Source organism: Clupea harengus, chromosome 22, assembly GCF_900700415.2.
Source record: "Clupea harengus chromosome 22, Ch_v2.0.2, whole genome shotgun sequence".
Lineage (NCBI taxonomy): Eukaryota > Metazoa > Chordata > Actinopteri > Clupeiformes > Clupeidae > Clupea > Clupea harengus.
In genome coordinates, this window is record NC_045173.1 from 558262 (window position 1) to 666531 (window position 108270).

Here is a 108270-nt window from a genome sequence, read left to right on the forward strand (position 1 = left end):
CTTTTGTAGTAGGTGGTTCACATTCTGAGTTAGTTACAGGTGAAACTAATGTTTTGTTTGTTTGTTTAGTTTTAATATATATATATATTTGTAGAGAATGGTTTTTGGACCGCTAGATCTCTGCAAATGTGGCTTGTTCAAGGCTAAATGAAATATCATTTAATTTTGTTTTTGTGGCTTTTCTTTTTTCAGAAGGGACACTTTCAACCACTTGACAACCTGGTTAGAAGATGCTCGTCAACATTCCAACTCCAATATGGTCATCATGCTCATTGGAAACAAGAGGTAGACTGGCAACCAAAACAAGCTAAATAAGCCTTCACTAGTGCTGTACAACCTACAGACCTTTTGAATTGTTTGTAAAAGTCCGTTTATAGATCTACCCAGAAAACATCAGGCAGTCCACATCAGTCCTGAAACTACAGTCATTAAATACAAACTGCGCTTGGACTTTAGTACTTTAACAAAGAACTCCCGCACACTGTTATCTTCACCTGCTGTTCTAAAAGGTTTATTGGGAACAATGTCTCGGTACACAGACATTCATCAGGTTATTTTACAGGACAACATGCAGAGACCATCTTAAATAGGCCAATCAGATCACACTACAGACTGACGTCACTTATTGAGTCAATCTTGATCCATTATCTCATCATGACCACATATGCTGACAATAGAAATAGATAGAAATATACAAAATGGACATTATAATATATTAAAATGCACAGTCTTAAAAAAAGCAGCACAGGCTTATTACACGCTCATACCAAGATAACTGGGCTATTTACAATATTTTCAAAAGGCATCTGATACAGAACTGATTAGAACTTGAAAAACCGTGTCATAGAATCTGTCCTTAGACGAGAAAAGAGAGGGGACTGGATTAGGGGGACAGTCCTGCTCCGATGAACCTCTCGATCTACAGCTGTGCAGAAGTTCTGCTCCTTGTATTTGAGTGCTTAAAATGACTTGCAATGAATTGGCCTTTTATGACACACATGGTTGGTGTGGGTAACACATCTGACATTATCTGGAGAAGAAGGTACAAAAAGCTTACCTTAGAAGCAACTGTAGTTCACTACCTTACTAAAGATGAAAGTCAGTTGATTCTGATATACTTTAACACATTAGTACAAAGACTAAATGTTTTATCAAATACAGCTCCACATCAAGAGAGACTTTCAAGGGCCACGGAACCGAACGTGATGGTCAGCCTCATGGAGATGTGATCGTTGCTCTGATGTCCAGTTTGTCCAGCTTCTGTGTGTTTGGTGGCTTGTGTGTGTGTGTTATGTGAGGACCATTTGTATGATTGGACTTGTTCTTTTTCTCTCTAGTGACTTGGAGTCCCGGAGAGAAGTGAAGAAGGAGGAGGGCGAAGCGTTTGCCAGAGAGCATGGCCTCATCTTCATGGAAACCTCTGCTAAAACCGCTTCAAACGTGGAGGAGGTGAGCGTCTCACACAGGCACCACAGGCACCATGAAGCAGACTGTAGAATGGACCATAGAATAGAATTAACACATGAACATGGAAATCTCAGAGAGATAAGCTGCTGCTGCTGCTGTGGAAAGAGGGAAAGCTTTTTAGCGAGGTTTGGAGAAATAGGAGGAGGTGTTAGTTTGTGGAACTTCTTTCCTCCCACCAGGGAGCGTTTCTAGGATTCATTTTTTGGCTCATTAGTGTCTTCTGCATTCTCCTGACCTCACTGCTACCCCTGTGACCTTTCAGGCTCCTATATAATGCTCATGCATATTCATACCATTCCCCTTGTTCTCTACCACACACACACACACACGCACGCGCACACACACACACACACACACACCCCCACACACGCACACACACACACGCACACACACACACACACACACGCGCACACACACACGCGCACACGCACACGCACGCGCACGCGCGCACACACACACACACGCGCACACACACACACCCACGCACACACACCCACGCGCACACACACACACCCACGCACACACACCCACGCACACACACCCACACACACACACACACACACACACACACACACACACACACACACACACACACACACACACACACAGAGCAGAGGGAGGTAGAGAGCGCAGGCTGTGTGTGTGTGTGTAAAAAAAACAATCAATCAGACTTCCTTTAGAACATATTTGACATTTATCCGGCGGATACAAATGAAAACACAGGTCCAACAGCAGAGGGCAGCAGACCTCATTTTCTCACTGCTATTTGTGATCAGTCTGCTCTTATCTCTCTACAGTATGACCTGGCATCTCAGTGCGTGTGCGTGTGCGTGTGCGTGTGCGTGTGCGTGTGTGTGTGTGTGTGTGTGTGAGGGGTGGAGGAGAGTGATGTGGATGTTTGACAGGTCTGGAGAGTCCAGTGGGTCAGTGGCCCTCCCTGATCTGGTTCTTTACCTCAGCACACGGTCAGATTCTCCTCTGCCCAGTTCAGTCACTGGTCATCTGCAACTACCAATGTGTTTTCCTTTTCTCTTTGTCAGGCTTTCATCAACACAGCCAAGGAGATTTACGAGAAGATCCAGGAAGGGGTCTTTGATATAAATAATGAGGTAACTACCTACGTGTCTTCATTGAGTGTTTATCGCAGGCGCCATGGGAACCGTACGTGTCCCAGAACGTTCAAATGGTGCACGATGGAGGTCTCCCTGTATAAACGTCATAAATGCATAGAATCATTCACTGTTTCCCAGTAATAATCAGATCATACAATACAAACAGAGGTGTCTGTTTCCGTAAAACAAGGGCATTTCATTGTTCCAGTGTTACATTTCATCTCTGTACTCATTTTCACATGGTTCATTTCTAATGCCACGCACGCTTCTGTGGACGCAATTCCCTTTTTAACTTGCAGACTCACAGAATGTAGCAGACAAAATACCTTTCCAGCACATTATACTTTCCATAATATAGCAGAAATGTCGTGAACAAAACATTTGGTGGCCTAGGATATATATTACGTGGACATAATTACTTTTGAAATATAAAAATTTGTTTATTTTGTCGGCAAAGTGAGTTGTGCATTCAGCTTTTTGTCCTCAAAAGGAAAAGTGCACGAGTCAGAACACTTCTGCTCCCACAAGTGGCAGCGCAGCAGGTACCAGAACGTCTGCTGATGGAGACCTAAGCTATACATCTTCTGTTTCAGCACCATGAGACAGATTTAGAATATTAGATGGATTTATTTGTGTATATGTATCACATGTTAGGCAAGTTTAGACATTTAACATTCTAGGCCTAATTACATTCTCCAGAATGGACGTGAGATATATTGATACATATTGATCTCGACAATGCTGTTGGCCTGTCATGGAATCTAAGTGAGCAAAACACTCAATCACTTAGCCTACCTTCAATATAATATAAAGAAATATCAGACCTCCGGACGCTGGGGTGGCCCATTCAAGTCAATGGAACTTTGCAACATTCTGAGGAGCCGTATAATAAGTCATAAAAACAATACATTAAATACCTGAGGTTATTGGTTTAAAGCAGAAGACCTGGTATATTATGGTAGCACTTAAACCATTTTCAAAACATGCTTAAAAAGGATCCTGATAGCCATCCTATACGAGCATTCCCAAGATAAAACTCACAGCTGTACATAATAGTGTGCCTAAGGCCTAACATATTGCCTAATCTGTGAATAAGACAATTACAGTAAACTCTTTTTCCAACTGCTACAAGTTCATAAAGTGCCAATTCTAAAAAGTAATTTTAAATGTAGGCATAGACTTTTAGACAAAAATACAAATTCATTTTATTGTGATTTTGTCATTTAAAACATTCTTAACTTTCTCAACAAAAATTCAAAATATTTGAGTCTGGTTTTAGTCATAGGTCTAATTTGATTTAAAGCTAGGAAGAACACCAGAACTTCATAAGACATCTGAAGCTGTGTCACCCACATCTAGCCTCTGCTTCATTAAGTTGGCGAACTGGAACCATTTATTACATGAAGCTAGCTGACTAGATTGGCGAGCCTGTTCCCTGATGCTAAAGTGAACTAGCAAGAAACTCTCCTGAGGTTTACTAGATAGAAGGGAAGGAAGGAGAGAAGGAGACGAGACAATCAGAAGCAAGCAGGTGGATTCATACATGTATATATCCTCTGCAACAGCTGCAACTGACAGGATCTCAAGACCTGCTACAGCTAAAATTTAGAAATTTGGTATTTGGCTACATTTGGTTTATTGATTGAAATTGACACCTGAATGGAGTCACTGTCCACATAGTCCCTCAGGAGAAAGGGCTTCTTCCAGGTAGCTCTGGTGCTCTGTCAGGTGCCCCTGAGCCACCGCTGTTGCAGCCATCCCTCTGCCCAGGGACAGCGCTGCACAGCACCATCAGTGCAGGATGTAGCCGAAGCCACCCGAATTGCATTGAGCAGGGCAGTCATTAGGCTCCCCGCTGACGGCATGCGATGAAGCTCGGCCAAGCACATAGCCTGATAGGTCTGCAGGAGCGTAACCAACCACACAGCCCAAGCCTGGGTAGCGTGTGCAATGTTTTGCCGGAAAAATGGAGCCGTAATCCCCTGGTTGTGAGAGTGGGCCAGGTAAGAGGCAAGGGATGGAACCGCACGTAACCAGGCACCAAGGTGCGCTTAGACAACGGCTTAGACATGTCACAAAATCCAAAAACCGTGGCAGACACTGTTTCACTGCCATAGGACTCTAGGCATCATGAGGGCAGACACTGTTTCACTGCCATAGGACTCTAGGCATCATGAGGGGAGGGCCACTCGACAGTCGAGGGCTTTGTTTAGTTTCGGTCGAGTAAGGCAGTGAGTTCATGCCAACAGTAAGCTGGGTTAAACAGTAGCTTGTTGGAGACACGCCACACTTTGAACCTGTTACAAACAACTCTCAAACAGCGTCCGGAAAATCAACACACCAATAGAGGATGATGAACAATTGAACTGCTTTGAGAGAAATAGCTAACTTGCTCCACTTCAAAGCAGCTACTGATCTTGAGGGCAGTACAAGGCTGAGGTGTTCACAGTGAGGGGAGAGAGCCTGAATGGCGGAGGAGACAGGGGTGACCTGGCCTCCCTACATCACCACGCCTCATCTGCCCCTGGCTAAAGACGCCTCTCTTCATGCCTCAAACATGTGTGATCTCCCTTACTGTCTGGGTTGAACCAGGTGAATTGAATTTAAGAATGCCTCAAACTGTAACTTCTCAATGGGGTGGAAGCTGCTTGGGTTGGAGCTGCAAAGATGGTTGAATCCAAATGCCTCTGGGGTGATGTGTGTGTATGTGTGTGTGTTTAAAACCCCTGGCAGTATTCCCTGGCATGTCGTACCACTGCTCAAATAGCACTCATGGTTTATCTCATGGTTTATCTAGACCTGTATGGAAGCAGTATTTTCATTTATAGAAATTTGCGATATTTCCTATGTAATATTTGTCATAAACCTGGCTATGGCAGACTGGCAATTTGAATTGCTTTTTGTATATTGCTCTAGACAACCTTGCACTAACTAATTTCTGTTCACAGGCAAATGGCATCAAGATCGGCCCCCAGCATTCTGCCACCAACTCTTCACTTCCAGGCAGCCAGGGTGGACAGCAAGCTGGTGGGGGCTGTTGCTGAGCACTGGTCCTCTGCACACCTCCCCTCCTCCTCCCCACCATCACCTCCGACTCGCCCTTCCCTGCATTTGTACTGGACTAGTTGGGCTCACTAACAGTTTCTTAACCTCCCTCAGCCCAGCCCTACGACTGGATTCTAATCATATATTAGATGGCCACCAAATGGAGGAAAAATGAATGACAAAAAGGTAGAGCCCAAGTCCCAAGCAGATCTTTCTGTAAAACTCCTGAAGCCTGCACTGAAGCTGCAGCAGATATGAAATGGTTATTACCAGTCAGTCACGCAGAGAGATGAGAGCTTTAGAGTAAATATCCATATATATGTATACATACCTATTTGTAATGCTCGTCTAAGACCGTTGTGATTTTTATTTTTATTTTGTTTGTTTGTGCCCTTTTTGACTTAAAATTATTAAACACTACAAAGTCATCTCTAGTATTTTAATCGGTTTGTAGTCAGTGAATTCTCTAAAAACTGTGGTGAACTCTGAAATCAGAAGCAAAACAAAAGCAGAGCTAACACTCATCAGCCTTTATCAAAATGGTGTTTAAGAAGAAACCGTGCAGGACTGTTTGAACATTCTGTATTTATCATTATCGTTCTGTATATATAGTTATCATTTCTTGCTTTGGTGTACATTGACTGAGCTAGACCTCTGTATTGGATTTTTGCTGAAATTCTCTACTGTATGAACCCAAGCTTGAACTTGCAACAGTATTGCTGCCATTTAACACCTGCTTTGGCCACCATTGGAGGTAACATTTTACAGTGATGTCTTTTTAGTTGTTCCTGTCATGTAACCTCTCCCCTCTCTTGGCTCTCTGACCTATGTACAGAAACCTCTGGCTCATTATTCTTTACCTATTTTAATGCCAAATTTGTGTTTACCCGTGTTTTTGTTCTAACAACTCCAGAGATGGATCAACTTCTCCAGATAGATCTGCTGTTTGCCTTAAAAAGAGACTTTTGGACGGCAAAACACATAATCATGTAACTCAAAGAATATGTCCCAGTTACTAGGTAGAAGTCAGTATGAAACATATACTGAACATACCACAACATACCATGTATCCACCCACATTCATGTGTATATATATATATCATACAGAGATTTTACCCTACTTCAGGACAATGTAGTACACTTGCACTCATGTCTATACTTATATCTTCATAGGACTCCACATACACACATGTGCATATTTGTATGCATACTTTTTTTTTTCCATCAGGATATTTGTTGCAGTTCAGTCTGCTGTGTAATGTCAAGTGCAGATCAACGATAAGTGTACATTGAGTGGTTGTGTAATGACTTGCTTTCTTTGGCAGTATGACATGTTAGTAGATATGGTGAACATCTTTGTCTGTTGTGAAAGGGTATGATAAAAAGCCAAACCTGGAGTAACTTTGTGACCCCTTTATTTGCTGTGTTCTTGAAATGAAATGCTATCACAATGAACTATAATAAAACCTTCTGAACTTATACCATGCCATGTTATTGCGTACATATGCTATTTAAAAGTATACAATATTATTTATTATGCCTATATGTAATTATTGTCATGTCTGCCACACTAGTATTTTTTGCCAATAGGAGACAACTTAATCCAGCGTACTTCCATTGCTATATGAAATGTATTCATGTGTTGGTTAAAGGTAGGTTTAAGAACTTTAAGATAGTGAGGTGGAAAAATAGAGTGCATGAAACCAAAGCCATTGATAAACCTCAGAAGTTGCTAGAAGCTGCAGGTAAACATCACTTGAACTTCTGCAGTTCTGAAGCTATCCTGAACTGAAGGGCACACAAAGGCTGTACATTATTCTAGAAATGTCTGCCACTTTCGACATGTAACTTTAATACTAAACAACTCTGGCTGTTTACAGTCTGTAATTTTGTGTATAAACACATTTAAAAGCATTTTTACATTTTGATAATATGGATATATTGCATTGGTTGGATGTGTTAAGGTTTTCAAAATAAAAGTACAGATGGCTAACAAGCTTGCTGCTTTATGCAGCTTGGTCATATCTGGCTACCTTTTAGCTGCAAAGGGCCAGCTTTTTAGCTAGGCATTATTAAGGACCTACCACTACACACAGCTAACTTTAGCTAGGTGAACTAAATGCATTATATTTGAGCACAACGTGTAGATGTGGGCCTTCAGTTCTATCCACTTGAGCACACCCTACTCAGATGCCTCAGACATCACACGTTGGTGGGAGAAGCAGAGCGGGCTGCGCCAGCGACATGGGCAGGTGATCATTCTTTCTTTTTTTTTCTTTTTTTTTTACTTCACTTCCTCCATTACTGATCATGGAGTTAATACACACTGCAGATTGAGGGGTAGAGATTGTGTATATTGGGTCATTGTGCAGCTGTGTAAAACACAAGACAGAAACAATATTAGTGTAACGATGTTTGGGTCCCCATTCTCCAATAAAGTGATACATTGTTATGATATAATATATGGTTTTGTGCAGTCCCGAGATGGAACTGCAGAGGCACATCTCATGGGGTAGATGCTACATTGGCAGACCGTATGCCCACTGGGCAAGCTAGAGGAGGAGTTTGCCCTACCACACCATTCTAGTAGTACTCTGTTCTACGTAGCTGTTTTACTTTCTTTAACCATGCATGATGACTGATGCATAGACTGACAGTGGTGAATCTTCACATCCACTCACCACCCACCCACCCACATCCACATCCACATCCACCACCACACTGTGTTAATCTACATGAATCAATGTAACAGCTTGATAACAATATTTGCTTGTGTTTTCAACGAACAATGTACAGTGCCCTCCACAATTATTGGCACCCCTAGTGAATATGAGCAAAACAGGCTATAGAAAAATATGTCTTTGCTGTTTATCCTCTTGGTCTTTCACTCAAAATATTCACAAAAATCTTACCTTTTCATTGAAGTAAAATTATTGAACGAAAAAAAAACTGTTGACCTTAAATAAATATTTTTCCCCAAAACATGTGTGCCACAATTATTGGCACCCCTAGAAAAATCTTATAATTAAAATATAACTGAAGTATATTTCCAGTCATGTTTTACATTTTTAAGTTCACCTGTTTGATAAGGAACTCTTAAGAGGTCAACCATGACTTCCTGTTCCACTGGCGTACAAATATGAAGGTGACACAGGCCAAATTCCATTAGTCATTCATCACTATGGGAAAGACCCAAGAACACAGTGACGATGTGCGACGGAAAGTTGTGGAGCTGCACAAATCAAGAAATGGACACAAGAAAATCTCTAAAGAGTTGAAAATACCCATTTCCACTATCATGGAAATAATTAAGAAGTTTAAAGCGACAGGAGATGTTAAGAATCAGCCTGGAAGAGGACGTGTGTGTACATTGACCCCACGCACCGTGAGGAGGATGGTTCGACTGGCAAAATAATCTCTAAGGATCACAGTTGGAGAATTGTAGAGGTGAGTTGAGTCTTGGGGTCAGAAAGTCTCCAAAACTACCATCAGACGCCACCTACATCACCACAAGTTGTTTTGGAGGGTTGCCAGAAAAAAGCCTCTGCTGTCAATCAACTACAAACTAAAGCGCCTACAGTTTGCCAAATGTAAGTCAGACTTTCAATGGGGCGAGTTATATGGTCAGATGAGACCAAAATAAAGCTTTTTGGCAACAACATCAAAGGTGGGTTTGGCGTAGACAGAAAGATAGCCATACAGAAAAGACCCCATACCCAATGTGAAGTATGGTGGCGGATCTTTGATGTTGTGGGGCTGTTTTTCTTCCAAAGGCCCCTGGACATCTTGTTAGGATACATGGTATCATGGACTCCATCAAATACCAGCAGATATTAAATGAAAACCTAACAGCCCCCTCCAGTAAGCTTAAAATGGGCTGTGGTTGGACCTTCCAGCAGGTCAATGATCCGAAGCACACCTCAAAATCAACATAAAAATGGTTCACCGACCGCAGAATACAGGTTTTGCCATGGCCATCACAGTCCCCCTACCTAAATCCCATAGAAAATCTGTGGGATGAGCTGAAGCCGAGTCTACAAACGTTGACCTCAGAATCTGAAGGATCTGGAGAGATACTGTATGTAGGAATGGTCTCAGATCCCGTGCCATGTGTTCACCAACCTCATCATGCATTATAGGAAAAGACTCAGAGCTGTTATCTTGGCAAAGGGAGGCTGCACAAAACATTAAATTAAGGGGTGCCAATAATTGTGGCACACATGTTTTGGGGAAAAATATTTATTTAATGTCAACAGTTTTTTTTTCTTTCAATAGTTTTACTTCAATGAAAAGGTACGATTTTTGTGAATATTTTGAGTGAAAGATCAAGAGGATAAACAGCAAAGACATATTTTTTTATAGCCTGTTTTGCTCATATTCACTAGGGGTGCCAATAATTGTGGAGGGCACTGTACATAATTAATTTGATAGCTATGAATGTATACAAGTGAGTTAACTTTGATGCTTTGAGGACAAGGATAAGGACGTTTTATTGTCATTCCAGAACTTGTTGTACAAGGGAACAAAGTGAAGTACTCAGGTCCCAGTTCAGGTAGTAGCAGTAATAAAATCAAGAAGAAGGAACACAATGAAACACCATTAAATAAAAGAAGTAAATAAATATAGTTAAAAATGAGAAAAGTGTGAGGATATGAAAAAGACTGTAAAAAATCTGAAAGATAAGCAGGTGGCCCAAACTGCAATATGCCCTGATATGTAACAATGGTAATAATAGCCGCACATCTGTGTGATTTGCAGAATGTATCAGTCTCAAATCACAGCAATGCCCAAATATGGAGTAATAGTAACAGCGCCAAATGGTTTAGTGTTGTACAGAATTGATTCAGTGTGATGCAAAAAACTGTAGTAATAGCAGCAATTATTCAGTGTGTTGCAGAATTTGTCAGTCTCACAGCATCCAGGAAGAAGCTTCTAGAAGCAATTTGCTAACAGTTGCTAAGCATGCTATCTAATGATTCCTTGCTGCTTCTTTATTATTTGCTGCTTTAGAAGATGAACTTCTACTATCTCAGGACAGGTTGCACAGAGTCCCTCTTCCTCCTTCTCTGCAATTTAAAGGTACTTGCTGTTTTTACTTTCTTTAACCATGCATGATGACTGATGCATAGACTGACAGTGGTGAATCTTCACATCCACTCACCACCCACCCACCACATCCACATCCACATCCACATCCACCACCACACTGTGTTAATCAGTGATGTTGGTTTACTAACTATTTTCAGTCTGCATCTACATGAATCAATGTAACAGCTTGATAACAATATTTGCTTGTGTTTTCAACGAACAATGTACATAATTCAGATGTTTTTTTTGTTTGGGTGTAATACAGTACATTACTGAAAACAAAGAAAGGATGCACATACAGCAAAACAATAACAAAACAAATACATATATATGTGTGCCTTTAGAATTAAATCACAGTAGTTTGCCAACTTTTTGCTAACAAAAAGCTCTATTGCACCTTAAACTGAAAATGGCAAACAGAGAATGGGCTTATTTTTGTTAGAACAATGGTGTATTAGTATTACAACAAGCCAATATTCACAAACATGATTCGAAAGAAAACTTTGATTTGACTGATCAGTTGATATCAACCTTTATTGTATTTTCAATCACTAGGAGCTGATGAAGATGACCAACTACTCAAAGGCATTAATTCAGCAAAGAACTAAATATTTAGCTCAACTGATTGGTGTTCTGTTGTTTTTTTTTTGTCGGATAGGCCAACATTCAGTTTTAGTTTATTCAAGTTCAGTTGGATAGCCTAGCAAAGCCGTGGGTGAGTTTAACACTTCTGACGAAGGACTGAGCCCTGTCTTAGCGTTGAATGAAAGGATGAATATTGATTGCAGTAGAGTAGAGGATAAATAGGGAGTGCCTGTCCCTTTAAATAGTTCTGCAGGCAACTAAGAGATAAGCTCGAGCTAAGGGACATCCGGGTTATGGAAGTTTTGTAAATTGTTGAGCATAGGTGAAAAGGTTAGGACAAATTGCACTACCGACGGTTCAAAGTTAAAATTCAGCCAACAAAACATTGCAGACGTCAGAGTGACAAATGACCTTGTCATTTTTAGGAGCATTTTGGTTCTAAAACTTACATGTGTAACATCACGGTAAGTTTAGGAATAAAAACGTTGTGTTTCATCAGATGGATAGGCATAGAACGTTTCTTGTGATGGTTTGATGGTTGGACAGCAATAAAAAGTGCAATAGAAGTAGCTTACAGTGTTTTTCTATAACAAATACCAAACATTCCACACTAAATAACTTAGCCAACACCTGACTATCTCAGTCGGAATATAAACAACAACAACATTAACATTACTATTATTAATCATAATAATAATAATAATAATAATAGGCGCACATGCGCCATAGCCCACCAGGGTCATTCACGCGCACGCATGTTTATCTACTAAGCCATGAACGCGCCCCCTGTCTGTGGAAGGTGAGCGAGTGTCTAGTGGAGAGGACGCGAGATCGATCTGATTAAACTCGATTTGAGTGAAATTAACACAAAGGAGACAGCCTGTGTTGGAAAGGACGGCACTCACGACGGGAACTATACTTCGGGGATCTGTTCACACAACAGGATTTTCTTGGACATACTAAAGGAGTTAATTTGCGAAAACCCTAAACTGACCCATAAGGGTAACGTGAGTAACCTTATCGCTAACGTAAACGTAACATTATGCCAATGTCTTCACGTTCTTGTTTGGGTGAACTTGTTAATAGTCGCTGCTTATTCATTTGCCATCTAGCTAACTACTTGGAAGTTATTCGTGTTACACCATATCTGTTCCATATCAACTTAGTATTGAGATGGCTAACGTAATTGATCTTTAAAGTAAAAGTCAAGGTATTTGTCTTTTTAGCTTATTATTTTCTCCATTTGCTCTAGTTTCCTTTCTTATTTTACCACAAATTTTAAACAAAGTAAAATGATGGTGAGGGTTACAAACACTGTATAGTTATGACGACTAACAGTATTTTTTTTTATTTATGGTCGAAGTTAATGTACTCAATCCAACCTGCTCATATGCTATGGCTAAGTAGCTAGCTAGCGGTGGTGCTATTGCATTGTACAGGGCAAAGGAGTCCCGACTAGTTTTCTGAAAGTATCGGCTATAAATATGGTCCCTCGATTCACATGGTAAGGACCCAATGAATGCAGACGTTTTCGTGAAGTAATTTTAAAGGAAAATAAACTTAAGTCGGGAATACTTAGGCTTTGTTAGATATGCCGATACGTTAGCAAGCTAATTGTGTGTTGGTAGAAACACGAGGTGGTTATAGTGTCGAGGTGAGTCATTGGCTGAGCTGAATGAGTTAGTAGAGGGAGATCCCCGACCTTTCGTATTCGTGACTAAATACAACACGAAAGCCGACTGTGCTCAATGAAAAGTTGAATTTTAATGAAAACTATTTTCTCAATTAATAGGGTGATATTTGTGGCAAAAGTAACGGAGTCTGTTTCATTGGGATGTAAAGTAGCTCGTCCGGAGGACAATATCTATAGATAGGGGAAGGTTGCTTGAGGCCAGATGGTCAATCATTTCGGCTAGCTACTTATTTTCGATGTAAATTCTGGAATTACTATCTAAAGAGTAAATAAAGCCCAATAGAAAGGCACAATGGTCGTTTCTGGTGGATTTTACTGTGTAACATTCGTCTTTTAAGCAGCTATTTCTCTGATTGAAAGAAGTGCGCTTCCGACCAAAAACGTGCGCAATGGTAATTAGCTAGTTGGAAGTGCCCCCATTGGTGCTGGCGCTAGAACAGAACGGCACCATCGCCTGCATTGTCTTTCAACTAGCAGCCTGGCTGGTCAACCGCAGTATACGACCCTCGTTATTACTAACAATATCTACTACTTTGGGAAAATGAATTGGAATTAACTTAATCAAGAATGCCTCGTTAGTTTAAATTCAGGTATAACTCTGGCCGATTTTTTTGTTTCATCACGTTTCCGCATTTGTAAAAGTTTATGGTTTTGTTTGTTTAGCAATATTGCACCCGGAAAGTCGGACAAGTTTGCGGTTTCGTATTAAACTACTTAAATACGGTAGGCGAGTTAAAAACACCTGCTGAATACTAGTGTTAGCAGGAAATCGAACGTTGATTCATGGCGATGTACGTTACAGGCCTGTTTTGATCATGTGGTAACCTAACGTTCACTAGCTACTGCGAAGTTGCGAGTTGCCATCGAAATGCTTGGTAAGTTTTTGTTTATTATCTATATATATATATATATAAGTTCAAATATTACAAAATATGCGAGGACGTAAGAACACTTCGGGATTGGGATAGTTCGCAGTTGCAGTGTATTATCTTTTGAGTCACCCCCTCCTATATACACACTCATACACAAGTCTTTAACCTAAGATGGCAGCTTTTAATGTGTGTCGGGACACTGAATGAAGAGATACGAGGCCGGTATGGCGGAGCAGATGTTGGGTTTCATTGTGGCTTTTTGCCTTTAGTTCGCCTGCATTTTGCAGTTATTTAAGCATCAGGTCATATAGCAAGTACCGTATTAACCATATATGTATTAGCAGAGGAGTTGTTTGTTTTTGTTTATTTGTTTTGTTTCCAGGAAAATGTTTGGGTTTGTCGTGTATTTAAACCTTTTGAATTAGCACTCGAACACGTTTCCCTTGTGAAGTACAATACCTCCCTGCGTTCACAGGGCTCCACGAAATCTAAACAAGAAAGTGATCAAATGTTTGTTGTCGGTTAGTTTCCCAGGACTTAAAAGGTGACGGTTCATGAGCATTTCTATTGCCTATATATTGTCTCTGCAGATGGTCTGCAAGCCTAATTGACAATCAGGCAGTTTGAGTTGTTTGATGAAACTGCAGCCTACTGATCCAATGACTGTGTGACTACTTGCTTGTCAAATGTTGGCCTACATCAGATCATGCTTCCTCTGAAAGGCCCCTAATAAACTAGAACAGATCAATTACTAACAGAATTGATCTTAAACCGTGACAATATTCTGTATGTCACATTTTGGCACAGTCAATTATTTTGTTTTGTTTAAAGCTTCATAACATGGAATGATTACTGGGGAAATAATCCAGCTGGCAGTTGGTATTAGATCACACCTTTTCTGCAGAATATGATTGGGAATGTTACAGTGGAAAACCAGTGTTAAGCAGTGCGGAGTTGTACAACAATCTTCAATCAGTGCATTTAGAATACTTCAACCACCTACGTTCATTTTCAGAGCTTCCTCCTAAAGTCGAGGCATAATTAGGCGCTCGAGTGGAGACTGCAAAGAAGGGGACATCTTCTCTTCACCTGTGAATGCAGGGAGAACAGGGTGGCTATTCCACCATTCCTTCAAGAGCACACCAACTCTTTTCATTTCTTTGTAAATTTGTTTTGCGTTAGTTGTGTTTGCCATTGAATAGGCAAGAACTTTTAGCCAGCCCAAATGCATTTAAGTCTTTCACGACAGGCTTGGTGATTGGATCAAACTCATTTCAGATAACCAATCCCCAACCCCCTCCAAGCAAGAAGACTGTATTGGCCTGTTGTGCTGAAAAACAAGCAGGCTCTTTTCTTTTCTCTTCTCTTCTCCTAAGCTTGCCATCACCCTCCCCCACCCTAATGGAATAACACTCTCAAATGAGTGAGGAGCCGCATATCATCTTTACGTTAACTACTGCCCCAACCTGTTGCTTCCTTTTTTGTGTCCTTTTTTGAGAACACACAAAGATAAACAATGGGCTCCCTCCCTCCCATCAGTATTGACTGTAATCAGTCATCATAGAGCAGGAGCATCTGTGCCGTAAACTCTGTGTCTCCACAGCACAGTCACAATCAACCAGTGCCTCTCAAACCACTGGAGCTATTGTGTCAGGAAAACCACTAACTCATTGAAAAAGCCATCCGCTTATTGAAATGTGTCATTTTTCTCCATCCATGTGCCTTTGCCTCCACACAGTGCACAAGCCTGGACATGTGGGAGTGTTCTGATCCACCAGCATGAGACCCTGTTCTCACCGGTGTGGTGGTCCACCCCCCCTCCTCCCCCATTTCTTTTCAACTCTTATTTCATGCTTTTAGGTTGGATGTGTATTAATGAGTTCTTGAATCATAAGCTGTGATTGGGGAGTGGTTGCTCCCTGCAGCGTATGTGTGGCTCCATGTGTGTTCCATTTGGCTCCGTCTACAGCCTGGGTGGTTTGTAATGTAGAATGTCCTTTGAGAACATGGGAATTAGGTACCTTATTTGTCTCTGCGACCTAGTCTTTGCTTCAGATATGTTGGTACAGTAAAACAAAAGTTGTGTCTTCACCCCACTGGTAAAATGTAGCACTTTCAGTTTGTTAATGATTAGTGGTTAGTTAGTGCTAGCTGTTGCTGGTGTGATGAAGTTTTTAATAAATCCCATTACTGGTCCTACTGTCTGAGAGCGTGTGGTTGTATAGGGGGGAAAAATACGTTCTATGTCCTTTCCTAACCACTTTTTCTTGACCTTGATGGAAAACATCAGATCAGATCAAAGAAAGATGTTATGGAGAATCCATGAGGACTTAGCACTGCAATTGTCTATTCCTAAGAGAATCTGACCATTTATGTAGTACTTATTATACTCACTAACTAATTATGTGGCTCTGGATGTTATTGACCTAAGACATGTTTATCATTTGTTGTTGCGCCCTCAAGGAATTGTAGGGTGGCATTATCTCTTTTCAGGATAGTCCTGTGTACCCTATGTAAAAGGACACACAAAAAGAAGCTTTGAAGCACCTTTCTTTCAGCATTTAGAGTATTTGACCAGCTCCTATCATGGCTTCCACTTAGACACTTCTGGGTCATTTCACTGAGTCGGGGACCTCCCTCTCCCTCTCCCTCTCCAGCCCCAGTGTCTCCAGCCCCAGTGTCTGGGAGCGCCTGGGCCTGGGCCTGTGCCACTCCCTGCTCTGGGGAGGAATCGCAGCCCCATGAGGCTTTGACTAATTTGGCCACGGCCATGGCAGACAGGGTGACAGTCATTTGAAGTGACTTTATTATTTTAATTTTTGCGGGTTAAACTTAAACATTTCTGATGAGCATAGCCTCAATTGTGTCAAGGTACCGTTCACCCACCATCACAAGGACACATGTTTTCAGACACACATTTTGGTGAGCTACTAGGGAGGGAGAAATCCCATCCATTAGCAAGGCAGCCACGCGTAAAGCAAGCAGATCCCCACACAAACTGAATGAGCGGACAGCAGCCCCTCCCCCCCCCCCCCCGCCAGCCCGCCCGCCGCCTCCTCTCCCCTATGTCCCTCACATCCTGTGAGTGTTTCACTCATTCTGACCATACAGCGTGAACACACAGGCCTTGTCTACAGCGAGGAGCACATATCTAAATAATAATGGTGGTGGTGTGTGTTTGTGACGGCCTTTCTTTTGAGTGCCTCCACCCCCTTGACTGCCTGATGGGTGGTGATGGTTCACCTCCATTTTGAGCGATCAGTCCCAGTACCACAGGTGGCCTTGTGCTCTCTGCTCTTCTCTGCTCTTCTCTTTCTGCACTGTAAGGAGCTCTCTGTGCCATGGGGACATGGGAAGGGATCGCTTAATCAGTGACTGGCAAAGTGCACTCGAAAGGAGTCATGAAGTGTTAATGATGGCAATCTTCCTCACTTGGTGGGTCTTCTCTCTCTCTTTTTCCCTTCCTTCATCATCATCCTCCTTTCCCCTCAGGTCTTTTTTTCTGCTGTGTAGTCACAATGTCCTTCTCTCTTGGCACGGCCACATTGGTTTGGTTTCAGCAGAAAACAATGTGCACGCACAGATGGTCCTGCAGACCGGACCGGTTCCCCCTGCTTTTTGGGAGAGTGTGATTTATGGGCGGTGTGCTAATGGTTTATTGTTGACAGCATTATGAGCAAAAATAATGTCTAGCTTATTGTTCTGGGTAAATGAAAATAACCTAGTGGTGTGAGGTTGTATTCCACTTTCACTGTTAGAAATATTATTTCTTTAAAACCTAATGATTGTAGATATTTGTAGTAAATGATGCCGTCTAATGAGATTCAGATAGAATCCTCCAGAACTATATTCTGTTAGCAGGAGGTAAACTCAAGCCAAACCATCTCCCACTTCTTTTCATTGAGAGAAGTCAGTCAGACTCCATCTAATGTCTTATCACATTACTCCAGCCATGATTGCATTGCACCTTTAAAGTGTCCCCAAAGCAAACATTTCAATGTGCTATATCATTGATCAGATTAAAGGTGTAGTGTGTAGGATTTATGGGATCTATTAGCAGGAATGGAATATAGTATTCATAATTATGTTTGACGGGTTAGGTGTATAAATCACCTGTTACTACAAATCGTTGTGCTAACTATCTACATAGGGAGAGTGGTTGTCTAATATGGATCCCGCCATGTTGCGTTGTCCATTCTGGGCGACTATAGAAACATGGCAACACTGGCTCTGGAGAGCATTTCTCTTTTTGACGTTGAAGTGGCAGCTTGATTGGGTGGAGCCGGTTAGAAGAGGAATCATTGTTTGCTGGCCAACCATTTTGTGTTGTGAAAAAGTTGAGAACCCAAATTTATAAATCTAAGGTAACCTCATCACTTGACATTATGGCTGCTGGATGCTGTCGTAGAATGGCTTTACTCCGTGTGTTTCATCACTTTGCTTTCAAGTGGAATGAAATGTAAATGAAGCTGTGTTCTAGTTTATATGAGCAGCAAGTGTTTTATGGATAAACTCAGTCGAGACAGTGTTTTGGTTTGTCCATTGGGGCTACTGTAGAAACATAGCAGTACCGCATGGTGGACTACATAGGAAGCAGGTCTTCATTCCAAGCTCACGAAAACCAACCCAACAAATCGTTTTCTGCAGATAATTCTACACTAATGAAACCATATTTCTGAATACTATATACTAGGGATGCACGATACCACTTTTTTACAAACCGATACGAGTACGAGTATTTTTATTTGTGTACTTGCCGATACCGAGTACCGATACCGATACTTCTTAGATTTGGTCTCCATGAAAGTGCAATTAATTTGGAGGCAGATTTTATTTTATCCTCTGCAGATTATGTCAAGCCTATAGTACAAAATTAACAGAAGGCTATCCCAAGCCAAAAAATAAACAGAGCTTTCTGGTTTTAACACACAAAAAAAGCCTTCAAACAGACAATATCATCACATTAGACAAAATGCAAATATAACCAGATAAAGGCAATTCAATTTGCTGCATAGTTAACAACACAGTCTGCTTAACAAAAAGTGAACAGAACTATTACTGGATTAGCACGAGCACATTTCAGTTACAAAAGGATCAGAAGAATCTCCTGCTCAAGTACACAAACAATCACTTAACCTATGTGGCACAGTCTTTCTCTCTACCTCTCTCTCTGTGTGTGCGTGCGCGTGCGAGTTTTTTTCTTTTGCAAGACGTCAGTTAAGATTGGTTGCTTCGGTCTTGCGCCACTAGCATCAGTGAACTCTGTGTACTTAGCACTATGGTGCGTCTTCAGATGTTTAATCAAATTGCTTGTGTTAAACAGAGTACTTTACTGTCCGCCCCTCGACACCGTAGCAGTGCAGATCTTACACTGTGCCTTACTCCTGTCGTCGTCATTTATCTTAAAATGAGCCCAAATCGCCGTTAAGGCAGCACAACGGAATTGCTAATCGCTAACAAGATGCTAGCAGCTAAATTTAGCGAAACCTGTATACTGAAATACTTTGACACTATGACAAACTTTCCTAACACAGTCAAACATCAAGCAAATGCAACACAAGACGGCAAATAAGCTACTTACTAGTCTGGCAGAGAATGGTAGGACAGGTAGGACAATAAATCACATTTTGTGTCAGCATAGCCCGGCCAGTTTGATGCAGTGAAATACTGATGAGTGGTATCGGTGCTTGGTATCGGCAATTCAACAACGAGTACGAGTATTTTAACGAAGTATCGGCACCGATACCCATACTGGTATCGGTGCATCCCTACTATATACTAATAGATGCCACTAAAAACAAGTGGGTCCAGGATAGCGGTGTAGAGGTTTCCATGACATTTGGGAAGACTGTTTTCTGCTGATCAATAAGTGGCTTTCCTATGCACGTGTAAATTCCTCAGTGTGTGCTCGTAGGGTTGCTTTTACAAGGGGAAGTCGAGTAGGAACAGAAAACTGTCTGGTGAAAATGATTTACCTTCCAGGAAAATGCGTATCGGGTGTATGAAGGTATGGTGGGCAAGGGTACGTGTAGGCCGAAGGCTCTGGTTGGGTCGGGTTGATAGACTACAGCAGCATCACACGGGGACTAGGGAATGGGTTCCAAAGATTCCTCTACGCAAGCTGTGGTGTCACCTACAGCAAAAAATACATTTTCTTTACGTTACTTTTTGTTGGGCTGCCTGTCAGCGGGATAACGCAAAAACTACTGTTCCGGATTTTTCTGTAATTTATTTGTATTATTTGTTTAATGAAACCTGGTGGAAAGGGTTTAACATGGACCAAAGAAGAACCTGTTCAATGTTGGTGCGGATCTGACACGTGGGTCGTCTCAACGAAATCAGTTTGACTTTCGTTAACATTACGAGATACAGCATTCTATCTCTATTCTGCTAGCCTTCTTCTAATATGCAAAAAATATACTGTGTAGTGCTATTCTATATTGCATTATATTGCAGTTTTTTCCCCTCAAGGAGAGAAGGCGTGTATCCTACCATGTGGTGGTATTTCACCTCATTCCCCTTTTGTCTTCTGCATTTCCATTTCCATTATGCAACAATTGGTCGTTTTTGCTACTGAGCGCCCCCTAGAGGTGCGGCGTGTAGTTCACTTGTACACCACTGTCGTACAGTGGTACATGTGTATTTGTTGACCAGCTGAAAGATGTGGTTCCTTGGTTTCTTCCTCGCGTCTACCATGATGTCTGACTAAAGGGTGACATTTGGAGGGTTTCTTGGTTAGTGACATTCGTCTTGAAATGTTACTTGTGACCAAAAGTAATCAGTGTATTCAAGACCAGCTCCCTACATAGTGAACGTAATAAATATCCTCCTATAGAGGCTAGTGAGAAGAGAGGAAATCATGCCAGAAGTTGTGCTTAAGGAACGCTCGCCATGTTCTATTGGTTTCCTCTGCCGCAGGGAACATGGGAGTTTCTTGAGGAGTTTCTTGAGGGCCATTCCACAGTACATTTATTGCAGGCTTCCACTGGGGGAACCCAGAGGCCTCCAGCACCCACAGGCCTCCAGCACCCAGAGGCCAGCAGAGCCCCTGAAGAAAACACACAAAGATGAGCAAACATTAGGAAGATGCGTAATGATATTTATAATTGTTGCAGTAAAAAACAGATTGGACCCACAAGATCTAAAAACAGGGCCCAGTTTCAATAAGCCTTCAGTTATAAATATATGTTTATTATTTGCTTTCTCAAATATATCTTTTCTACATTGAAATGGTATTTTTATTTATTTGGGCTAGTCATAGTTCATTGTGGCCAACCAAAATCAGAAGAATGCCTGGCTGCAGGGCCTACTAGGGATTTAGAACATGTGCAAGCCTTGGATACATATAACATCGCTAATCTGTCACATGCTAACCACAAATGACAAGAAAATACGTTACTCAGGAAATATAACTACAGTAATTAACTAAACGTTTGACTTTTCTAACAGAATTATGAACTCTAACACAAGGTTTCAACAAGCATCCCTGTAGACCCCAAGTACTGCTACTCCAACTACTAGTAGCTAAGTGGAAGCTCACGTGATCGCACTGCTCCAGCCAACGCTTGGGACTGCGCTAGACTATATGCATCTGCCATATGTCACTTTCCTTTTGTGATTGACACATGAGAACCGTGAAGACTCTGCTTTTACCATTTCAAAATAGGCGATACTGTTCATATATTTTTCTACAAAAGTCATTAAAGTTCTATGGGAACTCCCAACACACTGCGACCCATTCAGAATGAGGCCACAACCCGCCAGTTGAGAAACACTCTTCTAGTCTACAGGAGGGATGGCAACAACAATTAAAGTTGCTTTGTTTGGACGAATGAAAAAGCCCCATTCAGGGAGATGATTCTGGGTGCTATGAAAGCAGGTTTAACAGGTACCCTCATAAGCGCTCTTGCCTGACTTATATCAGAGAACCTGATCAGTGGTAGCAGTAGGGCAGACATCAGACATCATCCAGTTGGAAGTGTGAGGGTGTCTCACTGCAATAGGCTTCAACTCTGTGACCATACAGCACCATTTGGACCTGATTGAAGTGAAATGGAACACAGTGGGATGATCAGTGTTTTAGGGGGTCTCAGTTGCACCATGTTGTCTAGAGGAGACACATTTTATGAGGATTTCTTGGAACAAATTTGACCTATTTAGCCAAAAACATCTGTGCTACTCAATTTACTCCTAATAATCCTGCATCTTGGTCAGTGTTGGTTTGTGGTAGTCATGGTAATAACCTCCTGTGTCACACTACCTTGATACCATTAACAGCAGACTTGGCAAACCAGTACCTGATGCACTGTGTTGTAGTCTGTATGTGGCTCTATAAGAGCTGTAGTCTGTATGTGGCTCTATAAGAGCTGTAGTCTGTATGTGGGTATATAAGAGCTGTAGTCTGTATGTGGGTATATAAGAGCTGTAGTCTGTATGTGGGTATATAAGAGCTGTAGTCTGTATGTGGGTATATAAGAGCTGTAGTCTGTATGTGGGTATATAAGAGCTGTAGTCTGTATGTGGGTCTATAAGAGCTGTAGTCTGTATGTGGGTCTATAAGAGCTGTAGTCTGTATGTGGGTCTATAAGAGCTGTAGTCTGTATGTGTGTCTATAAGAGCTGTAATGTGTATGTGGGTCTATAAGATCTCTGATGTGCTGTAGTGTGTATGGGTCTATAAGATCTCTGATGCACTGTGCTGTAGTGTGTATGTGGGTCTATAAGAGCTGTAATGTGCTGTAGTGTGTATGTGGGTCTATAAGATCTCTGATGCACTGTGCTGTAGTGTGTATGTGGGTCTATAAGAGCTGTAATGTGCTGTAGTGTGTATGTGGGTCTATAAGATCTCTGATGCACTGTGCTGTAGTCTGTATGTGGGTCTATAAGAGCTGTAATGTGTTAATGTGGGTCTATAAGAGCTGTAGTGTGTATGTGGGTCTATAAGAGCTGTAATGTGTTAATGTGCTGGTGTGTCAGTGATCACTTGTGCTCATAGGTAAAGGGGCAGGTAGTGTAGGGAGACCACGTTGGGGACGCCAGGGATGGAGATGCCTTGGGGATCCTCTACACACTTTCTGTGCCCACCAGCAGCACTACTACAGATTTCTCCCTCAGCCTTTCCTCAGTCCTCAGTCATTCTCTCCTCTTGCTCTGCCTCTTTCTATGCAGGCCACAACCCCTCCTGTGGGCGGTGCCGACTAGCTTGGCGTTTTGCCACATCTGTCACTCTGTGGAGAGAATTAGGTGAACGGTCAGGCCTTGGCAGCTTAGACACCAAATCTGATCACAGGGATTCAAATTTGCGGCTTTTGGCTGGGCTGTTGCACAGACGCCGCCCTCCTAATGCTCTCCTCCTCCTCCTCCTGTGACCTTGCTCTGTGTGCTCTTGCAGAGGAGCAGGAGCAGGCAGCGTGCCTCGGACAGCTGGGGAACAGGCCTCTCTGATTTATGGTTTGGTCTGCTGGAGAAAGCTTCGAGGGAACCCTCTCCTTCCTGGCTCCTCTTTCTCTCGCTCACCTGTAATTGCTGAATCATTCTTTCTCTCTGAAATTTTCAAGTGAGAAAAGAATCCTCTGGGTCTTGAGTTGTAGACCTTTCTCATACTTTCTTAAGTGGGATCACATTGACCAGCGCTAGTAGCAGTAAAAGCAGTAGCCTGTCTCTCTTGTTTGCTATGGTTTGGCAGCGGAGCGCTCGACATCGCTAGTGTTGCGCTAGTCACGTAGGAGCTGAGCGCTGATTGAAGTTGAACTTGATTTAACTTCCAGAGCTAGCGTGATGCTCAATGATGATCAATGTCACTTTAATGCATCCTAGGAGCGTTTCAGGCACTAGGACCATTCAAAGGCGTACAATTCTTTATGGGGCAGGATGTGTCTTTCCGTTGTACAAAAATGTATACTTTACGTCACTTAGCAACGAGAGGGAACTTTAAACTAATAGAGATATTATGGTCTGAGTGTTGTGTAGCGTGTTGACACGGCCACTTAGTTATTTTCAGTGTGGTCCCGTCTTACTGTAACTTCCCATTCCAGATACACATTCACTAAAATTGCTTGAAGTTTGGGTTCCAATGGTTGGGCACACGTGTGTGCGTGCGTGCGTGCGTGCGTGCGTGCGTGCGTGCGTGCGTGCGTGCGTGCGTGCGGTCTTTAAATGGGCCATGCTCATTTGGCATCCAAGAGGACTGGAAATGTTGAACTTCACATCAGAAATATGGAATCTGGTTGTGCACACAAGATACGGAATTGTAAATGTTAAGACATTCTGTGAGGTTTTGAGACCCCTTGCAAATGACCGATCTCATTTCTCATAAGTCATCATCACAGTGCCATTAGTGTGTCCCTGGGCAGCCAGCTAAAGCATGCTTACTTCTGCAAGTGTGTACTGTTAAAAGGCGCTAAACATAAGCATTGAACCGTTTTTCTTTTGGTAATATCCATACATATCCATGTTAAGAATAGGAGTAGTTACTATGGGTGACTGGTCCCAGTACTGCAGGTTTTAATAAAGTATCTATCTATCTATCTATCTGGTCCCAGACCTGTAGGTTTTAATAAAGTATCCATCTATCTATCTATCTATCTGGTCCCAGACCTGTAGGTTTTAATAAAGTATCCATCTATCTATCTATCTATCTGGTCCCAGTACTGTAGGTTCCCAGGTACCTGTGAGGTCTCCTGTCAGGTACCCTAACATTTACAAATCCTGTCCTCAATGTATTCCACTTCACCATATTTAAATCAAATATGCCATGATGGCTTTATCAAATGTGTTCTTCCTTCGTCTGTGGCCATCAATTGTGTGAAAGCAATCCCTCCTGATTTATTTTTCCTTTTAAGATCTGGAAAGTTGAGAGTTTTAGTTGGCTCTTAAGAAGGATCTGTTTGAACTTTTAGAATGAGTGTTGAGCAGTGCAAGGTAAAATGGCTGCTGTGGAAGCTTAATGGGAGATTTGTGTGTGTGTGTGTGTGTGTGTGTGTGTGTGTGTGTGTGTGTGTGTGTGTGTGTGTGTGTGTGTGTGTGTGTGTGTGTGTGTGTGTGTGTGTGTGTGTGTGTGTGTGGATGGTTTAAACAGCCATGTCCAGGGCCCTCAGATGAGAGGGGGAGGTTTGGGGGAGGGGTTGGTGCTTGTGTTGAAGTAAGTTAAGGCGACGCATTCCTCACCCCCCCCCCCCCCCCTCTTCCCCACTCCACATGCGCACTCTCTGGCCCCCCCCCCCCCCCCTCTTCCCCACTCCACATGCGCACTCTCTGGCCCCCCCCCCCCCGTGGCCCTCCCCCGTGGCCCCCCCCCCCCGTGGCCCTCCCCACACACCCAAGAGGAGGTGGATGAGGCGTGGTTAGTGAGTTAGTGAGTTGGCTGTCTGACTGAGGCCCAACCCCCAGCCAGGCCTGCTTTATCTCACATCTCCATAATTCCCCTGGCTCAGCTCATCTGATTACACCTCTCGGGAGGGACAGGTTAGAGGCGCCTGGCTCACAGATTCAGTGCCATACTCCCAGATCTCACACACACACACACACATCCGCATCGTCACAAACAAACACACTGCTATAGCCAAATAATGAATTAAAGTGCCTTTTCTTTCACTCTCTTACACACACACACACACACACACACACACACGTATGTGTACTTGTGGTCCCCACACACACATATACTTCCATTTTCTTCGGCAGGTGGGCAGCCTTCTTGTGTTCCCACATCTGCCTGGCTGGGTCGGCGGCAGCTGCTGCTGTTTAACTAGAAGCGCTTGTGTTGGCCTCCTCTGTGTTCCCATAGCCTTTGTTCTCTCCCCGTCCGTCCAACAGCCCAGCTGTAAAGAATGAATGAATGAATGAGCCTGGGCTGGGTGCTTGTGTGTGTGTGTGTGTGTGTGTGTGTGTGTGTGTGTGTGTGTGTGTGTGTGTGTGTGTGTGTGTGTGTGTGTGTGTGTGTGTGTGTGTGTGTGTGTGTGTGTGTGTGTGTGCTGAGAGGAACCCTTTTGTTTGACCTTAAAAAAAGAAGAGTGTGCTGTGGGGTGGGGGAGGGGAATTAAAGTTGGGCTCAGGCTTGTTTGCTGTCCCTCCACTTTTGTGTGTGTATGAGTGTTTCCTGTGTGAGTGTTGTCTGTGTGTGTTGTCTGTGAGTTGTCTGTGTGCGTGTGTGTGTGAAGGCACTTTAGTTTTTTCCATTGTAATGTACTCCGGGCACAGACATAATGATATGAAGACTATGGCTAGAAAGGGTGAATTTCCCAACCTCCTGAATCTGTCTGCTAATGGTTTTTGTTTTTCTTCATCTCTCTGCAGGTCCTGTGCCCTGACTTTATCTTCCACTTCACTGAGTGAATTAAGGAAATATGGAGTGACATGTTGCAGATTGGTTAGCGGATTAGCGGCTTTGAGGACACCCACCTCTTCTGCGTGAGCACACCACGTCATCCCTCACGTCCCTCCTCCCGTCTCTGAGGCTTGGCTCCGGTGCCGTGCTGCTAGGGGGGACCTGGCCCCACCATGACAGACCCCAGTATGATGAGCCTGTTTGGGGACGACGGGAATCTGTTCTCAGACGAGCTGGAGGGTCTGGGGGACTGTGGCTACCCGCCGCAGGCCCAACAAGCCAACCCTATGGGCCCGGCCATGGGTCACGATCATCAGCAGGCTTATGGGCCACTCGCCTCCAACATCCACATGCCCTCGCAGGCCGTTCCTGGCCAACCTAAGCTGGGACCCCCTCCTCCAGGCCACCACTACGAGCATTTCAGCCAATATGAGCAGCAGCAACAACAGAGCGCCCGCATGCTAGCCAACGGCCCCGTCAACGGCATGGCCTCCCCTCAGCAGTCCCGCTACCACGCCGCTGGCACAGGAGGACCGGCACCACCCGGGCACCATGGCTATCCTGGCCCACAGGGTGACGCCCGCGCCCAGGCTTTTAGTGACGGGGGTGGTGGCGCTGCCTGGGGTCCCCCGCCGCAAGTGGTGCAGGTGCCCGAGCAACAGGGCCGCCCCCCATTCCAGTCGCAGCAGCAGCAGCAGCAGCAACCAACCCAGACTCAACACGGAGCCTCGGGCCCCCAAGGCCACGGGGGTCATCAGATGGGCCCCTACATGGGTCACAGTGACTACACAATGCCTGCACCACATGGCCAAACGCAGACTCCTCCTCCCCGGATGAACCACTTTCCCCAGAGCCTGCCGCAGGAGCCCAGTCATTTCATGGGCCACGTTGGCCTCCAACCCCCCCCTGGGGCCCCTCCCATGAGGCACCCCGCACAGCAGCCTCAGAGGCACCCACAGGCCCCCCAGCAGTTCCTCCACCGACCCAACCAGGCTGGGCATCGGCCTGACACTGTACCCAGCGCTCATAACGCCCAGTACCCACCCAGTCCCTCGAGACAGCAGCAGCCCCCACAGCAGCAGCAGCAGGTGATCGCTGGAAGAGCCCTCCCCAGCATGGGCTACAACATGCACACCCAGCCTGTGACTCCAAACACTGGAACCAGCTCAGGACAGTACCCTCCCTACCCTCCGTACGGCAACCTTAATCAGGGATTAGCCAACCCTTCAGGGATGAGTCCTAGCATGAGCCTTAACACCAGCAGCAGCAGCTACACCAGCCAGGGTGGCCCCCCACCCCAGCAGCCCAGATACCCGCCTACTGGCGGGCCCCCCCAGGGACCAATGCACCAGCACCAGCAGCAGCAGCAGCAGCAGCCTGCGCTCCACCAGATGAACCAAATGAACGCTCAGGCTATGCACCCGGGCCAGAACTCTACTGCTGCCCAGCAGAAGCAGCAGCAGCAGCAGCAGCATCTGCCTCCACCTCAGGGATCGTACGGGTCGCCCCCCTCCATGTCACCCATGAGGAACTTGAGCACTCCTGCTGGCACCCCCCCTCCCCCTCAGCACAGTCGCCCTCCCAGTGCAGGCCTGGTCCCAGACATGGTTGCTGCCGCCGGCGGTTACCCTGGTGTTGTTCCTCAGAGTGCTGCAGGCAACATGCCTCTGCCCCAGAGGGTCCAGCAGATGCCCCACGCCCACCCCCACCCCCACCCCCAGCAGCAGCAGCTCCCCGCACAGGTGTTCAACTCTCTGTCGCCCAACCACAGAGCCCAGGGCCGAACCCCCAACCCTAGCCACGAGCTGCCTCCACAGCAGGGCCCACCCGACCAGAGACTGCACCCTCAGCAGCCCCAGCGAGCGGGGCCACAGCTGCAGTCACCTTCGATGCCTTTCCAGCAGATGCAGCAGCAGGTGTGCCCCCCTTCTGCTGCCCTGCCCCTGCCCCTGCCCCTGCCCCCGCCCCAACAGACACACCTGGCTGCCATCCATCAGAAGTCTCCTCCTTCACAGCAGCCTTGGGCGCCACCACACCAGTCAACTCCACCCAGCCAGAAAGTGCCTCTTATGCAGGTGGGTGCTCATGCAAGATCAGTCGCAGACGTGGATCTCAACACCACCCACATACTCGTGTGTGTGTGTGTGTGTGTGTGTGTGTGTGTGTGTGTGGTGGGAGCTGAGTGCTGAGTGTTTGTGTAGGACGGATTGAAGCGTTTCCCAGGCTGTGTGCAGTTGTTTAGAGTGTGGGGGTGGGGTGCTTTTTTTACAGCTGTTTGTTTCCTATTTAGCGCGTATCCTGGCCCTCCCTAAGATCCAGGCGCCACAGTGCTAATCTTCTAACCCTCCCCTCCCCCCTCTCCCTGCCCCCCCCCCGCTCTCTGAAGGGGAAATACTCCCTTCCTGCTCTAAGCATATCTCTCCTCCTCTGTCTGCTCCCCTTCCGTCCTCTCTCTCCACCCTCTCTCGCTCTCTCGCTCTCACCCTCTGCTCTCTCCACCCTCTCTCTCTCACCCTCTGCTCTCTCTGCTCGCTCTCTCTCTCGCTCTCTCTCTCGCTCTCTCTCTCTCTCTCTCTCTCCACCCTCTCTCTCTCTCTGCTCTCTCTCTCTCTCGCTCTCTCCACCCTCTCTCTCTCTCTCTGCTCTCTCTCTCTCTCCACCCTCTCTCTCTCTCTTGCTCTCTCGCTCACTCGCTCTCTCCACCCTCTGCTCTCCTTTTCTCACTGCCATTTCCCTCTCCCCTGTCTCTCCATTCCCCCCTTCTCTCTTGTGCTCTGTCGTATGCTCCCTCTCTCCCTCCCTCCCTCGCTGTCTGTCTCTGTCTGTCTGTCTGTCTGTCTCCTCGGACTCATGCGTGAGTTAATGGTGTAGAGCAGGATGTGTCCTGTAGGGAGGAGATGGGTGGGGTGTGTGTGGAGTCAGAGTGTGTGTGTGTGTGTGTGTGTGTGTGTGTGTGTGTGTGTGTGTGTGTGTGTGGAGTCAGTGGTAGTGTGTGTGTGTGTGTGTGTGTGTGTGTGTGTGTGGAGTCAGTGGTAGTGTGTGTGTGTGTGTGTGTGTGTGTGTGTGTGTGTGTGTGTGTGTGGAGTCAGTGGTAGTGTGTGTGTGTGTGTGCACACGCATGTCACGTGCTTCTGATGCCATTGGGTTGTTTTGTACTGGTCGCCTCTTTCTCTGGTGACCCATTCTGGTACAATGGTGGCTCTTATTCCTGCGAGCACATTCAACACACACACACACACACACACACACACACAGGGGGGTTTGGCCTCCGCGTCCGTGTCCACCATATCTGTGTGTCATTACTTCCACTAGGACCTCCTTGTCAGTAACGCTCCCTCACTATGCGCTTCAAAACTCCTAACGGTCGCTGGCTGACATGAAGATTATTAGATTGATTTGGATTTAGAGCTATATAGCAAAAGGCCTAGGTATTGTGGAACTAAATACGGCAACAGCTGATCTTGTGCTGATTCCTTTAGCTCAACTGAAGCCATAACCTTAAGGCTCGATCGGGAATCACACATTTTTCCCCCCTTAATTTACAATTGGTCAGGTAGGATGATTTTAAAATAGCCTCCCTGTGCTTCTTGTGGTGTGCCTGTGTAGATTCACCTATCTCGTGTTCATTCAGAGCAGCAGAACATACACACACACACACACACACACACACACACACACTACTACTACTGACTCCACACACACACTACTACTGACTCCACACACACACTACTACTGACTCCACACACACACAAGCGTCTTCAGGCCTGGCCTCGCTTCACTAGCGGTATCTGAGGTAGATTCTACTGAAAATTTTCATCAGTAAAAGTGATCTAGCGCTTTGATCAAATCATGCCACTGTTCACCTAACACCTGAAGTGCTCAGAACACAGAAGGAAAAGAAGTTGAGTGTGGTGTTTGGAAAGAGACGGGTTCTCCTTAAAGGGAGTATTTGGCCTAGATCATGAGCCCTGTGCCCCATCAGCCCCCCCATCCCCCTCTCCTCTCCTCTCCATCCCCCTCTCCTCTCCTCTCCTCTCCATCCCCCTCTCCTCTCCTCCCCTCCCCTCCTGTGTCACCCAGAGATGAAACCTTATATCAAGCGTATTGTATTCTGCTCTGCTGCTGCTCGCTCTCTCAAATTAGTGATGCAGAGAGCATGTGTGATAGGCCCCATTGTCATTCATGCCATTGATTATTGGGGAGGCTTGGCACGAGAGCAGACATGTATCCATTAAAGCACCCATCCCTTCCCATCCCATCCCTTCCCACCAGCTCCACTGCTCCAGCTGCTGTGATGGCTCAACCATTCTGGGTGTGTGACCTTGCCATTGTTTGGCCATGCACACCGCATGCACTCCGCTTCTTGCTGTGTGTTTACAGGAAATGTGCATTTTACCGCTAGACTGATGTTTTCTCTTCTGTTGCTCATCAAGTGCATCATGTAAAAGGAAAGGCACGCACGCTTCCACTCTTTCTGATTTCACACCTTCAGTGTCCTTGACAGGGTTCTGGGGTGGTGATGATGATGATGATGTTAAAGAGTTGGAGCATATTGCTGTAAACGTGCTGATCTAAAGGTCCCCCCGCAGTACTCCCTTTTAAAGTGTAGATCTCATTCCTTGGTGTCATGGTGATGCCTCAGGCCCCTCTGCTCCTGGGGTCCCGTGGGCCGCCCCTGGGCTTCCTGTCCTGTTCAAGGAAGGGGGGATGAATGGGTGGGAGGAACATGGAGTGTGTGTGGAACATGGAGTGTGTGTGGTGCATGGAGTGTGTGTGGAACATGGAGTGTGTGTGGTGCATGGAGTGTGTGTGGTGCATGGAGTGTGTGTGGAACATGGAGTGTGTGTGGTGCATGGAGTGTGTGTGGTGCATGGAGTGTGTGTGGTGCATGGAGTGTGTGTGGTGCATGGAGTGTGTGTGGTGCATGGAGTGTGTGTGGTGCATGGAGTGTGTGTGGTGCATGGAGTGTGTGTGGAACATGGAGTGTGTGTGGTGCATGGAGTGTGTGTGGTGCATGGAGTGTGTGTGGTGCATGGAGTGTGTGTGGAACATGGAGTGTGTGTGGTACGGCGGAGAGGAAAGGGCTTTTCTACAGGGCTGTGTGTCAGAGCACAGTGGGAGTAGTAGTCTTTCTGCTATATGTGTGCTTGATCTTGGGTATTTCTCTCCATATGTAGGTGTGTGACACAAGCCTGTAGTCAGAGGATCATTTGGCCTGTTAACCAGAGAGCCATAACAGAGAGTTCCAATAGTAATGTATGCAGTTGTCTGCGCCGTCCTCTTATGTTTCTTGCTGTCTCTGTTTCCCTGGTAGCATTCCCCATCAGAGCCTCCAGTGGAGGTGACCACACCCAGCGGGCCCCCCACCTCGGCCTGCGGCCCCAGCGGCCCCAGCCCTCAACCAGCCAACTGTGACCAGCAGCAGATGGAGGGCAACCAGAAGCCAAAAAAGAAAAAGAAGAAGAAAGCCAAGGTGAGCGAGGTGGAGGACGGTGTGCAGGCAGACCCCGAGGCTGTGGTGGTGACCCCCCCTGCACAGAAGAAGAGCAAGAAGAAACCAAAGGAGAAGGAGCCCAAGACTCCCAAGACCCCCAAAACACCCAAAGAGAAGAGGCCCAAGGGCACCAGCACCCCGAAAGCCAAGAGCTCCAAGAAGCCCAGGTATGGAGCTTTGCTCTAGTCAATGTAGCCGTGGGCCTGTTTACAAAGGATATACGCAGTTGTCCTGAAATCAAGAAAGTTGTTGGCAGTTTAATTTATGTAGTTTCCCCTTCAGGAATTTTCATAATCACAAGCTAGACGTTTTTAAATTTCAGCAAATGGTTAATTAGAATGTATTATCAATAACAGGCTAGCCATCAAGTCTTACAACGATAAAATGTCTAGATGTTCCCAGACACTCTTGATTTTTATTTACTTGATTAGTTTATCTTGATTTGTCAGTTAAATGTAGGCCATTTTGGAGATGGAGCTGGAATGCATATTGAAAGGCACATAGTGTTTTTTTTTGGTCTTGTGATAAAAAGATAAACACACCTGTTTTCACCAGCCTTCCAAGCTGTTTACCATACAGATTGTGGTCCAGGCCAGAAATGCTGTGAAAATGGTTTTCAGCACAACATTGCCAAAGATATTGCCAAAATACATTGGTAGCCAGCATTCTATCTTTTATCAGGACCAGCTGTGCTGTGGTTAGCAAGTTAGCCGGCAGCACCTTAGTGAGATTGTTTGAACTTGGAAAGAACTGCCAAACTAGATTTCCCAAACTCATTGTACATGGTGAGAGATAACCCAGCACAACATTGAGAATGTTTGAGAACAGAGAAATGTCCTAAGATTGATCAGAAATATCATGTAGATTTAGATCCTGTTGGAAATGACACTGAAGTGGCTGCTGTTGAATGGGTTAGGTGAAGAAGGTCTGTCAGTCACTCCTGGGTTTTAATGGCACAATACTCAAATTATGTTAAGAAGGCTAATTCATCTTTAGTAAACCCTTTTATGTTAAGAAGGCTAATTCATCTTTAGTAAACCATTTTATGTTAAAAAGGCTAATTCATCTTTAGTAAACCCTTTTGCCCGCATGTTTTTTGCAGTGGGTAAACTGTTGCTGTTTAAAGAAGCAGAACAAGCGGATTTGATGATGGTTTAGAAATGGTCCGAATGAAAGGACTTTCTTCAGAAACGCATGAAGCTATTATTGTTTTAAGATCTTAACTAAAGAGGTGCTGCTGTGCTTGACGCCACCTCTCAAGCAAAGTAGAGGGATCTGATGATCTGGGGGGGACTTTGGTGCTGGGAAAGTATGTAGAACGTTATACCTCCACTTTAGCCCAGCTCCATCACCTTGCCATCACCATGCCTTCCCCTGTGAAGAGCCCTTGAATGGAGCCAGGTTCATCCCACACCCAGACACTGACACAAAGCATCCCTCCACATCAACACCTCTTTAGGGAGCTCAGTTATTTTAAGAAGAATTCATTATTTTTGGATGGATACAAATTCGATGGATAAAAATGAGTCCTCCTGGAGAATGTGTCTGGGCGATTCCAAACATTTGTGTGTGTGTGTGTGTGTGTGTGTGTGTGTGTGTGTGTGTGTGTGTGTGTGTGTGTGTGACCCCTATAGAAAGATTCTAGAGACCACTGAATGCAGCGAGACACCAACCAGAGGCACTTCCAGTGAACACTAAGCTACCCTGCTTTTGTGCCAGTCTCCATATTCACTGTTAAGACGACAGTCACATGATCACTCAGTGTTTCCTGCCCAACACGGCTGTGGATGGAGCACCATTGTGTGCGTGATGGAGGCCCTTGTGGTCATGTGTTTTTGCGCTTCATCGAGCTGGAGCTATGTTTCATCGTATGTAGTACGCTTTCTACCCCGTTTGGTGTTCTCGAGCGCACCTCAGGGTACCCCAAGCATGCTCTTAAACAAAGCCCTTTTAGACAGAAATGCTCAATATTGTTTGGCTGTATTTAAAGGTAAACTACTTGGCCATAATTCACGGGCATTGCTCATTTAAAATTAAAAAAATCGCAGAGTGCAATTTGATGTGAACTCGCCATTCTTTTTCAGAATGTTTTTTTGTTGCTCATTTAAAGTGTCTAACAGAGACTATTGAGAAGTATGAAATGATGAGGTTGATGTAGGCCTTTGCCTTCTCCCTTCCTCCTTTTTTCCCTTTTCCCTCCCTCTGTGGCTGAAGTAACATGATCTTCCTAAGGAATGTGTCACCCCCCCCCCCCCCCAACACACACACACACACACACACACACACACACACACACACACACACTTGCTTTATGCTCTTTCCCTCCCAGTCTTCCACCTCGTCGGTTGCTCCTCTGCTGTCCTCTCTTCCAGAGGAAGAGGGCAGGGCCATAGTGCTGAGCTGTGTGTGTGTGTGTGTGTGTGTGTGTGTTGCATCTGCATCTGCAATGCCCACAGCTCTGGGTCATCGGAGGGGGAGGGGTGACTGTGGAGTTGGGGGTGGGGTCTTGCAATTCAAAATGGCAGCTAATGGCAGTGCGCTCACAATGCTGGTTCAACAATCAGATGAGTTCAGTTTGGCAGAAGGAGTTGCATATATGTATGTATGCTCGCTGTTGATCGATGAAGGGTGCTGGCTGGCCAACTTGCCTACTGGAAGGTTCTTTTCATACATGCCCAAACTACTGGCTTGTGATTGGCTAAAACATAGTTTGTTCCCTTCCCTTCAGGTTTGAGTGAAGTTGTGTTGGACTTTGTGTTTCTCAGTCCCCTACTCCTGACCTTGCCAGTGTGTGTACATGTTGTTGTGTAGAGACAGCAGGCCAAAGTGTGTGTACATGTTGTTGTGTTACAGACAGCAGGCCAAAGTGTGTGTACATGTTGTGTTACAGACAGCAGGCCAAAGTGTGTGTACATGTTGTTGTTGTGTTACAGACAGCAGGCCAAAGTGTGTGTACATGTTGTTGTGTTACAGACAGCAGGCCAAAGTGTGTGTACATGTTGTGTTACAGACAGCAGGCCAAAGTGTGTGTACATGTTGTGTAGAGACAGCAGGCCAAAGTGTGTGTGTACATGTTATGGACAGACAGCAGGCCAAAGTGTGTGTACATGTTCTGGACAGACAGCAGGCCAAAGTGTGTGTCCCATCTGACACTGATCTGTTTGTTTCATGACCGTGTGAACAGCACGCAGCGTCGGAAATACACGAGGGCAAAGGGCAAAACTGCCCCTAAGAAATATAATTTTGCCCCTGATATCACTAGGAGAGGGGCAAAAAATGCCCCCATAATTTCCTCTAATAATAATTTAATGAACTTGTCAAAAACATCGTAGCCTATATGACCCGGTCCAGTTGCCATAAAATGTTTTAGATTTTCGCCTTGACTGATTGTTGCGTGTGCGTGAAGAACCGAACATTCTAACAAAAATTATAAATGGAGCGCTTCTTAATCAGACCTGTGACTGCGAGTGTGAGGAGAAATGAGGATCAGCAAACACAGTCTCCGTCACCATCTCAGGTTCCAAAAGATACAATTTTCATTCGAATTATTGAAGCTAGATTGGCTTGGGGTGGAGGATGACGACGACAACGAGAAAAAGACGCACATTTCTTTCAAGGCACGTCGGATTTGTGGACAACGAGTTGCCAAATCGTTGTCAATCCAGCACAGGCACACTGACTTCATCAAGGGGAGCGAAAACATAAAGAAATACATGGCCGTTTGTCACCAGGCGCCAAGCAACACGCCATCGCCTACGGTGAATGATAACTAGTAATAATATTTTTTTTTATTATTTAGTTCGGTTTATCTAGTTAAACGTTAGTTAGCTAACGTTAGCTAGCTCTGATAGTGCATAAGCTACAAAGTCTTGCTTGCAAGCTAGCTAACTAGTCCCATCTGTATTTCCTGTACTATGGTAGGTACATGATCAAAGGTAACAAAAAAAAATCAATAAATATAATAAGTTATTATTATAAAAAAGACAAAACTTATATTGTTAATAGTTGTTTAAAATGTTTTATAATAACAATAAATAACCACAAAGAAATAAGAATACAATTGAATATGATTGTCTGATTTATGTTTTCTGTTTGTTTTTTGTTCAAGAAAACACTTAAAATTTGTAGAGTACTGCTTAATAGTCTTATTATTGCCTTTTGATGACAATCCCCATATACTCTAAGCCTAAATAAGGATGTTTATTATTTTGAACATAGTTAAATGATATTTCACAAGTTTCAAAAAGTGCCCCCAATTTTATTTTAAATGCCCCTGGATTTCAGTCAGTGGGGGCAAAAATTGCCCCCTAAAAAATATGTAAATTTCCTACCCTGACAGCACGCATCACATGGAATCTGGTCTTTTCAGTTCTGATCTGGGCCACCTCCATATGTGGGTTTAAATCAGGACCAGATCAGATTGGTTTGCAATGCGACTTCAGGTGACCTGCACGTAGGCGTGTGAACTAAGGCTTCCGTGTGATTGGCCCACACTCATGGGGTGCACACCTAAACAAAACCTCTTTGGTTCTATGGCAGTCAAACCTAGTAGTGGAGGAAAGTCACTGGTTCTCATTTTTCTCCTATGAGTTTTGACCATTTGACCACTGATTTTCCTCATACACTTTTTGTAAGCAATTGGTGTTAATAGTATCCTTTTTGGTGTTTTTTAGTATCTGTTCAGAAAACAAATAGCCTTTCTATTTTGTGTAAACCATGTTTTACTTTTTAACAGCAAGCAGAAAATAACTAGCCAGATTTCACACAGATAGTTTATGGCAACATGCGTGTTATACATCACAGCGGATGTCTCATAGCCCCTGCTGTATCTCTTGCCTGCTTCTAAAATGGTTCTGCGTTGCCCAAAGCATGTGATTGGTGTGTGTTGGACAGCAGCGGAGAGTTACTCCATAACGACACCTGGGTTGGAGAGAGCCTCAGGAAACCCCACCCCATTCACTGTGTTTGACATGCTTTCTCAAATGTTTTCATTTGGGTATGAATTAGGTGTTGCGCCTTATTCTTCATTCTAGATAACCCCAGTAGTGATAAAGTGGAGTAGCTCCTCAATGTTTGAGAATGGGCACAGTAGAGGCCAGGACACACTCCTATGTGCACCACAGCAGTCAGAATGGGGAGAGTAGAGGCCGCAGACGCAGACGCAGACGCAGACGCACATGCTTCCTTATCACTTAGGGCTTAAAGAAATGTGGGAGGTGAGAATGTTGGGCTGGGTCTTCCCGTGTGTGGACCTTCCTCTCGGATGCAGGGTTTGATGACATGATTGCATGTGAGGGGATATGGTTGCTTGTCCATCTCTGGCTGGAGCAAAACCTCGAGCATGCTCGCACAAAACACCCACCCACCCACCCACCCACCAGGAATCCTCTGTTGTTTTGTTGTTTCGTCATGTTGAACTCAGTCATTCCTTCCTCCTCTTTGGGTTCCATCTGCTTGTTATTCATTGAAGAGACAACGGTCATATTTAGCTGTTTCAAATGGAGAAAAAAAACTCGACAGTACAAAGTTGTACAGTTGTATCAGTGCTGGAAAGGAAAAGGATGAGTATTGATGAGCTGTCTCACGGACCAGTCTGACATCTAACTGACCAGTCTGACTAACGGACCAGTCTGACATCTAACTGACCAGTCTGACTGCAAGTGTGGTCCCCCCCCCCCCCCTCCCATGTGATGTAGGTATATTAGAATGCAGGTGTGGTGTTCATGAGAAATGTCTCTAGGTTGTAGAGAGCCAGTAAACTGAAGTACACATGAGCTGTTGCATGTACACACCTTGTGTGTGTCTGTTGCACTTATTTGTGTGCGTGGCAGCATCAAGTGTACTGTTGTGGGGAAAACAGGCATGTGTGTGAGCATCTGCTGTTGGGCTGAGGGAGAACACAATGGATCCCGTGGAAGATGAGTCATCTTGCTGATGAAGGCAGGTGTCCCATTAACCCCCCTCTTGGCCACGGAGTGTCATGGAGCTGGAGCAGCACGTCTCTCCCTGCCCTCCTGACGCCAATTCCTCCTCTCCTCTCCTCTCCTCTCCTCCCCTCCAACAAGGAAGAATAAGCATCTTCTCTTCTCCTCCTCTTACTCAGCGCCACTCCAAACCCCCTCCATTTTCTCCCTCTCCTGCTTACTCTTTCATCGCACACATGGGGGAAGGGTGCTTTTTCAGCAGAGGCTACTCACAAGAAGCTTGGCCTTTTGAGAAGTTTGGCAATGTGTTTGTTTGTATGTGTTTGTGTGTGTGTCTGTGTCACTGTGTGTGTGTGTGTGTGTGTGTGTCTCTGTGTTTGTGTCACTGTGTGTGTGTGTGTGTGTGTGTGTGTCACTGTGTCTCTCGCTCTCGCTCGCTCTCTCTCGCTCTCTGTAGTCTCTGAACCAGAGGCCTGCCCTCTGTGCTTCAGAAAGGTCAGCCATGGGAGAGCACAGCTCTGTCATCCTCCTCCCTCCTCTTCTCCCTCCTCTTCTCCTTCTAGCTCTTCTCCCTCCTCTCCTCCCTTGTCCTTTGTATGTTTTCTTTTTTCTCCCTGTTTTTGGCTGGTTCATTGGCAGTCTTGGCCCACAGACAGTGAGGCAGTGCAGGTGCTTTGAGTAGAAGTGCTAGAGCAGAAGAGGGGGAGAGAGAGAAAGAGAGAAAAGAGAGAGAGAGAGAGAGAGAGTAACTGACAGAGGCAAGCAGATGGCTTTAGCCAGTGGCGTCCAGCCAGAGGAACAGGTGCAGGTCACGTGAGCGCCAGTTACCAGGGCGATTTTGATTGCTCTTGGCGTGCGAATGAAAGGCGAGGGGCCCCCAGAGCGAGTGAGAGAGCGAGCGCGCGGCACCAGAGCCTCCCTCCCTCCAGGGCATTGTGGAAGCTGTGGCAGCCTGAGAGGAACCACACCGCACTGGAACGGGAGTCGGCTCTCTCTGCCTTGACTTCTCCAGCTCCCTCATGCCTCACGTATTTCCACACACACACACACACACACACACACACACACACACACACACACACACACACACACACTCACTACCCTCACTGGGAATAGGCTTAACCACACACACTCACTACCCTCACTGGGAATAGGGTTAACCACTCTACTCCACTCTTCTCTGCTAGGGTTTGCTACTCTGATCATTTCTTGCTATTTTTAATTCATTTTTTAATTCAGAAGATGGAATATGATGTTTGCATTGCTTTTTATTTCATTGTTTATGATCCTCCTCCAACTCCAGTTATCCTTGAAAAGGCCTGGCCTGTTTGTCTAGAAAGTACTCTTTTGTTTTGCTTTGAGACATACAGTTGCCATCAAAGTTCTCTCTTTCTGTTCCCCCTCCTTTCTCTCACTCACACACACACACACAAACTCTTTTTTCTCAGCACGAAGAAGTCTGATTCTGACAGTGGTTTGGGCAGCAAGAAGGAGGCCAAGCGGAAGAGGGAGCCGTCCGTCACCTCCGACACGGAGAAGACACCACCTCCCTCTCCGGAGGAGGAGGAGGAGGAAGATGATGGCGTTCAGGTAACCGTATTCCCCCTCGAGAACAGAAACCCCCAAAATCTCAAGATAGATCTGTTCCATTGAAAAAATGATTCCATCATTTAGAACTAGGTATCTGCACTGGCCAGTCCCCAGCATATGTTCATGGTTAGATAGGCAAAGGCACTGATAATACACATATTCAGATGACCTAGTTCCACAAGCCCCCTCCTCCCCACCCCCCCTCCTCTGTGGAATGGGTTTGTGGATGGACCCGTAGGCAATACTGTGCTGCAGGCTATGAGCTCTTGGGACGTGACGTGACTCATGGCTGAATCTGATTGCAGAAGAGACGGTCCAGCCGACAGGTGAAGAGGAAACGGTATACAGAGGACCTGGAGTTCAAGATCTCTGACGACGACGACGATGGTGACAACTCCAACGGACCCAAGTCCCCTTCCAACGCCTCTGAACAGCAGGTGGGCAGCAACACAGACCACACTCCTTACATTTACACCTGTTTTTAGAGAGGACGAGTTCATTATTCTTACTATTTAATTGGTACTATTCACTTTTTTTTTGTATGTGTTCATGTATGAATGATGATGTGTTTTGTTCAGGAGATGCCCGATGCAGAGGGGCCTGTTGTTGAGAAGATCATGGCGTTGCGTCTAGTCAAGAAAGAGGTAAGTGAACAAGCCTGTCGGGCATGTCATCTTTGGGTAGAACTAGGAAGGGAAATAAGTGTTTGTTTGGGCCCTGGTAGAGAGTGTTTGTTTGTTTGTTTGTTTGTTTGTTTGGGACCTGGTAGAGAGTGTTTGTTTGTTTGTTTGTTTGTTTGTTTGTTTGGGCCCTGGTAGAGAGTGTTTGTTTGTTTGTTTGGGCCCTGGTAGAGAGTGTTTGTTTGTTTGGGCCCTGGTAGAGAGTGTTTGTTTGTTTGGGCCCTGGTAGAGAGTGTTTGTTTGTTTGGGCCCTGGTAGAGACTGTTTGTTTGTTTGTTTGTTTGGGCCCTGGTAGAGAATGTTTGTTTGTTTGGGCCCTGGTAGAGAATGGTTTGTTGATCTGCACCTCAATAGCCCAGAACCAAAAAACTATTATAAAGGACAAAAAAAAAACCTGATTACCAAAATGTTTGTCTTTTTAAACTGCATTTCACTCATTTTCACATCTAATCATTTGACGTGCAAAAGGCTTACTTTGTGGAATCTGCATAGCTGTGTTTCTCAGAAGCTGCATCAACAGTCCTTCAAAGTAATACGATTTGCCTATCACAAGTTAAAAAGCTAATGCTCAATGAAATGATATAATAATAATAATAATAATAATCTAAAGGGTGATGTTATGCCTTATGATGTAAGTAATTAGTTCGTGCCAGATTTCATTTGGTAACCGCCACATTCCACCATAGATGTTGGGTGTCTTGTGTTGATAAACTTTGTGAAAGGCATGGGGGAGTCCCCTGGTCCGATCATCCTGCCTGGAGCATTCTGTGGAGTGGAGTGGAGAGAGAGGGCTGTGGTGATCTTGGTAGACTCTGCAGTAGCAGCAGCGCTGGAATATGCAATACTACTCCTCCGGGAGCCAGAGGGGAGAGAGAGAGAGAGAGGGCTGTGGTGGTGATCTTGGTAGACTCTGCAGTAGCAGCAGCGCTGGAATATGCAACACTACTCCTCCGGGAGCAGCGCTGGAGTATGCAACACTACTCCACCGGGAGCAGCGCTGGAGTATGCAATACTACTCCTCCGGGAGCAGCGCTGGAGTATGCAATACTACTCCTCCGGGAGCAGCGCTGGAGTATGCAATACTACTCCTCCGGGAGCAGCGCTGGAGTATGCAACACTACTCCTCCGGGAGCAGCGCTGGAGTATGCAACACTACTCCTCCGGGAGCCAGAGGGGAGGGAGGAAAAGCGCCGTGAAACAGAACAACACAAAAACAGCCAAAACCAATATTCAGGAGCACGAGCTGCAGACTTTCTTCCTCACACTCAGTAGCACAGCTGCCAGTGGGCTCCCGCCCGAGGAAATGGTAGATTTGGCGTCTGCTGTAGTGCTGTGGTTTTGGCAGGAGGCCAGCGGCGGCTCCGCTTGCTTGTGAATGGGGCTGTGTGGAGCAGGAGCAGTAGCAGGAGCGGTAGCAGGAGCTGCTGATGTGAGCTATGACTCAGCCTAGGCCTGCGCTGCTGTCAACACGCTGGAGTGGAGGAGAAGGGCCCGATACAGAGTACTGGAGTTGGGATTGGATCTTATTCCTCCATATGAATATCCATCCTGACTTAAAACATCTAGAGATCTGAGGGGAATGTACTGCTTCTAACGACTTGCTTTCTTTTCTTTTTCAGTTGGAATCCGGAGGTGAAGTCGAAGTGGAGGAGTTTTATGTCAAATTCAAGAGTTTGTAAGTGCTGAATGTCTTGATGTATATGAAATGTAGCACTCTTTCTATTGAAGGATATTTCAATTTGTTAATCTGATTTCAACCATCATCGGCTTCAGCACAGATGCCATTGCCTTTTGCATTGTGGTAGTTTTCAGTGTTTAGTTGTGTCATTTCTGAGACTGATGGAAGTTTACAGCTTTCAGTGGCTCACACTGAAGTGGCCACTTTTGACAATCATCCATCTCGATGCCTGTTTGCAGGGGTTGTTATGTGTTTAGATATATATATAGAGAGAGAGAGATTCAGTGGCAACTAGGAATGGCAGGCGTGTATGTCTAATTGATTGCTAAAACTAGTTGTGCCTGACATGTTTCTTTGACAATTACCCTGAAGGAAAAAAAGATAATTTCATTTGAGTGATGCTTGAGTTTTGAAAGGAACTAGAATGACTCACGCCAACGTAGATTATGGAATGGCTTGATTTTGCTGCTCTGCCACTAGGGCTGAACGATTCATTGCATTTGCGATTCAATCGCGATATGATGGAACGCGATTTTCTAACCGCAACGTTCGCGATTTAAAAACGTGGTCTTTCTTTTCTTAAAATTTTTGCACAGTGTTTAAAAAGTGCATGCCTTGTGTTTATTCTTTCAATTACTTTGTTTAAATTACTTAAATGCACAGTGGCAAAGCCACCTATGTGTTGTTTTTGATTCTGTAATGAGCAGTTAAATAAAAATGTAAAATGTGGGAAATAATATTTTACACTAAATGTATCTAATATTGTGTAGGTCATATTTAAATCATTCATTACGATTTGTTGGGAAAAAAATTAGGATAAAATAAAAAAAAATTGCATATTAAATCGCAATCGCAATATTGGGGGGGAAAAAAATCGCAATTAAATTTTTTCCCCCAAATCGTTCAGTCCTATCTGCCACCATGAAGCATATATAAAGTGAGGAAGAAGACTTTGTGTGTAGAATGGATGTGTCTGGTGTGGTGGTGGATCTGTGCTTATGTGGTGGTGGATCTGTGGTGTATCTGTGCTGATGTGGTGGTGTAGCTGTGGTGGATGTGTGTTGATGTGGTGGTGTATCTGTGGTGGATCTGTGTTGATGTGGTGGTGTATCTGTGGTGTATCTGTGTTGATGCGGTGGTGTATCTGTGGTGGATCTGTGTTGATGTGGTGGTGTATCTGTGTTGATGCAGTGGTGGATCTAATGATGTGGTGGTGTATCTGTGTTGATGCGGTGGTGTATCTGTGGTGGATGTGTGTTGATGTGGTGGTGTATCTGTGGTGGATCTGTGTTGATGTGGTGGTGTATCTGTGGTGTAGCTGTGTTGATGCGGTGGTTTATCTGTGGTGTAGCTGTGTTGATGCGGTGGTGTATCTGTGCTGATGTGGTGGTGGATCTAATGATGTGGTGGATCTGTGTTGATGTGGTGGTGTATCTGTGGTGTATCTGTGGTGTAGCTGTGCTGATGTGGTGGTGTATCTGTGGTGTATCTGTGGTGTAGCTGTGCTGATGTGGTGGTGTATCTAATGATGCGGTGGTGTATCTGTGCTGATGTGGTGGTGTATCTGTGGTGTATCTGTGTTGATGTGGTGGTTTATCTGTGCTGATGTGGTGGTGTATCTAATGATGCGGTGGTGTATCTGTGGTGTATCTGTGCTGATGTGGTGGTGTATCTGTGGTGTATCTGTGTTGATGTGGTGGTGTATCTGTGGTGTATCTGTGGTGTATCTGTGCTGATGTGGTGGTGTATCTGTGGGTGTATCTGTGGTGTATCTGTGCTGATGTGGTGGTGTATCTGTGGTGTATCTGTGCTGATGTGGTGGTGTATCTAATGATGTGGTGGTGTATCTGTGGTGTATCTGTGCTGATGCGGTGGTGTATCTAATGATGTGGTGGTGTATCTGTGGTGTATCTGTGCTGATGCGGTGGTGTATCTAATGATGGAGGAAAAAGTGTGACATTTCCCTTTGTGGGTTTTTGTCAAGTTTTTTCTTAAACCCTGACATGTTGAAAACATGACAAGTTTGAGCTTTGGCCTAAGATGGCCAACAAGAAGCCATTGTAGTTAAAGTGTATTTGCCACTTTAAAGAACATTTAAGAGGCAAGAACTAATCAGTCATTTCTGTGTTCTCTCTCTCCCCTCCTTCTCCATCTGTCTGCACACGCAGCTCTTACCTGCACTGTCGTTGGTCCGATGTGGAAGAACTTGAGAAAGACAAACGAATCCACCAGAAGATTAAGAGGTTTAAGGCCAAACAGGCCCTCTGTCCCTTCCTCACGGAGGTAAGCACACTAATCATCCAACTCAAGAATCAAAATGCTTTCTGATGTAAAAACAGTACATTGGTGCATTTTGTACAGTTGATCAAAAGGGAGTCCGTTCCTAGATCATAGGCGGTGGTGCTTCTAATTGAAGTCTATTAATGATTTAATAATTGAAAGTCTTAGATTATTAGACTGATGATATTGTCCAGATGGCCTGATCTCGGGCCTGTAGCTCTCCCTAAATTGGCTCTTCATATTAGTAAACTCCCACCCATTGTACCCGCCTTTCATTTTGGTCTTGTACAGAAAAGTAGAAGGCCTTATTACCACCCCCATATGCTCCACCTTACCAAGACCCTTGCCTCTGATCTCTTGTTACAGATGGATGATGAACCTTTCAACCCAGACTATGTGGAGGTGGACAGGGTTTTAGATGTGTCTGAGTCCACTGACGAGAATGGAGAGGTAAGCCCTGTGCCCTGATCGTCATGATCGCCATCTCTGTGTTCTGATGGTCATAGCCATCTCTGTGTTCTGATGGTCATAGCCATCTCTGTGTTCTGATGGTCATCTCTGTGTTCTGATGGCCATCTCTGTGTTCTGATGGTCATAGCCATCTCTGTGTTCTCATGGCCATCTCTGTGTTCTGATGGTCATAGCCATCTCTGTGTTCTGATGGTCATAGCCATCTCTGTGTTCTGATAGTCATAGCCATCTCTGATAGTCATAGCCATCTCTGATAGTCATAGCCATCTCTGTGTTCTGATGGTCATAGCCATCTCTGTGTTCTGATGGTCATCTCTGTGTTCTGATGGTCATAGCCATCTCTGTGTTCTGATTGGTCATAGCCATCTCTGTGTTCTGATGGTCATAGCCATCTCTGTGTTCTGATTGGTCATAGCCATCTCTGTGTTCTGATTGGTCATAGCCATCTCTGTGTTCTGATTGGTCATAGCCATCTCTGTGTGCTCATGTCACTCATTTGACCGTCTGTTGATTTGCTAACATGTTTAGACCATTACACCATCATGACCAGACGGTTGTCTTGGAAAACTGTCAGGGCCAGTTTTCACTGCATTTGATAAACCAAAGTGTTTTGGAATAATAATAATAATAATAAAACTTTATTTATATAGCACCTTTCATGCAAAAGAATGCCTGTCCTGTTTATAATGTCCCTCTGCAGACGGTGTGTGTGTGTGTGTGTGTGTGTGTGTGTGTGTGTGTGTGTGTGTGTGTGTGTGCTCCCCCGCCCCACTGCCACTGACCACTGCTTCTGGTGTGAATAATGTCCCTCTGCAGACGGTGACTCTCTACCTGGTGAAATGGTGCTCCCTGGCCTATGAGGACAGCACATGGGAACTAAAGGCAGACATTGACCAGAGCAAGATTGAGGATTATGAACGAGTGATGGCACGGGAGCCACAGCTCAAACGCGTGGTAAGAAGCACAAGAACATTGACCCTCTCTCCTCTACTGTGTGTGTGTGAGAGACGCTGAGGAGGGCAGACCCAGCCACGTTCCTGCGGTCACACACAAAACCACTAACAGGAATTATTTTATTTGAAACAGGAGCGACCTCCTACCAGCGACTGGCAGAAATCCGAGAATTCCAGGGACTATAAAAACAGCAACTCGCTCAGGGAATACCAGCTGGAGGGAGTGAACTGGCTGCTCTTCAACTGGTACAACACGTATGTATGCAATTAGGTCGCCATCCAGCAGCTCTTTCATTTCCACTCCCACCAGCCCTAGTAATATGGCCTGACTACTTCAATGCTTTTTCTCATGTATTTGGCCTGCCTTCACTCCACTCCTTGAGCTCCATATGTGACGTCGTGCTCTCCCTCCCTCCCTCTCTCCCTCTCTCCCTCTCTCCCTCTCTCTCTCCCTCCCTCCCTCCCTTCCTCCCTCCCTTCCTTTTTTTTTTAAACCATGTAGACGGAATTGCATACTTGCTGATGAGATGGGTCTGGGAAAGACCATCCAGTCCATCACATTCCTCTACGAGATCGTCCTGAAGGGAATCCAAGGCCCGTTCCTGGTGATCGCGCCCCTCTCAACCATTCCAAACTGGGAGAGGGAGTTCCGTACGTGGACGGAGTTGAACGTGGTGGTTTACCACGGCAGCCAGGCCAGCCGGAGGACCATCCAGACCTACGAGATGAGCTACAGAGATGCACAGGTGAATGACCAGTTGGCGCTCATCAGCTGGAGCTGTACCAAACCTCTAATCATTTTACACTTGTCCAAACTGCAATGATCATGGGCTGTGTGCTGCTGAGTATTTATGTTTTGGACGTTAAATGTCCAGATACACCTTTTTTTTAGCTAAGTTTATGGTATTGGCTCAAATGAATGTGTTTTACACATCTCAGATCAGTTGATATTAAGACATGAATGTTGTTGGCATTGTGTGTTTGGCCGTCGCCGTCTAATGAAAGCGTTCTTCTTCTTCTTCCCACAGGGCAAGGTGATCAAGGGAGCCTACAAGTTCCATGCCCTCATCACCACGTTTGAGATGATCCTGACCGACTGCCCGGAGCTCCGCAGTGTGCCGTGGCGCTGTGTCGTCATTGACGAGGCCCACCGCCTCAAGAACCGCAACTGCAAGCTGCTGGAGGGCTTGAAGATGATGGACATGGTGAATAAGCCTCTTCCACACTCTTAGGCCATCTAACCTAAAGACAAGCCAGCATGCTTTTACTGTCAGATGGAGATCTGTTCACATTTTGAGTGTTTGTCAAGGCAAACGCTAAATCCAGTGTGTGTGTTCTGTCTTTTTAAGTCATGACTCTTCTGCCCACAGGAGCACAAAGTCCTGCTGACGGGGACCCCCTTGCAGAACACCGTGGAGGAACTCTTCAGTCTCCTCAACTTCCTGGAGCCGGATCGCTTCCCCTCAGAGACCACCTTCATGCAGGAGTTTGGGGACTTGAAGACTGAGGAACAGGTACTGTGGTCCTGACAAACGCCATGTCTCTCTCTCTCTCTCTCTCTCTCTCTCTCTCTCAGCTCTCTCTCTCTCTCAGCTCTCTCTCTCTCTCAGCTCTCTCTCTCTCTGCTCTCTCTCTCTCTCAGCTCTCTCTCAGCTCTCTCTCTCAGCTCTCTCTCTCAGCTCGCTCTCTCTCTCTCTCTCAGCTCGCTCTCTCTCTCTCTCTCTCTCTCAGCTCTCTCTCTCAGCTCGCTCTCTCTCTCTCTCTCAGCTCGCTCTCTCTCTCTCTCTCTCAGCTCTCTCTCTCTCTCTCTCTCTCTCTCAGTTCTCTCTCTCTCTCTCTCTCTCTCTCAGTTCTCTCTCTCTCTCTCTCTCTCTCAGTTCTCTCTCTCTAGTTAGGCCTGAATCTGGCATGACTTCACCCAACAGAAGCTGCCAGATTCCTCCAGGCTTAATGGTAGCCTTATGGCGTTAAATTGACTGGATTCTTTTTCTACGATTACTCACACTGTTGACATTGTATCTCCCGCCTCTTTTCTATTTTTACAGCATAGATTTACGTAATAAATGTATTGAAAATGGGGTGCGACCAAGTGATAATTTCTAATGATAAAAAAAAAAAAAGTGTCTGATTGAGCTTTGGTCAACCACTAGGTACTTGCACAAGTATTCGCCCAAGACGCCTTTCAACTGTGGGAACTTGTGGGGTTTGAGCCTGGACGTTTACAGGAATGGCCCACTACTCTGTTCGTCTTGTCTTGAGTTTCCACCGTGGGGCAGGAACTACCACACCTACTAGTTCACTGAGCCTAGCTTTGCTCTTCAATCGCCACGGCAATTCTGAGCCCATTCTCTGGCAGCAGCACCAACATTACACCGCTAAACCAGAGATCTTCTAAATAACGTCACGATTGCCCCCAAGGTCCAGTTGACAGTTTGATTTTGCTATAAAGTTGCCAACACTCGATTTAAATGGCTTCATGACGGCTGTAAATACTTGATGAATGAAGGTACCAACACCACTGTTGATTATTTAAAGCCTGTATTTCAGCTGATGTTCATTCAGTGATGGTAACCTCAACAACCTTAAGCTCTAACTGATTTAGCTGTATTCACTGTGCAACCCTCTGTTTAAAAAAAAAAAAAACGAAACAAAAAACAATTCTTGCTTAAAAATGGTGCTTGTTGTGTTCCAACCACGTCGTGTTTAACCAATAAGCATCAACCATCACTGCAAGCGGCACCCAGCAGTGTCAGGGCTGCACAGAAGTACCTACCCCTCTTTTTGTGTGGGTCTCATATTATGGGGAAATGCAGGCAGGCTTTGATGTGTGCTAAACACTAGTTACAGTTCCTTTTGAATATAATACTGTGATAGTCATTAGAAGTGTGCTTCTGGATGAATTTGGTTCAGTCTAGTGTCAATTCAGTTTTATTTCTATAGCGCCAATAACAATATCAATTGTCTCAAGGCGCTTTCCAGAGCCTGAAGGGAAGGAAGGAAGGACAGGAGGAGAAGAGAGAGAGAGAGAGAATCCCAAGCAAGCAGATAAATTCACACATGCTTCAGGAGAAAACATTAGCATGCCTGCGGCATATATGCATGATCCATGCAAGACGCTATAGACATGATGCATACAGAATTGATAGTGGATAAAAATGGAGAGAGCCAGCCTTCAAGGTATTGGTCATAGAACAGCTTAGTATGTGGATAGTGTGCTCATACGGTTCCTGTCATAAGGATGAGCAGAGCAATACAGAACTAAAAAGCGATATCAACTATGGCATTTGTTTATGACATAAATAGACTACACAATACGTATATAAGGTGCATCAGAAGCAGAGTACTAATTATGCATTACAGTTTGTTGGGAACGGGCAGCTGTAAGCAGAGTGTGTGTGTGTGTGTGTGTGTGTGTGTGTGTGTGTGTGTGTGTGTGTGTAGATCAGGTGGAGAGAGTACTAATTATGCATTACGGTTTGTTGGTCTAGAGTGTGTGTGTGTGTGTGTGTGTGTGTGTGTGTGTGTGTGTGTGTGTGGAGACTGCAGCAGCATCCCACAGTGGAGATGGTCTAGAGTAAAGGGAAACCAGACACAGCCAGTGGACAGAGCTAGGTTGCCTTAAACGCAATGGAATTCTAGGTTATGGTACTATTACTATTAATATGACTACTATATGGGAGAGAAGAGGCAGGTTTAGTAAACAGAATATCAGTCACACAAGAAAGATTTCACATGCGTATCTCGGTGTCTGAACAATGCACTGCCTGATTGCCTAAACATGGATGTGATTTAGTATGACATGCCACAGACTATCCAGGGTGAAGTGTTGACTGCATCTCTTCAGTGCGCTTGAAAGACTGCCTTGTTGAAGCACGGGCGCTGAGCTCTCTTTCTCCACCCCTCCCCTCCCCTCCCCCAAACAGGTGACGAATCTGCAGGCTATCCTGAAGCCCATGATGCTTCGGCGTCTCAAGGAGGACGTGGAGAAGAACCTGGCTCCAAAGGAGGAGACCATCATTGAGGTGGAGCTGACCAATGTGCAGAAGAAGTACTACCGTGCGATCCTGGAGAAAAACTTTGCCTTCTTGTCAAAGGGCGGAGGAGTAGGAATAGGTGGAGGAGGAGGAGGAGGAGGAGGGTGGTGGGGGCGGAGGCTCCAGTGTACCCAACCTGCTGAACACAATGATGGAGCTGAGGAAGTGCTGCAACCATCCCTACCTCGTCAATGGTGCGTGTAGTCCTCAGTCAACCAGAGATGGTTTATCTACACTGCAGCACAAATACATGTTGTTCAGTTAAGCTGTTAAAAAGGAGATGGCCGGAATGTGACCAAAACAAATTCTACTCATTGGGTTTAAATATCAAAACAGACATGCTAAATGGCATTGATTTAATTAAACAGGTTTGCTGCATAACTTGAGTAAATTGTAAAAAAAAAAAAAAAGATGTTGTCTAGGGTTTGCTTTTAAGGCTCAAATAAAATTGACTAAATCAATGTTTTTGCTATTTAGGTGCTGAGGAGAAGATTCTGGAAGAATTCAGAGAAAATCACTCCGTGGAACACCCCGAGTTCCAACTCCAGGCCATGATCCAGGCAGCAGGAAAACTGGTGCTGATCGACAAGCTGCTGCCCAAGCTGAAGGCCGGCGGTCACCGCGTGCTCGTCTTCTCTCAGATGGTGCGCTGTCTGGACATTTTAGAAGACTATCTCATCCAGAGAAGGTATGCTAGTACTTTTCAGCTATCTGAATTACACAAAAATGGTTAGATAATTAGTGTTAATAATAATAAATAATAAATCTAGGGATTAATATCCCTTTTGAGTTGGTATGGATGATAAATCTGGTGTGCCGCTCTTGCAGGTATCCGTATGAGCGGATTGACGGACGGGTGCGGGGCAACCTTCGCCAGGCAGCTATTGACCGCTTCTCCCGGCCCGACTCGGACCGCTTTGTGTTTCTGTTGTGCACCCGAGCTGGAGGCCTGGGCATCAACCTGACTGCTGCAGACACCTGCATTATATTTGACTCTGACTGGAACCCACAGAATGACCTTCAAGTGAGTACATCCACAGGAATAATGGAGAAGGAGGTCTGAACACGTTGTTCTACAATACCGTTTTAAGCGTGGGGGCGTTAAGTAAACACACCTCTCAGTTTTCATCACGTGGAATTCTAACCAAGCCTTACCGTTGCATACGCCTACAAGTAGAATATCTTTAGTTCATCAATTGAACAACAGCATTTTATGTCTCCCTGGGTAATGGAACTTTTGCTTTTGAATCTTCCAGGCTCAAGCTAGATGCCACAGAATTGGACAGAGAAAAGCAGTGAAGATCTACCGCCTCATCACTAGGAACTCTTACGAGAGGGAGATGTTTGATAAAGCCAGCTTGAAGTTAGGCCTGGACAAGGCTGTGCTCCAGTCGATGAGTGGCAGGGAGAATGCTGCTAATGGGGTACGACCAGATTTCAATATCTCACCTGAAATAATATTTTTCCAACACATTACGAATGAACACGTTCTACCATGTACTGTATGTATTTCAGGTTCAGCAACTCTCCAAGAAGGAAATTGAAGACCTTCTACGTAAGGGAGCGTACGGGGCGCTCATGGACGAGGAGGATGAGGGGTCCAAATTCTGTGAAGAAGACATTGACCAAATCTTACAGAGACGCACACAGACCATTACCATTGAATCAGAGGGCAAAGGATCCACCTTTGCCAAGGTACATCCCTATTCAACAGACACGGGGGCTCACGCACACAGATGTCATGCTCTCATTTCTAATTTGACTGTTTGTTTTTGTGTGTCTCCAGGCCAGCTTCGTGTCCTCTGGAAACAGGACTGATATTTCTCTGGAGGACCCAGATTTCTGGCAGAAATGGGCAAAGAAGGCAGAGCTGGACCTGGACGAGATTCATGGAAGGGTGAGCTGCTGCTTAAACCCACTGCAGGAGGGCTAGAGACTCATGGGAAATGGAGTTTGGCGTCGAGTGTTAATCTTCAGCAGCTTTCCTCCTTTAGTAAAGAGGCGACTGGATACGTGTGGCTTGTTAAGCAGGGAGAGGGAGAGGGGGAGGGGAAAGCCGTTTGAGCTGAACGCCAGGGTCATGCATTAGCGGCTCAGAGCCTTTAAGGGAAAACGTGGGAGAGTCCAGGTCGGGACACTCCTGCTCCAGTCCTTGTCTTGTCCTGTACACATCTACTCATAGAGCCAAATTATTGATGATTTTTTTCTTAAAGCAACAGTGCAAGGAATGGTAGTCATGTGTTTTGTAAAAGGCTTGATCGACCCAAATTAAATATGAGCTTTTTTTTCCACCCATATTTTGAATTAAGTATTCAATTGAGTTGAATAGAAATGTTTCATTTGGGAGATTTTCATTGATCTCTCTTCCACTCAAGTCTTGGTGTGTTTGAGTCTCTTGTTTCTACTCAGCCACCACCGTCAGCCATCAGATACCGAGGCAGAAATATGTTGTTTTCCACAAAAGCACATTGACATTGTGAGGCTTGGCCACTTCACCATTCTCCTGAGAAGGTCCTAATGGTAGATGATTTGACTGTGTTTGCTGTCTGTCTGTCTTTCTGCAGAACACCTTGGTGATCGACACCCCACGAGTGCGGAAGCAGACTCGCCACTACAGCTCCATGAAAGAGGACGAGATGATGGAGTACTCGGACTTGGAGAGCGACTCCGAGGACAAGCCCGCGGCCAAACCCAGACGACCACAGGACCGGAACCAGGGGTATTCACGGAGCGAGTGCTTTAGAGTGGAGAAGAACCTTCTTGTCTATGGGTGAGCAGCTTATACCTCAGTCAGCCAGAACTGAATTTCCGTGAGATGATGCAAATAGCTGAAAAGGTTCTGCTAAGGGAATGGATATGCACATCGAGAGAGAGTATAATGCCGAGTCACCAAGTCCAAACCTTTTAGGCAGAGTTTCTCTTGTGAATCTACTGCAATCTTTCATAGTACACACACACATCTGTACACATCTGTCTCCAAGCTCCACTAAGTCCAACCGGGCCTCTACTGCGTGTTACTACGGAAGATGCATCAGTCATGTCACCATGGACCATGACGGGACCTGGTCTTCAGTCCCATCCCCAGCAGCCCACCAGCGCTGGTGCCCGTGTCATCAGAGCCTGCCGGTCCCTGGGGCGGCAGACGACGTGCAGCTCTCCAATGCACACAGTTAATTAAGTGGCAGGCCTGTGCACTCGCCACACACTAACCCTGGCTGGCTGCACGCACGCACCATGTTTGACCAGCCCCAGCCCCTTCCTTGTTTTTCCCCTTTTTCAGACTCGTCTAGACCCTTGGGCTAAATGGCAAATTGCATCCATCACGTCTGAGAGGCAGTGTTTCATTGAATGGGTTTAGGGAGAGAGAACGCCGTGTAGATGCATGGAATCAGATCAGAAGGCCCACCATTTAGTCCCCCACCCACCCACCCACTCACCCCACAGACTCCCCGCTCAGGCTTCACATAGCCCCCAGGGCTCAGACGTGTGTGTGTGTGTGTGTGTGTGTGTGTGTGTGTGTGTGTGTGTGTGTGTGTGTGTGTGTGTGTGTGTGTGTGTGTGTGTGTGTGTGTGTGTGTGTGTGTGGGGGAGAGGAAGGGAAACCTCCCCAGCTCGTGTTGCATATTACGGAGACAAGTGCCTACCCCTGTCCCCTCCCACTTTCTAGTCCAACGAGGAATGGAAGAGAGATTGAAATGCACTGACCTTAATTTCAATGACATCATAGGTGCAAAGGATTGCAAACGTCCTCCATTTCAACCATGCCCAGCCAACTAATGTTAATCTTCATGCCTGGTTGACTGGCATTAATAGTTGTTGGTTGGCCTGGCGTTGAACTGTGTCAGACTTTATTATCCCCATTGTTCTTCTATTTGTCACAACATAACCAAATGTGGAACCAGCTCAAACTTGAGTATTTTGACTTGCAGTGACGCCAGTGAGATTCTTCAGTCCTGGAGTAATGGAGACCATGTGCTATTCTCCATATCTTGCCTGATTTTAGTCTTTTCCCTCCCTGTTCTCTCTCCTCTCCTCTCCTCTCCTCTCCTCTCCTCTCCTCTCCTCTCCTCTCCTCTCCTCCTCCTCTCCTCTCCTCTCCTCTCCCTCTCTCTCTCTTCTCCTCTGTGCTGGATAGCTGGGGCCGCTGGGGAGAGATTCTCTCTCATGGCCGCTTCAAACGTCCTCTCCGGGAGCGCGACGTGGAGACCATCTGCCGTGCACTGTTGGCCTACTGCCTGATGCATTACCGTGGCGATGAGAACATCAAGAGCTTCATCTGGGATCTCATCACACCCACTGAAGATGGTCAGAGTCGCACACTCTCCAATCACTCTGGTGAGGAGCGCCGTCACTGTGTTACCGGCCCGTTATTGACAACATGAAGGCCTCCAGAAATATGGTTTTGACATGCTAGCACAGTTTGACAAGTCCTGCCTCTCGAGGTGTGTTTTGTGGTGGTGGTGCTAATAACGGTGGTAAGTCCTGCCTCTCGAGGTGGTGTGTGTGTGTGTGTGTGTGTGTGTGTGTGTGTGTGTGTGGTGGTGCTAATAACTGTGGTTTGCTGCTGTGTTCAGGCCTGTCTGCTCCGGTGCCTCGAGGTCGAAAAGGAAAGAAGGGCAAGTGTCAGACCCCGCAGACTCACACACCTCAGGCCGATTGGCTGGTGGACTGCAACCCTGACGTCCTGCTGCAGGAGGACAGCTACAAGAGACATCTCAAACACCACTGCAACAAGTAAGCTCAAGATAGACGCTTTCTTTTAATATAGTCTTCATCATGGTTAAAGATCTTTAGGACTTAAAACCTTAGAAACAATCTCCTTGTTAGAAACTCAATCATTTGTTGTGTTTATGGCTTGTTGATATGGATGGTTTAGGTTATGTTTGGGTTTTTGGTTTTCTGTTTCTCGAAACTGAATTGCTAGTTTTTCTCTACGGACTTGTTTTTTGAGGTGCCTCAATGGGCTTTACTTTGACATGCAACATTCATCACCCATCACAGAGATCCAAAACTCACCAATATTAAGTAGTTACATATTTAGTGTATATTTTAAAAATAGAAAAAATATTATCAACCTACATGCTGTCTGCTATGTTAGGTTCTTCCAAATGGACACTTTGAAAAATGGATACTTGTGTTTTTGTATTTAAGTTAAAGAAATGTGTAGGTAGCCACAAAGCTTTGAACATAGACTAGTATATTTTTCAGGGCGTAGTCCAGAGAGGCTATTTAAGACTTTATTGTTACGTTTTTAAAAGGAGGGGGCAAACCTGTATGCCATTATGGGCCTGTTGCTTGATCAACTATGGCCTCTTTTGTTTTGTAGAGGCCTCTTAGATTTCAGGTCATAAATAATTTCTGTGGCTCTGGCTACCAGTATTGTTGTTGCCGTGTTGGCTGAAGCCAGTTTAGGGGCAGAAAGAAGCCTTCGTGCTGCCCCCCTCCCCTCCCCTTCCCTCCCCTTCCCTTGCCTCCTCCCGCTCTCTAATGTGCTTCCAGAGGGGGGTTGATGGAGTGATAGCAAAAAATGTTACAGATTGATGAATATGAAAGCTTCTTTTTCAGTTCGCCAACCATCTGTTTTACCCACTCCTCAAAGTTGAGCCTCCTGTGTGTGTGTGTTCAGCGGGTGTGTTCAGCAAGTGTGTTCAGCGGGTGTGTTCAGCGGGTGTGTGTGTGTGTGTTTTCTGTGAGTGTTCAGCGGGTGTGCGTGTGTGTGTGTTTTCTGTGAGTGTTCAGCGGGTGTGTTCAGCGAGTGTGTTCAGCGGGTGTGTGTGTGTGTGTGTGTTTTCTGTGAGTGTTCAGCGGGTGTGTTCAGCGAGTGTGTGTGTGTGTGTGTGTGAGTTCAGCGTGTGTGTGTGAGTGTTCTGTTCGTGTTCAGCGGGTGTGTTCAGCGAGTGTGTTCAGCGTGTGTGTGTGTGTGTGTGTGTGTGTGTGTTCAGTGGGCTCATCCAGTTAACCACGGAGCCCAGCCTCTTGGTGGAAGCAATGCTTAAGACAGGAAATAAAAGTGAAAAGGCTGTCAGTGGTAGCTGTTAAAGGTGTGTGTGTGTGTGTGTGTGTGTGTGTGTGTTCAGTGTGTGTGTTCAGTGGGCTCATCCAGTTAACCACGGAGCCCAGCCTCTTGGTGGAAGCAATGCTTAAGACAGGAAATAAAAGTGAAAAGGCTGTCAGTGGTAGCTGTTAAAGGTGTGTGTGTGTACGCGCGGGCATGCACACTTTATGGGTGGCCTCCCTGAGCGAGCCAATTGCTGCGGCGATGTGCCAGGCCAGGTGCCAGGCAGACCTGTTGGAAGCGGGTGAAAGGCGGCACACACCGAGGTGATTATGGGCCGCCATCTGTCAGGCATGAGGGGGAGAGAGGGGGCGGGGGCGGGGAGGGGCAGCGCAGCAGCGCAGCGTGGCTAATCAGACCTGGCAGCATGATGGATGAGCTGTGCCACATGCCAAAGAGCTGCTGCTACCGCTGCTGGCACACACACACCATGCAACTTACTCATTCTTTTGTTTTTCCTGTTTTTCCTTTTTTAACCCTTCCTCCCCCCGTTGCACTGTTCCTTTGTCTCTTCCTCTTCCTCTTTCTCTTCCTTCATGTGTTTTTGCTCTCGTTGCAAACCTTGTTCCTCTGCCTGTGTTCCTAGAGTCCTGCTGCGGGTGCGCATGCTGTACTATCTCCGACAGGAAGTCATCGGAGACCAGGCCGACCGCATCCTGGACGGAGCAGATTCAAGGTTGGCCTTTCTCACTCGCATCCTTCGTGTCTCTGCCTCATTCTCTCACCTGTGTGTGTGTGTGTGTGTGTGTGTGTGTGTGTGTGTGTGTGGACACTATCGGCATGCTGCATTATCCGCCATCTTATTCCTTCACCTTTTTATCTTCCTCGCTCCTGCCACCCCCTCCTCACTCCTGCCACCCCCTCCTCGCTCCCTCCCCCCTCCCTCCGGCTCACCCAGATGTGCATGCATGTATAATGTAGATGTGCTCCCCATATTGATGTATCTGAAGGCTTTTACTGAGTTCTAAACAGTGCTGTGGGTGTGGGTGTGGGTGTGGGTGTGTGTGGGTGTGTGTGGGTGTGTGTGTGCGGTGGGAAAGGCAGTGCAAACACACATTCCCAGGCTGTAATGAGATCGGCCGTGTACAAACGAGATGAGCGGCCTGGTGCTAATGACGGCAGTTCCGTCCCAGATGTCTGCTGATAGACATTAGCTGGCCACCCTAATCTGATGAGCAGTCCTGTGGCCATCTGAAGGCCCTCTCAAATGGCTTCTTTCTTTCCAGTGGTTTCTCATCATTATTTCTGTGTGCCTCTCCAGTGAGCTGGACATTTGGATCCCACAGCCCTTCCACGCTGAAGTGCCCACTGATTGGTGGAAGAGTGAGGCAGATAAATCCATCCTCATCGGTGTCTTCAAGCATGGTGAGTGTGTGTGTGTGTGTCTCTCTCTCTCTCTCTCTCTCTCTCTCTCTCTCTCTCTCTCTCTCTTTCTCTCTCTCTCTCTCTCTGTGTGTGTGTGTGTGTGTCTCTCTCTCTCTCTCTCTCTCGCGCTCTCTCTCCATCTATATCTCTCTCTCTCTCTGTCTCTCGCTCTCTCTCTCTCTCTCTCTCTCTCTCTCTCTCTCTCTCTGCGCGCTCCACAGTCCCCTCCTCCTCACACACACATGTATGTTCTCATGCGGTCAGAGATGACCGTCTCATCAGCTGTGTACAAGTGGAGATACTGATACACACACATTGCTCTAGAATGAAGTGAGTGTGTGGAATGGAGTGTTTGCTTGTGTGTTGCATTTATTTATTTATTTATTCCTTCATTTCTTTTCATCATTCAGTCCTAATCCGCCAAGATGGCTGCTTTCCAGCGTGTAAATGAGTTGGAGCCATTTTCCCACCGTCACTCACTCGGCTAAACTGGAATAGAGAGATGGCTTTGATAGAATTGTCATGGGTTTATCTTCCTGGGAGGTGGTGCACAGCATAGTACAAATCACAAATGAATTAGAGACATCTTATACCCCTTTTTCCACAAGTTGGCAAGTCTGAGACATGCTCTGGTGAAAATAGCACAAGGATCAAGCACCACAGCATCCTTCTCACCCCGTCTAAAACCACCAGTCACTCTGAACAGGACTGAGCGCCTGAGCCGCTGCTCACCCCACCCCCCCCCCCCCCAACCCCCAACCCCCCTCTTCTGCTAATGAATTGCATGGAATTACCAGCATGCTATTCAAGGAAAGATTAGCATACCATGCTAGCCACGGTGTGCTGAACACGGACTAAAGTTCTTTGGGCAAACGATTGGAATGTAAAGGGCTAAGGTTAGCCTGCTCTCTAACGCTGACTTCTGACTATCCTGATGTATCCTTGTGTTGGAGCCACGTCTTCAGGGTACCTGTGATGAGGATTGCTAAATTAAAAAATGGTTGACCTTCACAGGCAACACTGGTGATGACCCACAACCCTCCTCATGACTACTGTGGGTTTCAGGGCCTCCGAGTAGTTAGGAACAATGTGTGGCTGCATGCATTCTAATTGACATGTGATGTTCCGGCAGGGAGCGGAGAAAAGAGCTGTTGAGGAGGGTGGGGGTGGGGTGTAGAGGTGTGGTCTGATCACTGGGGTGGGGTGGGGTGTAGAGGTGTTGTCTGATCAGTGGGGGTGGGGTGTAGAGGTCTGGTCTGATCAGTGGGGTGGGGTGTAGAGGTCTGGTCTGATCACTGGGGTGGGGGTTAGAGGTGTTGTCTGATCAGTGGGGGTGGGGTGTAGAGGTGTTGTCTGATCAGTGGGGGTGGGGTGTAGAGGTCTGGTCTGATCAGTGGGGGTGGGGTGTAGAGGTCTGGTCTGATCACTGGGGGTGGGGTGTAGAGGTGTGGTCTGATCAGTGGGGGTGGGGTGGGGTGTAGAGGTCTGATCGGTGGGGGTGGGGTGTAGAGGTGTTGTCTGATCACTGGGGGTGGGGTGTAGAGGTCTGGTCTGATCGGTGGGGTGGGGTGTAGAGGTGTTGTCTGATCAGTGGGGTGTAGAGGTGTTGTCTGATCACTGGGGTGGGGTGGGGTGTAGAGGTCTGGTCTGATCACTGGGGTGGGGTGGGGTGTAGAGGTGTTGTCTGATCACTGGGGGTGGGGTGTAGAGGTCTGGTCTGATCACTGGGGGTGGGGTGTAGAGGTCTGGTCTGATCACTGGGGTGGGGTGTAGAGGTCTGGTCTGATCAGTGGGGGTGGGGTGTAGAGGTGTTGTCTGATCACTGGGGGTGGGGTGTAGAGGTCTGGTCTGATCAGTGGGGGTGGGGTGTAGAGGTGTTGTCTGATCACTGGGGGTGGGGTGTAGAGGTCTGGTCTGATCAGTGGGGGTGGGGTGTAGAGGTGTTGTCTGATCACTGGGGTGGGGGTGGGGTGTAGAGGTGTTGTCTGATCACTGGGGGTGGGGTGTAGAGGTCTGGTCTGATCAGTGGGGGTGGGGTGTAGAGGTGTTGTCTGATCACTGGGGTGGGGTGTAGAGGTCTGGTCTGATCAGTGGGGTGGGGGTGGGGTGTAGAGGTCTGATCAGTGGGGTGGGGGTGGGGTGTAGAGGTGTTGTCTGATCAGTGGGTCTCAGTGGGGGTGGGGTGTAGAGGTGTTGTCTGATCAGTGGGGTGGGGGTGGGGTGTAGAGGTGTTGTCTGATCACTGGGGTGGGGGTGGGGTGTAGAGGTCTGGTCTGATCACTGGGGTGGGGGTGGGGTGTAGAGGTCTGGTCTGATCACTGGCTCTCAGCTCTCAGCTCTCAGTGGGTCCAGGCTGCCACTCAACCCTCCCCCCCCCCCCCTGTGCGAGCGCTGTCCAGATCCACAGGCTCAGATCTCTTCTGCTTGGACAGTTTCAACGGGCGTCTCTTGCCCTCTATACCAGTCTGACTGGGTGTGCCAACCCCCCCTCCCAAGGTCTCCTACACAAGCCAATCATTTGAACTGGAATCACATTGGATGTTGATTTGAACTAGGACTTCTTCTTTTACTGTTATAATAATATCTTTTATCAAACAAATCTTTTCATCTATCACTTTGTGCTTTGAGATGTGTCATGACCCGCGTGTGTGGTGCCCCTCTCATGCCCGTGGCTGTTTTTCTCGTCTCTGCCAGGCTATGAGAAGTACAACTCCATGCGAGCCGACCCCAGTCTGTGCTTCCTAGAGCACGTTGGCATGCCTGACGCCAAGGCTATCGCAGCGGAGCAGAGGGGAGCCGACATTATGGCAGACGGGGTAGAAGGGTAGGTGTTCCCCCTGAAAGGTTCTCTCACCGGGACCAAGAAAGACAACGCGATTGTTCTTTAGTGTGTTTTAGTACATTAGTCCCTAGATTTACATTTGTTGTTCTCTTATGGTGATTTGTGTATAACTGACGACCATCAGTGATATTAACGTACGAGCGGAAAGATAATTAGAATATTCAGTCATGTTTCTACAATGCAATATGGAAAGGATGATTACTCACCATCTTACAGCACATTTTGTTTTATTGTTTCAATTTACATCAGAAAGTAAACAGCAATCCAGAATCTCTCTACATTGCTAACCTAAATTAGTATCATTTCTATCAGTATGGCTTGTTCATATTTGGACTTTCATTCTGGTCATGGGGGATTATGTGGAAACAAGTCATGGAGTTTGATTTTCTCTGTGTGTGTTCGTTTCCTTTCTTTTGGTGGTGATGGTTCCGTTTTCTCAGGGAGGATGAAGACCCAGAGTACAAGCCGGTGCGAATGGCATTCAAGGACGAGATGGATGTAAGCTTTTAACACTCTTTTCAACTGACATCTTCAGAATTCCCCTGATTTGAAGTTCTGTACATTCCGTCATCTTATTCTGTGCTCTTATTCCGTGATCTTATTCTGTGCTTTCAGGATTTTACCAACTCACCGCTCGATGAGAAAGAAGAAGTAATGGATGTTGAAAGTGAAGGTATGAAATGCTATTCTCTAGGACAGTATATGTATTTTATGAAGTTTCATTGTTGAATGTCAATGTTGTGTGAAAGGACTAATAAAGTTAGGCCAAAACCAACCCCAACCATAAACACCACACACTTAAAAGCTACGATGGGTAGAAATCCTCTATCCTAGCTTTCTCTAGCTTAGGAAACCACCTTAACAGTGTGCTGCTGCTGCTAGCATGTGATGAGCTGTGTGAATATGAACTTGTTAATATGAATTTGCTCAGGCACCCTGCGGGTTTCTACCTGTTCCTATTAGAATTGCATACGTTAAATCGAGGAGACTATAACACCAGCTTGATAATTAGCTATCATTTCATGCAAATGTTAAATCTTCCATTTAAACCGTTTAAGGTTATAAAAAAAGTTTCCCTAGGTAGCTATATATCTAGCATAGCAACTAGACAAGCATAGCGTCCATTGACAACGCTTAGCGTCCATTCCCACACAATAGCGCGTGTTTATTTAGCGGTTTCACTGTGTGGGGAGGGGGTGCAGGAGAAATGCCCATCCCTACTTCATACAACTTTTCAATGGCTAGTAGCACTCGCAATTCCATGGCATGAGGTAACATTTCATTAACAGTGTGGTTAGTTGGGAAAATATGCTACTGCAACGCAGGCTGGCTGCTGTCTTTCCAGAGGTCACAGTTGTGATCCAATATGGCTGCCACTGAGCAGTCTGTCATACCTAAACACCTTCATGCTAATGTAGATCTGGGTTTACTTGTGTGTGTGATTTAATAACACCTTCATGCTAATGTAGGTCTGGGTTTACTTGTTTGTGTGATTTTTAATAACACATTCATGCTCGTTCTCATTGTGTGTTGTCCTTAGTGAAAGCAGGCGAGAACTGTAAAGGGGGAACTCTCTACTGGCCCCCGGCTTCAGCGCTGACTGCTCGACTCCGCCGGCTCATCACTGCATACCAGCGCACACACAAGAGGGAGCAGCTCCGGCAGGAGGCCCTCACCAAACCTGACCGCCGCAGACGCCGCTTCCGGGAAGACCTCCTGGCTGTGGCCAGTGAGGGAGGAGGAGCCTATGCAGCTCCAGAGGTGGGCAGCTTTCTGGCAGAAGGCGGGCCGTTCATGACCAAAGGAGCGCCCTTCATCCCAGAGGGGGCGGCCATCACGGGCGACGCTGGAGCTTACTTCAAGGAGAGACGGCAGAGGTAGGCCTCCTGGAGATGTGCTGCTGCACTGTGTGTGTGTTCTTGTGATGTCTGATGTTGCTCATTTTGGTCGGTTCCAGCTTGAATCTTTTTTTGAATTGAACTCTGGTCTTCAACGAACTAGTGACCAACTTCCCTCATCTAACCCGTTTGCCTGCCTCCCTTCGGTTTCTTCCCTCTGTGTGCGGTGCAGATGGACTCGTCGCGAGGAGGCTGATTTCTACCGCGTGGTGTCCACGTTTGGTGTCGTCTACGACGTTCCTCAGCAGCGCTTTGACTGGAGTCAGTTCCGCGCCTTTGCCCGCCTCGATAAGAAGACCGATGAGAGTCTGGAGAAATACTACTTCTCCTTTGTGGCCATGTGCAAGCGTGTGTGTCGCATGCAGGCCAAAACTGACACAGGTATACACACACTGTCTAGATGTCTTGCTCATCAGCTGTAGATGTCTGGAGGTGTCTTGAATGCTTGACTCACTGCTCGTCTCCTTTTGGCTTTTTTCTTCCAGACCTGGCCGATCCCACCCTGATCATCGACCCCATCACAGAGGAGCGGGCCTCACGCACACTGTATCGCATCGAGCTGCTGCGACGCATCCGTGAACAGGTCCTACCCCATCCGCTGCTGGAGGAGAGGCTGCTCCTGTGCCAACCCAGCTCAGACCTGCCTGCCTGGTGGGAGACGGGTCGCCATGACGAGGACCTGCTGCGTGGAGCGTCCAAGCATGGCGTCAGCCGCACGGACTACCACATTCTGAATGACCCAGAGCTGAGCTTCGTGGAAGCGCACCGACGTTTCTCCCAGGGGAAGGCGCCAGGACCCCCTCTCAGTCCCCCAAACCAGGGCACCCCTTCCAGCCTGCCTAAGGATGAGCAGCTGGAAGCAGCCAAGGACAACGAGGAGGTGGAGGCCATTCCAGCCGCCGGCAAGACCGAGAAGAGTGATTCTGAGCAAGAAGATGTGAAGGAGGACGAGGAGAAATCAAGTGCAGCCTCGCCGAAAGAAGTGGTGAAGGAGGAAGATGAGGAGGAGGACGAGTTAAAGGAGCCGAAGGAAGAAAAAATTGAAGAAATGGCAGTTGAGAAGGCAGAGGAAGAGGAAGATGAGAAGAGCGCCCCTGAGAAGGACGGTGAGGAAGAGAAGCCCCTCACAGAAGAGACTGCAGATGAAGAGCTTGTGTCCGAAGAGAAGCCAAGCCCAGCGGCACCCATGACTGAGGGGGAAGTCAAATCTGAGAAGGTCTCGGAGGAGGAAGAGGAGGAGGAGGAGGAGAAAATTGATGATGACAAATCAGAGAAATCATCTCAGGCAGAAGGTATGTTAGTGTGTGTGTGTGTGTACATAGAGATAGAAGATAAACTTCAGGTTTATTTCTAAATAGTTTCTATTATTATTATTATTTTTGTTATTATTGGTCACTTATTAAGTAAAGATATACCTCTGAATCTTTTCACCTGATATTTAAGCAGAACATGGGTTTTGTATTTTTGTATGCCTATTATTGTAGGGTGATCGACATGATCGTGTATATTTGAACACTGAAGTTGTCGATTCACTAATCTCACATGCAATACTATCTGGGTTTGTGCAGATGCTTTTTAGCCCCTAGTTGACCTTATTCAAAATAACTTCTTATAAAGCCCTTCCAGGGACCAAAAGGCAAACTTTTTGTAGAGACAAGCATCCTTAACCTAAAAAAGTTGTTGGAAAGAAAATATTGTCTCATCTAATCTGTATACTGTATATCGTTATAGGAATAAGCAACTTAATATCGTTGTAATCATTAGATCTCTGGCAATGTTCACTCCCAATGTTCACTCCTGTGGTTCTGTGGTCTAGGCCCTATGTTCACTCCTAATGTTCACTCCTGTAGTCCTGTGGTCTAGGCCCTATGTTCACTCCTAATGTTCACTCCTAATGTTCACTCCTAATGTTCACTCCTAATGTTCACTCCTGTGGTGTGGGCCCAATGAGCTATGAGGGGCGTCGCCAGTTTGCATACTAACAAACGTCTCAAACACAAAATGGACACCTAGGGGACAACTAGGAGCAATTTGATGAATTTAAAAACAATTTATTGGATTAGAATGGGAGACTATTCCTTTTAAAGGGATATTTTGAAACTGTAAATCTGTAAAAAATGATTGATATTTATTTAGGCAATATTGCCCAGCCTAGGCTTGGACGGTATTACAGTGTACCGAGATACTTAGACATCCGGAAGGTATGATTTTCAATCCCAACACAAATCCACTCCTCTTCCTATGGAACTGATACGGGGGCATCTTGGCCAACAGAAGACTTGGAGGTAGAAAGGCGAGGCTGAAATGTCAAACTAAGCACCATTTCATTGTTGTTGGTCTGTAACCTTGCGCCTCTTCTCTCTTCCTTCTCAGTTGGGGTGACTTCTGACAGGAAGAACTTTGATGAGGAGAGCAACGCCTCTCTGAGCACCGCTCGGGATGAGACTCGAGATGACTTCTGTACCGATGATGTGGAAGGAACACCCGCCCAGATGATCCCCGACCGCCCCCTTACCTTTGCTTTCTGGCCTAAGGTTAGCCAACCGCTTCAGCTATACATGTGTTCAGCAGTCCCCATTCATGTGCAGAACCCTACAGTCATTCACTCAACAATCTTGTGTGTCCATTTTGATGTGTGTAGGATCGTATAATGATCAACCGTATGGACAACATCTGTGAAGCAGTCATCAAGGGCAAATGGCCCTCCAACAGAAGGCAGCTCTTTGATTTCCCAGGCCTGTTGCCTGGTTACGGCTCCGTGGCAACGGACAGTCCTCTACAGAGGAGGAGCCTGGGGGATCTGTCCCTGGGTGGTCAGACGAGCTTCAATGGTAGTGATGAGCTCACTATGTCTCCAGCGGTCCACAAGGTAAACACTGACACCTCCACTGTCATGGCCTCTTCACAGTTATTCTACCTTTTTGCTGTAGTATTGGACTCCATGCTCCATACATTGGACTCATAATGTGGTTCCCTCCATGATGAAATGTCCTTCCCCCTCTGTGCAGGATGACGCCCTGAGTCTGTCGGCACCGCGGCGTCGGCGTCGGCGCAGGAAGGTGGAGATTGAAGCCGAGCGTGCTGCCAAACGACGGAATCTGATGGAGATGGTGGCACAGCTGCGAGAGTCCCATGCCACCGATGACCAGGCCCACGCCATGGACCTGACTAAAGCCCTGCACGGCCTACCAGCCTCCTCGTCTTCCTCAGTCTTCCCTGCTGGCCTGGCCTCCTCTTCCTCGGCTGCCCTGAAGGCCCAGATGGAGCTGCTGCAGGCGGGCACGGCGGGGCGGGCACGTGCCAACGGTTCCCTGCTGGACACAGAACTGCCCACACGCCGCAGAAGGGGCCGCAGGAAAAATGTGGAGGGCTTGGAGCTCCTCTTCATGGGGAACAAGAGGGCTGCAGCGAGCACTGTGAGTGGAGCCCTCACTGATCACATGTCAATGTCTTTGGTTTGAATTTGGGTGGTTTGCCAGAAATTCTGTCATGTTTTGATTTATTTCATTTTAAATAGAAACGGATAAAAATCACATCAGACTGATTAGGCAACCTTTTTTTTTTTTTTACATTTTTATTGTGATTTGAAATGACAACACACAAGCGCACTCATTTTTGTTATGTTATCTTGATTTCACAAATGTTTGATATGGTCATTTCTTTCGATACTAGAATGTCATTGAAATCTAAATTGCAATTTTTGTTAATATTCCCCAAAAAACTAGCCTGACGATGTGATACTCATAATTCTAGTCAGAATATGAGTTGATACTGCTCCATTGGGCTGTGATTATGGGGCGTGTTTCAACCGAACCAGGGAAAAAATGCCTCTTCGCTCAATTGGATCAACGTAGTCGTCATCGGGGCCAGCTAAAAAAAAATACAAATTTTACCGAATCCCGTAGGAAGGACGGCAAAAACATATTTTCGATCGACAAATGCCTTGATCGCGTTTTTCTGTTCCTCTTTCAAAATGAATGCGCTGTCGATGTCTTCTAAAAAACATCTCTATCTACACATATCTCAGCTCTCCAGCGGCAGCCATGTTTGTTGAAAACGATTTCAACCCAAGTGACGCGGTTGATTACGTTACGGTTGATCATCTGTCCATCATCGTATAAAGCCCGCCCTGACAATTTGATTGGTCTGATCAAGTTTTTGATAAGGCATCATTGCTCCCCAACGGAGCAATGCCAGACTGAACTTCCCGACCTAAAATTTTGTGGGCGGGGCTAAGTTCGTCTGGCATCCAGGCTACAAAAAAAACCTGAATTCGAAAATGGCATTAAGGCATATTGTTGAACACTATTTACAATGTCCCAACTGAATATAAGGCAGAATAACAATCCAATGTAGTGAGTTGGTTTCCCTTTGAATAATCCCCCTATGTCTTAACACTGACCATGTCAATCATCATGCACCTGATACTGCCACTGAATCCTGCCCCATTGCCTCAGTGAGTGAGACAACACCATTAGGAGGCCAGAGGCAGCGGAATTAAGACACATTTTAACAATCAATCAATTTACTGTAATTTGCTGCCTATTTTGTTTATTTACCACATAAATTGTGCATAATTGTTGAGACGATCCGGCCATTTTCCATTAAATTCCACAATCAGAATGGTGAATACCTGGGAAGGCAATGAATGACTTGTGTTGTGGTGTCTTGTGTTTGCTTTAGAACGCCACTGAGCGGACCAAAGCAGCAGCGGTGGTGGAGGGTGGAGGTGGCGCCCCAGCGCGGGCCCACAGGCACCACCCGTCTGCGGGGACCAAGAGCTCTGGCTCCAGGCGGGAGCAGCAGGCCCAGGGCGGCGGCCCCAGCACCAAGGACCTGAGGGAATGGCTCCGACAGCACCCCACCTACACCATGGATATGCCTGGATATGCACCAGTAAGCACCACGAACCTCTAGACCAGTGCTTCTTAACCTGGGTTCGATCGAACCCCAGGGGTTCGTTGAGTCACTCTCAGGGGTTCGGCAGGGGTCAAGACACACACAGTATAGCCCGGTTCACACTAGCAATGTCGGGTCGTTTTTATATATACCTATATTTTGAAGAAATCATCATATTTTATTTTTCCAATTACGAATGGTTCATGAATGCACTGATGAAGCTTGCAGGGTTCAGTACCTCCAATAAGGTTAAGAACCACTGCTCTAGTCAGCTTTCATTAGTGTCCAAAGGGGGATTCAGACATGCCTTTGAAATCATGGCCAGAGATCGATGTTTAGGTCAGGGTTTTTTTTGTTAGCCTATTCATTTTCATTGAAGATGGAGCCTTGTTGATATGTGACTTCCACGTTTAATGTGGTGATCTTGAACTGTTTGTGTTTTTAATGTGGTGATCTTGAACGGTTTGTGTTTTTAATGTGGTGATCTTGGACTGTGTGTGTTTTTAATGTGGTGATCTTGAACTGTTTGTGTTTAATGTGGTGATCTTGAACTGTTTGTGTTTAATGTGGTGATCTTGAACTGTGTGTGTTTTTAATGTGGTGATCTTGAACTGTTTGTCCTGTAGAAGAGTGAAGAGCTGCTTCTGTCGCAGTTCCCTAAACCGAAGCAGAAGAGGCACCGCTGCCGGAACCCCAACAAGATCGACATCAACACACTAACGGGCGAGGAGAGGGTACCAGTCGTCAACAAGCGGAACGGACGCAAGGTATGTCCGCATGCTGTGTTCCACTTCCTTTGGGTTTGCGTACATTGTTTGTGAGATCCCTGTAGTCATTTTTGTTTGTTTGTTTGTTTGTTTTAAAGATGGGAGGCGCCATGGCTCCCCCTATGAAGGACTTGCCCCGATGGCTCCTGGAGAACCCCGAGTTTGCCGTCGCTCCGGACTGGACAGACATCGTCAAGCAGTCTGTAAGTAACATCTGGAACATTTTCCTTCCTTTTTGAGCTTCAAAAGGGTGGGATTGCTCTGTGTTGAATGCATGGCTATATGTATGCCTACCTGTTACCGTGGAGACACTGACATGACCCTTCCGTGAGGTGATCATGTAGTTCTTTTGACCAAGATGCTCATCATCTCACTGCTCTCCCCTCCCAGGGCTTTCTTCCCGAGTCCATGTTCGACCGCCTGCTCACTGGTCCGGTGGTTCGAGAAGAGGGCGTCCGCCGCAGAGGCAGACGACCCAAATCAGAGATCGCCAAGGCAACGGCAGCGGCCGCAGCTCAAGCAGCAGCAGTGGCGGCCGTCTCCACTGCCGGGGTCAACCCTCTTCTGATGAACGGCCTGTTCGGGGGGATGGACCTCACCAGCTTACAGGGCCTGCAGAACCTCCAGAACCTCCAACTGGCCGCAGGCTTAATGGGCTTCCCTCCGGCGCTGACCGGGGCTGGAGACGGCAAGCACTCCGCCTCGGCCATGTTGCCCCTCATGCTGCCTGGGATGGGCGGCCTGCCCAACATGTTCAGCCTGAGCAGCTTGTTCGGCGCTGCCACCGCCGCTGCTGCAGCATCTCCCTCCAATGGGAACGAGCAGGGAGACGCAGACAAGGGTGACGGAGCCAAGGGGGGGGAGGAGGAGGACAAGACCAGCGCCGCCGGTGAGGCGGAGTCAACTGAACCTAATGCAGAGGCAGCACTGAATGCAGCCGCCGCCGCCGCCGCCGCAGGCATGTCCACCAACCCGCTGGCCTTCAACCCCTTCCTGCTGTCCTCCATGGCCCCCGGCCTCTTCTACCCCTCCATGTTCCTCCCGCCGGGCCTGGGGGGGCTGGGCCTGCCTGGCTTCACCCCCACCTCACTGGCCGACCTGCAGAGCGCCATGAACGGAGCCCTGGGAGCGCCCACCGAACTCAAGGAGTCCCCCAAGCGGCCCCAGCCAGAGCCAGACAAGAGCGCGGCTGCAGGGGCCGCGGGGGCCGCAGACACCACCATTGAGAACAGTGACTCAGAGGAGAGTCAGAACAAGACTGCCGAGTCCTCCGCGCTGGACGAGGATGGAGCCGGACCAGCGGAGGAACTGGATTCCCTAGAGGAGGAGAAGAGGACGATGACGACGATGATGACGACAACGATGATGATGATGATGACGATGATGACGATGATGTTCCTGAAGAAGATGAGGATAAAAGTGACTAAAAACTGGCCTTGGACTTTTCCCCTGGGCTTGTTGACCAATCAGACGCTAGAGAATTTTGATGAATCGTTAGTCCAGGTGTTTACATGCCAACTCATTATCCAAACAATTATGAAATTTGGACGTTTTTTCCTGTTGTTGACTGGCGTGCTGAAATGGAGGGGGAAGGGGCTAAAAATGGCTAAGCTGTCTCTGTAACCATTAGCATAGCGAGGGAAAAGACAAACAAGTAGAGCTGTGCGGATGTCAAAAGGGTGACTTGTTTTTGTTTTAGTTTATTTTCGTTTATTTGTTTTGAAGCACTGTGGTGCTTTCTAGATGAAATATTATAGGAAGTAATTTTTCAAATAGTGCTATGCTGCTTTTTCTTTTTTTGTTCTTTGTTTTATGTTTTTTTTTTTCTCTACTGTTGACATTGTAACAATATGTAGTATCTTGTTAAGATTTGGTGGCATCCAATTAAAAACGGCATTAAACAACTTCTGCTGCTGGAAAAATAACTTTTTTCCGATGTACTGTTGAGCTGTGAGGAGCTGTGGGGATATAGTTCTCACGTACGTATCATAGCCTACACTCTGACTGTTCTGAGTCTCTCACACTGACAATCCCAACAGGGGTGAGGAGACCTCTCAACCTGTGGAGACAGCAATAACCAAGGCAGCTTTTTGAATGTTCAATTTTACTCTCAAATCATCGGGAAAGTGTGGAGAAATACAACATTAACTAAAATTTTGACTGCAGTCAGATTGTCTCATTGTGTCCATGTTAATGCACTGGTGTTGAGAAACAGAAATGAAATCAGGTACCTTTTATCTATGGAATGGACTTTTGTTACTTTAGCCACAAAGCTGAACAGCATTACCTCAATTCTAACTAGCCTTGAAGTTTACAGACATAAATGTTGTAAATGTAATTTTCCTTTTCCTTTTTGTGTTTTTTGTGTTTTTGTTTGTTTTTGTTTTCAAACCATCATGTATGATGATCTGTAAATGGCTGCCAACTGTAGTTATGATGCTTTTAATAAAAGTGACTCACGATATTCGCCTAGGAAACCAAAACTGAGTGATTTTCTGTGGTGTTCCTTACCCAGCTCTGCTAAATGAATGCAATCATCAGTTCACATTGAAGACTGTTCTGTTCTGCAAGTGCCCTCGAGTCAAGATTGCGATGTTATTCTTGTACAGTAGGCCAGATTTATTTTAGTTGAGCACATATGTTAAGGGGGTTCAGGCCCTGGGCTCTGTAAAGCGCCTTGAGACCATTGTGGTGTTTTTGTGCTAAATAAATTCAATTCAATTGAATAGTGAGTTTCCTGGACTTCCACAGATGGATAGGCCAAGCTTGCTATCTTATAGATTGGTATCTGAATCCAATTAAAGAAGTGACACTTGATATAATGGACATGTTATTAGGATTGTTATACATGTAGGCTATACTCTGTAAAATGGCAATTTACAGTCCAGGAGCCCAATGTGGTAAGAGACTACATGTGTATCTGCTAGGCCCTAGCATCACAGACCTGGGCGCTGCCCATTTGATGTAGAGAAGTCCCAAACGGTCAACTCTACGTCAGCATCGACCCCAAGTCAGTAACAAAACAGTACATGGTGTGTTGAGCCATCTTTGAATTTGTATAAAAAATTGGTTTAAATTGTCAATATTAACACCAGCACTGATGAGTGATCACCATTCAATCAGATTTATTTTACAGCTCAGAAGAGAGCACCCATTTTAGGGTGCACGTACACCTTAATGTTGTTAGCATCCAGTGCCAGCTACGTTCACCGAGTTTAGGAACCAAATCTGCCGCTCAGGATTGTGCAGCCCATCTTCCGTGGTCAACAGGACTTGAACTAGTTGACTAATGTTAGTTAGCTAGGTAGCAGAGTTGCCATACAAATGACACGTTCTCTTCTGAGCCAGTTGCTATCAGTGAAGGACTATGAACGCCCACAGGTGCAGAGCCGTCACCACTTCATTTGTCTTGAGTGACACTATAAACTCACCTTAAAGGTGGTGGTCGGAGGGGCCGTTGGCGCTGATTGGCAGCCACGCTTCTGTCAGTCTGCCCCAGGGCAGCTGTGGCTACTGAGGTAGCTTACCACCACCGGTATGACTGTGTGTGTATGACTACTGGACTCTGGACTCTGTAAAGCGACTTCGGGTATATAGAGAAGCGCTATATAAAATTGAATTGATTGATTGATTGAGGTAAAAATCAGCAAATTGCTCCTCATGGTCGTCTACCTGTCCCTTCAGTGTTTATGCTCAAAGATTCTGGTGTTGGTCCTGCCTCTGGGAATAGGAAACAAACGGGCTTGGACCGAGCCATAAACGATCCCAGCCAATAAACACGGTGCTTCAGGAGCATCGGAGAGATGGGTGTCATTTGATTGGCTGATGAGCTCAAAGATTAACAACCTGTCGTGAAACAGAAACCAAAATCGCTGACTCTACCTTTAAATAAATACTTAGTGACCATGCTAGTCTTTGAAGTCAGACAATAGAACCAGTTTGTTGTGCAAGGCATGTCACTGTTATCATAATGCTGTAAGCTTCTGTATTTCTTAGCTGACATTTGGACCAACATGTCAGCTCTTAAGATTAGTGTCCTGTGATTAGTGTATCTTCTTCAGCTGTAAGTCACTATGTAGCATTATGTTACCTGTGAGTCAGTGAATATCTTAAAATGGACTCCAAACGGACTGTTGTGGACACTGCTGGCAACAAAGAGCCAAATGTGAGAGGGAGGTAGAGCCCAGCAGACAGGCTTGTTTACTTCAGTCATCATAAACACCATCACTCCCGTGGAGCGGCTGACGTAACACGCTCCGACAGGACAAGAGGACATGGCAGGGGCTGTGTGTCCGCTCTAGTGAGCAGCCATTATGAGTCTAACGCCTGGAACAAGAGGAGGTCCCACCCCACCCCACCCCACCCCCTAACAGACATCCTTTCTAATGGCACTCTCTGATGAAGTGGCTTGTGAAATCCATAGGTCTTCTTGTGTGCACTCTGCATGGATTTGTATTATTTTTGTCCCATGGACGTGAGCTTTGCCCATAATAAACAAGTGGGAAATCAAAGGATACTTCTCATCTTGGGGTTATGTAGTCATTTTCTAAATGATTAGCTTTCTCATAATCTTCCTGTTAAATTCTTAGTTTTAAAATGAATGTTTATTTTCTCTTGATTGTGTAAGGCTTTGGTTACTGCCTCTTCACGGGCATGTATGCTGAGTTTGGGGCGTGGGTTGTGGAGAAGCACAGAACCCTCACTGTGAAAAGGGCTCATACCCTAGGTCCTCTGGGGAAGATGCCTTTTCTGGAGGCCATTGTGCCACTTTGGCTCTCCACTGTTAAGTGGCTAAAGGAAATATCGCCTTGTTTAAAGAACTGAACAACACAGAACCACTTAAACAGGAGTGGCTGAAATGCTTTTTAATTTAAGTGAGAATTCTTTGAAGATGTCTGACATTCGGGGACCAAAGAGCGAAGCTGCACTTTCACCCTGAGTGTTTCGACCTTTTCTTCCTGGCACTTCATTTCACTCTCCACCCAAAGCCCTCTAAAAAGTGAAACTAAAGGAAATTGTTAGTTGACTAATTAGTAGCCACTCCCCTGGAAAAAGAACAGAGCTTATCGGTCACTTGGGTCTTAAGAAGTTAACGATAGGTTTTGTTTCTGAATATCAGCATTCACTTTGCTACCTTTACAACTGAGTTTCTAGCCAAATAGTTTAAGTAAGTAAAAAACATGGTGAACATGTTAAAGTAATGTCGTAGTGCATTGAGCTAGGTCTGTTACAGTAGTAGTGCATTGAGCTAGGTCTGTTAGCATTGAGCTAGGTCTGTTACTGTAGTAGTCCATTGAGCTAGGTCTGTTACAGTAGTCCATTGAGCTAGGTCTGTTAGCATTGAGCTAGGTCTGTTACTGTAGTAGTCCATTGAGCTAGGTCTGTTTCTGTAGTCCATTGAGCTAGGTCTGTTAGCATTGAGCTAGGTCTGTTACTGTAGTCCATTGAGCTAGGTCTGTTAGCATTGAGCTAGGTCTGTTACTGTAACAGTAGTGCATTGAGCTAGGTCTGTTAGCATTGAGCTAGGTCTGTTACTGTAACAGTAGTCCATTGAGCTAGGTCTGTTACTGCAGTAGTCCATTGAGCTAGGTCTGTTAGCATTGAGCTAGGTCTGTTACTGTAGTAGTCCATTGAGCTAGGTCTGTTAGCATTGAGCTAGGTCTGTTACTGTAGTAGTCCATTGAGCTAGGTCTGTTAGCATTGAGCTAGGTCTGTTACTGTAGTAGTCCATTGAGCTAGGTCTGTTACTGCAGTAGTCCATTGAGCTAGGTCTGTTACTGTAGTCCATTGAGCTAGGTCTGTTAGCATTGAGCTAGGTCTGTTACTGTAGTCCATTGAGCTAGGTCTGTTAGCATTGAGCTAGGTCTGTTACAGTTACAGTAGTCCATTGAGCTAGGTCTGTTACTGCAGTAGTCCATTGAGCTAGGTCTGTTAGCATTGAGCTAGGTCTGTTACTGTAATCCATTGAGCTAGGTCTGTTAGCATTGAGCTAGGTCTGTTACTGTAACAGTAGTCCATTGAGCTAGGTCTGTTACTGCAGTAGTCTATTCTCAGTTGCATACCAGTCATATCATTGTATGCCAAGTATGCCCCATGTTTGCCTGTGCCTCTTTAGTTCTGACACAATTGAGCTTCTGGTTGTGAAGCCCGTTTCTTTCTGTAGATAGCCACCATATTCCACTTGAGAGCAGACCCGAGCACAAGAGGAGAGGCATGTGTGCAGTGCAGCTGCTATTCCTTGGGGCACCTTTAGAAACATTTAGCAGCACGGGTGTTTAATCTAATTACTGTGTAGCCTTTTATACAACATGATTGTCGCACAATAATCCTTTTAATAACGAGTGTTTAAGAATTATTAGTTACAGACAAGTATAACCATAACCCCCCTGGGAGAACTTGGAGAAAAAAACTCATTAAGAGAAATCCTAAGGGAGACGCCTCATTGAATAATGACTTAATTCTGATTTGGCTTATGTATTCAAACACACATTAGGATATGGTACAATACAGCATTTTGTAATTATGAAATACTTGTATTTAATTTTTTGTATTTTAGGAAATGAGCCCAGGCAGGCCCTGCTTCCCTTGGGTGGGGGCCATGCTAATATGACAGGGTTGAGTTGTCTTTGATGATCTTCCCTTTCGAGATAGAGGGACTGGTAGATTCAGCCTTTCTATATTTTGGGATCCCATCTAGTTAAAATACAAATTGGAACCTGAAATCACTCTTGTTAATCTATATGGATGATTTGAAATCACTCTTGTTAATCTCTATGGATGATTTGAACCTGAAATCGCTCTTGATAATCTCTATGGATGATTTGAACCTGAAATCACTCTTGTTAATCTCTATGGATGATTTGAAATCACTCTTGTTAATCTCTATGGGTGATTTTAAATCACTCTTGTTAATCTCTATGGGTGATTTGAAATCACTCTTGTTAATCTCTATGGATGATTTGCAATCTTAAAGTTGAGGCTACCATGAGACAGGTTGGGAGGACCCCATTTTGAAAAAAAAAAAAATCTGACCTCAACCACAGATTTTGGAATATAATAAAGCGTAATAGATGTTGGGAGAAACATACATAATTGTTAAAGACAGAGGGGGAAATATTGTCATGTATTTTTTTTATTGTAGTCAGAGACATAAATGCCAGTTCTGTTGTTCAAACTGGGTAAATGTTCTGCATATGGTGTTTGGCCAGTGTTTGTCTGCTGCTCTCTCTCTCTCCTGCAAGTCCTGTTCCTCCTAGTCAGGCCTGCTAAGGGTCTGGACATATCGGCCTTCTTTTGCTCTTTTCTCTCCGTCATCCTGAAGAGATGACAGGCCCTTCGTGGGAGAATGGATCTGGACCCCTCATGGCCAATCATGGACCCCTCATGGCCCCTCAGAGCCTGCAGTGCTGCTCTGGATCCACAGCGCTGTAAAGATGCTGGCTCCAGTCATCTTCTGCACTGACCAGACCATTCATTCACAGGAGTTAGTTGGAGGTAGCTGTCTGTGTGCTTCACTGGCCTAGTATGGTCTCTGTCCGAGTCTTGGTTTCTCCCACTGACAGACAGAGAGGCTGGATGGGGCTACAAGCATTAGAATATGAAAACAAAAAGAACATTCCGGAGAAGTCTCACACACACAGACAGTCAATTTCACAAACATACGTAGAAACAAGGGGTCATTCCAAACCCCACAGTCTTCTACCAACCTGCCCAACACCCGCACTTAGCATTTGCAAGCGCGTGACAAAAGCTGGAAGCACCTAAAAGATTATAAACTTAACAGTGAATCCTCAGTCTTTGAGGCCAGTAGAGGACAATGGAGTAAGCCAGAGGGGCTGTAAAGTGTTGCACTGCATCCTGCTGCTGCCTCCTTTATCTCCCCCCACCGTTGACTAATGACCTTCCCCCTCCCCTCCCCCTTCTTCTCTCCTCCTCTCTCGGCTCCCATCCCCCTTTCCGCCCTCTCACGCCATCTCTGTCCCCATCCCCCTCTCGGGCTGAGGGAGCAGGGAGGTGGGCTCCAGTGGCCAACCCACATGCTGCCTGAGAGACGTCCATCACAGGTCTTCAGATTAGCCGCATCACTGCTCAGGACAAAAGAGCACCCCCACCACACACACACAAACACACACACCCCCACCCCCACACACACACAAACACACACATCCCCACCACACACACACAAACACAAACCCCCCCACACACACACACCACACACACACACAAACACACACACACACACACACACACACCACACACCCCCACCACACACACACCACACCCCCACCACACAGAGAACAGCACAGGCCCCATTCCATGTCTCCCACACTAGCCATGGATGAGTAATGGGGGTTGGGGGATGTGTGTGTGCGATCACTGAAAGGGACGGAGCAGTGAGTGGTCTTACTGCTCCTCCTGCAGAAGGCATAGAGGCTCTTGCAGCGAGCCCAAGCTAAGCGTACACGTGGATAACCATCTTCCCATTTTCAAATATCCCAAACAATTGTTGTGCAGGAATGCTAGTTTCCCCCCAAAAATAAGGAGGCTGTCAACAAAGGACAACTTTGAACCATGTAAAGTGTCTTCAGAAGTACTATTCTTTTTGTAATATCACCCGCTGTTTTCAGTTTGAGGACATTATTCACTCTCACATTATTATCTGTTTGCAAGAACCTATTTAAAATCTGATACCTCCCCTTTTCTGCCACAAACTTTAGCGCAATGATTTAGATTCTCTGAAACGTTGTTTATTGGAGAAAATGGAGCAGTTTGGCTTTGAATGTGTTGACAGCCAGCAGACACTCAGCGAACCGGTTTAGACATATCTGTTGAACCTGTACACACTACACTATCTGAGACAACATTAGCACCAATTCACTTCAATTTAAAACGCTGTGAATCTGTGAAATTATCGTGCAATGATTAAGGTACTAGCCAGGGATATTGTATACATTTGGCTATTACCTACTCAAGACTAAATGTACCGATTTCGTAGGTTTTCTACACAGGCTAACAGCGCCCTCTGCTGGATGTTTCAACTCAACAGCTTTACCTCAAGCCTAATTCCAACACCAAGTGTGTTTTACTTCATGCACCACCAGTGCACTCGTTACAACTATCTACGAACTATTACAACTATCTGTTTCTGTTACAATATATATATATATATATATATATCTCATACATTATTCTACTACAAAGACAAACTGTCATACGGTCCCATCTGAATGAGAATCTGAATTTGATCCCATTCCAAAAGTGAACCCAAAACCCCCATTGATGGCATGGTACTCCGAGGAGCTTCATCCTTTTCCAGTGTACTTCGAGACTTTTAATAGCATGCATCACACAAGTGTGGGCAGCCAGTAACAGCACAATACTTAAGGAGAATATGCAAAGAGAGGCTTAACAATAAGGTTTCTCCATACACTTCTTGAGAATCTTTTTTTTTAAATAGTCACTTATAAAGTAAGTTAGTAACACAGCACAATAAGAACACTGTTGTCCCAAACCTTTATTGCAGTACTTAAACAGAAATTTACAATTGTGACAAATGTGTAAAATTCACAATAACTTAAAATTGGTCAGCCTATACAGCAGGATTCTATGTAAACCTCTGACACAGGGAAATGGGGAGCTTATTGAGTAAGACTCCTGTTCAAATATGGCTGCAATAAAGATTACGTCCGCGGGAGACTATGTTATTGCTAGTTGTGTAATGGGTTTCCCTTGTAGCATCATCCATTCTCCGCTGCTAAACACCACCTTTTCACATATGGCTTTGAAAAATTAACACTTTTTTTATACAATTAAATGGAAAATGTTTTCCTCAAGTTTAAAAATCTAAAACAGACCCATCTTTCTTTGTCGTATGTAAAATGAAACACCCCGTTAAAAATTCACAGACTTTTAAAAGTGTTGAATAGAAAAGATTCTATTGCAATAGAAAAACTGAAAATTCCTAAAAATTGTTAAAATCTTGTCTTCTGTTATGAAATCAACTGTTTAATTCCTTGGAAGAGATTTTGCAATGCAGTAGTTCCTAAAGTCTATCGCACAGACAACATGTATTCTGGCAGGCCCCATCCAAACCCAATGGACACAGAACGCTAACCCATGAGGGGAGATCACAAGTGAAACCACAGCAAACACACTTCAGTGGCCGGCGTAGAGACTAACCAAATGAGCTTTTTTCTAAAAAAAAATGTTTTAGGTCAATATAACATTAGTCTCTCCAAGCAGCCCGGTGTGACCTTAAACACACCTGATGCTGAAAACTTTAAAAAAAAAAAAACAGAACACATAAGTGGATTTCTACTTTTGTAGCGATTTGAGAGCGACTGAGCTGACATTCTCTTCTACATCTTTACAGCATCTCTTTGTGGAGGTCTTGTATTACATTTTTCTTTCAGGAAAGCAAACATGCACTACCAAAAACTAACATACACAAGACAAATGAATTCAACACTCTGCTGTACACTGAGGGAGTTTCCCACAAACACAATCGAGAGGGACATGGTCTAGTCAGCACATTCATGGCATCACCTCACGGCCTTACTGTTGGATAGTTTACACAAGATGGGGACATTGATCGTACACAGACGCTCACTCCTGAATGCAAACCTAGGTAGCTCATTTAAACGGTCAGCTTCAACATATGCCCTTGACCATGCAGACGTCCCATGAGAACCACATCTCTCTCTCCCTCACACAGAGTTTGGCTCAAACTCACACAGCTGGGGTAGTCAAGTCTGTGGCTCAGAAGCTCAAAAGCATCGCCTTGAACAGGCCCACTGTGTAAGAGGTACAGCTGAGTCTCTATATCCATCCTCACCCTAAGTCAGAGCAGTGGTATATTCAACATGTCACGAGAGATAAAAGGTCAACTGAGTGAGAACAGATAGAGAGGTAACAAACAGATAACGGGCTCTTTGATAGCCAATGTAATAGCTTAGCATGAGAAAGAGCACATTCAACAAGAAATAGCCGTGTTCAGTTTTTTTCAGTATGTACATCAAACAACCAGAATTGAAAAAGACTTAAGAAGGATCGATCTAGGGGGTGGTGAAAAATGAGACTCAAATCACAGAAAAAAAGGGGGTCTCTTACTCTCCAACCCATACATACACACACGCACACACATACACACACTTATGCCTCAGAAATGATTGTTCAGCAAAATATTATGCTTACACTCTTGTACACAAACCAGTACATACACCCTCATACACAGAAAACCTGAAGAAATATCCAAGTTTACCTGCCAGCATAGACATGCCTTTGATATGCATCAACATGAAGTGTAGACTCAGTACATACTGGTAATACAAAAACATCACTGCTGAAGATCAGTGCAGCTTTGCATAGTAGCTTCACATTAAACGGACAAACCTTGGTTTAACATTCCAAAGCGAGACTCAGCTCAGTTTACAATTTGAACTGCTGATCTCTGTTTGGGTGATAATGTGAAGAACAGAAAGAGCAAAGCAACATGTACCTCTGCCGTATACACAGGAAAGAAAACAGAAAAACTATCTATCATCAAAAATACGAAAAAACTGTCTGAAGGGAATGTTGCTTAACTACAGTATTGGTGAAAGTTCCTTGGAAAAAAAGATGTTAGGATATTTCTACAGCAAACTAAACAAAACCAAAGAAAACTAATGAAATAAAAACAAAAAAAAACCCTCAAAGAATTGTGAAGTATCCAATAAACAAACGCCACCCCCTAAAACAGTATAGAAATGATTTCTCAGAGAACATGGAACAGCACTAGTTTCCTCTTGTTGTGTTGGTGGTGGTGGTGGGGGATACTCTGCTCAGGTCGAGTGGAATGTGATGTGGACAGGTCCTCACGCCTCCGCCCCCCAGCAGGAACCCCAGCTTTACGTTTCTACACACAAATACAAAACACAAAAGACAAATTCAGCTTTGTTGCCAGCTACTATTTCTTATTGTTTTTGTTAACATTGCAAATATGAAAATGAATGCTACGACTCCAACGGGTTTTACAGGAGCCTTCCAACCACAGCAATAGCAGAGAGAGAGAGAGAGAGGGTTCAAAACAGTGAGAGAGAGAGAGAGGGTTCAAAACAGTGAGAGAGAGAGAGAGAGAGGGTTCAAAACAGTGAGAGAGAGAGAGAGAGAGAGAGAGAGAGAGGGTTCAAAACAGTGACACAGGCATGCTTACAATGAGCTCACTCAAGAGTTCTAAACAGACATATTTCAAAAGGGACTTAAACACAAATATAACAGTTAGCTAACATTTAGCCATTGTAGCTCAGGATTCAGCCTGTACGAATATCAATATCCATACTCCGACAGAAAATAACCACTTATCCACCAGATTTGCATACTGCAAAACACAGACAAAGAATCTGAAGAAACAATCAACAACTATTGTTTTTTTTTTTGCATAAGTGAACTGTAATGATTCAAGGCAGTAAAGCAACACTCAAGACTTCTGAGGAGAGCTACTCTCTAAAAATCCACAATGAGCCCAAAAGGCCAAGCACACCCAGCCAGAAACAGCCCACTCCTAGAGTCGCAGAGTCGCATAGGTATAAGGCAAGTCACCCCCCTGCCACTGACCACTCACAAGCTCCAAACACTGGACAGAGTCAATGTTAATCTGTTTTAACAAGTCGGAAGTTTCATGGGCAGACTTTTGGTCACTTCTGTGTGGGTTGGTTTTGAGCCTATTTAAGCCTATTGCAACTAAACCCACATAAGCGCATATATTATATTAAATAAAATTAAATGAGTATATTAAAAATGGAAATTTCTCACAGGTTCACTTGTTTGACATTATTTGGCTGTCCACGAATCATGTGACCATTAAGGAAATTTGACTTATGCTGGTGCAACTCACTCTTAGTATACGGCTTTGCCCACTCTTGATCTTATAAGAGCAGACCCCCCCCCTTCTAACCCTACTCACTGTGGTCTGTCTGTCTGTCAAGAGCAGCCCCCTCCCCAGACAGACATCTTCATATACAAGCATACATTACAAACAAAACTTGCAAACCATGGCAAATAACTATGCAATCTATGCAATCACACAGCACAGAACAAACTTCTCCGTGCAACACTCAAACGTTTGACCGTACCTGAGGGCTCCTCTTCAATCTGTTCCTCTGGCTGCTCAAACTCCTCTGTGGGAAGAAACTTCATTTTAAAAACTTAAGTTACAGTCAAGTCTCACTATCAAATTCAGACGATCTTGGGTAAAGAACAGAAACATTTATGCATTTTCTGTTTAGTGCTTAATCCTAAATTTCCCTCGGGATTAATAAAGTATCCATCTATCTATCTATCTATCTATCTATCTATCTAATCATTTCTTGAAAAATATCAAATGCATTTTTTAAAAATTGAGGCTTTTCATCCAGCCCTGGTTGAGTATGGAAGTGTAGGCCTACAGACTACATATTGGTAGTCAGACCTGCATATGACTACTAGTCCACCCACCCATCACATCCTCTGTGCCATCCTCTTCTACTTCATCGGTCATCTCCTCCTCTACAACACAAAACAATCAATCAAAGTCACACCAACTGGATTCAGAAAGAAAGAAGATATTGCCTAAACTTCTCTTTTAGAAATTGAGCGTGCTCTGTACAGTCAATGAAACGCCCACCATATTTACACATACACACGTGTCATATATATATACACATAGATAGGTGTATATATGACAAATAGACAGGTATATATATATATACACGAGAATTACTCCAAAATCTACAAATTCCACTATCGGCATAAAACTGATATCATCAATAAAACCATTCAATCAGACTGAATTGGAATCAACCAGACAGATTTAGTTACTTTAACAGCGAGGCTATCAATCAATTCATTCCCAAGTCTATCCACGTCTCCTCATGATATAGTAGTATAATGTTTTAACTAGTGCTGTCAGTTTAACGCGTTATTAACGGCGTTAACGCAAACCCATTTTAACGCCGTTAATTTTTTTATCGCGAGATTAACGCGAATTTTTTTTTTTTTTTTTTAGATTTACATTCTTTTTGGCCTCGCAAACTGTAGTAGGCTAACGTTACGGTTTGAGTGAATGGTGAGCGCGATACGGCGAAATGGATGATAAAAAGCTTCTGAATGGAATGTTTACTTTTAAAAGTTGTGTTGTGCAAAAGAAGCGAGCTTCACTGTTGTCTGAAAATGTCAACAGGCAGCTGGCTGAAAGCAAAGAAGTAGTAGGCTTACCTTTTATTGGTAACCTAACTGTTACGGTGCAATGTTTCTGAAATAAGAGGCCTGACTGCTATGTTCTCAGCAAACTTGAAAAAAAGAAAATATTAAGCCATGGTTTAACTGCACTATAGGCTGAGTCCTTGTTTACCTGAAATGTGCACTTTATAATTTTATTTTGTACCGCCCTGTTTGGCACTATTGGTTTTCAATAAAATAAAACATTTGCATAAAGCAAGCCAATCAACTTTTCCATGTTGATAAGGGCATTAAAATAAAAATAAAATGATGGAAAAAATAAATAAACGAAGGGACATTTTGAATAGATAAAAATGTGCGATTAATCGCGATTAATTTTGAGTTAACTATGACATAAATGCGATTAATCGCGATTAAATATTTTAATCGTTTGACAGCACTAGTTTTAACAACTAACGTCTGGGGGGGGAAATAAGAGACTACAGAGGAAATAGGCTACGGTCACTGAAACACATGGAGACGGGTGGAGTCACACACTGAACTGCAGCCCACCCTCAGGCGTGCTAGACCGATGGTTACTTCAGGTTTTGGAGACAATACATTGTCAACCTTTATATACAGTCCATGGCTGCGGTCGGATAGACAGTCCTATTGTCTTTGGCCTTGATAGGAAGTGTCATGAGGTCAAGGAAAGCTGTGAAGTAGACTTCATGAGGACTCAAGGGCCCATTGGCTCAGACACACAGGCATCTGAGAACAAGTAGACTTCATGAGGACTCAAGGGCCCATTGGCTCAGACACATCCCCATTATGCAGGACGTTTCTCTTTTTGCAATTTGGCGACCTCTACAGTTCCAGAGTGTAATTGACTTTTACACCCACCCCCCAAAACAGACAACTAGTTGTAACATAGTTTTTCTAATGCCATCTACACCTTGTGCCGATTCATTATGTTTGCATTTTTCAATCATTCTTTATTATTCCTGAATACTGCCTGCTTTTACTAGGACATTGGTGTTTATTTTTAGTGTTCGAGCCTTTTCAGGGCGAGTTTTGATGCAGCTGTACTGTGCATGCGTGACGTAATACTACTGCCTGGATGATGCTTTATCACTCTTAACCTTAATCTCCTATTGTGCAATCCACTCAGCATTGAACCCACTGCATGTGAGAGATGGACATCACTCCTTGGAAGCGGACGAAGATTTGTATGCTATTTGAACACGGACAAGTTTTCACTTTTTTTTAACATTGAGTCAATTAATTAATAAGGGTGTAGGCTATTTGTTCTTTTGACTCCCATCTTGAGATCCATATGTGTGCGTGTGCGTGCGCGCGTGCGCATGCGTGTGCGTGTGTATTATGCCCACCTGGTTCCTCTGTAGATTCAGATTCTTGCACCAAGGCTTCCTCTTGTGCCATATCTTCTATTGTGTCCTCTGCAAAACACACAGATTGCTTAGGGATAAGGACAGTCTTAGAAAAGATAACACTCTGCTTTGCACTAGAAAAATATATATTACACATTTAGATTTCACAATCCAAAACAAATAGGAGTTAATCTAACCTGCTTGGTCGGCCTCTGCCTCTTCTTCAGAAAGCTCTTCGACGTCATCTTCTACAGGTGCTGCCTCCTCAGCAGCCTCTTCCTCTACTGCGACAGCCTCTTCCACTTCTGCGACAGCCTCTTCCTCAGGAGCAGCCTCTTCCTCTACTGCGACAGCCTCTTCCACTTCTGCGACAGCCTCTTCCTCAGGAACAGCCTCTTCCTCTACTGCGACAGCCTCTTCCTCAGGAGCAGCCTCTTCCTCTACTGCGACAGCCTCTTCCACTTCTGCGACAGCCTCTTCCACTTCTGCGACAGCCTCTTCCTCTACTGCGACAGCCTCTTCCTCAGGAGAAGCCTCTTCCACTTCTGCGACAGCCTCTTCCACTTCTGCGACAGCCTCTTCCTCTACTGCGACAGCCTCTTCCTCAGGAGAAGACTCTTCCACTTCTGCGGCGGCCTCTTCCACTTCTGCGACAGCCTCTTCTTCTACTGCGACAGCCTCTTCCTCTACTGCGACAGCCTCTTCCTCTACTGCGACAGCCTCTTCCTCTTCTGCGACAGCCTCCTCCTCTACTGCAACAGCCTCTTCCTCTGGAGAAGCATCCCCTACCAAGGCAGCTTCCTCTTCAAGGACAGCATCTTCAATGGGTGCATCCTCAGGTTCTTCAACAGCTTCCTCTGCAACTGGTTCCTCCACTGGCTCCTCAACAACTTCTTCTGTGGTGACAGCCTCAGCCTCCACTTCAGGAGCAGCCTCTACTTCCAGCTCCTCTTCTGCAAGCTCTTGTTCCTCCTCCAGGACCACGGGTTCCTCCTCTGGAACATCTACCTCATCTTCAGTAATTTCAGGCTCCTCTTCTAACTCCTCAGCCTCCTCTTCCACAACTTCTGGCACCTCTACATCCTCTGGCTCAGGCTCCTCCAAAACTTCTGGCTCTAGAATTAGTCAAAAATATGAACCATCCAAACATTTGAAGCCACAACTTTAACAAGGCGACTAAACTTATAACTCATTGCATGACATTTTATAACCATCTAGAGGATTTTCTGAATCTAAATAATTGTTTTTATTTAAACAGCAGTTTTAATAAATAAAAGAAAATAGGTATATTAGTTGAACAATATGGCATGTATGTTTCTAATTCAGTTGAAAATAAGTCCATCGAAAATCTCTCTTCAACCATTAGACATCCCATTTGACTTCTCCTACTGCTGGGATACATTCCCAGAGTACCCAATGAGTCTTACTTGACTAGTCCAGAGGTTGGTTTTACCATCAGCTGAATTCATAAATGCCATGCTATGCTATTTCAAATATAGGGGACATACAATAGCTAACAATAAGCCAATCTGCAACTCTGATTCTGTCTTCTTTGGTTTGGTAAACGCTCATTTTAAAAGGTTAATTGCTTGTTACCGAACAAGACACAAACACAAAACCCGTTCAACGTGTAATTATCAAGACCTATTTTGACAAGGGCGCTCAAGGTAAAATACAAGGCACTACTAATCTAAGTTTGACAACATGATAGATACAGCCTTTATCTAGGCAGCTATGCCAAATAGCACACAACTGAAATCAATAAATGAGCTTCACACAGAAAAAGAAAAAGAATGTCATTAAAAAGCATGTTCTTCTAAACCACTAACAGACTGCCTGCCCACTCCACACTTACCATCTGGAAGAGGAACTGCCTCCTCTTCGGCGGGCTCCTCCTCTTCCTCAACGGGCTCTGGCTCTATTGGTAAGGAGAGTGAGTTTTGGCATTAATGCTGAAGTATAGTACTTTACCATGAACAAAGAATTGCTACTGCACACCACCAAAAGGGGGCAGGAGACCGAATGTATTTCCCAACAGGGCCAGTTTGATGCCAGATAGATGTGAGGTGAACATGTAGAGGTGCTTGCACAACCTTGGGGTATGTTGAAAGACCAGCTTATCTGCATGGTGGATGTGTGTGTGGGGCACACTCATGTTTCAAGTCTCAGATCCAGGGAAACTGATTCTACAGCACAGGTGCACACATGCTACACACACACTATCTGCATGTACAGAGTTAATAATGAACCAGATAAGGGCTGAGGATAGCATGTGGAGCAATCACCGTGAAAGACCAAGGTCAGGTCAAACGCTATGGAACAGAACATCATGCAATAGGTTTTGTGCTGCATTAAAGGCAGTTGTGCTTGCAGACTTCTAGACACCTGAGCTTTTCTGTACTATTTATCAGTTGTGTGTAACTGAAGCTGCTGCACATAGGAAGGCCCACGTCAGCAGCTCCGCAGGCCCTGGATCTGTCTGTAGTGCACTTAATAATAATAATAAAACTTTATTTATATAGCACCTTTCATGCAAAAGAATGCAGCTCAAAGTGCTTTACAGCAAATACATAAAATGTGGATCAACAGTCACGGTCTGGATTGCTCATCAGAACCACCATAACCCATCTGCCCCCTCCACAAAACCTTTAGCAAATGGAATGAAACTGGAAATGAATCCCCAATTTGTGGAATATTCAGCATCATATATGCACTTGGCATTTGCCCCTTTCAACAGCCATAACATATAACCTGGCCGAACTACTCACAGTTCAGAACTAATGGGTGTAAAATCGAGTTCATTTTTATAATAGTTGGATTTAAGGACGTATTCATGTAAGCTGGGTTTTAAAATCTGATGTGCTGTTGACTTTATATTTGAGTGACATACCTTGTTCCACAGGTGCAGCGGGTGCTTCTTCCTTAGCTGGCTCCACCACAGCAGTAAGTCTATCTTTCAATCCTAAGTGTCACATAGGTGGGTGTGAAGGTTAACTTGAATGTTAAAAATATAGTCTTTTAAACATCTTTTAAGGGTGTCCAACCAGTAATATGACGACCCAAAAAATCTAAAGTAAATCTTCCCAACACTGATGTGGAGATGAAACATGTGGCTTACACATTACGTATTAGTTGATCAGTTCACTTTACTTTTTTTCCAACAATCAAGACATGATTGGCGAAGGCAGGTTTATTGCCACCTACACCTAAAATAGCAAAACCCAACACAGTAATATTACCAAGACACCTGCAGACTTTTGCAACTGCAACTTTAATGAACAACATGAACAAAGGGTCCAACCGTATCTTCAACCTTGGACCCCTAAGACAGACTTGATTCACTTTTGTTCTTGTGTGAGTTGTATTGTAAAGAGGGAGTGCCTTACATGTGTGAATGTGAAGGAAAGGATAGGTGACAGGAAATTCTGGTTCCAGGCGTCCACACACACCCACACACACCCCCCCCCCCCCCCCCTCCACCCACACACACACACCCACACACACACCCACACACACACAGACCAAATGTATTCATAGCTAGGTTTCTGCTGTAGGATACCACAATGCATTATTACTACAGTGATCAGTACGACAGCATTTTTCGCATCCAGATTTAATCAGGTTTATTTTTAACGATGGACAGAATTCTTATCCTTATATAGTGATTGATGTAGTTAAGTGACTCAAAATGTCAAGTCAAAACAGGAGTGAATATGAAAATGGATATTTGTGCTAATCCTTAAGGACCTGAAAGATTGACAATGTTGGGAAAACAAAAATAAAACTTCAAAAACTAAACTAAAAACAAGTCAAATCTGATCGTTGGATTTCCTGTACAGTGAATTTCTCCCTATGTCGACAGACATCGGCACATTCCTTTGGGAGTGATTTCTTCCTACATCTCCTCAAGATATTCCTACATCAACCTGACGAGCAGCTGCAGCTCCAGCTCCAGCTCCAGCCACAGCTCATCACAGCGTCGATCCATCAGGAACCTACATCTCCTAAACAGAGGACTTGCTTGGCTTCTTTCTGGACTTTGAATGGCCCTTACTTTTGACACTTTTTGCTTCCATCTCTACTCTCTTCCCATCCAATTCCCCTTTTGGCACAGCTATGTTCTTCTCTCTTCCTTCATCATCATCTTCTTTGATTGGCTTTCTCAGCTCTTCTCTCTCTGTCAGGTCCTCCCTATCCTTCTCCTTCTCCTTCTCCCTCTCTACCCTCACGTCCACCTCCTTTAAACGGGCCTCCATTCTCTCCCAGGCCTTAGCCTGAGCCTCCTCTCTCTTCTGGTCCATTAACTTCTCCTCTTGCTCCTTGGCTAGGATGTTTCTAACCTCAGCGAGTGCCATCTTGGCTATCTTTTTGGCCTCTACACGCTCGTGGATGAGCGTCAGCTGCATTTTCAGAGCCTCTCTCAATCTTGTCCCCACGTCTTTGGCCATAGAGTGGTCTGGAGGGTGCAAGAACCAAGAACACTCAAGGTGTTGAGATTTACACCACACAAGCAACTCCAATCACTCGGGGTCATTGAGATTTTAGTTAACTCAAATCACTCGGCGTCATTTCGATTTTAGTTCACCAAAAGATGCACGTTATACACTGCAGCAAATTCAAATCAATCACACAATGCATCGCAACTCTAGCCATTTCTATTCATATCTTTTCAGATATGTAAAATATGCCCGCCGATTGGCTAGGATATTGTATTAACATTGTTCAACCTCTAATGTATACTCCAAACCTAGCCCCAAAACGTAAAGCTACCGTTGAAATATAGAGAGTGACCTACCAACAGGACTTACTAGATGGAAAACTTTAGCATTACCATCAGCAGCAACAGCTCAGGACTAACCTAGCTTCTAGCTTCCACATTGTTAGACAGAAATCTAACAATTCATTCTTCAGAAAATTCCCCAAACCTCTATTCTATACTTTCTGAAATACCCACTCCAAATTCACAAAAGCTGACAAGTTGATGAATTACCAAAAGTTCAAAGTTTGGGTCAGTTGTTAGGACATGACAGACCGGTAATCCCAGTGTCAAACAAAAGTTGCCCATGACATGAAACTTCAAAAATAAAACAAACGTCATTGTTAATTTGAATACTGTTAGGACTTTGGAAACTATGGCAACACAAAGATAATTCTATCAAGAAATTCAAAAGCCCAGCCAACTCTACATCATGCAGCTAGTGCACACCAACTCTTAGTCTTAGTTAGGCAATCTCAACCGTCAAAGTAGTAAGCCACTGAAAAACATTAAGTTCTGAAAACTACTTCCAGAGCATATGCAGGAAAAGTACCTTGTTTGCCTTGTTTCTTGGCTATGTTTCCTGGTTCATCTAATAGTGAAAAGATAATCGTTGACAGTTTTGAGAACTCAGACCACTATGACTACACTGACTGTTAAAACATACATGCCTCAATAGTTTGAAATTAATCCAATCTTATTTATATAGCGCCAAAACAATAGGATTGTCTCAAGGCGCTTTACAGAGCCCAGTGCCTGAACAAACATGCAGACTAAACACATTGTCAAACCTTAACATTGACAAGTTATACGATATACTTAGGAGACCTGGTTTTGAAATACAATGAGTTACTCTAGATGCAAAAGTGATTCTACTCTATTCATTGATTATTAAATAAATGAACAAGTTACTGATGTATATGTAAACAATGGGTAAACATAGGAAGGGCCAACCCATTTTGGCCACCAAGTATGTTGTGAAATGTAAACTTTGGACTCTTCCTTAAATTAATTCTGAAAACATCATTATCATATCATTCACTTGGAAATTGGCAGCTATTTTTAAATGTTGTTTTGTCACATAGAACAGATGATGTATCCTGTTTACTCAGTGGCCAAATATTATACAACCGTATGTAGCCGAAACACTGAACTCTGAACGTTAGCACTCGTGGCATTAACATACGAGTTCAAGCCCTGTGGATCTGAGAACCTTGAGCCAAATGCATAATAGAATGAAAGCATGTTCGCTAGTTAGCCGTTCACAATTATTGGCCGATATTAGCTTTTGTCTGTTTCTCTGATCCAAAGCTACAGGTGAAACTCCCGCTCCCAGTGAAATGAATAGTGTCCATGTAGGATATTCTGGACTAAAATCTACATTTAAAAAGCTACAACTACAATTAACCAAATGTCTCCCCTCCTCTGCATACTTGAGAAATGTATAGATCGGACACACAAATGGCCCGTTTCCCATTGATCCTCTGCCTCTACCTCTTCTTAGTCTTAGAAAGGTTATGACAGCATTCCAAGCAAGATAAAACACAATATTTTGAACAACTGAACAAACTAATTTACCTTTCAATTCTGCAACTCCATGTCCAACTACAGTACTGAATACATGAACTTAAACCGTTTCAATACACCAGAGTGTTACTGACTGAATAAACACATTTTGCCAGCACGCCCGCACAAAGACATTTCAAACAAACGGGCGGGGGGGGGGGGCGTCTCTTCTTAGCAGCACAAGAGCAACTCTCTCAGCCTGCCTTTGTGTTCGGACTAGTGAGCAAGTGCAAGCCTCACAAGAGAAAGGCCCCCCCAACAGTACTCTTTTCACCTTTGAAAAAAACCTTCCATTACAACCCAGATTTATCTGTAGATGGAAGACAAGGAGAAGTCACGGATGCTAAAAACGTCTGCTCAATTCTGTTCAAGATCATATATAGATACACATACACACAAACAAATATTTACTTTAACCAAGAATGTCGTGTTTTCATTGCAGGTGACTAAGAGCCGCTGTTGGCCGTTACAGAGATCTGGGGTTCAGGAGAAGACTTGAAATTGGGCTGCTGGAGTGCTTTCATGTTCATATTGTCCTATAGAAGATACATGTTCATATTGTCCTGTAGAAGATGCATTTCATTTCTTGCAACTGGTCTCTACCAAGTCATCACATCACACTAACAACTAGCTTTAACCCAGTGACCATGTGCTGATCACAGCTAGAGAGGATCTGGTGCAAATGCCAAGAGATGAATTACTCCAGGAGATCTCTATTGGAACTATTATGAACAACTATTTCCAACTACACTCCTTTCATATAGCAATTCTATTATTGTTGGTACCGTCCATTTATTGTTTTTTTTTAGTATTCAATTCTGAACTGGCACCAAGCTAGATGGTATGGCTTTATATATATAAAAAAAAAAGACAGTTCATACTGACTCAAGACTCAACACAGATGAGGGAAGCATTAATGTGTGTCCCTGAACAACTGAAACAAATATATATATATGGTGATTCCACATAATGAGACTAAAATACATTTCTCTAGCATTCTCTGAAGAAAGTGTTTTGGGAAACATGACATAGCAGGGAGATGTGGTGCATTGGTTATCCATTCTACAAAAAAATGTAAAATAAATAATACAAAAAAAAAAAAATCATCTCGTCTTGACTATGTAAAGAAATGTGTGCAAAATAATTGCATCCATTACAACAAGGAATGATGAAGATAGGAATATTACACACATTGTGCAAAAAAACAAAATGGCATTGTCGTCCTAAGTCTCTTCGGGGAATCGTACTCTAAGTTCTTTTTTCCCTTCAAATATGTTCATTATGCAACTGAAAAGTAGAGGCCACTTGTTCTTTTAAGCATTGCTGTCCTGATCGTTGAAAAACGGAAACATCAAGGATGTCATCACTGATTTTGAAGGCCTAAAATGACACATGTTTTTTGGCCCTGAACCCCTTCAGTCTGTGACGTGCCAGCAACATCCTCCGCCGCCGCCTCAGCCTCCTCGTCCTCTAGCGGCTCAAAGGGACTCATTACATCATAAAGGAAGGTGAAGAAGCCTTGAAACCAATCAGAGCCTTCCTCGGCTAAAATATCGAGGACCTCCTCGAGGGAGTCTGAGTTTTCTTTGCTGCCATCTTTGGTCAGCCCTATGCACACACACACGCACATACATACACACACACACACACACACACACACACACACACAGAGGAAAAACAGGAAAAGGGGGAAGAATAGGTAAGAGGGAGAGAGAGGGAGAAAGAGAAAGAGAGAGAAAGAGAAAGAGAGATGGGAAAAACAGTACAGGAGCAGAAAAATAGGGTGGACATTTTTAAGTAATGTTACAAGAAAAAGGAAATGATTGCGGCCTAATAAGGATAATAGGCCAAACTATGAGGATGAGGAGCAAGGGAACATGCAAAAGCACTGCTACTAATTCCTTTGGGTTCAATTCTTGTCATACTCCTGGCATACCTGGATGCAATAATGCCAAAAAATCTTAACAGAAATATTATTGCGATCCCTGCAAGGGGATATTTTGTGGACTGCACAATGACATGCTAACACTGGTTTTAAACGCCACCCTAATGGTGTTTTTAAGGGTTAACAGGTTTTAAACTCCACCCTAATGTTGTTTTTAAGGGTTAACGGGTTTTAAACTCCACCCTTATGTTGTTCTTAAGGGTTAGCGGTTCAACTGTTGCACCGCATCCACTTGGTCCCACAATAGAATGGCATGTGGATGAACCGTCATGTCACGTCACGCTCATGCACCACTCCACTACCAATCTGGAGTGTGGGAAGTGTCAGGGAACACAAGTCATCAAAAGTCCGTATCAGTCATGCAAAAAACATGCAACGTTAATTCAACTTGCCTAGCAGCACTTTGGCGTCCTCCACATCAAAGTCACCATCACCGTCAGCATCGTAGGATACAAGTTTGCCTAGTGAAGTAATTGGACATGGATTTAGTTTCTCAACTTCCTTGTACACTTCATGGGAGCTTCCATCTGTGTACATGAGAGGGGGGCTCTACTCAGGCAATAGAATGGCACAAGGACAACCATCTTGATAATCCTATCAAGTGACAATATCATTTTGGCATTCAAACAAGGATTAGTATCTTAAACATTCATGTGTGATTAGGTTAATGGGTTTGAAGGGAATTCATATAGCCTTTGTGGAATAACAATTACAGTGCTATTGGAACACACACTGACTGAAAAAACTGACGTAGCAACAAGCCTAGCCTACGTCTTACCACATGACTGACTAATCACTTCAAATCATTTCATTTTGATGACATTTTTTTTGATGGAGATGGGCTTGTAGAGTGATACAGGAGAATATTTAATTTCACTGGGTGACAGTAGAATTATATGATATGATTTTTATGTAGTTTCTAAGTTTCTGTGTGTAAAAAAAGCACAAATGGATTGTGGGATGTCCGAAATCTTAAATGAGAAATAATTGACCAGACTGGGCAGAAGATTCCCCATCCTAGCTTGTATTCTAATACCCTGGTATTAAGCAGTAATAATAATACATGCCATGCATTTACATATCGTTATTATTACAGTTATTTTTATTTATATATTTATAATATTTTGTAAGTTGCAATGGATAAAAGAGTCTAATAACTAATAACGGTGGGCTAATCACACACAAGTGCCATATATTAGTTTAGTATATTTCAAATATTTTACTGTGCAAAACCCAACAGTTTACTGCAATGCCGGCTATGGCATTTGTTGGTGTTTGAACTGGCTTGGATAAAGTTCACTTTTGTCATGTGAAGAACACACACAATGATATAAACAAGCTTAATACTTTAACATGTATAAAATGGATGCACTTCAGTGTAGTGTGTAATGTATATTATGATCATCATTATTATAGTATAATGTCTTTTACTATTATTCAGTACTATTTTATGCACTCATTTCAGCATTATGATTTGGTTTTGCCTGTTGTTAATATTTGACATTTCTATATTATGTTTTGTAAATCGCTGAGCCCCAATATCAATGCCTTTGAGCAAGAATTTTGGACTATGCTGTGCTGTGTGTGAGAACTGTAGTACTAAAATTGCTAAAGTGCCTATGAGATATCTACTAAAGTTAGCATGCTAAACAGCTATCCTGTGGCAAGCCCATCAGTTAACATGAATGGTTAGCCTATTAGTGAGCTCAAAAGCTTGAGTGCTTAAAAGAAGACCTACAACTGCTTTGACCAAGTCAATGATACATATTAATATCAATTGATTTTGATGGGGACACTAATGGTCGCCAAGATCTCTTTCGATCACAAATGTTTTCAGGCTACATGTAGCCTTTAGCGTCCACCATCTTGGCCACTTGTGTGAAGGGAATAGAGGTAGGGGTGGACAAACCTGGCCCCAGTCCTATTTGGACTGGGAAGTATGACATTTAGTTCCCACAGAACTGCATAGATCACCTTTAAGTGAAAATCCAAGCATACAAGTGCATCCTACAGTGTGTGAGTCGATTTTCCTACTGTGAGGCGCATTGTGTTACCTCCTTGTATGAAATGCGCCGTACAAATAAAGTTTGATTTGATTTGATTTGATTTGATACTCGATTTTTCCCCCAAAGGGTGGTGGTATGAAGGGGTGGGAATTATGATAATGGATTTGATTGTTCGGACAATCATCATACCTTTCAAAACCTCTGAAAGATTATGGTGCAAATCCTTTGCCTTGGCTGCATGCAAGATTAACCAAAGATTACAAGAAGAAATTACAATTCAATTCAAGAGAAACAGTCATGAGCTGGATTGATATCTTACACAGAATAGGACATTCACATCCAAACACTTGAGATACATTGTTGTTGAGCTCAAACACAGCCATACCAAAATGATCACTATTAGGTCTAGAATTAAGGGGCAGAACTTACCAATGACACCCTGATAGTCAACCAGGTCAAAGTAGACCACTGCTACGGAGGTCCAGACACCGAGGAGAGCCAACACCATGAACCAGGTGAAGAAGGAGGTGGACCCAGCTCCATCGGACTTCTTCCCATTCTTGTTCCCCGGCTGCTGCTTGACCTCTGGTCCTGGTAAATCAAAATCATTCAGTCCCAATTAGACGAGTTGCAAACGTGAAAAAGAAGGTAGAGTGCCACACACACACAACTTCAATGCAAAGCACAATCAAAGAGAGATCCACGTATTAAAGCACAAGGTCCATCTCCAGAATCTTCCAGTTAGTTTCTCGTCCAACTCAAAACAATGCAAAAGCTGTGATACAAGTAAGCGCAGCAAGGTCAGCAAACCAGTCTCTGGCTTTCTCTCTCTCCCCCACACACACACACACACACACACACACACACACACACACACACACACACACACACACAGCAAAGGCTAAAGAGTATAGTTATTCTTGGTGCTGCTGACACTCTACATGAAGTTATGACAAGAAGATTTTCTTATATGGGAGGTAGCGGGTTAGAGTAGAATGAACAGGTGTTGAGCTTGCTACCATCTCTAGGTCAAACCTTTAACTTCAGTCTGTGTCCTCATCCCCATACATAGCCTACACGTGCGCACACACGCACACACACACTCCGCGCACACACACACACACACACACACACACACACACACACACTCCGCACACACACACGCCAGCCACCTGCTGGTGTCAACAACCTCGGTTCTGACAATACTTCATAATAGTCAGCAATTACCTTGATGTTAACTTTTATTAAAGTTAAATTATTTTCACTGAAAACTTTAGACATTACATCGGCATCTGAACATTTTCTCTACAATGATCACACCAACAATAGATCCTATCACTTAAGCCTCTGTAGTAGTTCCAACCCTAGCACACATCACATAGCCGACATCTTCCCACCTCAGTCATACTTATCTACCTGTGTCCTCTATCAATTCAGTCACTTCCACCTTCGGCTCACCCATCCTTGCACCGCAGTCAGAAGCACAGGAAAAGGGGGCGAAACGGTTGCCAGTGTCGTTACGGTCCCGAACCCCTGTGCAACAACAGCTGCCCCGGTCTTTTTGTTCACAGAGAAAGCAAGCAAACTTGATACGGGAACCTAGCTGACCAACTGATTATTTTTAGAGCTGCCAACTTGACAGGCCAGAATACATTGAGCCTCTCATATGGAATGGGCACAAATCCAGGCCAAGCCCAAAGCACTGTTCTTAGCTGCTGATAGGGTGTCCTGAGAGATGGGTGGTGGTGGTGGGGGGAACACTTGTCTAAAACTAGTCTTCCGTTCTTCTACCGTCACATTTTAGAGGCAGCCTTTAAAACTACAGAGCGATAGGGACAATGATATATTGCTAATGAACACAACAGCATACTGGGGTGCACAGCTACAGGAGAGGTGAGGCTGACATCAATGACATTCCTCAGGAGACGCTGGCGTGTGGCGCTAGGTCCAAATGGTCTTTGGATTTAAAGAAAACTGAGCGCATTTATTCTTCATGCGCCACTGAAAATACCAGCCTGACAAGAAACCTCATACACCTATATGCAATCACTTTAAAGCTGGGAAATCCTCTTGCAAGTGGGAATAAATGTGAATCAAACCAATACGACCAGACTCTGACTGCCTCAACGAGGTGAAGAACAAATCTTTCCCTACAAAGGACTTCTGTCTCGGTTGGGGGTGGAGGCATCCAAACCCTCACCATGAATCCAACTACTGAGCCGCTCACACAAATGACCCGTGCAAACAGCTATGGCTGCGGTCTTGGGGATTTTGCCCACTCTTAGATAGATAGATAGATAGATGGATACTTTATTAATCCCGAGGGAAATTGCATCTTGTGTAAAGTTCTTGTGGACTGTGAAAGCACTACTCTCCTTTTGTAATGTGTAGACAACAGTTCCCATTCCAACCTGCGGGAGCACCGATTGGTCAATGTGCCTGAGGAGCTGCACTCCTGCACCGCGCCCTACATGAGTGACTGGTCTTATCAGCATCTGGACAAGTGGTAGTGGGAATTTGCATTCATAGCCCATCCCTTGTGACATTTATGTTAGAAAATCAAATCAAAAACTGCTTTAAAAACCTTAAAAGTCTGGTTTGGTTCTGAACAACAGAGTCTCTTAACACTGGAAACGCGTGTAAACAGATGCATTAAAAGGTTAGATGTAACTGTCATCTCATCTTACTGATTAGATAATAACAGGCCTACAGCCTACTATACTGACGAACAAATCATTCATGTTTGGAACACGCTCTTGGAGTCACTGAGCTTTAAAGCAAAGCATACTGACTGACTCTCTCTCTCACACACACACACACACACACACACACACACACACACACACACACACACACACACATGCAATTACTTCGAAAGAACTTTGGTCATTTGTGACACAAGCAAGCATTCTCAAATAATCTCATATTTTCAGCATTCGACAAACATTGCCTACCTTCAAAGCTGAGAACAAATAGTCTGAAAGATTTTCAAAAACATTAAGACAACTTAGATCACTCCAACATCAGATACAATCATACTTTAACACTGAAATGAAACAGCATTTTGTAATGTAAGATGTTTTCAGTGTTAAAACGTTCTCGTTTTAAAGTTGCATGAAGCACCTAGTTGTAGCCTGTACGCTTAGGCTTTATGTTACCAGAATACAAGGCCACAATAAAGTAGCCTTGCCCTTAAGCCTTCACACACTGAAAGTCATGCGATAACATATGGACATCGTGTCCCTCACGGCCACCATGGCCAGCGGTACTAGGCGACAACCATATTAAACGTAGCCTAGCATATACGAGGTGGTCGTAGGTGTCACATTATTTCAATACACATCTGTACGCCGATATTGGCCTCTAGACTAAGTTGTAGGCTATATCCCATATGTAAGCTATTATCGTGGTTAACTTTCGTTGCATGGGACTCCACTTTCAACAAGGAGAAGGGGGCGGGGTGATCTTCGGAAGAGAAGTTCGACTAAACTTCCAACTAAACTTCTACTTCTGTAAAGGCGATTTCTTCGGATGATTTTGCAGAGGTTCTACATATCGACCCAGAGGTCCGATTGACACACTAGGCTACTAAATTACATAACAGGCCATTTGATCAAAGTTTCAACTGCAGAGACGTACTCCCCGTGTGGCCTTTAAGTAGCCTACAATAGCAGACATTTTTTTTTTCTCTCGTCAAAGAGGTAAGACAGACTACTTTAATTGTTTGTTTTATCCTAGTCTGCGGGGGTCTTCATCTGAAACCGAGATGATTCCAGCCACGTGTAACCCCTCCCCCGTTTGCCCATAGTTGACACGTGAGCATTCACCAAAACTGATTGAGAGTAATGTGTTGCATTGGAATCGCGGAGCTCGTAACTTTATTACAAATTTAACAGTCCACCGTGAACTGCAGCAAAAGTTACCCCTACACATGCGAACGGCTACGGACGCAACATTAAGGCAACAATGCAATACACAATTATATTTCAATTAAAAAAGTCAGACGGTTTTAATGTAACCAATTCTATTTGGATATTTAATATCAAATTCGTAGCTTTACAGTTTATAAAATATTGCATTGCATAATATAACAACCACGGTGATACAGCATGCACAAGTAATTTGCAAATAGACCTCTCGTCTAAGTGTTGGCTTCAAGGAAGCAACAATGGTAAAAGCTACATCGAATCGACTAGCCAATTGTAGTGGGACATGAAAACAGCACGAATGTATTTAAAATAGCACGAAGGCTTTAAATGGGCAAGGCTTGATTTTAGACTTGCTAGTTGTGTAAACCGACTAGTGGGAAAATAATACATTTGTATTAACTTTCAGAGGCCTTTACCACTGCTGAAGGTTGCTCATATGCTATGTTATAGCCTATAGGCCTGAAAGAAATAGAAATACCTACCTTTTTTAATGTGCCCTCGTGCATTTTTCTTCTGAGCCATTTTTCCTGCAATTTCGTCTGCAATTCGTGCGTTCTCTAAATTAGATTTAAGTGAATTTCACTGTAAATTGTTAAATTAACGTAACCTTAGTACTCTAAAATCAAATCCCTCTGCCTTCATAAACCGATGCCCATAGCAACCCGTTCGGCTTTGAGTGACTCAGCCCACAGCCAGTGTTCATCTTACGAAACATCTGTGGGTGGAGAAAAGGGAATAATCGTCCAATCCAAAAAAGGAGGTAGTTGGCTTATTCAATCGTGTGGATACCCGCAGGTTAGAACCGCCTCCTTTATCTCTTGTACTTCCAATACTGGAACGTGGCAAGATGGAAGTCAGCATATATCGCGAGAGCGCCCGACTGTTTTTGCAACAGTCTCATCAAGTTATTATGTAACATTCACTGTTTTGATGCACTCGCAGACATAAGACTTTGACAGTTTTTGATAATAAACTAGATTATGTGTTTCGCATTCGAAATTCATAATATATTGTTGGAAATATTGGACTAGGCTATGTATCATGTGGTAGCCTCACCACCAACATTCAACGCTGATATATGCTAACCTCTGTCTTTAATCGCGGATATAGGAGCACATTTCGACAATAAGTTAGTTTAATTTTCCAATAGTAGGGTGCTCTTTATCTCACTGATATTTTCTTCTGAATAATCATAGGGTAATTCGTGGAGCTCTCTAAAAGCTGGGCATTCCCAGTGGTTCTGTGTAGGGTGGGGGTTGTGTCGACGTTGCAATTTCGTACTTTTTGTACAAAGAACAGTATGTAACAGAGCAGGCTATCTTATCCATAGGAAGTGCCCCTCCCCTTTTCTCTTGTGAGTGGCGAGGGCGCTTTTGTGCCGTAGCCTACATTAAGTGTTTAAAGCTATTCTCTTAGTTCAATGAAATAAATGCTTTCCCAGGACACATTGATATACTCTGAATTGTCCGGTTTTAGCTAAGCAAAACATAGCCAACTGTAAGAAGCAGCTGTGAAACGTTCAGGGTCATGTTTTTATGACGATGGTGATCCAAAAGGGTAGCTTCAACACTGCCCTAGCCTACTTGGAACCGATTTAGTAAGCAAATAGGTCCTACCAAAATTCCTTTGCACCTTAAATATGTTGTTGCAGCACAATAGTTGATATTGTAACAGCTGGTTAACAATAAAGTAACAAACATGTTCAGACTAGAAAATGCCAAGATGTTATCACATGGACCATCCTGGATGGTTTCATACATTTTAATAATCTCTTTTAACTGTGGGCTTAATCAATATGCTCATTCAGTTCTTGATGTGATCAAATGTAGGTTGGTTGTGCCGTGTAATCTCCTTACTGATGACAGGCTGTTATCTTGAGTCAATTTAGAAGTCCATTGTGTCAGAAGTGCTACGTGCACAATTCACACTGCAAGCACTGGTATGTATTTGTGTGGGACTGCCGCTTAAGTTATGTTGCAAGGGATGAGTTATAGTTTTATATACATAGCACAAAAAGTAAGGAGATTTGTGTGTTTGGTAGATTATTTCTTTGTTGTAACAATGCTTCTTCGCAATCAATCTTATACCGTTGGAAAGCCTGTTTATTTCCCTTTTAAATGGTGCCACATTTGTAAAGAACATTTGCATTTGTGGGATGAGCAGCACAATGCAAAATGTGCCAAAATTCTCCTATTCTTCTGTTGGTATTCACTCTTGTTTTGAGTTGTTTGGTGGATTGGATGATTGAACTCTCGATCAGTAACAAGGAACAAACAAGACATATTGGCAATTTTACACTTCATTCATTTAATACACCATCAGGGAGAGAATGGAATGAGTCCAGACCTCAACCCAATTGAACACTTGTGGGATCAGCTTGGGCGTGCTGTACGTGTTAGAGTGACCAACACAACCACAATGACTGACCTGCAACGACTCCTGGTTGAGGAATGGAATGCCATCCCACAGCAACGTGTGACCAGGTTGGTGACCAGCATGAGGAGTAGGTGCCAGGCTGTTGTGGCTGCGTATGGATCTTCCACCCGCTCCTGAGGCTCCTGAGGGTGTATTAAATGAATAAAGTGTAAAATTGCCAATATGTCTTGTTTGTTCCTTGTTACTGATCGAGAGTTCAATCATCCAATCCACCAAACAAAGAGTAAAGACTCTTATCAGATAAGAGTAAAGACTCTTATCTGCTGCCACACATCCACAAGGCCTTCTACTACATTGTTGGGTCCAGCTGGTTCAGTTCCCTCGACCGCTGACCCCAGAGGCATGCTGAAGAGTGCCTGCTCCATGGACCAGGGGCTGTGGCAAGGGGCGGCAGTGAGACAGGCCTGTTCCCTGTGACCCAGTGAGGCTGGAGACACAGAGGTTCCAGTGGTAGATGCTCTACGGGGTGCCACCCCAAGCGATGACGACAGCAGTTTAAAGTCTTCAGCGGCAGCTAGCAACAGTCCTCAGACTCCAGTGGCAGCCAGCGAGGAGAGGAGAGCGGATGGGAATTCATCCATCCATCCTCAGCAGCTCCAGCGAGACCAGAGCCAAGATCCTGTTCGCGTCTAGGTCCAGTCCTGTAGATATCCTGGGCCCTTTTCCCATCACCGACAGAGGGAACCACTACATCCTCATGGCTAGAGGCTAAATGGCCAGAGGCGTAAACAGTCCCTGACCAAAGTGTGGCCACCCACTACTACAGTGACAAGAATCTGCAGGCTAAAAAACTGATTGTAGAGGCTTTTTGAAAAGTAAATTAAGATGATAAGCTCTATAAAGGTTGGGTATTGTGTGTAAAGTAACGTAAGTTAAGATTGTAAGCTCTATAAAGGTTGGGTATTGTGCGGCCACTTTCTCTGAGTTCTTTGTATGTTTTTGTCTGTGGACTACACTGCGTGACGTTGTAGTTGTGTCTGTGGATGCATCTCTTGTTCCATATGAGTGAATGTTCATACGCCACAATAAATGAGTTATGCCATAAGCTATTAGTCAATACAGAACTTTAAAAATTCAATTGTAATTGTAACAGTCAAGAAAAACATTTATTTTCCTTTATTAAACCTAGGTAACAGTGAGAATCCATTTGTTATTTAGTGTTGGCTACTAACTCAACAGCCAAGAGTTGTGCTGTGCACATCCTGCCTTCCTTCGAGCAGTTGATGTTGAAAGGAAGGTTGTACACTGAACGAACATCTGAGTTGTACAGCCTTTTCCTGGCTCCTTTTCATTTATGTAGGCCTAACCCTGCTGTTGATTTACTGGGATCTCTAATAGATAAGACTTGCTGTCAACTCATTGCCAAGACTTAGGCTATGAAGCCACTTAAAAAGAAATTCTCTTCCTCAATTCAAAATATTCAGAGAGGGCGCAAGGCTTTGGACACAAGCCTTATCGAAACACCCTACGGTAACCAAAGAAAGATTTGTCTTGGCAGTAACATTCCCCTGACTTGCCCAAATCATTACAACTAATCTGTCTCTGGGCAGTCACGTTTATGAAGGTAGGATTCAGGGTCCCCACGGTCATTGAAATCCTGAAAAAGTCTTGAAATTCAGTTCAGGAAGTGATGAAATTCAGTTCAGGAAGTGATGAAATTTGATTTTGTTGTATGTAGGTCTAATGAAATTAATTACATTACTGTACTTTCCATGAATAATGTTTTGTTGCGCAATTTTCTGAAGTGTGATAGAGTTTCCACTTGAATTGGCATGGCCTAACTAGCCTATTAAAAAAAGAAAAGAAAAGAATGATTTCATAACTTGGAACTCCTGTAGACATTTACACACCTTATTTCCCTGGCTCAGTATGAAAGGATGTTTGCAGTTTAGCTTCAACTCCTTTACCAGTAAAAACATATGTGTACATCCCTTTTTAGTGTTTGGCATAGTAACCCCATCAATTGAAGATAATTAGCATTTCCAAATATTTTCCTGTAAAGCCTCTCTGATTGGTCTTGCCTGGTCAAGGCTCAAGAAAAGGGTCTTCAGGGCAGATGACCAGGCCAGGCCACGCCCCTGTATAATAGTACACACAATGTATTTACAGATTTTGATAGTGACAAAATCACATCAAATAGGTGGCAGTCCCAATCTGAGAGGTCCTGGATCCTCCTCCTCACCTTCTCTCTGTGTGTGCTCCAGGGACCTCCTGATGTACATATTAAACACTGTTCAAGTATCATCTTTAATCATTTTAGTTGAGCTCAGTTGTGAAACTGCTGTGGAGAGGAAAGGTTCTCTAAGCTCTTGCTCTTGTCCAGTGAGAGGGACGTCCACATGGACCGAAAGGGTCAGACATCTAACTCATGGAATCCGCTTTAATAGTTCAGTGTTTTAAATATGTGTTTAAGTAATAAACATGTAAATAATAAATAATACTAAAATGTTCCCCATTTCCTGTATCCTGTTCTGGAGGTGCAAAATAACATTTGTAGACCATCATGGACCATGATGTAGACGTCCCATCCATCACAGATAGTCGCTTTGGCTTAGGAAGGTTCCTAACTGAGTGAAATGACCTGGAAGTATCAGCCATAACAAGAGCTGGTCGAATTCTCTGAATGCTTAGGAGAGGTGCTTCAATGCTCCCTTTCGTATCTCCTTTAGCACAGGGTACACTGGAGCATCCTTTATGAAAGGCAAGGAGATAGCACCGCCCCACAACTCCTTGCGGCAGCAACCCAACAACCAATCAACGTGATCCACGTCAGTAACATCAGCCTTTGCATATTTAGTCGTCCAGTCGGATTCTCTGGGCTGTCTTTCCCTAGGTCTTTAGGAATTCTACTTCACATCTTTCCTTGACCTCATGATGCTTTCCAGGGAGCCGCTATCGATATGTGGGAGACACCCGGAACTTCCGGGAGAGGTGGGATGTCTGATAGCCATTACAGCATAGTCATAAACAATATCTAGATTTGTTATTTTAGCTGAAAGTTTAAGGTATTTTCTTTCAAAAACACAGAATTGTCTCAGGGATTCCAAACTTTTGAACAGTCGTGTATATGTGGACATCCCTTGAGATCTGCTTGTCCTTGCTCCCCTTTGTGTGTGTTCTCCCACACACACACACACACACACACACACACACACACACACACACACACACTCACTCACTCACTCACTCACTCACTCACACACACACACACACACACACGTGTGATCTCTGTTTTGGCTGATATCCTGGAGGTCCGACTGCTGCTTTAAAGCTCCTTCCATTGCGTTGGCGTGGAAAGGCCAAGACAAGAAATGAATAACCTCTACCAACACTGCAATTTCATAAAACAAGAGTTGAAGGGAATTAATTTGTTTCAGGTCACGAATGCTAATAAGTACTTGCTGTGTCAAGGTACACACACACACACACACACACACACACACACACACACGAAATACACATACAAGAATCAGAATCAGAACATTTGACATTTTATTCCAAATCCAGATAGTATTGTTTGTTTCCTAGAGAAGGCTCATGCCTACAAGATAATTCACTTGTTCTTTAGTTATTTACAAACTGAAATAGGATATACGGACATACTGTATCTCTGAATGGATAGAATAAACATAAACATAACATAAACAAGAATTAATCACAATACAGAAACAAGCGTAATACTAATTGAATTTGTATTTTTCAAAGTGAGTATACACAGCTAAAAACATCACAGCGAGTAACAGGATCCAGGGTATCAGGTCAAAGAGTCAGACTAATCCAAATGATTCAGCGAACTGACAAATCCCATCATGTTCACACTCACACTTCATTGATTTGACTGGACCTTCGCCATTGTTAAACACTTACACCATGTGGTGAAGGACAAGGACAGCTTTGATCAACCTCCATTATGATCATGCTCAGTTCTAGACAAGGCCCAAACTGGGAATACACATGGAAGCACATTAAAACAGTTAAGAGGATAATTATGCTTTATGTTTTTATGATTCTATCTAGGAGTCCTAAACCCTAAATAGACAGTGTATCGAGAAGCTCCTCTGAGTCCATGATGAAGTGTGTCCACTCCTGACACAACTCCTCTAAGGCAGGCCCAGTACCACCATACTCTGGGGGCAAGATGGATGGAGGAAAGACCTCGCATAGGCTCTGCATGAAGGAGCTACCATGCATGTGAATCTATGGATGAGAGAGAAGGCATGAGAGAGGAAAGCAGGACAGCTTGAACAATAACAATCTCTGATCAGTGTCTATCATCATTTAGTGCCTATTTCAAGGCATCAGTGTGACATGTTTTCAAAATAAAGTTAATAGCAGTGATATTATATATGAGTATATAACAGCATTAGGATTTTACCCGTGCTCTGATTTTTTCCGGAAGGAATGGCCTGATCATTGTGAACACTGGACGGAATAACACAGGTTCATTGATCAAATGGATCCCACGCACTTTCAAAGGGAAGGAGTCCTAGGAAGAGAAAGTAGAAATGATCAAAGGCTGATGTGACCTCTTGTCAGTAGTTTTGCTCTTAGACCTATAATCATTTCCTTGTGATAAGCTCAATTGTGATGGTAATTCCAATACGGTAGGCCTATAATGTAGTAGGTTTTCTATTAATGTGATGGAATGGCCTTCAAAATAAAGATATCCTACAGGAAATCAGCTGACTTGTTCAGCCCACCAATTTGACAATTGTTTAAATGTGTTAAAATGATATTCCCACAAGCCAGTGTCTTAATGATTTTGTCAGTTAAGTCAAGTCTTACAAACAACCAACATGTCATTTTGCAGAATCCCTTAACATTGCATCTGTCATATCCTTAAGGTAACAAGTAAACCTACCGTAAGTACAGACGACATCTTTTTTGCCAAAGAGGGATTTATTTGAAGAGCATGTGAAAAGCACCACCCTTGAAGATCAAAAATAGCTTTGAGTCCATTTCTCTGGGTTTCAGTTTCCCGTACTATCAGTTCTGAAGTGATGAGGCTGACACGGAATACTTCATAAGCAGTGAAGTTCTTAGGATTCCAACGCCCTAAGCAACGAACCAATAACAATCATCTTGGCCATTTATTCACAGAGGCGACAAACAGACAGGTGATTACAGCTTGGAGTAGGCTATGTTGTCGATATTAACACTTGGAGCAAACTCACCTATTCGATAGATTAGAACTTTGCTTCCAGTTTTGTCCCGAGATCGAAGAACCCCATGGTAGTTGTTTTGCAAGAGACCTAACACTGACGATGGATGCAGATTTGCTGCAATTTCGGGACACTCTTTTCTCCATTTGAAATAGTTAACCAGTAGCTGTGGAAGACAGCGCGAATGCGTTAATTTTTTTGTCAATTTGCAAATCCGTTAAACTTTCGCAGGGGCTTTTTACACTGCTACTAATATGTGTCTCCAGTGTCCACAATGAGATCCCACCCCTGTGTCCAGCTCGTGTCACATCCTCCTCTCGTTTGCGCGGGTCTGTCCCCAATGCACGTAAAAAGCCCTTTAACGTTTGACCGCCACAGGCCAGTAGACTGATACAAGCATATTCAATATAGGGGCTTTTTACACCTGCTATTAAAATGCGTTTTGGGTAATTGCAATCTGATAGTGCCTGACCACATGGAAGCAGAGGTGTAAATGCACCAGACACATATTATTACTAGGTGTAAATGTAATCTGGTTAATCTTATCATATCTAGATAGGCTACAATCTGGATACCAGACGCATTTTAATGCCAGGTGTAAAAAAAAAAAAGATCCTTACTGCAACAGAAAGGAATTCGAATCTCTTCGGCTATATTAAGCTATCCAACAGTATAGGCTATATTCTTTAGACAATTCAATATTACAAATAGGATTCAAAATACATATAATATGTTTACAGCTAAGAACGTGTGTTTCCAGTCTGCTTTGATGAAACGGCTGTAAATAGCCTGTGGGCTGTAGGCTACAGAGGCCTATTTCAATTGCTGATTTGTTTTTGCTATTTCATAACAACAAGGCTGGGAACCGCAGGAAAATAGCCTGAGGGCTTTTCGAACTTTTAGACAGTAACTTCTTCATACCAACCTTAAACGATAGGTCAACATCAAAATCTCTAGCCCTAAGAAATCGAACTAAAAAATGCTCTGATAGATCCAGTTCACTTGAAAAGTTCGCTTCTTGCTCGGCTCTATCCCTCAGCTTAGAAACATACACTTTAACCAACTTTGAGCCATCGGTTAAATCGTTCAGCTTTTCTGAAAGTCCGTCGCATTCCTCTTCGAACTTCATGTCACACCCTGGCCCCATTTTATACAACTCGTATGTGGTTTTTTTACGGGATACGCTGCCATATGCTACAGGGTGAATTCCTACTCTGTGCACACGTCCAAGTCCAAGTTTGCCTTTGCCCGTGTTATTGAACCTTGAAAAGCTTATATGTGACAAAGGTGTTTACTCTTCCCTTTCCAAGTAGGGTACTGGGTTACGGAGACGAGAGGAAACGAACCTCAGCATTGGTAACATTTTTAATGATTTATTCAGCAGACCACGCCCCCTTATTTATCAACTCAGCAATATGTCTGCCTGTCTATCATCATTGGGGGATGTATATAGGACTATTTCTCAATCTGAATATAAACATCTTCTGAAGTAAAACGACCGGTTGGGGTTATATGCTTCCACCTGTTTCCCCCCAAATAACCACTAGATGGAGTCAGGTTACGGTTTCATTGTTGCAACGGACTACGTTGGCAACAGTGAAATACATCGATAGGCTTTTTTTTTAGAAGGTGATGTGTTGTGTACTGTATGGACCTGTCAAACAGTCCTCTTACTACGTGCTACTTACAAGAGGTTGTGCGTTGTCTATGGGGAGCATAACTAACATTAACTATTGTATGGTGTGGCAAAGCCAACTATAGAATAACCATGAAAAATCACAAAAGGTAATGAAAATAAAGTTCAGTGGACAAACCAAATCAATAAATAAATAAATAAACATCGTAAAAACAAAAGTTAAACAGTCCATTGCTTAGCATGTAGACGACCATGCTAGGTTAGCTAGTCACTGAAAGAAATAGAGTTAGGGAATAGGGAGAGCTTAGGTCCAAGAGCTTGAGAGCAGAAGAGGTAAGAGAGAGTGAGCCTGCTCTTCTGACCGAACAGGAAAAAAGAGAGGTTGTCTGCTCCCCTGAAAGTGGAGGGAAAAAAAGAGAGTTCACCGAGTAACTTGTACAGCAGGGCATAGCTCAGGTGACATCACGCTAGTTACAGTGATTGACTGGAGGAGAGGCTGATTGTTTACATAAGTTCCTGAATATCACACACAACGAATTCCAGGTGTACCAACACATTGTCACAAGCATGCTAGAGATTCCAGTTCTTACCCACAATGTGAAGCCCTATGGGTGTGGCCTTGCCTTAATGCTGCTGGATTTCCCCTTGAAAGGAGCCATCATCTCATCCAGAGTTGTGCTGTTGCAGGCCTTTCTCTCGGAATGAAGCAAGCCATGATCGGAGTTTCCAGAGTTGGTCTTTTTTCTCTGACACTGTGAAGTTGTTTACAAAATGTAATGATGTCAACAGAGAAATCTGTTGTATGACATCACAGAGAAACAGGGGCCACCTGGCCAAGCAGCCTCTCTCCCTCTCCTTCTATACCCTATTGCTAATGCTTATATTGATACTGATAAAGTTGTTGATTGCTTACCTAAATGTATCTCATTATCTGTTGATCAGATTGATGTCTACTAACATATAGCGTGACCTTTCCTTGCAAATGTTGATGGATGTGGAAACATTGTTCCCCATCACCATATCCATCAAGTACATCTACGCATATTAGCCGCATTTCACATTTCTTCCCCTCCTGGTCTAGACTATCTTCACTGTGGGATGCTGCTGTAGTCTCTCCACCTGATCTACTTGTAGAATCCCTCGGCCCACATGTACCCATCCCCACGATACTGTCATACACTTATTCTACCCCATACTTGGGTTGTTGGATTTCTTTGTCCACTTCAACAGCATCTTCATCTACCTCTTCATCGCTCGCATCAGTCCACCTATTATACTCCCTACTCGGAGCGACAGTGGTACAGGAGGTAGAGAAGTCGTTTAGTAATCAGAAGGTTGCTAGTTCGATTCCCTGTCGAAGTGTCCTTGAGCAAGACACTGAACCCCTAATTGCTCCTGATGTGCAGTGTGCCATCAGTGTAAAAATGTAAAATGTGTATACATTATAAGTTGCACATATGTAAGTCGCTTTGGATAAAAGCGTCTGCTAAATGTAAATGTACTCATCATACTTAAAGGATTCCATGCAACCCCCCAGAGCACAGAGCACTTACACTCCCATTCAAGGCCATTCTCACCTGTCCCTGAACAATGCTTCAACCACCCCTCTAAACATTCTAGAACATTCACAACCTGTTTCTGCCTAATGCAACAAGCTGTTGTTTGGGCAAACAAGCCCAGAAAAAAGCAGAGGATCAGTTCAATGTATGTAAGATGCAGGTACTGTAAATCCTGTTTCCAGAGTTTCAAATACTGCAACTAGAAATCATTTATTCCATTTTTGTGAATTCAATTGTGTGATTTTGGAAGTTGAAAAAAAATGTTTCTACTTAGTTTCCTTTGCTAACTTCCTTAAAATGTCCATAATTTCAATTGTTTTCCGTCACCTACGGAATCAAATTGAGTCTTTCCAAAGTCAATCTGACTGATTGGAAATAAGTCACCAATGGTGGCCAGTCCAGGCCATATTTCCATTCTATAGTTTACATTTACATTTACATTTAGCAGACGCTTTTGTCCAAAGCGACGTACAAGGGAGAGAACAGTCAAGCTACGAGCATTAGAACCCTGGTGTAACAATAAATACTACTTTACATAAGAAATAAGAAATAAGAAAAACGAAATAGAAAAGAAAAAGAAGTGCAGGAATGTAACC

The 108270-nt window shown here is 44.6% G+C and overlaps 4 protein-coding genes across 16 annotated transcripts in view; 2 read left to right on the forward strand and 2 right to left on the reverse strand.

Moving 5' to 3' along the window:
- The window catches only part of rab2a (RAB2A, member RAS oncogene family), a 17867-nt gene extending 10764 nt beyond the window's left edge, over positions 1 to 7103 (forward strand). Inside the window, exons 5-8 of the mRNA XM_012820270.3 lie at positions 193 to 285; positions 1338 to 1449; positions 2508 to 2576; positions 5528 to 7103. Of these exons, the coding sequence (XP_012675724.1) occupies positions 193 to 285; positions 1338 to 1449; positions 2508 to 2576; positions 5528 to 5623 (370 nt within the window). The 3' untranslated portion in view covers positions 5624 to 7103. The remainder of the gene's footprint in view (positions 1 to 192; positions 286 to 1337; positions 1450 to 2507; positions 2577 to 5527) is intronic.
- Positions 7104 to 12060: 4957 nt separating this feature from the next.
- On the forward strand, positions 12061 to 69599 carry chd7 (chromodomain helicase DNA binding protein 7). The gene is made up of 39 exons (XM_031560285.2): positions 12061 to 12304; positions 26156 to 28261; positions 31501 to 31847; positions 39053 to 39194; positions 39500 to 39631; positions 39773 to 39838; positions 41494 to 41549; positions 43721 to 43835; positions 44199 to 44282; positions 45120 to 45257; positions 45390 to 45511; positions 45759 to 46002; positions 46285 to 46461; positions 46627 to 46770; positions 49180 to 49359; positions 49391 to 49484; positions 49768 to 49978; positions 50119 to 50314; positions 50547 to 50714; positions 50806 to 50985; positions 51077 to 51187; positions 51855 to 52060; positions 53426 to 53625; positions 53865 to 54024; positions 55932 to 56021; positions 56607 to 56710; positions 59405 to 59534; positions 59993 to 60050; positions 60168 to 60225; positions 61093 to 61429; positions 61623 to 61831; positions 61936 to 62742; positions 63824 to 63984; positions 64092 to 64319; positions 64459 to 64866; positions 66134 to 66346; positions 66976 to 67116; positions 67215 to 67319; positions 67507 to 69599. Exons 2-39 carry the CDS (start codon positions 26360 to 26362, stop codon positions 68737 to 68739), a joined length of 9657 nt encoding a protein of 3218 aa, XP_031416145.1. The 5' UTR covers positions 12061 to 12304; positions 26156 to 26359; the 3' UTR covers positions 68740 to 69599.
- Positions 69600 to 76612: 7013 nt separating this feature from the next.
- On the reverse strand, positions 76613 to 97587 carry asph (aspartate beta-hydroxylase). 12 transcript variants are annotated; one of them, XM_031559436.2, is made up of 13 exons: positions 94369 to 94626; positions 93382 to 93543; positions 93142 to 93186; positions 91339 to 91407; positions 87989 to 88027; positions 85570 to 85641; positions 84535 to 84597; positions 83379 to 83794; positions 82877 to 83054; positions 82680 to 82748; positions 80587 to 80637; positions 80226 to 80270; positions 76613 to 79009 (listed from the first exon to the last, which is right to left on the reverse strand). In XM_031559436.2, exons 1-13 carry the CDS (start codon positions 94412 to 94414, stop codon positions 79002 to 79004), a joined length of 1263 nt encoding a protein of 420 aa, XP_031415296.1. In that variant the 5' UTR covers positions 94415 to 94626; the 3' UTR covers positions 76613 to 79001. The 12 variants fall into 12 exon arrangements, with proteins under 12 accessions (XP_031415296.1, XP_031415289.1, XP_031415290.1 ...); XM_031559429.2 differs by having other exon boundaries at positions 82877 to 83174; positions 83214 to 83794; XM_031559430.2 differs by having other exon boundaries at positions 82877 to 83153; positions 83196 to 83794.
- A 5205-nt stretch (positions 97588 to 102792) lies between these two features.
- Positions 102793 to 105816, reverse strand: ttpa (tocopherol (alpha) transfer protein). 2 transcript variants are annotated; one of them, XM_012820264.3, is made up of 5 exons: positions 105405 to 105816; positions 104492 to 104645; positions 104179 to 104246; positions 103693 to 103803; positions 102793 to 103514 (listed from the first exon to the last, which is right to left on the reverse strand). In XM_012820264.3, exons 1-5 carry the CDS (start codon positions 105624 to 105626, stop codon positions 103347 to 103349), a joined length of 723 nt encoding a protein of 240 aa, XP_012675718.1. In that variant the 5' UTR covers positions 105627 to 105816; the 3' UTR covers positions 102793 to 103346. The 2 variants fall into 2 exon arrangements, with proteins under 2 accessions (XP_012675718.1, XP_012675717.1); XM_012820263.3 differs by having other exon boundaries at positions 104179 to 104372; positions 105405 to 105813.
- Between the last annotated feature and the right edge of the window lie 2454 nt (positions 105817 to 108270).

What these genes read in the sequence shown, in the direction of transcription:
- chd7 (XM_031560285.2), top strand. Translation starts at nt 26,360, where the DNA reads ATGACAGACCCCAGTATGATGAGCCTGTTTGGGGACGACGGGAATCTG. An exon ending in AGCCACAGCTCAAACGCGTG is followed by an intron (nt 45,258 to 45,389) that starts GTAAGAAGCACA and finishes TATTTGAAACAG; the next exon opens with GAGCGACCTCCTACCAGCGA. An exon ending in ACAAGCGGAACGGACGCAAG is followed by an intron (nt 67,117 to 67,214) that starts GTATGTCCGCAT and finishes TTTGTTTTAAAG; the next exon opens with ATGGGAGGCGCCATGGCTCC.
- asph (XM_031559425.2), bottom strand. Translation starts at nt 94,414, where the DNA reads ATGGGTGAGCCGAAGGTGGAAGTGACTGAATTGATAGAGGACACAG. An exon ending in GGACGCCAAAGTGCTGCTAG is followed by an intron (nt 88,028 to 91,338) that starts GCAAGTTGAATT and finishes TTTCACTATTAG; the next exon opens with ATGAACCAGGAAACATAGCC. An exon ending in CGCTGCACCTGTGGAACAAG is followed by an intron (nt 84,598 to 85,569) that starts GTATGTCACTCA and finishes CCTTACCAATAG; the next exon opens with AGCCAGAGCCCGTTGAGGAA.
- ttpa (XM_012820263.3), bottom strand. Translation starts at nt 105,626, where the DNA reads ATGGGGCCAGGGTGTGACATGAAGTTCGAAGAGGAATGCGACGGACTT. An exon ending in AGTTCTAATCTATCGAATAG is followed by an intron (nt 104,373 to 104,491) that starts GTGAGTTTGCTC and finishes TTCGTTGCTTAG; the next exon opens with GGCGTTGGAATCCTAAGAAC. An exon ending in CGGAAAAAATCAGAGCACGG is followed by an intron (nt 103,515 to 103,692) that starts GTAAAATCCTAA and finishes TCTCATCCATAG; the next exon opens with ATTCACATGCATGGTAGCTC.